Source organism: Hirundo rustica, chromosome 18 (assembly GCF_015227805.2).
Source record: "Hirundo rustica isolate bHirRus1 chromosome 18, bHirRus1.pri.v3, whole genome shotgun sequence".
Lineage (NCBI taxonomy): Eukaryota > Metazoa > Chordata > Aves > Passeriformes > Hirundinidae > Hirundo > Hirundo rustica.
In genome coordinates this window covers 8,546,590-8,689,546 of record NC_053467.1, presented here as the reverse complement: position 1 = coordinate 8,689,546, position 142,957 = coordinate 8,546,590, and the positions used below count along the sequence as shown (strand labels likewise).

General features: G+C 41.6%; 4 protein-coding genes and 1 non-coding gene across 14 annotated transcripts in view; 3 read left to right on the top strand and 2 right to left on the bottom strand.

Moving 5' to 3' along the window:
* PITPNC1 (phosphatidylinositol transfer protein cytoplasmic 1) overlaps positions 1-58,599 on the top strand; it is a 74,410-nt gene extending 15,811 nt beyond the window's left edge. Inside the window, exons 2-10 of the mRNA XM_040081408.2 lie at positions 20,392-20,540; positions 24,151-24,239; positions 24,686-24,693; positions 33,691-33,762; positions 42,727-42,822; positions 51,007-51,162; positions 51,869-51,932; positions 55,159-55,277; positions 58,170-58,599. Coding sequence (XP_039937342.1) covers positions 20,392-20,540; positions 24,151-24,239; positions 24,686-24,693; positions 33,691-33,762; positions 42,727-42,822; positions 51,007-51,162; positions 51,869-51,932; positions 55,159-55,277; positions 58,170-58,175 — 759 coding nt within the window. The 3' untranslated portion in view covers positions 58,176-58,599. The remainder of the gene's footprint in view (positions 1-20,391; positions 20,541-24,150; positions 24,240-24,685; positions 24,694-33,690; positions 33,763-42,726; positions 42,823-51,006; positions 51,163-51,868; positions 51,933-55,158; positions 55,278-58,169) is intronic.
* A 6,294-nt stretch (positions 58,600-64,893) lies between these two features.
* NOL11 (nucleolar protein 11) lies at positions 64,894-76,955 on the top strand. The gene is made up of 18 exons (XM_040081394.1): positions 64,894-65,031; positions 66,377-66,490; positions 67,200-67,256; positions 67,836-67,981; positions 68,244-68,301; positions 68,823-68,961; positions 69,368-69,577; positions 69,877-69,953; positions 70,663-70,786; positions 71,452-71,555; positions 71,806-71,883; positions 72,640-72,824; positions 73,062-73,187; positions 73,338-73,559; positions 74,045-74,123; positions 74,988-75,080; positions 75,379-75,486; positions 75,791-76,955. Exons 1-18 carry the CDS (start codon positions 64,894-64,896, stop codon positions 75,902-75,904), a joined length of 2,172 nt encoding a protein of 723 aa, XP_039937328.1. The 3' UTR covers positions 75,905-76,955.
* Positions 76,956-79,683: 2,728 nt separating this feature from the next.
* On the top strand, positions 79,684-131,705 carry BPTF (bromodomain PHD finger transcription factor). 10 transcript variants are annotated; one of them, XM_058422882.1, is made up of 32 exons: positions 79,684-80,323; positions 91,821-92,643; positions 99,080-99,303; positions 99,460-99,660; positions 100,136-100,324; positions 102,910-103,074; positions 103,254-103,429; positions 104,334-104,689; positions 104,971-105,102; positions 105,635-105,764; positions 106,487-106,622; positions 107,090-107,305; positions 107,598-110,007; positions 110,229-110,353; positions 110,582-110,710; positions 111,007-111,157; positions 111,930-111,972; positions 113,426-113,678; positions 114,126-114,287; positions 115,230-115,378; positions 115,644-115,767; positions 116,331-116,554; positions 117,712-117,934; positions 118,148-118,959; positions 119,694-119,776; positions 121,594-121,819; positions 122,241-122,584; positions 125,776-125,949; positions 126,841-127,033; positions 127,934-128,018; positions 129,145-129,331; positions 130,797-131,705. In XM_058422882.1, exons 1-32 carry the CDS (start codon positions 79,684-79,686, stop codon positions 130,831-130,833), a joined length of 9,522 nt encoding a protein of 3,173 aa, XP_058278865.1. In that variant the 3' UTR covers positions 130,834-131,705. The 10 variants fall into 10 exon arrangements, with proteins under 10 accessions (XP_058278865.1, XP_058278866.1, XP_058278869.1 ...); XM_058422883.1 differs by lacking the exon at positions 130,797-131,705 and adding an exon at positions 130,071-130,786; XM_058422886.1 differs by having other exon boundaries at positions 80,020-80,323; positions 100,211-100,324; positions 111,930-112,053.
* A 2,881-nt stretch (positions 131,706-134,586) lies between these two features.
* C18H17orf58 (chromosome 18 C17orf58 homolog) lies at positions 134,587-140,752 on the bottom strand. Its single transcript, XM_040081404.2, has 5 exons — positions 140,505-140,752; positions 138,073-138,699; positions 137,900-137,980; positions 136,202-136,393; positions 134,587-135,654 (listed from the first exon to the last, which is right to left on the bottom strand). The coding sequence occupies exons 1-5, from the start codon at positions 140,554-140,556 to the stop codon at positions 135,467-135,469; spliced, it is 1,140 nt and encodes a 379-aa protein (XP_039937338.1). The 5' UTR covers positions 140,557-140,752; the 3' UTR covers positions 134,587-135,466.
* Positions 140,753-142,292: 1,540 nt separating this feature from the next.
* On the bottom strand, positions 142,293-142,365 carry TRNAR-CCG (transfer RNA arginine (anticodon CCG)). Its single transcript has one exon. It is a non-coding gene; the product is annotated as a tRNA-Arg (tRNA).
* Positions 142,366-142,957: the final 592 nt, after the last annotated feature.

Here is a 142,957-nt window from a genome sequence, read left to right as displayed (position 1 = left end):
TTTCTTAAAGAGAATCACAGAGGTAGCAATAATGCTAATAGTTAAGATTTCAGGCAGTTTATTAATACTTTTTGCAAGTAATATTTATCAGTGCACCAGTATATGCATATTATAAGAGAAATTGTTTTGCCAAGTGCTGGTTGGCAGGATGTCATGTTCCCTGGTTTCCATTTGGAGCTGCGAACTCTTCTGATTGTTTTATTTCCGAAATGAGCTAACATTTGCTTTATTTTAGATCCTAGCTCTTATAGGATGCAGAGCATGTAAACTAGCAGGGTCCTGTGCTCCAGGAGTGACTCCCCACTTTGTCACTGCCAGGAACAAACACAATTCTGCTGTTGTTTCACCACTACAGCCCTGGTTCATGCCCAGCACACAGAACTGTCCGTCTTGAAAAAACAGATCAATTTCCATGTCCATGTTTCACTTTGATTTGTAGTTACATTTTTGCTCTAACCTCCTCCCATTGACTGTAAATCAGTAAGTGAAAAGCACACCATGTACACGATCTGCAGTCAAGCATTTGATATGCTTGTAATTAATTGACAGCATTCCTATACATGCTGGCCAGCAAGATTAATGCCTTTCTCTAGGGCATTAATCCAGAAGGTCCTCTTCTACACAGTGAAGCCAGTGGGAGTTTCTCTTCTTTTGCATTAAGAATGCAAAAATATGAACCTAAGAGAGAATTCATTGAATGAGGAGCTGTGTGTGACACGAAAGACAATTCTGTCCTGAACTGCAGTCTGTAGAACTCTGCTGGCTTTAGGTAAAGTGCTTTGTCTTACTCTCCCAGGAAGTACCACAAGTCATTTTTGCCTATGACATTCACATTTTTGTGTCCTTTAAACTGTGCTGCCAGAGGACCAAATTATGTTAGAAAGTTTCAACTGTTTCCTAGGGTCTTCTAATAAAATTGTAAACCTGATGATTTGCTAAATGATCTATAATATGGGCAAAATGGCACAAGATGAAGCAAGGTTTTTTCTGGTCAGTAGATACCTAGGAGGAATGAGCCTGGCTTGGTAAGCTAGTACATTTTTCTGTTCTGTCATTTGTTCCTTTGCTGCCTCTTACTTCAGTGAGTGAGTTAACAATCAAAAATCTTCTTCATCTGGCCCCTTGTTCTGGAACTATAAAAATATATTGTCCTCTGTTGATATCTGAAATCCTGACCTCCTCAGGAGAAAACGTGTTTTCCTCATCAGAAAATTAAAACATCCCATGACTACAAGTGCAGGAATCCTGGCAGCTCCAGTTGTGCTGCACATTCAATTAGGAATGACATCAGCAGGCACTGGGACCTTTTCATTCTGCTGCTCGTGCTCTCCTGTAGTGGCTGCAGCCCTGGAATTGATGGCCCGTGGAAGCTTTTGCTGCCGGGAATGGGGGAAATATGCAAATATAATAATCTTATGAATCATCTCGTAGAAGGCATTGCTGTAGTCTGAGGCAGAATTATAAACCATCAAAACATGCAAATCACGTTTGTGTGAGTGACACAGTGAGGGTGTCCCTGTGCTTAAGTAGGGCATTACTCAAAATAGTACTATTCCAGCTTTCCATGGGAAAGTACTTTCTGTTCAGTGAGATGTTTTCTTTCTCTACCTAGTCATCAAAAACACCATCAATCCCATTTCCAGTGAGGCAGGCTTCTGTGGAATGTGACATTCGTTATTTCCCTTACTTGATAAGAGCTGTAGACCTAGATTTGTACAGAATGCAACAGATACTTTGTTTAAAAAAAAAAAAAAAATTCTTTATGCTTGAAAAAAGGCTTGTTCAGAAGAACTTGGCATCGAAAATTTGATTTTCTGGCTAGGTGCAAGAGAGGTAAATTCAGTCTTTCTGTAGTTTTCATGCACCTTAATGCAGAGAAGGAAATAGGAGTGGAGTTGTGTTGGAGAATAGAGTATATGGTTGGAAATAATTCAACGGTAACCTCCTGCTTCTCTTTCTGTGTCTGTTGAAGAAAAGAACATTATTACAGCAGACAACTGTCAGATGAAATTTTAGAGTTTATATATTACAGAAATAGAATATACTGTGCGCATTATAATCATGCTGCCAATTTAGTGAATGTTTTTGGTGGAATTAACAACATAAATGAAAATCTATCCAGACTATAAGCATATTATTCACCCAGCTGCCTTTCTGGACCTCCAGGCTTGATCATCTTTCCTTTGCATGCGTGGAATTTGTGCAGGCATCAAGAGTTTCATCTCAATACATGAGGTGGCTGTCAAACAATATCCAGTGAACAGAGGTGTTGGCACTTTTTCTTCCTCAGTATCCCAAAGTGTAATTGCACACAAATATATCATTGTTTATCTGGATCTAAAGAGAAACTTTAAAACCTCATAGAACACAGGAATGAGTGTGTCATTTTTATGTTACTTTACATGGCTTCAGTTTTTGTCCTGTAAAATAAAATGTTCTGAGCCTTGCCATTTGTTTTTTCAGTTTCTATGAGCTTAACCGTTTAGGATGATCCACCAGTTTGGTTTGAAGCACAAAATGGGGTGTATTCATGCAAGTAGTAGTCCTGGTCTATGTGTCCTGATGAACATCAAATTAATAGTTTGAGTCACAGAGGTTAAAAGGAATTTCAAGTGCTGCTTTAAGGAGGACAGACAGGAACATCTTTTGATACCTTGTACTGAATTTAAGCAGTTGCCTATCTGATATACTTTATAGTGGTGCCCGCTCCGCTTCCATAATTATGGGCCTGTCAGCATTTCCATTACTAACCCCTATATTACAGCTGAAAATATCACTCCAGGATGAAGTTTTGTACAAAGCCTTTCAGCTGTGAACGAAGGAGCTTTCAAAATTAATTTTGCTGCTTCTCCTATTTGAAAAATGAAGTTTTGCTGTTGCTTGCTCTACCCCGTATTAATGTCTTGTTTTCAGAAAAAAACCCCACAGGGTCAAAATACTGATGTTTGTTTCCTGTAGCATGAATATAACACATTGAAAAGATAAGAACTGAAAGCTGAATGTTTTTATTTAACCACAAATAAAAGCACAAGCAGGAAAAAGTACATCTGCAAGCTGCCACTCTGAGCTCAGAGCCCCCTCACTTCATTTTCACCTGTCTGCAAAGATTTCAGTAGTTTCTATCCCTGTGCAGAGGAAATTATAATTTTGGTATCAATGTAGACTGATTTTAAAATTGTTATTTAAGAGTTCAAGGGCACTTAGAATTAGGAAGTGCCAAAATTAATGTTGCCCACATAGTTTTGGTTTGCCTGCTTTTGAATATATTTTCCATAAAACTGGCTCCAGAAAAGGCTCAGTGAGGCTGAACACCATGTGATTTGTGATATAATTTTTTTGTCTTTTATTTCCACTAACTTACCTCTCTGAAGCTGGAACCAGAGTCTACCATGGTTTTGCGTGATGCTTATCACTAAAGTATTTGAATGTTTACTAAATATTAATAAATTCATTTTCATTACACATTTGTAAATGAACAATAATTTTGTTCATTTGAACAAAACTTGAATTCTATAATTTTGAAGATGATGAAAGTCTGTATTGATACAATAGCTGAAAATATTCACCTTTTTTGAGTATTTAACTTTTGGAGCTTGATTTTCCAGGGTGGAACTGGAACAGAGTTCTCATAGACTTCAGCAGCTGGCAATCTGGTAAATAGTTAGCATTTCTCCAAATCAGATCTCTTGTGTCGAGTGGGTTACCCAGATGATGAAGAACCAAGAGAGTAGCAATCGATGGTGAAGAAATTTGGGATTAAGTGATTTGCTTTGTGTTACCTCCATTGCTTAAATGTTGTCATTCCTCATCCTTCTGCATCACGGCCGGGCCCTCGTGCTGGTGATGCCCAGAGGATTCACGCTCGTGTGAAGTCTTCACTTCATGTGACCTTGAGCTGGCACTGTTTGCCCTTCTCAGAATGTTTTTCAGCACTTCAGCAAATGGAGCAGAAGCCCTACGTAAAATCATCCACATTAGTATGCAACTGCCTCAAACAGGGAGAAAAAGCAGTACATGATTATTTAATTGTGCCAGCATTTAGGTACCCAAGTGCATTTAGATCCAATCAGACACCCATCCCTTTCTGTAGCTCCTGACTGCCTGGCTTTACAAGCGGAGTTAAATTTCCTTAAGCATAGTTTTTCCTTGTAATTATCTTGGGGGATTTTGCAAACTTCTGAGAAAAAAAAAAGCTTGACTATCATAGAATCACAGAATAGTTTGAGTAGGAAAGGACCTTTAAAGGTCGTCTGGTCCCACCCCTTGCCATGGGCAGGGCCATCATGTGGTGTGTGATCATCCAGCCTCATGTGAGCTGCTGGCTCTTATCACTAGTGCTGGAACCTTGGGATGCACTATACAGGCTGCTGCACTTGAGATAATGGAAGTAATGGATAAAACGAGCATTTCAAATGTACACAGTGCCATATGATAGAAGAGAATAAGCAATAGAAAGAAATCTGTGATAAGGAACACGAGAAACATACATCCTAAATGTAGTAGAATCTGTGAGAGTGTGCGGTAAGAACAGAGTATTTTGGTAATTCTTCTGGAAAGCCCTAAAAATCTTCTTTGAGAATATGAAGCTGTATTTGCAAAGACTTAAATTTGAAGGTTTATATTTAGCCAAGGGATTTTCATGCATAAGTATTTATGCAAAGACTACATGTCTGTTGAATTTCAAGTCCCTTTCCTAGCTCCCTGTAGGCAAAAGAGTCTTCCAAAGGAAAAAAAAATCTGACATTTATTTCCAATACAATGAATCATTTTTATTTAATAATTGCTATTATTTTTACCAGCAACTAAAACATTCCAGAGCCATTTTCATTGTGGCTTTCTGAGCCTAAAGTAGACACAGTAAAACATCATGCAACTAAAATTCAGTGGAGTTTTTACCAGCAAGAGAAGAATCTCTTGTAATAGCACTTGTTAGTCAGTTAATGTCTTAGCTCATTAGATACAAATCTACTTTAGATTAGATTTAGATACAAATCTACTTTAGATACAAATCTCTTCAATGTAAGTGGTTTGCTGTCATATTACTGTTACTGGTAACATGAATTTTAAATACAATTCTGTTAACAGAAGGATACCACTACGTATTTACACAGCGCACTGCTTATGTCAGTGTTAAAATAAATAGTTGACGGTAACATAAACTTGTGTTTTACTTAACTGGCAATGACCTGCAGCAGTATCAACATCATTGTTAGCAATATAAACAGACAGCTAGTAAATACACAACACACGCACTAAAGAGCCTTCATTGGAATTACTGTCAGAGCAAGACTGGATTAAGTCAAACTACCAGCTGCTTTTGGTATTTCAGGCCAGATTCAGTGAGACAGTGGCCATCATCAAGTCAAATACAGATCAGCAGGAGATGAGAATGGTTATTTGGCTTCACTTATAAGCTCCTTTATCTTTTGTTCCAAAAAAACAGTAAAAAACAGAAGTTCTAGCTAAGAAAAGCTAAGAGGGAGCTAAGAGAACAGGGACAGTCCTGAGGGCAATATTGGGTTGGTTATCTCCAACTGGATTACCTGCGAACGTTGGCCTGAGTGTTGGAAACAATCTCACCGTGGGAGCTCAGAGCAGTTTAGCCAAACAAGTCAGCCCACACTGAGCTCACACTGCAGTCCATGTCTGTGTTATTCTTTATTATTTTCATCTTGTTCCACAGGTTAATTATTTGATAGCTCTTAACTCAATTTCTTTCAGCACCTTTTTCATATGACCTTCTAAACGACATCTAATCTTTCATTTCAAGAAAATTTAAGGCAGTTCCGCTTCTTTGAGCTTCTCAATAACGATTCATACAAATCTTTAGGCTGGTGCTGTTCTGTGAGAGACTGTCTGAGATTAATTTCTTCTATCTTTTACTGTATTTCTGAAAGGACAGAACAGCACATTTTTGTTCATCATTTTGAATTCTTGCAGGGGCAATTGCAATTTTAGGAATTTCAATGAAGTTGTTGTGACGCATAGAAAATTATTTTGCGGATGATACCCGCTGGTAACTGAGAATTCACGTAATGTCACTTTTTTCTTCTGATGTCATTGGAAGAAGAAATGTCACTCAAATGGCCTAAAGGAAACATTTGGTCTACGGATAAGTGGAGAGACAAGTGTGTCTCTGCAAGTTTCCCTTCGGGATTGCATTTCTAAACTTGAGAAAGTGTGTTTTGTGCTATTGTTGCCCTAAATGTGTGTCCTCACAGATGGGACAGTGACACCACTGTGACGTCTGCCTGTTACTCACCTGGCAAAGGTATTAAATGCAGAAAACCTTTCACGTCATACTGACTTCACAAGTACCTCAGCTGCAAAGATAAAAACATCCATTTTGGAAAGGTTGAGACTTTTGTAATATGAATCTCACCAATAGATGGAAAAGAACAGGAGAGGAAAGAAAAGGAGCTAAAAATGGAATGGCAAGGAATAGTGTAGTATTTCAGTCTGCAGGACTGCCTTTAAGTGAAAAACCAATGCTAGTTTGATCTTCCTGTTGTAATGAAATTACTGAATTATCCTTTCTCAGATAAAAAAAAAAAAAGGGGAGACTTGATCGTTCATAGGCATTTATTGATATGAATGACCTTTAGCCATCCTGGCTGTCTTTGTGTCAGGGAAGTCAGTTGTTGAATAGTTGGGGCTGTCAGGGCTTCGTGGCACAGTTGAGGACTGGAATAACTATATAAATAGCGAGCCTCAAATTCAAACCTTCTGGCTGTAGAAGAACGTGTTCTGTCTCTGTAATACACATCAGGGCTGTGAGGAAAAATGGAAAATCGATTTTTAAGAAAAATAACCTTCCCAAGTTAAGGCTAAGAGAGAGTTTGAGTCTCCAGTTTGTAAGTTCTGGCAAGTCATTCAAAAATGAAGTGACTTTCAGGGAGTCACCTGCAGTCAGTGTGTTCTGTACGGGTCCTGTGCTTGGTGCTGCTCAAGCAGTTTCTTAAATTTCGTTAGGAGGCCACCAAGAGCCAGCAGATCCATAATGTTGCATAGTCATCCTTGTTCTGTCTATCCTATTCTGCACATAAAAAAAGAAATAGAGGAATGTAGAAGACTGCCATGAGAGCTGTATCTGCTAGATTTGTACCTTTGGGGGGAGCTTTGGGGTGATGCAGATTTGCTCCATGTAGAATTTTCTGGCTTTCATTAAGGCAGCACCAACAGGTAATATAGGAAATACTGTATGAACCCAAGGCTGAAACTCACACTTCATTTTCTCTCTTCCACACACTGTAATTCAGGTGCTAGAATGCAAATCTTTTATTTGTTCTCAGTAGCTCAGGAAGAACTGGGCAACAGGAATCCTCTGAGTTGTGAAAGAAGAGCCCTGACCCGTCACTAAAACCAACTGAATTAAACACAGTTTGCCCTTTTGGAAGCCCTCTTTGCTTGTTGGATCTAAGCTTTTGTATTCTCTGTTGATGGTCATTATGTGTTTGTGTGTTAGAAATTATTGGAAAATGAGAGAATAAAGCAATGATCAGTCATGCTTGCCAGACTCTCGAGTTTTAATGTCACTAAGTGCTATGGGAAAATGACATGAAAACACTTGTCATCCAGCAGCCCTGAGTACAACCTCGCCTCTTTCCTTGCCCTAAAAGAGCTTTGTTTACAGCATTAACTTCTCTTCTGTGTTTAGGACTCACTTCAAACACTTTTAATATTTTTCAATCGTAATTATTGGTTTTGCAATTTAAATTTAAAGAAACAAGTTGGAATAAAAAATATATTTTGATTTTTTCATTTCCACCCCCTTTTTGGTATTAAATATTTTTTTAAGACCACTGCATTATCTGTTCTATTTTATTGTATACCTGGGGTGCTTTTTCTTTTCTTAAATTTAACTTCACTTCTGTGTGTTATTTGTTTATTTAGTGTGAGTTATATCAGGTGGCTGTTGAGTTAACTCAGAATCATGACGAGAGAATGGGCACACAGCAGGCTTAGTGTGGTCAACTAGAGTATACAGAGTATAAAGAATATTGTGGGTAGCAGAATATATACATAAACCTGTGTGCATTGATGGATCCCACTGGGAATGCCAGAATTCTTCCCACATACTGCCCTACTTGTCAGCATTTGTGCTCACAGCAAGATGACGACTTCGCTCCAACAGAAGTGACACTGTGAGCTTCCCACAGAGCCAAACTGCTCTTGGTGACAGTTGTGACCAGTTGAGGCAGCAAATTGCTCATTACCATCCTTTCAATCAAAGAGTAGAATGAGATGCATTCATTTATTTGGGTTTAACTAATTGTCTGCGGCCTGGATAGAAGAAAATATTAAAGAAGCATTGCTTAGCTTGGTTGTCTGTGGTGGATTTGCTAATCCAGGATTGGGGTGTAGGTGTATCAAATGCTGATATCAAGAATCAAGGAAGGTGCAGCTGAGGAATATCACTGCTCTGCTGTTCCACTGTGTAGCTTTAATTTGTGTGTCTCAGGTGCTGGAGACAGTTCAGCTGTGGCACTGAGGAATTCAGAGTGCCTAGATGTTATCTTCCTCTCAGGAGAATCCTGCAGTCCATACAGAGTACAAGGCAAAACAACCACACACACACACACACACACACACAAAAAAAAAAAAAAAAAAAAAAAAAAAAAAAAAAAAAAAAAAAAAAAAAATCGAGAATTTAGGTTTCCAGGTTAGATAATTAACGGTTAACACTCCTTACATGTATTCGTTCTGTGTATGAATGTGAGAGATGGAGGAATGGAATATTCTAAAGATTAACAAGTGGCTGGAAAGTGACAGTGAAGGAACTGTTTGCCATGAGCTAAACTAAAGCTGTTCCCTGAACTACTTTGCTAAAATCTTCCTAGTCAAGCTCCCAGACACAGCATAAAATACCACATGTTAGAGGTTTCACTGTTTTGGTAACACCAATCAGGCAGTGTGACATCTCTCCCTCCCTTCCCACCCCAAAAGTTTTCAAATAAGGGAGAGAGATTTAAAACAAATCTGAGAAACTGTCCACAAGAGCACCCAATTTATTAGTGAGAAAATTATTCAACAGGCATTTACCCAGCCTTTGAGCTGTTGGAGAAATCCCTGAGTATTCCCATTAAAGCATGGCATTATCCCGTTAACAAAGCTGAGAGTTCATGAAGTTTTTAGAATAAAAATTTTTGTCATGAATGTTTCACAGTCACAAGCCTGGAGAAATAGTAGAAATTATTAGAAACCACTAAAAAACCCAATGTTTTAACTTAAAAGTAATGCAGATATGTCCTGCTATAAAAGTCTGACAGAACCACATGCATTTAAAAGTATGTTAGACTGAAATCAGATTACTGACCAACCTGTGAGACCTGTTTGTGCATGGACATATTTAGTGAGTTTCATTCATTTCTTATATCTTTTTGTGTTTCCCAAGGAATTATTTACAGGCACATGACATATGTCAAAGAATTCTCTAAGTTTGTCTGAATTCTTTATTTTTATGAAAAGTAATAAGGAAGGTCAAGCTGTGTTGCCATGCAACAAGTTTGTGGTCTTGCTGTCTGCTCTTTCTGCATGCTATAAAAAATCCAAAAATGTAGGAGATAAAGAGCTTTCATTGGGTTGCCATTGCTGCAGCAACCACTTCCTCTCTGAGTCTGAGCCAATGACAGGAGCGTTTGGGGAGTAGAAGGCCCTGGGTGGCAGGAAAGGAAGCGACGATCTCTTTGCAACTGTATTTTTAGACTCTGGTGAGGAGAGGTTTTTGTTCAGCTTGCGTGTGTGTGGTTTTTGTTTGGGGTTTTGTCAATTATTGAAGTCTACAGCAGAATGCTCTAGATTAATTCTCTGTCTTTTTCCAAACCCAGCTTTTTACAGGGTGTGCGCACTTGAGGTCTTTGAGCTACATGTTTTCCATTTCAAACATGTGTCTTAGATAGCAGATTCCAGCCCGGAGTACACACGTAAACCGTGCTCGCACAGCTGTCTCAGAGTACTGTGCTGGTCTGAGGGACCGCAGGGAGAAAACCAGGTTCTCTCTGCAGAATTCTTATCTATTTATACACGTAGTTGTTGTGGCTTTCAGCTCTATTCCCTGGTGCTACTGTACACCATGAACTCTTATACCCAAAGGATCGGTTCCAAGTGACGCAGCTGGCTCTAACTAATGAGGAAGTGGTTAACTGGAGTAGGGAGTGCAGGAAAGCTGTTTGTTCACTTACGTACAAAACTCTCTGCAGTCAACAGGAGAGGCTTTCCATTGGACTCAACGGGATCTGTTCCAGCTGAAGTGGCCTTTTGGAAACTTCTTTGTACTTGGAAGTTTCCAAAAGGCCGTAACACAAAACCAAATTCTCACGGCAGAGAGAAAGATACTCCCACTTAGAGGTATTGAGAAACTGATTTATCTATTACTGGTGGTGTACAAGCTACTTCAGAAGGGTGCACAGTCCAGCACAGAACCAGGAGCTGCTCATTCCTCTGCTGTTCCTGGTAATCATTACTTCTGGTTTTGGCATCCAAAGGGGTAAGGCAAGGATATCTGCCCTAGAAGAGTTTCTTAGGTGCATGGTCAAGGCTCCATTAGTCCCGCTGGATTCTCTCAGACGCTGATATCTGCACTGATAATTTGCCAGTTGTGTCTTACAGCCCCTGCATAATCAGACTGTAGGCAGCTCTGTGGTATATACATATTTGTTGTGTAAACTTGAGAAATATATCCCATTTTACCCAAACTTTGTCACCCTCTCTAGTCTTCCTAAGTATGATGAACCCACAGAATTCTTCTGTGCTGGTTAAAATCTGCAGGTTGTAGTTTCCTGCACCTCCCTCTGCACTGTTTCCAGGTTCTGTCCCAGAGGAGATGCTGTGTTTGTGTAATGTTCTAGACTTCCCTTACAGAACACTAAAACCAGATTAGCACTAGTGGAATGCCTAATGCTGTGGCCCCATCTGGCAAAAACATCTGGAGACCATACAGCTTCGCATTCCTGGATTATGATAAAATTGAATTAAGCCTATAGAGTCCCTTGTCAGAAATTCTTTGCCTTCATCCTCCCTTTAGTCTACATGTGGTATTGAAAGAATGTCTGCTCTGGAAGTTTTGCAGTCAGGAATGTGGTCCTTCCTGGAAATTTTGCTTATACTTACGTAAGAGCTTGTGTCCTGTGTAGTGCTGGAAGGCAGCAATTCTGCTCAGGTGTAGATTTTCAAAGAATTTGCACCTTCAAGGTGGAGAAGTTTGAAAGGAAAGGTTGTGTGTTCCAGCTCTTGGCAAACACATGAGTACCCTGACTCCTCCAGCGTGCGCACACCCAGGTGTCACAGCTGATTTTTGTTCTGCAGCAAAAGCCAGGTTACCTGCCAGAGAGTTGATTTGGCTGCAGTTTTGATTTTCCATAGGTCAGTAGCAGGCAAACAGATTTCTTCCCTAAATGGGCTCCCAACGTTTATTACAGATTTCATGCATGTAACAGAGGTACAAAAGTAATAAATTCCTAGAGTAGTGATTCATTTCAGCATGGGGGGATTTTGTCACAGATATATAGAGTAGGTACTTAAATTGCAAATGTTTGTTCCAATTAAACTAAAATGGAAAAAATGCATCTTCTTTCGGTACTAGTTTTGAGACTTCAGTGTATCTCAAAAATCAGAGGAGGAAAGTATGTCTTCATTTCCTTCTTATGTAATTGCTCTCATGTGCTTCCTTTCATCAGATGACTTTAGATAACCTTAATATTTTCATCATGCTGATCCCTGGGTTAAATGCAGAGATGCAGGAGTGACCTCAACTATTTACAGACACTGGATTTTTTATAACATTATTTTTATCTACAGGATGCAGGAATAAAACAAGTACATTTTAAAAATTAAATTGAAGTCAGTTTTATTTTAGAAGATCAGAAAGTAGGATGAAGTATTTGTGATAATCAAATGAAATATTCTGGACTGTGAATATATTTTTATTTCACTGTAAGTAGCAAACAAAATTTCATTTTCTTCTGAATAAAATATCAGAAGGCAGATTGGATTTGTCTTCTTTCAGCTTGTTACTACTAAGTACTAAATTCTGATTCTGTTTTATTCATTGTAGATTGTGCATACTAAGAAAGTTCTCATATTTTCATATTATAAGCGGATTTATATTGCCTAAAATGTGCTGTAAGGAACTCTCTTGCCAAAAAATGTAATTGCAGAATTATTCCCTCCTGTGATTCTGACAAAGTTTATGGAATCCTTTGTAGTCTCTTTGGTGCTTCTAAACTCAAAGTTTACTCAATTTTTTTTCTGAAAGCATTGAATTCTCTGCACTTGAAAGTTGATGGTGTTGGTGTGAGAGGTTTTTTTAAGTCATAAAAATGAGTAATTACTGAAGAAGAGTAATTAGAGAAAAGGAGCCTGAGGGGAAAGAAGATCTACTTAAACATTAAGCAAATACCATTAGCCATGCAAAAAGAGAACGTAATTTCCAAAAGCATGAATAGATGCACACGTGTTTGGTCCATTTATAGTTAAAGATAAACCTAAGTCTCAAGTCTATTTCTGCACTTCATTGAATTTTGAAAGGGTCAAAGGACATATGAAACTCCGACTACTCCCAGCTTAAACTAAACTGAATTAAAATAACTAAATTTATTAAATCCTGCGCTTCGCAGAAATCACCCTTCCCGTTCAAAGCCAGCTTTGCAGCCCGGCCCTTTGACACATTGTGTGGCTGACTGGCCCCAGCACATCCCAGCCCTGGGCAGCTAAAATGAGTTTAATATGAATGGTGGCACAGAGTTACTTCTTCCCCACCAGAAATCCCGTTCATTTCAATGGAAGAACAGGGAACAGCTTTTGCTGTCAGATCTAATAGGGCAAGCTTGTCCATCACCATCGCTGGTCCATGGAGAATGTTACATTTCACTGTGAGTGAAAGAGTCCCGTGCCTCCCCATGTGCAGGGCTCGTGCCTGCTGCTGGAAAGAGACTGGTGACAGGGATCAAGAAAAATGCCCATGCTTTTCCATTCTGACTGTTCTTGGAATATCTGAAATGGAAATAGTGTTTTCCTGGAATATCAGGAAAAGAGTTTATGTCACTGAAAAACCTTTAGTAACCTCTGCAAACATTATGTTGCACTTTTACTTCATTTTGCTGCATTCTAAGTTAAAATTTTAAGATGTTTACTGAAAAGCTCCTTGAGCTTCAGGCTTTAAATTAACAACAACCTCATGAATGAGTTGTGACAAACAAATAAAATGCACTTTTGCCTTAGAAAAAGCTTCAATAACGTTTGATGGTTATCAAACTGATTGTGCACTGTAAGGCAGAGTGAACTGTGCATGAAAAGCAGAAAGCTGGAATCAAGGCAGGGCGTATTTGCAGACAATCAGAGCAGGTACTCATAAGCAGGGCTGAGAAGATGTGGAGAAGGGTCAGTGTGCAGCACTGACAGACTGCTCAAGACACACAGCAAGTCCCTTTTAGGCATCCTTTATGTGCACAGAGGATTTTTGAGACAGCCTCCGGAAATGTATCTGCATTCCTTGCAGTAAATACATGGATAAATCTACATAATAGGATATCATCGGTATTTATGTACAAAGCACATAGTGTACATGGTTGGAAAATGTTACCAGCTGACTCACTGTAAAATATTGTTAATAAAAACTGATTCTTAAAAATTGTATGAGCTTGTACACTCCAGATAAACAGCTGGCTTTTCTCAATAGCACAGCTGGTGTAGAAGCATAAAATGACTACAATTTGAACAGGACATGAGCTATATTTGGCAAACCATTTGCATGAAAGCTGAACATTTGCAACTTAATTTTCATTTATTTTCATTTTCATTGTGCACCTATTAACCAGAGTTCTAGACCTGCTCCTATTGGATTCAGTAGCACTTGTTTAGTTGTAAGCCACTGTGTGCCAGGGTATTGTAAATTTAGAGTGGTCCGTGTTTCTTCAGCTGGAAATACTGGAGGAGGTTACGGACTTTCAACATCCAGTGTGTCATTGCTGAACTGTCATTCACGGGAATTTAGGCAGATAAAGTATCCTAAGGATGTAATTTCTTTCTTGAAGAGGCAAAGCAAACATGAAAGCAGTTAGAATGGCACTTCACAGCATGCAAAAGTCAACTGTTCCCACTGCAACTGTTTGTTTGTGAGGCTACAAAAGCACATTCCCATGAATTTGGGCAACAGTAAAGAATACTGCTGATGCAAGTCAGCAGATGTGTAGTGCTTTGTGATTCACAGATGCATGCAAGAATTAGTTGAAAGAAAAATTTCAAGCTCGACTCTAAACTCTGACTGGTCAGATTCTTTATACATTACCTCAGGGAGTGACATTTACGCCACCAAATAATTTGCATGATTTGCTGGGGCCTCAAATCACAACAGTGAATTATGCTAACATTTAGACTTTAAGACCTAGATGTTTGGTGTTACTCCGTGATTGATCTTTTGTATAGATATAAACAGATTTCCTTTTGAGGATGATAATTTAGAAGTCTACCTTTGCTCTTGGAACTACTTTTTCTTATTGTGCCATTTAAAATACCAGTTCATAAAAACTTCTTTGGACTCAGGATGCTTCTACATGACAAAGAGAATGCAGTGTAAAGGTGCCTGGTTTGCTCTAAACGACTTAGCTTAGAAACAAGAAGCCAAACAATGCATTAGTGCAGACTCCACCCTGCTGTTTGGCCAGGCTGAAGGAGATTTAGGGTCAGGTCAGCAGGCTGGGAATCTCTGCACAGCACTGCACTGGGCTGTAAGAACCACCCCCTTTCTGCCTTCTCTGTTTACTATTCATGCTTTCCTTGCAGAATTTCCCAAGCAGTCAAACCCAGCAGTCCTCTTTTCACAGGACCCTAGCCCACAATGTCATTATTTTACCAGGAAAATCACTATTTTAGAAATATAAACCACTACTTTCCCACTGGTAAATTGTGCTACATAAGGAAGACTTCCAAGTTCAAATTTACATTGAGTTTATTTAGTTCTTGCTTTACTTTCCTGCCTCTCTAGGAAAAAAAAGGAGTGTTTCAGTGGCAAATTTTCATACTCTGCAGTGATGACAAGCCTAACTGATTTCTCTCCATAGCAATGTCCTGCAGGAAAACCTTGAGCTGGTGGTTATCAAGAGATACCCACCTCCATTGCTTGCAAAGTAGTGGCTCTGAAACCAAACCAAACCAAACCAAACCAAACCAAACCAAATTCTTAATTCCAAAAGCAGCCAAGGAGGAGCCAATACATGAAAAATCAAATCCCAACACACTGCACGTTCCTCTATTCTTGTTTAAACCAATCTAGGAATGTTAATAACGAGGCAAACAAATCACTTTGTCAGAAGCTGGAGCTTGTGTCATGGAAAAGGGTTCCTGAAATTATTGTTAATAGCCATGAATCATCACCTGCAGGAGTCTGGGGCTCAGAGGGCACAACCCCAGTGCTCCATCAGCCGGGGCTGTAATTGCCCACATGTGAGGGCTCTGCTCTCACAGCCACACGAGCAGGAGGATGCAGCAGGATTCACCCATTCCAGATGAAATGATGTCTAATAAGACTGACATGAAGGATTTATGGTTAGGGAGGGAGATAAAAGAAACCACTTCTCTTTAAGTAATTATCATTAAGAATGAAAAAGAAATTACAGGTGTGTCTTGTGGTAGCAGCTCTGAGCTGGAATCACTAGGCTGAGGCTAAATTCCCTGTTCTACCACAGACATCTTTTTTAAGGTTGATGTATTAATTTCTGTTTCAATTAATCAAATATGAAACAAGGTTAATGCTGTCTTTGCCTATTCAGCATCTAACTGGAAGCTTTTCATGTCTGCAGAGTGTAGGGCTTAGATCTTGATCAGGACCTGAAAACAATGCCCTCAACATCAAAACAAACACGATAGGAAACCTCAGTGTATCCTCCTAAACAAAGATATTTACTCAAGCAAGTGCATTTCCAAACAATTTATTCCAGAGGTAAAATATCTCTGTAAAACTGCTGGGAAGAGATTGCTGGGATTGCTGTGCGTGTTTGGACAAGTAACTTACCTGGGGATCACCATGTTTGTCTCATGGTGGTCCTTTGAGGAATAATCAGCAGTTGTTTTAAATAATTCAAAACATGAAAAAATGATGAATAGTATTCCTGATAGTCTTTTTAGTAAAAAAAAAAAATAAAATTAAGTCCTGGAACACATTCACAAGGAGCACACAGAGCATCTTGCAAAGACTAAGACTTGAAAATAGATCAGAAATGTATCAATCTATTTTAAAATTATTTTCTGTGAATGAGACAGCATTCAATAAATCAGAATTCTGTAATAAAATGGCTACTCTTTTGCCATAATCAATGCCCTTGGTTTCAGTGTAGCTGGACAGATAAAACTGATGATGAAGCTGATTCATTGTATTTTCTTGCTAGAAATAAATCTTAACTAAATTGAGGTCAATGACAAAACAATTGCCATCAGTGGAGGCAGGGTTGAACCTTCAGAGCTGCCTCTGTGCATAAGGACAGATCTATTTCATTTTAGTCGTTGCTGCTTTTCTTCTTTTGTTCTGTTTTACCTTTGCGGTTTTCTGAGAACAGGACTAGAAGCCGCTGGCGTGTTTTAGCATGAACCTGTGTAAGAAATAGTTTCCACTGTCAAAATGCAGCTCACCAAACAATTGTTACCTTGAGCAGGCAGAAAAGACACTCAGTGTCTTCGGGACTTCAGCTCCTCTCTGCAGGAAGGGATCTCAGTACTTAGAAGAAAAAACTGAACAAATTGAAATGGCAGCACCATCCCTGTTGGTTTAGTCTGGTTACAGAGAAGTAAATGTAGATGAAACTGTTCAACCATCCTTTTGAATATGAGAAGTGTGTAAGACGAAACCAGTGATTAATCTGTTACATTTTCTGTGAGCATTCAGATAAGAACTTCTAGGAGTCCTATGAAAATTTCAGATTCAAGATCATTTTGGCATAATTTCTCCTTTGAGAGAGTTTTATTTTTTTTATTCCACCTGAAGTTTGAAAGTTTGTACTCTGACACTTGCATTAAATCAAAACCTGAGCAGCAGGCAGTCAGGCTGAAAAAAATTCAGACATGTTTGCACAAAGATTTCTTGTGCAGCTCCTGCTGGAGATGGTGGGAGCTCTACAAGTGAAAGATGGGTGGGGTGGAGCCCTTTTAAATTTTTTTTTTTTTTTTTTTTTTCCGTCCTATCTGAGGGATAAAAATGCTTCTGGTCTCACTTATAATTTTAAACAAAATCAGATTGACCATCCTTATGCTGTTGCTAGCATGAACCTTGTTTCTTGTATGACTAAATCCCAACAGCAAACACCATCTGCGTGTTGAAGGAGCAGGCGAGTCACCACTGAGACAAAGTCTCACTCAGTAGGGCTTGGGAAGCATCAGAGCTGCTACACAGCAATGCCCTTAGAAATCTCTAATTCCACATTCTGTGCATTTGTTTATTGAAGTTCTTGCTCTGATATTGAATAATTTTTCCCCTATTAAACTGAAGAATTTACAAAGAGTTTTGCTCCAAATCCAAATTCATATCAGGTGCCACTGTGTGAAATTTTACTGAATTCCTTGAAACAGTCGATGGTCTTGGAAAATTATCCTACAGCTAAGAACACAGAAATTCAGATTGTGATAAAGCAACATAAATAGTAGTGGCGTATCAGTTTACCCTTGCAGGAATAATGTGAATCAATTACTGTTGTTAAATGATTCTTAAGTGCTATTTCTCCACAATATCCTTAGGAGCTAAGAAAAAGCTGTGACTTTTTATTCAGGCATTTAAATTCCAGCAAGTTCTAAAAGACACATCTTTGCCTTGGATTTTATTCGTGTAAATAGAAACATACTCTTGAAAAAAATGCTATTTTATCTGAAATAATAGTTGTGCACTCTCTGATTCAGTAAAGTACTATTATTTTGGAAGTTTTTCCATTCTGCTCTAGAATGATTTTAACATTTTGTAGAGCAGATAGAAACAAACAAACAGCACACAACAGAGCTAAGTTAGCTACTTTGAAGTACGTGGACACATGTTACCTTTGCAGAATGCAGCTGCTTTCCAGCAGGACTGCCCAGCCACTTCAGGAGTAAGGGGAGGTCACAGAATGGGCTGGGTTGGAAGGGACCTCAAAGCTCATCTTGTTCCAGCCCCTGCTGTGGACAGGGATGTCACTCCCTCCACCAGGCTGCTCAGGGCCCTGTCCAAGCTGGCTTTGAAGGTAGATATTTCTACTGGCCTCGTGTCAGATCCATAGCTATGGAAAGTGGTCGCCTGCAGAAGGCGAGGAGCTGCGGGGTTCCTGCAGGAGAGCTGCCCAGCAGTGGTGCCTTCTGTTCCCTTCAGCATCTTCCAAATGGGAAGCACCATGCTGAGCTGCCTGGGATACCTTCTGTGACATCGTGGGTACGATTGGAACACGTGTGATTTTGAGCCTCAGCAGAGGAGAACCTTCCTTTAAGCACTGACTGTGCAGCATCTGGAAAGCAGCTGCTGTTTGACAGCACTGACCCTCATCTGCAGAGTGCAGTGGGCACAAGGCTTAACCCCCTCAAACTTCAGCTCAAATTCATTTACAGCCTTTGGGATTTGATATCTTGCAAGTGTTTTATGGTGGGGTGGGTCTCTGAAAGAACAACAACCTGTGTTAGAAAATGTGGTGTTGTGGGGGTCTCTGGTTCGTGATGCTGGAGCAAATGAAGGCATCAGTACAATCCCACGGTTGGTTGCCAGTGTGAAAGTACATTCACCTTGATATTTCTGTGCCAACGTTTGCAACAGAAACTGAGGTGTTTGTATTTGACCATTAAAACTGAGAGCAAAATTGCAAAGGACTACGTGGACGTAGGAAATTGATATGTGCAATTATGAAACACTTCCGAGAGGTGTCCATGGCAACTCAAATTCATAACTTTATGGGATAACAAAAACCCTAATACAGATCATGAACAAAATATTGACTTTATGTCAAACTGTAATTCCTCTCTCTACTCCTCATCTAACCTTTTCATATTCCACGGGATACAAATTACTGACCTCTTCCTTTCCATTAGAATATAAGGACCTTATCACCTTTCCTCTTTTCTGCCATCCTTATCACTCCACAGGCAGGAAGCCTGTGCTCCCAGGTGGTCTAATTGATACAAATCTAATTAAAGGCAAAGCATTTTTTCTCAACTTGTGTTCAGCTTTGAAGTGTGGTGCTTTGATTTCAGACCTGAAGAACAGCTTTATGTGCCTGAAAGTTACTCTTTTTCCAACAGTACTAATTGAAACTATCAAATGTACTGCAAACTTTGCCTTTGCTGCGCACCATTTCATTTTCGTTATAGCAAAAGAGAGGAAAATCATGGATCTAGTTAAAAGCTATGTGTGAGGTCTGCAGCTCGTCAGAGACTTTGAGATTAGGACAAAATATTCAAATATGATGAGACAGAAAAAGGATTCAGTAGAGACAAAGGTAGAGAAATGGATTAGCAAGTAAAACAATGTTGGGACTTAGTCTCTCAAATCAAGATGCAGCTCTGAATTTCTTACCTTCTTGTGGCCTGGTTGCTGTAGGGAAATAAATTGGGATTATGTCAAATTGAGGAACTAATATAGGAACTAAAATCCATCCTCCTAGTCCTTATTTTGTTTAGTGAGACTGTCTTGTTGCCAGTTGCTAATAAGGTTTGTGATAGTTGGGGTTTTTTCCTGAGCTAATTGCTCTTTTGATTTGGGCTTTTTAAATTACGTGATAGAATTGCTGTTTATAATATGCAATAACCACAAGAATCTCATCGAGTTTTCTGAGGTCAGACTGTCACAATGCTTTTGTTTGCTTATGCTGAGCTAGTACTTGGCAGCTTGTGTGGTAGCTCAGCCATTCTCTAAATTAACAGGTTGTTCTTTGTATTTTAAGGGGGATTGATGTGATTGAAGTGATTAGCATGTATATGCCTAAACAAATTTCTCTGGGGGAGAGAGGGGTCCAATCAAGAAAACTGGATAGGTCCAAAGATGGTTTGTTGGGAGACCCCTGGTGTGTTCAAGAGCGTGCAAAGGACTTGAGAACAGAATTTCAGACCAGAAAATGATTGGGGAAGTACAACTTTACTCTAAAACCTTTCTTAATGGAAGTTCAAGGATGGGGTTTTTTTGTTAGATTTCTTTGGAGGCGAAAGCCCTGATGTAGATACGAGACAGTGAGAAAGAAAATCCAGCCCAACAATTTATTTTTCCGTCCTAGCAAAGTTAGGCCAATCCTCACTTGTTTTGGCTTCCTAAGTTACTTGGGAAAAAGTACCCCAAAAATACTGGTTTTCACCTTCTAACTACCTTTTATTTACACATAGCAGTATATCATTGACTAAGATTGGCTTTTGAGTACGTGTTGCATGCAACTAATACACTTTGTTCTTGGTTTTGCCTTGCAGTACAGAATTGGACAGCTGTACATGATCAGCAAGCACAGCCATGAGCAGAGTGACCGAGGGGAGGGTGTGGAGGTGGTGCAGAATGAACCCTATGAAGATCCCAACCATGGCAATGGTCAGCTAACAGAGAAACGTGTCTATCTCAACAGGCAAGTGCAGTAAAACTGCTTCTCCCAGCAGGTACTGTGAGAAAAAATTGCAAAGAATGCAGGCAGCAGCCTTTCTGTTTCAAAAGAAGATGTTCCCATGAATACACGCTGCTTCCTGGTAGCCACGGGGAGGTGGGATAGATCAGTGTCTTGAAATAGAGGGATTGGCTGTCATTCCTTGTAGAGCATCAGAGCACCTTCTCCATGAGAAGGAATTATAACTTGGAGTTAAGGATATACTGAAAATAAGAACTTCTGTTTTCTTTTACACTTATTTTTTTGTCATTTTGTTTTCCAAAATCTTTGGGGAGGGGGAGCCAAAAGACTAAACAGCAAAACGTGCAAAGTCCCACCCTCCAAGAGAAACAAAACTGAACCATTAAAAAGGTTTACGTTTCTCTCACCTCATAATCATGTCACAAAGCCAGCATCTTTGCTGACTGTGTCTCAGCAAAGTGAATTGACATTATGAATGACTATTGTACAATGTCAACCTTCCAGACAATAAGGCTTAAAGACATGCTGGAAAATTTGGGGGTTTTCTCCCTGAAGTTCCATCATTTCTTAGAGTGAAGTGTTTGTCTTCCTGTGCTGAAATGATACTGCTGAGGATCAATGTCTCCACACTCGCGGGCCAGAGATATTTAGAGATATATATTTGTGCAATATGAGATATATTGCACAATCTGTTCCCATTTTTACTGCTGCTGATTTAATTGAATACCACTGCTTTTTCTGAAGTTCTGCTTTTCCCTTGGGCCTGTTTTGTTTTATTAAATTTATGCTCTGCAGCATTTTGGAGTGGGCATACAAACACTGAAGCTATTGCAAGTTCCTCCTGGCCTGCAAACCTGACATATCTAACCTTAATTCAGGCCAAATTGAATCACCAGTGATGTTACACACACACACATACACACACACACACATAAGAGTTCAATATATGTATCTTTCCAACATTTAATGTTATTGTGATTGTAAGTGTTCTCTCACAGGCTAGACACAGGACATGGGAAAAATCAATAAATATGTTCCCATTGTACAGCTCCCACAAGCCGTGGGTTTTTAAAAAATGTTTCTGGGTATTTCTTTCCTGCATGTTAAAAGTAAGGCTTTAAGCCTGAAGAGAATATTTGGAGTTGCCGCTTCAGAACAATTCAGAATGACCACAAGAACCTAGCAGCCACATACAAACCGTGCTTGGGGAGCACATGATTCCTGGTAGTGCAGGCAATGGAACCCTGGATTTCTTAGCCAAGATGGGTACAAACATTGGCAAAGTAGATCTTTGTGCCTGCAACAACTCAGGACAGTTGCCTAAAGCTGTGGTGGAAGTTTGAAGTCAGGTTCAGCGAGTTTAATGATAATTCTGAATCCTCCATCACCAGATTTGCCATTTGAATCTTGGTGTGGTGTCACAATGCCACCAGATATTGCAGTTGAAGCTTTGTGGAAAGGATCAGGAGGTTTTCAGGCCGCTGTGGATTCTGCTGGGAGGCCAGGATGTCTCTGGAGGATTTCACTCAAGGAGACAAGCTTCCATACAGGATGTGCTGGAAACTTCTCTGCCTGCCCTGCTGAGGAACGCAACTTCCACCAGCACAGTTCTCTCCCTCAGCTTTTCTTCTTCCTGGGTCTACTGCCCTAAGAAACTTTGCTTTGCTCTATTTTGATCTGAACTGATATCTCTTAAAGAAATTTGAGACTGAACTTCATCTGGATGGAGGAGAAATAAGGAAATAAGGAAAAGAAAAAAACGCTAATGTGATCCTCGTACCTGTGCTGCTGAAATAGAGATATTATCTTTTCTTTGAGTGGACCTTGGAAGAATTCATGTGTCTGACTTGGACTTGCTAGTAATTCTGAGTATAATGTGTGTTTTGCTCAAAAAGTTTTTGTTTTTTCAGGATGTGCTGTACTGGTGAAGATAGGTAGACAGGCAAATATGCTGAAAACAACAATAACCAAAAAAAGTGCAAAATGAGCAGATGTATGTTTTCTAGTGTCAGTGCTACCTTAGTTATATTTAGAATTGTTTATTGTCTCTTCTCTCCTGCTGGAGTAATGTTTTCAGAAGCTGAAAGTCTGCATCCTCTGGTATTTATAATTTAGGCATCAGAGTAAAGTTTAGCAGGGGTAAGGGAAGCAGTCATAAAAACACTGACAGAGGCTGACAAAAAACCCAGAAGATCTGATACAGGGAATTCTGTTATGCAGGATGTAAAATGCTGCTTAAAAGTCTGTACACGAGGTTTATGTAAAGAAAAGAATCCCGTTTTGGGCAATATCATCAAAGAGCAAAAGTCAATGCACTTGGCTTTGAATCTGTAGATAATGTACTAACGTCTGCATTTTGCCTCTGGACAAATAAAATATTTACATGTAGCCAGACCATGCTTAAATAAGCCTTAATGATCCCAAATGTATTTTCTTCAGAAGTTTGCTAATATTGAAAGTTAATTTACTTTCTGAACACAGTTATCTAAACAGAACTATTTCAAACATTTAGGCTCGGGAAATGGAGGTTTGGAAGCATCTCCTGCAGTTCAGCACAGATCCAGTCTTGGCCTGGGTGTTCTGCTCAGAGCTTTGCCAGACCAACACCATTGGAACTGAGTCCCCCGAGTACAGGGATGTTTGTGGTGTCCAAGGTCTGCCGTCCTTGGAAGAACTAGTTCTGCATCTTTGTTCCTGGCAGCCTCGGTGTTTATGACTGAAGTCATTAAGAGAGGGTTGAAAGATGAATTATAATGAACTTGCCTTTTTAAATGTTTCTTTTTTCATGAAGTTTTGGTACCGTCTGTGACCAGAGTGCTGGAAATGAGAGACCCAAGAGCCGTGGTAAAAAAATGCTGCCCCCCTTGCACAGTATTATTCAATTACCCTTTAATGATCCATTCAAATGGTGTTATCTATGTCTTTGATTTCTGATTCTGCTGCCTTCTGATTCTGCACCCCTGCTCTGGTGAGTTTTCTTGACAGAATGAGCTCTGAGCTGTAACATCAGTTCCATTAATTCTCTTCACTTTTGTTATTTACTTTTCCCATCAGCAAAACGGGCCTAATGCTGCCTACCAGGCTCACGAGGTGTTTTGAGTGATCTGTTCATTTTAATATAAAAGCTTCCTACTCAGGGGTTGGTGTTGGTAGTGTGGGAACAGCTGCGTGCCAGGTGAGCTGAGCAGGAGGCTTTCAGTGCTGGCACAGAATATGAAGGAAGAAAGAAGAATCTGTCAGAAGAAATAGTGGATTGGGGATGGAATTGAACTGAAAGCCCCCATTTCCTCCTGACCTGTTGTTGCAGAGTGCCTCCCTGTGGCTGAGCACACCGGGCCACCATCACACCTTGGCCTCACCTGTTGAGGCTGGCCAAAGGCTCCAGGCCATGAATTCCCAAAATGAGCAGCCTCACTTCAGCCCACTCGAGGGCTGTTGCTCTGACACCGATCTGCGCCCTCTGTGAGGCAGGAAATGAAAATACTCCTGAGAAATCTGGGTGCTGCATCCCCCAAACACCTCACAAATGATGGGCACTTTTGGAAATATCTTTATTTCTACAATACACATAAGTCATAATTTATCTAATTTTATATTTTCTTTTTACTTTCAGCAAACTGCCTAGCTGGGCTAGAGCAGTTGTTCCCAAAATATTTTACGTTACAGAGAAGGCCTGGAATTATTATCCTTACACAATCACAGGTAAGGAATGTGGCAGAAATGATTGCTGCTCTGTGGTTTGGGGACAGTTTAGTTTATCTTCAGAAGCTCCAAGTTATATATTAAACGGCAAGCACCAAGTCTTTTTAACAACTCCTGTTGAACTGCACATATTTTTTTCACCTTATATTTACTGGTGTCAGGAAATGAAGATTATAGACTAAGGATAGGTAAAAACTGGAGTGTTGTACCTATGCAATTTCTTGCTTGCAAAGAAAACATTGTGTGCTTGGATCCTGTCTGATTGTGTCCTTTACTGTCCCTTAGACTTTAGTCAAATATAGATCTGCAAACTATCTGTCGCAACCATTTTTATTGTTAATGTGTTTTTACTGTAAGGATCTTGCATCGTTGTTTTATTTCACTTTTTTTTTTTTTTCTTTTCCCTCTTTTTTCTTTTTTTCTACAAATGGACATTTGGAAATCAGAATACACAGTAAGTTTTTCTTCCTCTTTTTATTCTAAAAATAGAAAAATTATGTAAAATATAGTGGTGGAATCCAATCTGATTCCTTCTTAATATAACTTATTCATAATGCATTCAATAATGAAACTTTATTTTGATTAAGCAATTTAAAGGGAAAATTGAAGTCATTCTAAGGGGATCCTATAAATTGTTTTTCTTTATCACTTCAAAATAATTTGATATGTTTTTACTGACTGACTGTAAGAAAGAGAGGCTTCTATAAAAAAAGGGTGAGGCTTTTAAGGTTCCAGTTGTTACATGGAGACATGAGAACAGATTTTATTTATTGTTTTATTAACTTATAAAATGCTCATCTCTGGTATAGTATCTGGGAAACTGTACAATCTGTAGACAAAATTAAAGATAATCTGGGCACAGTGCCCAGAAAAATCAGCTATTCCCTCTCGCAGAGCTAAGGCAAAATATAGCACATAAATCATGAGATAAATTGTTTAAATGTGCTGGCTTCAATAATAACAATAAGTTTCCAGCAGCCTTTGGAAGGTGAGGAGGGGGTGGTGAGGAGGTTCCAGGTGAAGGGACCTTTCAGAAACTCCTCCTTTGATTTAGCTTGAATTTCTGACTGCAGGTAAACATAATGCAGATGTCTCCATTCTGCAGTGCTCCAAACGTTTGTGCAGATTTTTTAAAAGCTCATAAAGCGAAAAGAGAAAAAAAAAATCTATTTTTTGTGTGATAAAAAGAAAAAAATAAAGGCATTTAAAGGCTCAGATCTGAAAGCTGGAGACCAAGAGTTGAAACGGTGATGGCCAGGTTTGAAAACCCAAAGCAACAAACTGTGCTTTCCAATATGTGCTACAAGTACTTAGAACATTCATTTGATTGTCAAAGGAAACCCAAATGTCCCAGAATAGACAGTAGTGATGAGGGACAGATTGTCAGCTGGTTTTGCCAGAAGACACTTTCAGCAGGGTTTGTCACAGTTCACATTAATTAAGGTTTACCTTTCATTTAGTTTTAGGCTTGGAAGTTGACATTTGCTGGGTTGCACTGATATCTCTCCATGGTAAATATTGGTTTTTTAACCGAAAGTAAATTTGAATCTTTTAATGCGATTTTTTTTTTTTTTTTTTAACTGAAAGAGACAAGTGGGGATGATGCAAAGGGTGGTGGCAGACAGAAATATGTATCTAAATTTGAAAATCCATGCATTATTGAAACCAAACAGCAGTGCTGTACTCAGAGAATCTGAATCAGGAGGTGATCTCTGTCTAATCTGGTAAAACAACACCTGGTGCAGGCTGCAGGAAGGTACAGCTACAGAAATGTTCAAGAGCACCAGCAGAAGTGATTGAAGCGTTGAAGAGACATGTAAAGAAAAATTAAATCAGTCCAGAAATGTAGAAGGTAGGCAAAGCAATCACTAAGTGACAATGTAACTGCCTTGGGGAGCTGGGGACTAATTACTCACCATGGTGCAAGGAAACAGAGCTACAAATACTGGGAGCAGATCAGGGAAACTGTACTTCAGACAAAAATCTAAAATATGTTTTAATGGAGCTGATAGGCTATGAATTTATCTTCATGGAAAACAGAGACAGTGCCTTTGCCTCAAACTGTTGAATCTAGAACAAAAATGTTAAGCATACCACTGGGAATAATTGCTATCCTTGTCTGGAATATTTCTCTAAATTTGATCTTCTGTATTCATTAGAGAATTCTGAAAGAAAGAATGAGCCCACAGACATTGCCCAAAATATGTAAGATAGCTTGGAAACCCTTTTCTTAAAGATCATAAATTCTCTCTGAAGGGTCTGTGGGACGTGGTGAGAGTCAAATCGAGCCTCATTTCAAGGAAAACTCATTCTAAAGGCAGGCCAATAATTGGATAAATAAAGCATAATCTTATCGAGTCGAGTACATACTGCTCTGTGGTATGTTCACACCTTATTAACCTTGTAAGCTCCATTCTAAATAAAGAGAAGGACCTTAAAGGCTCAGCATGTTATTTCAGTGTGTGTTAGTGATTTGGAAGAGGATGTGAACGGCAGACTGAACCTTGCTGACAGTCTTAAGGTTTTTCAGTTGTAAAATTTGAAGGCTGTTGAGAAATTGCATTCAAGCTTATACTCTGGCATTCAGAAATGTAATATGGAATAATTTCATCAATCTGGTTCTCCTGTGAATATTATGGAATTCATAAATATGACCTTCTTAAAAGCCTGAAATTAGGACACTTAAGAAAAAATGCTCATCGGGCATGGAAAAATAATTTTCAGAATATTCTTCTGTGCCATGGTTGTATAAAAAGCCAAGAGCAATTGGATGCATGAGGACAGGAATGGAAATTAGACTGTCATGATGTTAGTTCTCTGTAATCTGGATCCAGTTATGGTGGCATCTGCTTTAAGCAATGGCATTTGTTACACAGCAACCTCCTCAATTTGACAGCAAACACCATTTCTGCTGCTGGGTATTGACAACCATGTTAACAGCATGTAAAGCAACTGACACACTGGAGGTGATGAGTTTAACAGAACTATTGCACAAGAGATGCTTTTGTGGGGTGTGATTTGTGCTATAGGGTCACGTCCGGAGAGCATTTGCAAACGCACCTCGTTAAAGCTGCTGTACAAAACACTTCCTCTCTGGAAGATGACACATGGGACTGTCCCAAGAAATGTTGTATCAAGAGCTGGAGCTAAGCCTTGAAAGCTTCCTGCTGACATTGAGAGGGAAGAGGAAGTCAAAAAATACTGTCAAAGCTGAAGCCAAAGGAAGTCATCCAGGTTTGGGGGTACTAGGTAGGGAATAAGATATTCCTGGAAAGTTCAACATTTTAGTGGCTGGGGTGTTACTTCAGAACTGTATGTGAGAAAGCATCTTCAAGTTCGACACTGGAGCTGCTTTGGTTTTGATCTTGTCATTAGAAACCTGACAAGATATCATGCTAAAATACATGTTAGGCTTTATCTAAGAATCCATTTCTGTTGTGATTAGGTCGATGTTTAGATAATAAACCTGGGATACCATATTTAGGATGCAGCAGAAAGGGAGCTCTATAGGAATAACTCCAATGGATTCCACCCCATAAACAATTCCAGGACTTGGGTATGGTCAGGTGCCTCCTACACCTGCTCCTGGGGAATGGGTGCTGTTAGCTGCTGCCTTTGGAAAGAATTCCTTTGCCAGTCAGGGGCTGGGGCCTTTTTCTCTCAGAGGATGGAGACAAGATGCCTTGCAGCTCTCAACAACCCCTTGTGTGCCAGCTTATCACAGCCTTTGCAAATATGTATCTTCAGTGGAAAATATTTATGCTGTTCACAGTGGCAAGAACAACTGAACTTTTAGGAGGCTTTGTTATTTTTATTTCTGAGGTTGCCCAGCAAGATTAGAAATAATTAACTAGAAAGCAAACTTGTGTCTATTGCAAACCAACAAAAAAGAATTGCATAGAACTGAGTTTCTTTACCTGCATTGAGATACTGTTAGAAAATAAACAGCACCAAACAAATATCCATTCGACCTGCTCAAGTGACAGTGGAGATACTGGCCAAAAAATGAGAGGAGCCTCAAGCAAACAAATAATCAGTTCATGAATGTTTGGTGACTAAACCATGGTACAAAATCCTTGTGTGATTGAAGTACACTGAAAATGAGCCAGAGTTTAGCTGGAGGAGAAAGTGGTTAGGAAAAATACATAGAGAATTTAAGCAAACTCTTCTGGGTTTGAAGGTGCATTTGAAGTGTTTATCAGGGATCAGTTCAAATAGATTTGCCACCTGACCTGAATGGCTTTGGTATCGTTAGCAATATTTCAGTTCTGGGGCTGAAATTTAAAAACAGCTGGATATTTTTTTTGTGCATAATTTATGGACAATTGTTAGTTTCACGATTATATAGACAAAACAAACATTAAAATGGCATTGTTCGCTTTGTACATGGAGGAGGAGCATCCCTTCAACATGCCAATGTCCCAAATTAACTTATGAATAGAATATAAATCCAGAATATTTATGAAAAACAGTTATGGAACAGAAAGCAGGAGACAACAACCCCTTTGCTGATTTATCACAATGACATTTATTCTTCTACAGCAAATGACTGAGGAAAATAAAATTATGTCATCTGGTATGTGTCAAGGCCCCAGAGTGAGAGCTGCTAAATGGTCCATTGCTGACCTGCTGGTTTCTGATTACTTTTGAGAACAGGCATGTTTTGTGCTTCACTTAGCTGCTGGTTTATCCATGAAGTAAATTATCTGGAAGGAATGTTTTTGTATTGTTATTTTTATAATGAGATGACTTGAGGAGGAAAACAGTTGTTTCAGATAAACATTGCTGTAGTTTTTTTCCTGTGTTCTCTTTATCTGATTACCAGCCCTTGAAATTTGGATCTAACCCCTCACTCTTCAGTGCTGAAACTTTTCTGCAGTTTGAGGATTGGAAGAGTCTGCATCAAAAATGCAGCAGAATCTGTACTGCAGGATTAGATTTAATGCAAAGTTCCTGCCAGCATCCTCCCATCTTACCCCCCAACTCAGAAAACAGGCTCACTGTTGCCATTGTCCTGGGAAAACAGGTTTATTTACCACCGATGTTCTCGCAAAAGGAGGGACCTCTGTAGTATCTAAAAGAAAAAAATATATACAATTTTTAAAGAGCTGCAAACCTGTATTCTCATTTAATAGCTTAATCCCATTGAAACGAGTAACTCAAACTGCTTGGGAGAATTCCCCTTTTTCCAGCACTGGCTTATTCCCGAGCAATCCAGCCCCCTCTCTGATGGATGGGACTGTCATTCCCACTTGTGCACGCTGCTTTTCACTTCCTTTCTTCTTCAATAAGCAGTTTACTGTTCCCATGTATCAAAGAAAGAGATCCTAAGGGAAGGCAAAGCCAGAGATAAGAGTTTTATAGCGGTTGGAGGCAACTTGTTAGTCATCGTTCCATCTCCAGGTTATCGTATACAATACAAACAGTGGTCTTCTTTCTCGGCTTGTTTATGAGACTTTTGCTCCCTTGTTTGTTTTCAAGCCCTGTTTTTGCATTGTTCTTTTCCTTTCCACTCAACAGCACTTTTGTTTGCTGTTTGCCACCTTCCTGTGCATATCTTGCTTTCCAAATTCTCCTCCCTCTCACTGAGTCACATCTTCCAAATGTCCTCGCCCTGCCCAGCCCTTTCCGTCTATTCTCTTCCAGCCTTGTCACCCTGATTGCTGCTGGTTTGTGCCTGGGTGACCCCATCACACAGCAGCTCTGGGGGCTCACATGCAGAGCTGTCTGGAGCAATCTGAGGGGAGTCAATAACTCCCCATTGTCCATTTTCCAAAAAAACATTGAATATTCCATCTTCCATCACCCTACAGTCCCATATCCCCTTTGCCACTTACAGCAAAGTTGGGATTCCATTTCTCTTTCCCAGGTTTTTGATCTTCAATAAAGAAATGCTGTTGTTACCCCTGACTACCAAAATAGTGCCCAAAATTTTTGAATTTGAAGGATGTGATATATGGAAGCTATGCAGTGAAAAAGATTTCATTTGCTTGAGCACTGTCGCCTCATTGTAGCAGTCACTGTGTTCTTTGTAGGCTCCATGGAGATTGCTCTCCAAAGAATCCAGTTCCACCTATGTTGTCAAAATAATGCATATGTGACCATATTAAAAAAATCATCAGTCTGAGAAGTGGTGGAAGATGATAGAGAACATTTACATGAAATGTCTGCCTTGCTGGGCTTTTATGTTAAGATTTAGGGAAATACACTTCTGCTGCTTAAAAAAAAAAGTGGGATTAATTTTTACTGTACAGAAATAACTGCCAAGGATTGTGGATTAATATTCACAAGGAGCAGGAGAGGTGAAGAGCAAGGGTGAGGTCTCTAGCAGGTCTTTGAACATTCTGCAGGCAGAAAGCACATGGAAAATGAAAGCAGCTGCAATAGTGCTGATGGACTGGCATCGCTCACGCAAAGCAGGTTCCAGAGGATGAAGAAACCTCTCTCAGACCAACACTATTTGCTGACAACTCCAGTAATTCCCACAGTCACCTCAGGTGTGATTACTACGCAAAGATTAATTTGACAGCTCTCTCCATTAAATGATTGTCACACCCTGTGTGTGTTTGACTGTCTCTTTAAGACTTTGGCGAGTGTTTTGGCACACTTCGGTCCTACCCTGTTCTTGTAAGTGTTGCTTATTGCTATGGCAACGCTAATCAATCATCATGCTAAAAATAGGCCTTTCGTTTTTCGAGAGGTTATATGTAGGGAATTGCAAACACGACTGCGAGCTGTGCTTTCCATATGCTGCTCTCATTCCCTTCATTCTGAGGTGGAAATGCCCCTGCTCACGGCTGGTAATTACTGATGCACATCCCTGTTATTGCCCTGGGTGCTCTCCTGAGCCTTAAACCTCTCCTGGTTCTTCCAAAATTGAGGTGCCAAATATAGAAAGTTTAGGAAAACAAACAAAAACCCCTGAATATTCCCCTTTCTTGTTTTTGAGTGTCACGAGTCTGCTGGGGTATGACAATTTTTAAAGGAGTTTATAAGACATCTCAAAAATCTGGAGGTGACAGTACCTAAGATGCCTCCTTTGAGAGCTTTACACAAAGACACCTTATCACTGAAGACACTGCGACTGAAGAATTATTCTGTAGAACTTAAGTTTAATTTCAAGTTAAAGATTGAATTTGCCACTATTTCATTCCCAAGAGGAACCTTGCAAGCTGTAGAGGCAGTGAAATGGAGAGCTGGAAGCAGTGCCCCGTGCATTCCTGCGTGTGCTCGGGATCGATCGTCTCCAGGTCAGCGCTGGAAGAACACGGGCCCCAGAGGAGGCAGAGCAGAAAGGGAGTGGTGCTCAGAAGAAAATAAGAATCTCCTAAAAGGTTTATTACCTGCTATTCACTCCCCAGTTTGATTCTGACTGTTGCATAACAATTTTAATCCTCGGTTAATATGCAGCCACTTGAGGGGAAAAAACCCAACTTTTTGCACGATGAATAATAGTCTTTTGAATGATGCATAAACAGTTTTCTGGTTCTGCCAGAGCCCTCTGCCAATTAGTCAGAGTGCAGCTGATGAATCATGAGACACATTCTGTGAAATGTTCAAAAATTTGGACCCCGCTAAGTGTTCCTGTAAGGCAGCGAGACCCCCCACAGCTGCTGGAGCAGTGGTTGCCAGCCAGTTGAGTTTCTGAGAGAGATTTTTGCGGTGGAGGACTTTCTGGTGAATTTGAATTTTCATTTGGGTAAGCCCATGTTACCATTATAATCTCAAATTAGGTTGTTACTGTTCTCCCCTTCATACTAAACACAGAGGGAGGCTGCCTGTGGGTGGCTTTCCAGAAAGTGGCTCTCTAAAGAGGTGGCTTGAGGTAAATGGCACCGTTCTTCTATGCTATTCTGAGGATCCTTGGTCTTTTCTTAATGCTTCTTCTTGCAATGCAAGGTTAGAAGATCTCTTGTTTTAATTAGAGCTTAGATTCTGGGTCGCAGGAATCAATAACTAGACTCCAGCAGTGGCCTCACGTTCAGTACATGGATTGGTGACATTTCGGTGCCATGACCTGACTCATTGCTGGCAACCTCTGGACAGTGATTGAAAATAGCAGGCATTTCTTTAATACCAAGGTGAAAGGGAAATCTGACATTTGGCTTTATTCATAATTCCTTCTGAAGCTGCAGATGTGCTTCAGATCAACAGCATGAAGGGTGTTTGGCTTCCCATGGCACCGGAACCTTATTTTGAGGGATGTCTCGCTTGTTTTTTCGACAAGGATTGACTCTAGATGAGCTTATTGATAGCAGATATCCCGTGATCAAAAGACTGAACAATGACTTTTTGGGTGATACCCACTGAAGGAGGGATGCATTTGCTGCAGTCTGCAAGGAGCTGCCTTCTCATTTCAGTTCTTGCACTACACCTGGCCTCCTCAATGCCCTTTTCCCTTACTCACCAGCCCCTCCCTTAGAGGAGCTCTCTGAATGTTTTCAAGCCTGAACTTGGACCAGCAGCAGTGTGAGCACTGAGGCATCCAAACATCCTCGTTGTGTAACCTGTATGTACAGCCCATGGAAGAGTCATTTGCCATAGGGGAGTAGTGATGCATCACACAAGGAACTGGCAGTTAATGCAAGGAAAGCCTTGGTGACTAATTGGAAAGACGCTGAACCTGTGTCATTCAGAGCTGGTTAGACAGCTGCTCTATCTGCCTGTCTGAAAACTTGCTTTGAAAGGACTGTGAAATGATAAATAAAATATATTGGAAATATTTATTATGATGGGATTATGTTGCCTAGAATTACAAATCGTAGTCTTCGTAAGTCAACTAAGATAAGCAATCCTCAGAAAAATAAATTTATTCCTATGTAAATACAGAATATTAGTCTTTAACAGAAAAACATTGGTGTAATTTATTTTGTGGCATTATTATCTAAAGATTTATTTGGATTTAGTATAAAGGAATTTTCACAGGGGCTCATAATCCATCTTAATTTCATTAATAGGAAATTATGCTAAAATTAATTTCTCATTGAAAATTAAGAAAAACCCCTCACATATGAAAGCATTGCTGTCTGTTTGGTCTGGATCTGCATCTGCTGAATTGTCCTTGGGTTTTTCTATATGAGGCATAGACTGGTTTATGATGAGGGATATCAAGTTGCTCTCAAGATCTTAGTGAATTGAATTTCTAACAAGACATTCAGGACATTCATACTCCTGGGCATAGTGAGCAAGAAAACCATTGCATCTAATTATTCCAGACTGCTTTTAGTGATTTATTTATATCTTCATTATAATTTTCAGCTTTTAGATAGAATCTCTGGATCCCTCCAGAATCATCAAACATTTCAGGTTTACATTCTGTGAACATTTACTCTTTTTCTCGAGGTAATCTGAAAAAAATAAGAAAGGTGGTACCAAAAGGGATGTACTGAACGTGTCAGCTGACGAAGCAAGGCATATTTCTCGTGTTAAACATACTTTTCTTTTGTTGCAGTGTTCGTTTTTGCCTAAATTCTCCATTCATATAGAGACAAAATATGAGGACAACAAAGGAAGCAATGACAGTGTAAGTATGACACCTTGTGCAAATGTTGATTTAATCCTCTTTGTTAAGCACAGTCCGTGTCTGGGGCCTGGAGGTCTCTCCATTTGGGAAAAAGGCTCCACCAAACTTGTGCCTTTGTCCCTCCCTGGGTGTCCTGGTCTTGGGCAGCTGCAGAGGAGTTATCTCTGGAATAGCAGGAAATGAAAGATCTGTGCAAACACCTTCCTTTCTGCCTCTTCTATTCTATTTGTTCCTTCTCTAAACACGACATCATTTACATATGCGTATTTAGTAGTGATGAACATTTATGGAAAGTAAAGAAAAGATGACTGGGGTTTTGTTGGTGTGCTTGTATTCCCCTTTCTGTGTTTCACTATCTCTGTTTTACTATCTCTGAATAAAGGACGTTGAATTCCAAGGAGGTGTCAGGAAGAACAAACAGGAAGCTAGACAATGGTCAGAGATGAGAGCTCTCAGTAAGCAGCTTCAGGGGAACAATGGCTGTGCACTCAGGTGATGCTTTTGGCAGTCACTTACCCGAAGTTAAAAATTTTCAGAGTTAAATCTTAGAGATGAGGGGGACAATTAACTATGGAAAATCCTATTTAGAGGAAGGGTGGGAGTGAGTAGCCAACAGCTGCTTATCAGAGAGGCTCAGGAGCAGAAGGCAGGAGGTCAGTCAGACTTTGTTTTGCAGAGAGCAAAGCAGAGTCTTACACCTTGCAAAATAACCCAGTAACTTTCAATAAAGCCCAGCATGTAAAGATTGGGTTCATACACAAATATATTTCTCCCTGTTTCATTTTGGTATGCATTGGCTGCAGACTTATGGGAAGAAGTTTCTCGCAGGCATGAAATAAAGTTTAAATGTCTGGAAATTAGATCTGTAAAACAGAGAGCCAATGTTTGACCACATTCTTAAGGAGGAAAAAGGCAGTCAAGCATATTTTAAGGGGTCTGAGCACAGCCTTCCCATGGTTTGGGGTATCTCTCCAGCAGCCTTGGTAAGAGGAAAGTGTTCTGTTCTCCAGGTGGGAGGTGCATTTCCCTCAGCCCCCTGGGGCTGCCTGTTCATGAGGCTGACAGCTGTTGCACTGCTTATGGCAGAATAATTACATGTACAAGAACAAGGTGGAATTTGGGATAATGCTTTTGGCATGCTGACACTTTCCCACTGGGAACATGACAGGGATCATCTATTAACCACCAGATACCAACCACTCACAGTCGCTGCTACTCTAAGCCAGATCAGCGAGTGAGTTAAAAAGAAGTGTATTACATTACCAGCTAGATGAACATCCTGTAATTTATGCACTTTTTAATGTTCACTTCTGCTTTTTGGCAGCACTTTAATTCAGAGCAAGCTCACACCTTTGGTTTTGGGAGGTGCAGACTAATTTTCTGGTGCATTATAATGTCAGCAGTGAGCAGACGTGATCTGGGCTGCTGTCTGACAGAGGAAGAACTGAAGCTATTTAAGCAGAGTGAATTCTTTCAGTGTGTCAGCTTGTGGCTAAAATACTGTGAATCAAGCCCTGAACAGTATCTAGCCAGGGAATTCAGATGAAAGCGGCACAGAGGTGGGATACTCCAGTGATGTAAATCAAAGAAACTCTATTCTGCTTGAATCCAGCTCTTCCAATGTCATTTTTTCCAGAGTGCCTGTGGGGTAATATCATATTACCTTTCTATTACAGCACCTGAGTCACAGACTAAGCCAGTGTTTGCCTAGATTAAGAGATTTCACTGACCCCTGCTTGAACTGAGGAGGAGAAAGAGCAGCTGAATTAGGGGGTTGCACACCAGCCCTAATTTCCTTGATTTTGTAATTCTTAGAGCTGTGCTGTTCACTGGTGTGAACACAATAAACCAATGGAAGATCTAAATTTTTGTGCTCCCATGACCTTTATCTGGGACCACAGACATGACTGGTACAGCACTGAAATGCTGGAAGCTTCCTAAATATGGAGAGGCTTCAATTCATCCAAACACCTTGGAACTAGGAGCAGGAGTCAACCTCATTTCCATTACTCAATGGGCAAGTTTAAACTTCCCTTAAGAACTTGTAAAGTGCATTTCTCCTTTGTGTCAGATGAGTTTAGATTAAATGTCATTGTCTGGGTAGAAAACAACAGGAAGCATAGCACCCATTCTTACAGATTATATTTCCCTTCATTGCAGCTATCAGCCTTGTCTGTTGAAGAAATAATTAATCCAAAAAATACTTCTGTAAATTTTGCAGTTGTAATGCAAAATAGACGGAATGAATATTAATGTTACAGTAATGAGGACAATAATACAGATCTGATTTTAACTCAGCTATTTCTCAGTGTATTTTTTAGATCATAAAGGGTTTTTGAAGTCTTTGCACTCTGATCTATTCTTCATTTCCATACTGTTTGATAAAGTAGATACTGATTGTGAAAGGCAATACTTAGACATAAGGATAATAAAACTAATTCCACTGATCCATGGAAAAAAGCAATATAAATGGTCTTGGTTTCCTGTCATTTGGTAGGCTGGGATGTTATTAGAATTATTTTATTTAACATGGTGTATTGTCTGGTATAATTCTTCCTAATTATTGCAATATATCTTGATGCCAAGTTCCTACTGACTTTTCCTCCCATTTGGCACGATAGAAGATAGTAGTGATACTAGTGAAAGATGGTATCTGTTCTGGGACCTGATTTTTCTACGTCTTAGACTTCATTAGCATTTTAAGCTATTTTAAATGTGCTAAAGCATTCTTTTTCCAATCTGTTAAAGTTTGCGGTTGATTTGCACAAATATAGACACTGACAGAAAGAACAATGGACAATAAATGTCTTTATTTAGGTAACCTTGTGTAGTAGTGCAGAACCATAAATCCACTGAGCTGTGATTTCAGAGCTCAGAGCAGCTGATTTTGATCTATCCCATGTAGATGTTCCATGGCAACTCTATTCTTAGAAAAACAGAGCCAGTGCTGGATGAACATGTGAGTACATCAAATATTGTCCCTGCTGCCTTGCAGCTTTACAGCTTCATTAACACTGTCAGAAACTGGACCAGTGAGTCAGGCCAGTCAGTGCTTCCTCCTGCAGATCTTTGAAATTAAAAGTCGACTTCTTAAAGAGAAATTTTATTTTGATTTTACTTTTATTTTAAATTTTAAAATGGAAATTTTAAAAATTATAGCGTTTTGTGACATGGGAGGTGGCGCCTGTAGAGTCCATGAAAATATTGCTTCCCTTTGTGTCCTGAGCTGCTTCCATTGGTCAGGGTGGTACTGGGGAGTGCTGGGCAGGGGGAAGTGCAGGTGCCTACAACCAACAGCCTCAGTGGGCACAGGCCAGTGTAAAAGGCCACAGTAATCACACCTTTCTCCCGAAGGAAAATGAGCACTTTGGGAATTTGAATATAGATAGCTAAAGTCTGTACTCTGAATATTAAAACCAGAAGGGGCATCGAGAGAATTCTTACAGGTATCTACTGAATGAAATGGTAGAAATCCGGGCAGGAGGGTGGGAGTTACTGCTTGTGTGTCAATAAATTGGGTGTGTGCTTTCCATGACAAGACTTCCTGAAGCTCTTTTTTTTATTTGGACAGCTATTTTCTTTCAACAATCCATTGACTGCTCAGCATTTGTGTCACAAAGGACTAATTTAGCCCAACTGTCATCTTACTCTCACTTCTCCTCCATCTCTTTTTCTTGCTATTTCAGTGTGCACTCCAGACACACACTTTGGGGTTGTTTTTTCCTTTTGGTGGGGAATGCACCAAGTGTGCATTACAATCAGCTGTGGTGATTACAGGGACCCACCATATGGCCGAGTGGCTGCTGCAATCAGTGCCCAGCCATGTCACACACTGCGTGTCACGCCCCGCTACCGGGGAAAATGTCTGCAAAGGAGCTGAAGGTCCAGGGAAGGCAGAGTGGGGACAGACACTGCTCAAGCGAATCGCAGAGACATCAAATTTTCCTATTTGTTGCACAAGGATCATTATGTTTGACTGATTTCTGTTGGTTTGTTTTGGTTTAGGTCTTCAGTCACAGAATTAATTGCTGCTGATATTTGGGCAGTGATTTTTTTGCCATCTGATGGTGTCTGGGGAAAGCAAAAAAAAAGTACAGCTTGTCAAAAAATTCAAAGGCTGTCAATAATGAGAATTCACTGTATGTAAAACTGCCAGTGCCTTGTTCTTTGTAAAGAGCATTTTTCTCTGGAAAGCTCAGTGGCTGGATCTTGATTATGAAACTAAAGTAAAATAAATTTTAGGTATGGCATCTAACAAGAAAATCCATTTCTAGTTTGGTTAAGTTTAGGGTGGTTTTTTTCTCTATTTTTGTCTCCTATCTTAGTAATGTGGAACTAGGTTGTAACAAACTTGAATGTAGCACATGGAAATTAAATGTAAATTTACTATTTAAGGCAACTGCCATGAAACAGTGATTTTAGCTGAAAAGGATTCAGCTGTGCCCTGGTTTAGCCTCACTGCACCACAGGATGTCATTCTGGAAACTGTCAAAAGAATTGCTGGGCATCACTCAAAATATGGCAAAGTCAAAGCAAGGGACACTTTCAGGGTGATTGTATTTGTACCTGGACTTTTCCTGTGTGATGGTACTGAGTATCCCATAATTTGCAGTGTAAAAAAATCATGATTTTGTGATGCTTTTCTCCCCTCTAAGAAGTCGGAAAAGATAAAGGCAAACAAGTGGAAAGGTTAGTCTGCAATTCCTCCTGAGGGAAGAGCTCTCTGTTGAACTGCAGATCGTATGTCCCAAGCCCATATGGCTATCGCAGAACATATGACAAGGCCCACACTGACAGAGTGTGAACAAGTGATATGGTTGTGCCTCTACTTCTTGATTTTTCTAAATGAACTACTGAAGTCAGTCAGTAAATCTGGCACTTGAACTAGATGTGACTTAAAAAAACTGATCCCAGCAAACATTATAGATAGTCTATTGTGGTCTTGGAAGCACAGCCACTTTGACACAATTACATAAAAACCCAGTTCACTGTCCAGAAAGTACAAATCTTAATGAGATATTTTATAAGAGATGGAATAATAGGGGAGTCACGACATGGAGATCAAAAGGAGCAGGGAGCAAGGCTGCAGATAAATAGGTAACTGCCTCTCCCACTCTGTGGCACACAGGGATATTCCCAGCCAGTTCAGGGAACCAAATTTTCTCAAAGACAGATTCAGTCTTTTTCAATAGAAAAATTGCTCTCAATTATGCGTGTCCACATAAAGTTTTATTCCATGAACAGGTTTGAAATTGGTCAATTCCTGTAATCTCTGTCCAAATAAATCTCACAGGGAAATGAGGGAATTTGGAAGTAGCTGAGGTTGGAGCATGACTTATTGAAAAGTTACACACTGCATAAACTCCATGGGTTGAGTTCTGAGTCGGAGTTTTCCTACAGAAAAATGAGAGTTCCAGCAGAGCAGGTGACACAGCCTGGGGGGCAGCCAGTGGTCCTGGCCATGGCAATCTGCAGAGATGAGAATTTCAAGGTGGAAAGTATATTTTGTGCATTTTTCTAATGGAAGAAAAGGATTATTCTTGCAGTCCTTGCCACAGTTACGGCCCTGCTATGAATTAGCTGTCACTTTACAGCCTTCTGACCACAAACTCCTCGTGTTTAAGCTGGGAAAAAAAATCATTTTGTACTAATGACAGAGGCAAACACCTTTCCAGCTGGTAATCCCTTGGATAGTTCCTTTGCTCTTCAAGAGGGAAAACAAACATCACAAGAGAGAATCATGTATTATGAAACAAAGCCAAGCCAGAGGCACAGATGTGACCCTCAAGAGTCCTGATGGTGCAGATGAGTGAGGAGTTTGCCAGTGTGGATGGAATCAATGCATTCAGCAGAAATTGCCTTTATGCTGTTTATATCCAATCCACGTTAGCTGTGGAGATTGGCCATAAAGGTTATATTTTAGATTAACTATATCTGAATAAAATTGAAGCCAGCAACTTGGCCTGAAAATAGAAAAAGGGGAAAGAAATAGGGAAAAAAATGCTTGTAGAAAAGAGGATACTAAATTTCCCATCATATCCTAACCTGATTTTCTGTTCTGACTGTGGCTACCAGGAGAAGGGAACTCACAGGCAAAGGATGTGCCAGGACACGTCCTTGTAGGGCAGGAGGGAAACAAAGGAATGAAATATAAGTTCACCAGGACATACATTTCTGCAGTTTCCTGTATGAGCTGTCTTTCTTGGGGTTCTTTCACCTGCCTGGAGGGGCTTTGTGAACTTTTCTTTGGGTTTTTGGTTGGTTGATGGGTTGGTTGGTTGGTTTGGGGTTGGTGTTTTTTTAGTTGTTTTGGGGTTTGGGGGTTTTTAATTTTTACCAGAAGAAACCAATGACAATCATAATGAAGACCCAGTTGAAACCTTTCTCCCACTTTCTGTCATTCTGTGGGTGATGTAGTCTAAATCATGCTGTTTTCATTCCTCTTAGGAAGGGGAAGTACATAAATGTTTCTTGTAAAAAAGCTGTCACGTTACTCCCCCCCAAAATACAACCAAAACCCGTGGCAAAAAGGCCACTTCAGCCTGAATGTTGCTCTTTGTTTTCCATTTGATTATTTTAATCTCAGTTAATTACTTGGCTTCCAAATGTGAAGCCTGTCCAGTTCTTTCCAATATAATATTTAATATTCTGTCTTTCTACATCATCTTCTTAAGGATACAGATTGTTCTCACCATTCAGTTTCTGCACATTTGCAAATACAGTTGCACAGATTGGGAGCCTTATGCTTCTTTTTGTGGCCTTTAATCTTTTCCTTTAAAACTTTTAAGTTTTTTTAGTCTCTTTGATCCCAACCACAATAAACCCATCCTCCCTACAGGGTTTCAGGCAATCTAAGTTTCTGTGACTAGGAGAGGCAATAAGAGAATTAGAGCTAAGAAAGAAATCAGTCTTGTTCTCTAATGACTTCTTATTTTCAACTGCTGATAGAATGAGAAGATTAAATCTCTAGCTGCAAATCTTGTGAGGACAATCTGAGAAAGGGAGAAGCATAAATGATTAGACAACAAGTTCTGCTGGCAAAAGGAAGTGAGAATGTCATTCAGCAAACTTCTGGAATAAAGGAAATGGTCACAGACCGTCTCGGCAGCAAATAAGGCATCGTTGAAATGGTTGAAAAATTCCTCCTGGTTTTGACAGATTGGCAAAGGCATCTGTCATCCCCACTTCCATCACAGCATTTTAAAGAGAGAAAATGAATTTAGAACTATTTTCATATGAGGTGAAATATGTGGATCAAGCCTGGGACAGGGCACATTTCTCTGGATAAGATAGTGGGTAATAATCTCCATTTAGGCCCTTGCAAATGGGCAGAGATTTGCATGTGCTTGAATTTATGGGGCTTGTACCTAAACCATGGACAGATTCAAAGCCTCAGCTGACCTGGTAATGTCCATTTAAGTGCAATTTCCATTATTTCAAAGAGATTATGGTGAAATGCATCTTGTTCCGGAAATAGTTCATCTGATTTCATCAGGGGCTGCTCTGTATTTCTGAATTTGTTTAGGAAAAAAGCAAGCAGTGAAGCTTACAAAAGGCGACCTATATTATATATATAAACACAGAAGTGATTTACATCAATGTACCCAATTCAGAGAAGGAACACTACAGGAGAAGGGCTTCCCAGTTCCAATTTGTTCAAATAATCAACATGATTTTTTGCAAAACAACGACTGGAGAAGGATAAACTGCAAATAAAACGGGGTTGGAGTTTCTCAGTTCTTCTGCAGTTTCAGATGTATGAACATGTTACATCCAGCTCAGTGAGCGTTCAGTGCTGCCTGTTTTATTCACTACCGAGACAAGTTAAAATTGTAGAGTCAGACTTTTCCTGTATTTGAAAGATGATTTCCTGAGCAATCTTCTCCCTACCAGCTGGTTCCTGTGTTCACTGGAGTCCATTGCTCTTTTGAATGCTTTCAATGGGCAGCCCCAATGCTTTCAGAAATAATGAAGCAGCATTTCTGTTACTAAAGAGTTACTGGCATTTGGTATTTTTAACTGTTCCTCTAGAATTTAATTAAATCAAGAGAGCATTCACTGCATTTATTTAAAAAAAAAAAAAAAAATTAAAACAAAAATATTTTTACTTCCTGGAAATGTCAACTATAGAACATTGTGCCCCAAAGGAAAAAGCACATTGTGAGCTTATTACTGATCCTGACAGCGGATGCACAACTTCCCTGAATTTCATGGCATTAATTCATGGTAGCCTTTTAGCTCAGCGCTGTTTCCAAGTCTCAGAATCATGAGGGAAATGTATTGCAGACACAGTGTAAGTCACATGGGTCACTGAGATGCCTAAATAATTAAATTATGGACACAGGCACAGAAGGATACTGCGCTGCAGCTGCAAATGACCTGGATTTTCAAAATATCTCCATCATTCACCTTGCATAGAACAGGAGCCTTGCTGGTCCAAATGAGGTCCTGAAGGATGGAAATGTGTGTGCACGGATGGGTTGGGGAAATTTGCAGCTTCCACTGAGGCAGTTCAACCAAAACTTTGATTCTCAGTGTAACAACAACTCAGACTGACTGTTCCCAGCAAACACCTGCAGACTGCTGCCGTCCTTAGAGGGTGAAAACACCCCGAGTCCAGAGAGCCGGGTTTTTTACACAGTTACAGACTCCAGTACAAAGACTGGAGAGTACAGTAAAACCAATCCAATTCGTTGACTTTGCTGTTTGTAATCAAAGTCTCCATTCCAAAAAAATCCAAGGGACTACAGCAGTGGGAGCAGGAAGTGCTGAACATCATGAGTAGGGTGGAGAATGTGACCACGTTCCTGCAAAAACTCAAGTATTTCACACAAAGCTCTTCAGGCACAAGCCTAAAATACACTGTGTTGCACAAGTCATTGAAACTGCTTGTAACAGTTATTCCAGGTGGATTTTGTGAGGGTGTTGTTCTGTAACAGCCTTGAATTTCTTTAACTCTTGCAGATTTTTGACAAAGAAGCGAAAGATCTGGAGCGAGAAGTCTGCTTTATTGATATTGCCAGCGATGAGATTCCCGAGCGCTATTACAAGGAATCCGAGGTAAGAGGCAACTTGGCTGTGAACTGGTGAGGAAGGGAAGGTAAGAGGCTTTAGAAGAGCCTGGATAGGAATCAAAACTGTTTTATTTTTGTATAAAATCTTGCTGGTCAGTAATATTTCAAGAGCTTTTGGCCGGAGGGGAAGCAGACAGCAGCCTCGCTTGTCTAGATTGCCTGACACTCTCTTTTGCAGATGATTCTTTGAAATGCTTTCCTACCCTTATCAGAATACATCCTGTACCAGACCTTTGATAGTCAGCTGAATTAGTCCAAACTAGAAAAGGCCTTTCCTTTGCATTTTGAAGCTCAGTGAAGAGTTTGCAGATCTGAGCACTTTTAAACACCCCTGCTGTCCTTGCCGGCATCCCAGCCTGAGCAGTGAGTCCTGCAAAGTGCCCAAGCCCAGCAAAGGACAGCTGTGCTGCACTGACAAGGTGCTGGTGCACAATTGCTTGAAGGGAACAATGACACAAGACCAAGAGGGACTGAGGCACACTGCAGACTGCAGCAGATCTGCCAAAAAGCATCAATGGCAGCAGGCAGAGTCGCTGTGCGAACTCCCTCGGAAATTGCTCCCATGTATATTTGATGGAGCACATCTCTGAAGAGCGTGCTTCTTCTAGGTCAATGCGATTCACTGTTTGAAATCAGCAGCCACCATGCAAATGAAGATGAGGTCTCAATGTTTTAATGTCAGGGTTGATAAATGATGGTTCACAACAAGCAGCTAGAGAGGAATGATCAGATCTATGCTCACATTTAATTTTGGAGATATGATTTGCCTAAGGAGCCAAGTCTATATTCATAGCTGGCAGTGAGTATGGCAGCTGTTTAACTATCTAAAACGAGACTACATAATCATTTTTAGGACAGAAAGTGAGGACTTGCCAAGAAATACATTTCTATACTATAGGAGACGTGATTTTCAGACTAAAAAAAATCGAGTACTTGTTATCTTCCATTTATATAGATCCTATTTTGAATGTTATGTACAGGTCATAAACCAAAACTGAGCCTACAGTGGAATGAAAAGTAATTTTATTACTTTCCTTAGATAATGAAACCCATCTGTTTAGTACCAAAATTATATAACACCTCATGAAACAGCTTATTGGTCCCATCATCTTATCTGAGCTCCATTTAGGAATGAGCTGCTAATGGAACGGGTCAGCATTTGACTGTACTTTAAAGAAATCCTGTGAGATTTTTCATCTCGATCTCTGCACTTCAGAAATCATAAACACGAAGGTGACAACCAGTTTTGCAACTTTCCTGCTCGTTTTAATAGCCAACTATTAAGCATAATTTCGCCGTGGTTAATCCCCTGATACAGAAAAACAGGCTCATCTTAAAGGAGGAAAGCATTTCAGAGTCTTTGTGCTGCTATTTCAAAGACAAATCCAAAGACCCGATTCCAAGCAAAATGGAATTTTATATGGGCTTAAACAACAAAAATAGCCCAGCATCTGTTGTTTTTTTCTGTACTGATGGGTGATTTTTCTGTTGACTACCAAATTCTGTTTCAGAATTCATATAGAGCAGTAAGAACACCTTTAGTATTTAACTGTGCACACGCCGCAATTGATAGTGAACTAATAATAGTTGAAAATAGTGGATCTTCCAAAGTTTACAAACTATGGGGTTTTTATGCTACCATATGATGAACATGAAGCCAAATTCCCATTTCTGATGAGGTCTCTTACATAATTTAGAGACTATAAAAAGATTTTTAATGTTTGTAAATGTAATTTCCATTCTGTTTTCAATCAGAACAGTAATTCTATGCAAATGAGAAAGGGTTTGTGTTTCCCAAATAGCGGCTTCAGATAAACCCAGTTAGTGTAAGCTTTTGAAAGGTATTTTATTTGCACTAATAACAACAATTTGGCTGCTTTTAGATCATGTAATCTGAACTGATACTAAGTTTAAAGATTAAAAGTGAAGTGCAATCCTCAGGATTTAACCATTAGATCCCACAGGATAAATGTCCTGACTCCCATCCAGAAAGAGCAATGAGAACAATTTTAACTTCAGGCATGTCAGTAATCTCTTCATTTCAGTTGCTCTTTCACAGGCTTAAAATAAAGCAAGTTCTTTATCAGGGTCAGCGTGTTTGGCAGCTTCTAGAAATGAGCTTTTATTTTCTCTACATCCTGACAAAAATGCATTCCTCTTCAATTAAAAATATTCTTCAGATTTAACAGCAAATGTCATTATTTAGGTGTAATACTGCACACTAGAGAGTGGCTTAAATCATTTAAAGCCTTCACACACTACTTCCTCTGCCTGCCCTGTGCTGGGCATTATGAGCCTGATGGTAAAAGGACAAAGCCACTGTGTCCTCCCACCTATGATTTAAAAAGTAGCTTTTCAGTTGTCCTGACATGAATCTTAAAAATAGATTCCATTTTCATTTCCATAATAGTGATTCACACATAAAAAGACAAACTATATAAATAATCCTTGTATGTATAATATTCCATTTGAGTAGAACAGCTCATTCTCACCGGTGCTGAGAGAGGAAATGTGTTCCACAAAAATGCCCTGGCTGAAGGGAAAATGATTGAATTCAGCTTTGTGCATATTTGCTTTTCTCTTCTTCTTAATATTAACTAAAATTGAAAAGTGAAGAATCCAGTTAGCTGGAGGCTTAAGGAGAGCTGTGGCTTCATTGCAGGACTTTAAGGGAGCCTCTACCAGTAATATGGAGGGATCTCTTGAAAAGAATCGTCCAGGTGATTGGGATTCCCTTAAGGATGAAGGGCTTACCTGGCAGTGTGCACAGGATTGAAATCACCAGGTCAATAGTGAATCAGAAAACAGGTTTTGGTTATTACAAACACTTACAGGGTCCACGTCTGTCGTGGGGCTGAGCTGATTTCTGCCCTTGTGGAGGGCTGGAGGAGGTGAAACTGCAGCAATTCAGGTATCCCAAAGCAGGTGACCTCCCTTTAGCTTCATGACCATCCACAAATTCCATTGTGAAGTAGCCACATCTTAAATACAGGGCTTTTTTACACGTGTGGGTCTAATCCGTTGAGTTTTAAGAAGTTTAAATGTGATGTTCCAAATGGAGAAAGGTTGATTCTAGATCCCAGCTAACAAGTTTGCCTGTTTGTGTGCAAGGAGCCACATGTGTTTCCAAATCTGGATGTACATATTGCTTCGAGTACAGAATTTTGTATTTCTGTGCAGAGAATGTACCAGCCAGGTAAAAGTAATTGTACATTTTGTGAAGTCATTTCCTTGTGACTTTAGCATCAATGAATATGTATCACCAGCTATATAGACAGATATATTTGTCTGGAACCCAGAAAAGAACAAAGCTGAGCTATGCTGAGGAGTGAGGGCCTCCAGTGAATCATTCATGAAATGAAACATTTACCATAGCTGTGAGCTACTGAGCAAAACGTTCAGTGCAAACATTCAAGTTCTCAGAATTAACAATGTTTCATTTCCTGTTTATAACAAAGCAACGGAGAGCTGGACAAATGGAATAAACTTTTCAGGCTGCTTCTAAACAGATTCCATGCAGCTGCTGCAGTTTTCTTCTTCCATTGCTAGCTTTTCTCCTTTAGCACAGCTGCTCTGTGATAGGTCCACCTTATGCCTGTCCAAAGTGCTTTCAGGGTAATAAAACCTCTGTCACATCACTGAATGATGGTAGCTGAAATAATGCAGCTGCCTCAGCCCCCCGGTGAGTGTGGGCACCGTGTCAGCACAGGAGCTCAGTGAAGGATATGCAAAAGTGTGAACGTTTCCTTTTCCTTACTCACTTAGTGTGTGAGTTTACATAAAGGCTGGCTGGATTATCATATTTTAACATCTCAGAACTGTCCCAATATTTACAGTTCTTAAGTATTTAGCTGGATCTTCCAGAAAATACCATTTAATGGAATTTTTTTAAAAAAAGTCTTTAAAAAATGACTCCACATAAATGTCTATGATAGCATCTTTACAACAATAAATCTTTCCTGAGCCCCGGCTGTAAAAGCTGAAATCCAAAACCTAGCAACTACAGCTGATGCTGATATGCCAGATGACAGGTATTAAACCCATGATTGGTTCTGAAATTCAAGATCAAACAAAATGGTCTTCAGCATAACGAGGAAAAAAAATGATTGCACTTCAAAAGCACCATGATATTGCCATAGCAGTCGGAAAAAATTAATCCGGGCATTAAAAAGAGAAGGAAGGATCTGTTTCAGGGACATCTGGGTACTTCCAGGGAGAGAACAGGATGGGTGGCACAAGCAGGGTGCACTTTCACCTCTGGCAGCAGCTTCAGCCTGGGGACCTTTGCCCATGCTGGAATGGGCACGCGGGCAGCGAGAGGAGACAGGAGGGGGACAAGGCTGCCAAGGTGTCCCATGCAGGCTCCCAGCGCACACAGGGAGGTGCTGCCAGCTCCAGGGTGGAGTGGCAGCTTCCAACCAGGCCTGGTACCATGGCAGAGCTGAGGGCAAGCGTGCCAGGCGGATTTGGTGCTTTTCTGTAAACAACAAACGCGTTGCGTTATTTAACCCCCGAGTACAAAGTCAGAGCTCAGAATTAATTGTGAAAAGGCATTGCAAGAACCCAGGGCTGTGTTTGCTTCCTGGAAAGGGCGTTACCGCTCCACGTCTGATGCCCGTGACGTCCGTGAGGAAATTTAGGTAAATAAATGCTAAATGGTAAATAATAGACTCCATCAATAACCACATTGACTCGTGGTCTAAGTAATAAATCCTGGGAGAGTGCTCTGTTTGAATCCATATCCCACATACAGAGGCTTTTATTTCATTGTAATTTTACATTTTATTCTCAACTAAGACCAGCTCACGGGTTATGATGTTTCTGCTCTGTTGGCAGAAGTGCTATTTTTAAATCACTCTGCACCTGGCAATAATGTATTGCAAATACAGAGTAGGTTTTGCTCCTCTAGCAAAAGGATTTGCCAGATGGGCTTTCCTAATAAATTGTGTCTGATAAAAGGACAAGAAGGTTATTTAAACAAAAAGATTTTAGCTATGCCATTACATTTAAAACAGATTGAGGATTTTGCCAGTAGATAAATCAAGGGGGAAATAGTCAACAGTATACAAAGTATTCTTTGCTTTTTCTCTAGGAAGAAAGGCATGGGTGTCTAAGAGCAAAAATAAGGAACAGGCAAAATTAATTATCTCAATAATAATGTAAAAGTGGGGTGAGAGCGAATTTCAGCTTGCCCAGTTTCTAGTCACAGGAAGAAAAGTTTCAAGTACGTGCGCCACGAGCGCTGCTGAGAGAAGCAGTGCTGGGTACCAATATCATTTCTACTTTTAATGCAAAATTATCAGCCTGCTTCATTTTTTGTTATAGAAAGACCTTCAGTGCCTAATTGCAGAAAGAATTCCAGGTTATGAGTCCTAATCTGGCAATTTAAACCCATGAGCTCGGCACATAAAATCATTCTTGTCCAAGTTCTCATAAATTTCAGTAGGCTTTGGATCAGGCATTGAAGAGCAAAAGATGAGCAGTCCTGGTCCCACCAAAGTCTGTCTGGTACAGCCTGCTGCCCATGGCTGTGGTCAATGGCAGAGGCCTAGGAAAGGTGTAAAAATAGAGGTAAATGTAGAGATTCTGTCCCTAAAGGCTTCCATAGCACAAGCAATTGCTGAGACAGAATTTGTGTCTGTCTAAAACAGTCAGGATGATGTTAAACATGTAGTTTTTTAGCAGCTGGGTTAAAGCCCAGGGATGTTAGTTTTCCTTACAACAGCTCACCTCTGTCAAACATTAGTGCCCTTTGAGTTGATGGCCCAGACATTGAATTCTCAAGCTGACTTTGCCCAATGTCACAGTGTGCCTTACATCCCCCCCTGCTTGGCTCCCGTGCAGCCTTTGAGTCTCAGGTTCTGTGCAAGCACTCAGGAAAGTCTTTAACACCTTGATCTTTCATCCAGCAGCCTGGAAATCTGTTCCTCTGAGATCTGGCTTCCATTCATCACTCTGCAGTTTTAGAGTATCAATATGTTAATGTTTCCAGAGAGGCAGGAATTTCCCTGAGAGCTGTTTGATGTGAGTTGTCCCTCCTGGGCTGGCTCTTCCCATGGAGCTCTCCAGCCAATTTGTGACTAATCCTCGTGTCCTTCAAGAAAAAGGAACAGCATGAAGGGATGCTGAGGTGCCATCTCTGGGTGCTGTTAAGGGAATTTGCACCTGGATCAGTTGCATTGTAGGCCACCAAGTTCAGAGTGATCCTCACTCTGTGTCCCCTTGTCTGCTGGGTTAAATTCACCAAACCAGACCCAACCCATAAAATTTGGGGCAGAGCAGTGATGCAGGGCAGTTATTCATTATTTCATTTCTAGTTAGAATTTCTGGATATTTGATACTGACTCTGATTGATTACATTAAATCCTTTGGACTGCACTGAAGTTATTCCATTATAGATCTGGTTAACTCTGTAGGATTGTAAAGTACAACACACAGAATTATTAAAGTGTGTATTTGAAATGCTGAATCAAGGCAGTGGCTCCATCACACCACCACTCTGTGTGTGTGTGTGTAAGAAATAGCAGACCCTGACTTTTAGAAAACTATTTTCCTTTTTAGAGATTCTTATTTCACACTGGAATATTTTGCAGGCATATCTGAAATCATATTTTCTGCAATGATTTCTTTTTTAAAGGAACCTCCAACTAGAATTTTGTATCTTTCTGAATATTGTGTCTTCTTTGCTTTTTTTCTCTTTTTATTGGTATTATTATTATTATTATTATTATATTGATTGCTTCAGGCAATGATCAATTATCAAACAACTCTTTCAACCAGAAAGTGTGTAGATCCATCTATGTCTGAGCTTTGTTGGGTGAGAAGATTGGCAGCAGCCTGTGACCACGAGCTGTGCTGTGCTGTTGCTCTGATAAATGATGATGCTGAACTGTTTTTATGGTGATTTAACATTGAAACCTTATTATACTGTGAGCTCAAAGTCTCCCCTTTCCAAAGCCTGTGTCAGCAATAAAAGCAGTGACTTTCACAGGGAGGAAAGACTATCACCTCATTAGAGCTTTGCAGAGAAGCTTTAATGGCAGAGCTTCAGTTTAGGATAAAACCAGAAGTCAGGAGATAACTAAACAGCAGGAAACATGAATGCTGGGTGACACATAAACTCCCACTGAACAAAGCAAAATGAAGATCAGAGTAGTTATCAGTATTTTGTGGGTTTTTTTCTCCTGACTGTCATCCATTTGATGCATAATTTAATCACTATTTAAGTATAAGTTTAACTGCTTTTATAACAAAGGATCTTGCCAGACCTCAGCACTGGGGAAAGAACACAGCTGAGCAGTGCTGGTTACTCTTCAGGACAGATTGCAGAAGCTCCACTCTGAATTTTCTGAAATGACATAATTTTCAAGTTCTGACAATCAGTGCTTAACCATAAATTATTTCTATTTACAAGATATAATTAGCAGGATTGGACATAAAGGGAAATAGAATTATAGCAATATGGAAAATAACACTTTCATAGATAGAACTGTATCTAGTACAGATGAAAGTAAGCTTTAAAAAGACGAACTAATGCCTTTAATGGTTTTATGAAATTATACTGTAATTTCAATGTTGTAGTTCGTTTGATTTCCCAGTTCCTGAAAGAGAAACAGAGTTGGGATTACTCAGTGTTTGCTCAGAACTCAGTTACAACCAGAGATGGATAAACTGCAGGAGTTTCCTACTTAGCTTAGGATGAACAAGTTCACTTTAAACTGAAAATGGCACTGTCGGTCAGTGTTGAAGTGTCAAAGCTCCAACTGGACAGGATTTCAGGAGACAGGCACGGGTGGAAAGAGAGAGCAGCTCACACCAAGGGGAAGTGCAAAAGCAGGCTCTGAAGAGGACACTTTTTTTTTTTTCCCAAAGGCCATAAATAACCCTTGGAGTGCACTGCACTGTAATGACTTGCAATAACTGATTCTCTTATAGCAGAAAATGTCCTGGATGATACGATTGTCAATGCATCTCCAAGAATATGCTGCCATTGATTCACTGCCAGGCTTGGATCTTAGGATATCCTAGTGCATTTTAAAAGTCAGTTTCCTATTGCTTTTACATAATGTTTATTAGCATGTTTTGTGTTTTATCACAACTTTTACTTTGGCAAACTGACAAACACGACTTCCCCTCCTGCATTTCCCTGTATGTTTTGTTTGTTTTGCAGGATCCCAAATACTTCAAGTCACAGAAAACTGGGAGAGGCCAACTGAAAGAAGGCTGGAGAGAAACCCATCAGCCAATTATGTGCTCCTACAAACTTGTGACTGTGAAATTTGAAGTCTGGGGACTTCAAACCAGAGTGGAGCAATTCGTACACAAGGTCAGTGAAACAGGAGCTGTTTCTTATCCTTCACATAAGCAGAACTCGAGCACTCACAGGAATGTGGCTACAGCTGTGGAGAAGCCTGGGAGCTTGGCCCAGTCTGCTCACACCTCTCACAAGGTCTGGAAGAGCTGGAGCAGAGCCCAGGGCTTCACTCTGGGTACAAATGTGACAAAGTTCGGGGCAGCTCGGGCCTAAGGTTGAGAAAAACTGTCAATAACTATATATTTTCAGTGCTGTGACCAATACATGAGCTGAAATATTTCTGAGTACACAGAGGTCCCGTACACACAGCAATGAGGTGAAGAATTCTTAGGAACAGGTAGTGGGAAAGTTTTCCAACCAGTCTATTAAAAAATCAGTTAATGAATAGCATAACTACAAGGTGATAAAATTTTTCGTAGTATTGACCTTCTACGCGTTTGAAAAACTGGGAAGGGAAAAGGAGAAATCCAGAATGTCTAATTGGCCAAAGATGAGTGGTATTTGTGCAATTCCCAAATGGATTCCCATGCTAGTCAAAGCCATGATTCCATGTTGGCAACAGATCCACTTCCAGTGGGAAGCTGGACTAGGAGCCCTTCAGAGCCAGCATGACTTTGTAGACACAAAACCAGAGGGTTTCTCACTTTCAGTCCTGTTGAGAGACACAGATGAGATGTTTTGTTGCTGCTGAGACCTTGAACCCTTTCCTTGTTTGCAGGTGGTCAGAGACATCCTCCTGATCGGTCACCGGCAGGCGTTTGCCTGGGTGGATGAGTGGTATGGTGAGTGTCCTCCAGAGCCAGCCCCTTGCAAAGGGCTGATGCAAAACCTGAGACAATTAACAGCAGGTTTCCGTTTGATTTCATGGATCATCAGGTCCTAGTGTGAGTCGTTCATGGAGGAGATGGAACCGTGTCAAAGTTCATCTCCTTCCACGGGCAGGGACAGCTTCCACTAGAGCAGGTTGCCCCAAGCCCCATCCAGCCTGGCCTTGGACACTTCCAGGGATGCTGGATTTAGGCAGCATCCAGGGATGCCTTTCCATCCCAGCCTGTCAATGGGCCTGCACCATGCCTCACCTGCACTGCAGGCCGGAGTCACCTGTATGGAGAACCTCGTGCAGGTTTGAATAAAGCTTCTGCTTCAGGCTGCCTTAACTTGCAGCCATTTCCGTACTGCAGACTCCTAAGGCTTCTGATCCAACACATTTCCAGCTTTTTAGGAAGCTTTTAAATTATTGATATGGATTGCAACAAAGAAAAGATGGAGCTATTCTGAAAAAAAGATGTACGTAAGCATAAATCCTGCGGGATTTATGATTCATTCAGGAAAAAGCGTTGGGGATCCATGAGCCAGCTATGGGAATATGGGCACTTCCAGTAGGACAAAGGAATATCAAATATTACTTTAATCTGAATATCAAACCAGCCAATCACATTGTCTAAAATGAGCTCACTGGGTTTGTACCTTCTACATGCACCTTTTATAAAACATAGCCATAATCACAGCTACTCCTTAAACAGGTTCTGAGACCGACCTGTAACGTATCTTGGGAATTTGGCAATATATTTAGAATGTTTATTTAGGCCCTCCTCGAGCTTCAGGAAACACCAGCTTGGGGCATTTCATGGGTGAGGGACACCTCTCTCATCAGAGCTCAGAAGCATTGGGCATTGTTCAGGAACAGTCACTGCTGCAAACACATCTCAGAGGTGTCACAGCCCTGCACTGGAATTTAAGCACAACCTCAGCGGGCTCATGGTTTGGAAATAGAGAAAAAATTGCTTTTGAAATCACAGTGTTCTTGTAAATTTATTTCTGCATGAAAATCTTGTGCTGTAATGGTCATAAAACACTGAAACTGCTAAAAATATCTTTTTCTATTGGGATAGCTGGAAACTAGTAAGAGAATTTTATATCCAGTGCGAGAGTTCTCCAGAGCTAATTTTTTTTAATTTTAGATTTGTTTCTTTCTTTACCTGAAATACAGCAATCCATTCTTTTTCCTGTACCAAGTCAGGGAAACTGGTCACTTTAAATAAAACAGCCTGATTTCATGTAAAAATTGAGCCCTTAAATTTGCTCCCAGTCTACCCAAAATATCTATACAGTGAGAGATGGAGAATGTTACTGAGGAGCGAAGTGTCAGCTGCACTTCAGCAGAGTTGCTGATAATGATGACAAATGAATAGCCATGGAGTTAAACATACCAAATAGGTTTAGCTCAAAAACATTTCATTATAGATTTTCCCCTAAGTCTGAAATCTCCCTGCCAAAAATACTCTTTCCACAAATGAAATATGGCGATACACAATTATCTTGTGGATTTTTCCTGTCAGAGTGAGCCTTTTTACTAACTAATATAGTGTATTTTTAGAGGTTAATTATCAGCCTAAGTACAAAACCAGAAAAAACTCGGCTTAATAAAATAGATATCATAATCTAGCATGAAAAATATAATTTTTAAATGTCTAGTAACACCTTTTAAAATGAAAGTTTGAGAAAGACCTGGAGATGATGGTAGTCAGCTGAACTGAATCAAATAATCGGTGTAATAAACAATGTGTTATGTTAATGACTGGTTGCTGTTACTGACCCCGTAAGTATGTGTTTTATCATTTAATTTACTAAACTGTAATTAGCTTTATTATTAAGAAATTCTATTTTCTCAGTGTTACCTACTAATAAAGAGCATGTTCTCTGCTTGGCAAAGTGCATCCCAGCATGTTACTGACACGGCTTCTGAGCTTGTTTCTCATCCTAACAGTATTCTAGATAACAGTAAAAGACTGAAAGAGCACGAGTTAGGGGTATTCCATGCTTCCTTTTGATCAAAATTTTAGACTGCATTTCTTTTTACCGATGAATTATGACCCTGTGTGCCACTACAACAGCTGAAGTTGTATCTTGCCTTAAAAGCTGCCTGGTAAAATGCAGCTGGAGCCTCACAGCACAGAACAAGGAGCGGTGCGATACAAGAATTCCCAAATGCCAGTGGCACGTCATAAACTTGAGGAAAATGGGAGCCTCAAGAGCAGGTCACAGAGCATGACCAAAGGGGCACCTATTTGCAAGCAGAGTGTGCTAATAAAATGCTCTTTAAGTGTTTTGAGTAAAAAGTTGATGGCTGTTTTTATGAGGCTCTGGAGTTACCAAAGCATCGTAAAAAACAGACCAAACTCTGACACGGCTCCTGTTCTGACTCCTCACTCTCCAGTGGATTTATGGAAAGCATGGGAATACTCAGAAGAGTCACAGGTCAATTATTGGGTTCTTTATGTTTCTGCTGCAGTTGTGGTTGATGACAAAAGCTGTTAAAGGTGTTAACCATTACATGACATGGTGTTAACCGTTACATGACTGTGCTGGGTGGATCCCCCAGCCAGGCTGGGCAGTGCTCAGTGATCCTGCTGCTGGGATCAGCCTCATTTGTGGGATATTTCTAATTTTCGTCATTCATCCAATCACCTGAGGCTACACAACCACTAACACAGTCACTGTTAATTCACTTACCAGTTTAAGTATTAGTTTCTGGAACCTAAACTGGTGCCACCAAGAGTTTTGTTGCTTATGAGATGTACAATGCAAAGTTAACAAAAACTCTTCTTGCAAGTGCTGGAAAGGTAAGTAAATATTTATAATATTTCTGTATCTACCCTTTATTCTAAAGGATCTTCTAAAAGCTCTTTAGAAGATCTCGGCCTTTGCCAAGGCCTGCACTTCAGTATTTCCTGCCTACCTTACATTACACAGATACTCCTAAACAATTTCCACTCCTTCCTGTTCTCTGACTCCCTTTGACTTAACCTCACACCTTCCTTGGCTGACACAACTACCTTTATGAGGCAATTTTCATAAAGCTAGTTGCTCCTTGCTTTTTAAAGAATCCTTTGTTGGCTTCTGCTGATAGACTTTATGTTCCTAGAACCTTCTCCTTAGGGGGAAAAAACAAAAATGAAGTTTGCACTGAATCGATGGAAAATGCCAACAATTTTGAACTTTTTACAGATATGACTATGGATGATGTTCGAGAATACGAGAAAAATATGCATGAAAAAACCAACATTAAAGTTTGCAACCAACATTCATCTACTGTGGATGAAATAGAGAGCCATGCCAAAGCAAGAGTATGTCAATTTTTAAAACATATTGCCCATCCTCAGCCAATTCACCTGCACAGACCAGAGAAGAGGAACCAATTGCTGATCAGTCAGCGGAATTTTGGGGAGGTTTTGCTTCAATAAGAACAGAATCTTTCTCCATGAAGTGCAATCCTGCCTTTGGTTTGCACTGTAACCCTGCCAGTCACGTAAGGGAGGGTGGGGTTGGGCTCATATACAGCTCCCTGGCTTCCAGGAAAACACAATGCTCAAATTTCAGTTGGATGCATAAAGAGGAAATTAAAGAGGATTTTTACTTTCTATTCTTTGGATAGTTAAAAATGCAGGAGTTCACAGTGGTCCAGTCAAAAAGCCAAGAACATGGGGAGTGGAAAACTTCTATGGGATTCACAAAATTCTTTGTTTCACCAGGGAAAAAAAAAAAAAATCTAATGAGTTATTCACTCTTTTCAAGGTAACTTTAATGTCACCGTCATTGGTTAACTACCAACAAGTTGGGAAGTATTTTCAGAAGTATGCAACAGTGGTTTGTGGAAAAGGACAGGTTTCTGTGTAGGTTCTCTGGTTCAAAATCTGGAGATTTCATAAAATACTTCATTACCTAATTTGGGCCCCACAAGTAGAGACCTAAAATTAGAGATTGATATTCTCTGCAAGTAGAGAAGGTGCAGTGGCCTTTGCTCCTGACATGTCATTATTCCTTTATTTCTGCTAATGCTGCTGTGGAACTCAGTGCTGGGTTTAGTTGTGTAATCAGTGTGGGGCAAAGCTTGAAGGGCTCCAAGTCCCTCCTTGGCTCTTGCTCAGCGCCAGCTGTCCCCAGCCTGAGGAGATGTTGTCTGCGTAATCCCAGGGAAGGTAATTCTTGTGCTAGTGACACAGCAGCTTCAGCCACATCAAGGTTACTCCTTAGCGGAGAATTAGTTCAGGTTTTGGCTCTACACTTCAGGATTTGGTTCTGAATGAAGCCTGCCACCTGTAGTTTCCATGTGGAAAAATTGTCATTGAGGTCAGAACAGAAGTTGTTATTAATGAAAAAAAAGAGTGAATCTGGTTCTTCCTAGCTCAGTGTAAGGACTGTTTTACTTGAGTGTATATCACGGCAGAAGGAAATTAAAACAAATATAAGCTAAAAAGTAAATGTCAATCGCAATGTTTCATGTCTGAATCGAAAATGAAGAGTCTTGGAGGCCCCACTCAGCAGGACTTCACTTCAAAGGACAGTGCACTGAGAAACCTTCCTGTCCCCTTCATTTGGCCAAGACAGTTTTGGTTCACGTCCTGTCCCCTTCATTTGGCCAAGACAGTTTTGGTTCACGTCATACAGAATTCCTCAATCAAAATCCCTGTGGTTTCAGGGGGATTTGGGCCACTTTGGGTGCAGAAACCCCCACCCACTGTTAGAGGGTGCGAAACGAAACGTAAACCAGCAGAAGAGGTTCGAACCTCTCTCCAACACCAGTAGGTACAGTTCCCCTGGGACCATCTGTTTATTGCCAGCACCTCTGTCAGATGTGAGACAGGCGTCGTTCTCACTCCTAATAAGTGTCAGTGTGGGCTGGAAAGGTCCCTGGAACGCGGCGCAGGGGGAGTGAAGGCAGCCGGCACCGTGCACGCTTTCGTTTATTAAATGTGATGGTGGGACACAGCAGAAAGCTGCTTCGACAGCCAAGGTTGCACGTGTCTGCAGCTGGGCAGGGGGAAAAGCATCAGTGCCCTGGAAGGACAGGATTTTGTCACATATCTGCTAATCCCCACTGCCAGTCCTGTGCTTCAGATGCTCGAATATGTGAGACTTCTTCATTGATTAAAAGACTACTCGTTTTATTTCTAGGGTTTTGAGCTTCCGTGGCTCAAAGGATCTATAAATGGTCTAATGAAATATTTCAAATTTATGAATTTAACGTGACATTCAGCAAAAATCTTAACATTGCCTTCAGTTGGCTCGGTGGGCGTCTTGCAGGCACTGCAGACATGGAGCAGCAGGTTCCAGAAGAGCCTTGCTGATTTTCTGCTCAACTTCCCAGCTTGTAGCAGATGTCGTTCCCCTGGGATTTGACGGGAGGTTTCGCTCGGCTCGGCTCCGGCGGATCCACGCTGGGATCGCGCTGCCCTCTTGTGGGGCTCGGCAGCACCGGGACCCCTCCGGCACCTCCGGACACCTGCGCACCCCGATTTCCATCCCCTGGCTTTAATCTCATCTCATTTCCCTTAGCGGGGTTTTGCAGGGAATTGAGAGGTGGATTTGTCGCTTGCCCACCGCGGTTTAAGCGCAGTTTCCGGATGGAAAGTTGGGAAGCACGGCTTTGAATGTTGTGGCTTTGTCAAGCGAGAGGGAATTCTTTAGGATTTATTAGCGGGAAAGCAAAACAGGCTCGGTCCTGTGCATGAAGCTGCAGCTACAAGCCAAGGGAAGGAAAGATTTTTTTCATCCCTTGATAATTACAGCAGATGAAAAAAACATGACAACCCTTTGCCCACTTGGGCTCATAATCGAAATGAAAAATTTAAAACGCCTTTCAGTTGTATTTTGTTTGAAGTTCTGAAAAATGCTACCTACTGACTGTATCCAAATGTACTCCTTAGCTGCCTGTGGAATAGCTGGATTTCCGCAGCAATCAGAGGCAGCAATCTTTATTCAGCTCAGACCCGGGCAGAGGAACCATTAGTACGTGATTAATGTACTTAAAACTTTGTTTCCTTTACATTGTGCTCATTGTGCTCCAGTCAGCGCCTTACAATGGGAAGGCATTCATGTGGAGAATCACTTAATGAGATGCGTGATAAGCAATCATTCCCTGATTTAGGATTTGGATGGAAGTAGTTTAACTGAATTAATGAAATGATTATTTGAAATTATTCTAACATGCCTTTGTCTTTCATTCCTTCTCGTTGAAGACATGACAATGGATGAAGTCCGAGAGTTTGAACGAGCCACTCAGGAAGCTACCAACAAGAAGATTGGGATTTTCCCACCGGCAATATCTATCTCTAACATTTCCATGCCTTCCTCAACCCGCAGTGCTCCGTCTAGTGCTCCATCAACTCCTCTCTCCACAGATGCTCCTGATTTCCTAACAGTTCCCAAAGATCGGCCCCGGAAAAAGTCTGCTCCAGAAACTCTCACTCTTCCAGATCCATCGAAAAAAAACCTTTTAAATTAACCCTGCATGTTTCCTCCTGATAAGCCATGTCTGCCACAGCGAGAGTGACAAAACTCAGTTGTTACAAAGGTCGTGGTGGTTTGTTGGTTGGTTTTCTCTGTTTGTTTCAAATAATCTTTCCGGTGTGGAAAGATGACTCCTTTCCTCAGACTTGATACTTACAAACCTTCTGAAAAGTGCATGCAAGAGAAAGTAGTTTATATATTCCTAAAGTAGTGTTTCAAGCCATATGGTGCATCTTACTGACATCAATGGAACAGTCTGAGGGGATGCTATAAACGATAACCAATCTTTCTGTAGCAGTATTCTGCCTGCAAACCCTCATCTAGGTCACAGCATTTATAATTAGGAGTAGGTATTAAGTAAATCTGCCAAGGACTTCTGAGGCAAATTAGTGCCAACTAGAATGCAGGGTTAACAGAAAAAAACCCTCCCATTTCCTTCTTTTATAACCAATTTTAAAATCTTTCCCACTCTCAGACTTCTCCTGTGTGTTCATAAACCTTTAATCAGTAACTCATTCTACTTGAACACCAACAGATCCACATTTCGCTTAATATGACTCAGGATTTGGGGCCTAAAACACAGTATACAGATCTTTTCAAACCTAAAATATCACTGTATCAAAGCCCCAGTTGTAATTAATTATACTGACTTTGAGGCCATTGAACTATTTCTACCTTGCACAGAATTTGTAAAGGAACCACCTATTTCTTGTAGATAATGTATTTTACTAGCTCTCCCCTGCCCTTTTGTGAGCTCAGAGTGTTGGTGTTCATCAGTGGTGTTCTGTGACATTGAAAAAAGCTGCTGAATTGTGCCAGTTGAGAAACAAAAGCAATGAATTCTGTCTTTTCCTCGCTGGAAGAAGAATGCTAGTCAGGCTGGGAGACCTTGAATGTAAAGGGAAGAAAACAGGAGACTCCTTTTTTTTTCCCTGCCTCAACTCTCTGCTAAACAGAACAATCTGACAGAGAGCTGGGTCCAGGCACTGCCTCGTTTGAGGAAGGGAGATAAAATCAGTCACTTCAAAAAGCAAACGAATCGTGGGTGATGTTGAGCAACCAGAAGTGCTCTTCCTGGTATGTGTGTGAAATCACTCTTCAATCTCAGGAATTCCATTGCAGACAAGGATGTTACCCAGAGGGAAGTGTAGATGGTGGAAGAGAAAGAGAAAGATAAATTGCAGGAGTGGTCTCTTCCTTCCTTCCTCTTCAAAGCATGAACTGGGTGAGACCTTTCCCCGCTGCCCCGGCTTTGGGGCACTTTGCTCTCTTCCACACAAGCTGCTGTTCCATGGCTGCTGCCGTTCCTGTCTCTTGGTGACATCAATGAGCCACTGCTCAGTTCCCAGGGAACCACAGCTCCTACCTGAGTCGTGATCCCAGTGGGTGATACTTTGTGCCACCACTGCCACTTCATGGATTGAGAAAAAAAGAGACTCCCCCAGAACTGACCTGCTGCTGAGTATTGAACACTCAGCTTGGGGGTGCCCAGACCCGGGGCACAGTGCCTGAAATGCACTGAGCTCCTCGCTGGCTGCAGCTGCAGCACGAGTTTTGTGGAAGGTGTGGTATTTAGGGGGAAGTTTTGGGAGCAGAAGTAATTCCACTGCCAACCTGCACTGAAACAACTGTTCATTTGTCTGATAATGAAAATCCTGCAGCCAGCAAAATCCAGGAGCCCTCTGCAGGTTTGCTGTGGTCTGACTTCCTGCATTCTCCCATGTCCTGTCCATGCTTTTCTTGTTCTTTGCTTTTGTAATTCCGAGTTATTGCTGACCTGATGGGTGATGCTGTTTTGTTTAAAAAGAAGCTGCTGTCATACTGAAAACAAAACTTTCCTACATTGGTTTATGATTTTAGCTTAACAAAGGTGCACATTATGGAATCATCGGATCACGTGTAATCTTTTTATTGTTATTACTGATTTAGTATCAAGATTGGCACATTGGCAGCAAAGGGAAGCTTTTGAAAACATAAAACATTGGTTGTTCTCTCACTGCCTGACTCTGGCCCATACAGAAAGAGTTCTGCTCCACCCGTTTCAGTGGCTTTTTAATTTGTCCAAGATAAATTTGCTCAGCTCTACTCAGTGTCTCGGTGCTCACACGTGACTCTTTCTATTCACATTGTGGAATCTGGGTTTGACACAGGTTATTAGACCACAGCAGTCTCACCTTTACTCGTGTTTAATTGATTGATTTCCAATACATCGATCACGACATTAAGTAGGTTTGGGGATGAGTCATTTGTGAAAATCATCAGCTTACCTGGACAGGACAGGTTTGAGTGTCTGCCTGGTGGAGATGTAAGAGGGAGACACTGCTCCTGCCGTGTCAGGGTGACAGGACACTCCCTGCTGTGCCCAGCTGTAGTGTCCCCACACTGGACTCACCACGGCAGCGTCAGGAACAGCCACTCTGTGTCTCGTGCTGCTGCCCAATCAAGGCCAATTAAAAGATCTGTAATGAGTCCCTGCTTCGGATAAACGATACCCCAGCTTTTCACTCATTGTGGAAGTACCCAGTGCGGAGTTCTGCCTTGCTTTCCCCAGCAGTCATCACCCACCTGGTCAATATGAACTTTAAAGGCCTTTTTCTGTTTGGTTGGCTGCTATTTAGGGTAAGGTAGCTTTTTCTAGAATATTCCCAGTAGGCACACATGAAATGAAATGAAAAGGAAGGTCTAAATATTTCAGTGTAGCACCTTGAGGAGAAGGGGTTGTTTTCAGTACTGATTTTTCCCTTTCTATTGTATTTTCAGACATGTTTATTAGGATTAAAATAGGGAGTTTTGCAGGTGTTCCTCACCTGGTTTGCAAAAATATTTGCTGTGATTATTTACTGAGTACAGCCTCAGAGCATGGTGAACACAGCCGTGTTCCTCTTCTCTGCCACAGTGACAAGAATTCCGTGACGCAGCTCTGCTAGGACTCAGCAAGGAATTTTATCAAGGAGAATACAGTTCAGAGCAAAAACTGTGAGGAGTTTGTTCAGTTTCTGTGAAAACCTCCAGGCTTTGCTTGCACTTTTGTGTATTTTGGATAGAACAATCATTATAAAACAACTGGCAATTCAGTGCAGCTTCAGAAGGGTCAATTTCCTGAAAAAATCAAAAAGGGAAGGACCCACAAAAGTTGTGAGGAGCAGCACATTCCTGAAACACTTACTTAATGGGATTTCTTATGAATGTAATGGTTAATTTTGTAAAGGACTGGATAAATCCTATGGAAAGAAGCTATTTGACCTTGTTCTTTGGCTTTTTTGATTATTCTGGAAGGTGATTTTGTGACATCTAGTAGCCAATTTGCATTAATTGCTGCTGTAGAGACTTTGAAACTGAAATATTTGTTCCTTGGATTTCAGTTTGTAACAAGACCGCTGTACTTTGTTAAAACTGCTTTGAAGCTTGCTGCACTATAACTTCAAAACAATGTGTTATCCTTTGAAATAAGCCAAATGTATATGCTTTTTATGAATTAGTGAGTGCAGTAAGAGAGAATTCAAGATCTTGTCAATAGGAGATTTTCTGTTGCCATTGTTTGGACTTGGTTTTCTATGTGTAAGTCAAAATTGCTAAATAAGTCTAACAATGTTTTGCTTTAAATGAACAGCATGGTCATTGAATTATGATCTCCTGTAGTTTTGTGGTGTCACTAAAACAGGTTTTATTGGTTTATTTCATTTCTGTGATAATTTCACATGATGCTTCTATGTCCAGTAATTAATTTCTTTTATTTAGAGCGCTGATGGCAACATCAGGCAATGCATCACCACCATCAAAGAAGGACCAAGTCTTGATTTGCTCTGCACATTCAATAGTGCAAGGCTCAGCAGGAGAATTTGACTGCCATTTTTCTCAGATCACTTAGTTTCTGGTTTTTCCAAGTTATTTATTATTTTTAATATTGTAATTTTCGTTGCATTTTGTTGTAAATAAACTACCAACAACTATTCTTTACAACGGTGGCTGTTTTCTCTCACTGGGGCTCCCGCAGGCAGGAACCTCCTCATTAACATGTACCACTGACATTTCTACCCCAGCTCTTCAAGTCACTTCCTCAAAATTAAATACATGGAGAATTAGCTTTGTGAGGAAAATTTAAAGCACTTGCAGCTTCTCCTGGCTTCTGTTGTGCCCCAGCTCTATAAAGGTTTTACCGGGGCAGGTGCCCCATCAGTCTGGCATTTACCCATTCACTTGTAAATGACCATTTGGTTGACAAGGAAGTTTTTCAGTGGGGAATCTAATTCCTTATGCAGAGTTTGGCAGCTCAGTGTTGTACCAAATAACTGGAAAATACTGGAAAAGAGACCACTCGAATCCTCTCAGGCTTGTTTCCAAGTCAGTTAATTTTAGTCAACAGAAATTTCCCTTGCACAACGATTCTTTATAAGCTTTCACAGAGACGTTCTCCATAGAAACGAAGCTTTCCCTGCTCCAGAGGAACGGCAGCGCTCATTCAGGGGGGAAAAGCTTCAGAGCAGCGTGGGACAGGGCAGGGGGAACAAAGAGGGGACTGGAAATGTTTTAAACTGGAAATCGCACGGCACGAAGGGGACAGAGCCCGGGCAGCCCCGGGGACATCTCGGCAGCCGCTGGGTCACTGCGCCCGGCCCTGCCACCGGAGCCAGGAGTGGCAGTGCCCAGGCCCAAAGTGACCCCCAGTGACCCGCCCTCACCTTTTCCAGCTTGGGCTCCTACTCTTGGCTAGGGCTGCACTGAAATCGGCACACACTCAAAATCCCACACAGGAAAATACAAAGCGGTGAAAACCCGAATGGGACCCTGCGGCTGTCGGGGGAGCCGGGGCTGTGCTGCCGAGGGGACAATCCCACTGTGCCCATGCCGAGGGGACAATCCCACTGTGCCCGTGCTGAGGGGACAATCCCACTGTGCCCGTGCCCGAGGGGACAATCCCACTGTGCCCGTGCCAAGAGGACAATTCCACTGTGCCTCTGCCGAGGGGACAATCCCACTGTGCCCGTGCTGAGGGGACAATCCCACTGTGCTCGTGCCGAGGGGACAATCCCACTGTGCTCGTGCTGAGGGGACAATCCCACTGTGCCCATGCCGAGGGGACAATCCCACTGTGCCCGTGCTGAGGGGACAATCCCACTGTGCCTGTGCCGAGGGGACAATCCCCACTGTGCCTGTGCCAAGAGGACAATTCCACTGTGCCTCTGCCGAGGGGACAATCCCCATTGTGCTCGTGCTGAGGGGACAATCCCACTGTGCTCGTGCTGAGGGGACAATCCCACTGTGCCCGTGCTGAGGGGACAATTCCATTGTGCCCCTGCCGAGGGGACAATCCCACTGTGCCCGTGCCGAGGGGACAATCCCACTGTGCTCGTGCTGAGGGGACAATCCCACTGTGCTCGTGCTGAGGGGACAATCCCACTGTGCCCGTGCCGAGGGGACAATCCCACTGTGCCCCTGCCGAGGGGACAATCCCACTGTGCCCGTGTCGAGGGGACAATCTCCACTGTGCCCGTGCCGAGGGGACAATCCCACTGTGCCCGTGCCGAGGGGACAATCCCACTGTGCCCCTGCCGAGGGGACAATCCCACCGTGCTCGTGCTGAGGGGACAATCCCACTGTGCCCGTGCTGAGGGGACAATCCCCAATGTGCTCGTGCTGAGGGGACAATCCCACTGTGCCCCTGCCGAGGGGACAATCCCACTGTGCCCGTGCCGAGGGGACAATCCCCAGGGGCACAATCCCACTGTGCTCGTGCTGAGGGGACAATCCCCAGTGTGCTCGTGCTGAGGGGACAATCCCCACTGTGCTCGTGCCGAGGGGACAATCCCACTGTGCCCCTGCCGAGGGGACAATCCCACTGTGCCCGTGTCGAGGGGACAATCCCACTGTGTCCCTGCCGAGGTGACAATCCTCCAGTGCCACACAGGGCACTGGCACGGACGGGGCCGCACCCGGGACAGCCCAAACCCCGCGGGCTCCGTGCGCCCCTCAAACCCCAGCGCAGCCTTCACGGCCAAAACAGCGCACAGGTGACGGCCTCATTAACACACGTGACCTTCATTATCAGAGACGTGACCCCCTCACATTGGCGTGCACGTGACCCATCATTAGCACAAATCGGACCCCTCATTAGCATACACCCGGCACTGCCGGACGAGCCGTGGGAATCGCGGCGGGAGCGATGGGCACGGTGCGCGAAATGCCCCGGGGGTACCTGAATAAGGGCAATCCCCACGGACCGCGACTGTCCCGCTTTGTGGCGCGGTTCTGAGGACAGTATTACAACGCTTGGAGTATCTGACACGTTCGGAAGGCAGCGGGCTCGCCCGCCCTCAGCCGCTGCGGAGCCGCCCCGCGCGCCCGGGAGAGGCCAGGCCCGGCCGGGCGCCGCGCGCTCCGCGCCCCAACCCCGCCCCGGGTCACGCGGGGGCGCGCGCGCCGCGCCGACTCTCGCGAGAGCCGGGCCTGGCCAAGATGGCGGCGCTGTGCGAGAGCTTCACGCTGCGCGGGCCGGGCCCCGGCGGCGGCGGCCCCGGGCTGTGCCTGGAGCCGGGCCCGGGCCGCGACCTCGTGCTGCTCACCGAGCGCGGCCGGGCCGCCACGCTCTTCAAGGTACCGCCCGCGCGTACTCGGGGGGCGGCAGCGCCGGCCCGGACAGCCCCGGCATGGGGGGGGGTGTCTCGAGCAGGGCCGGGGCCGCGCTGCTTCCCGCATTCCTTCTCTCCCGGCCGTCCGCGCCAGGCCTCGCTGTCTCCGGCCGCCGTCCCCGGCGGGAGGCGGGGTAGGGAACGGCTCCGGCCATGCTCTGCCACCTGCGCTCCCCGCTGCTCCCGCTCCCTCTGCTCGGGAACACGGACGGGGCGGCTCGAGCGCTTGTTTCTCCTTTTGCTGATATTCTCTGTCCATTCCCCGCCCCAAAAAAGCACTTTCCCGAAGCCACAGCTACGTGTTCCTTGCAGTGTCAGGTTCTGGGCTGTCAGCTCAGTGTCAGCTGCCGTACTGCAGCACGTGAGCGTTCCGGTCTCTGTTATTCAGTAGATCATAATAAGAAACTTTAAGACCAGTATGTGAGTTTAGTTGACTGTCACATCCGTGCGGTTGGGGATTGCAGTGACAGGACAAGCAGGAATGGGTTTAATCTGACAGAGAGTAGGTTTAGATTAGATATTGGGAAGGAATTGTTCCCTGTGAGGGTGGGGAGGTCCTGGCACAGCGTGCCCAGAGCAGCTGTAGCTGCCTTTGGATCCCTGGAAGTGTCCAAGGCCAGGTTGGATGGGGTTTGGAGCACCCTGGGGCAGTGGAAGGTGTCCCGTGGCAGGGGGTGGGACTTGGTGATCTGAAGTCCCTTCCAGCCCAGACCATTCCGTGGTCTAAGTGGGTTGATGATACAGCCTCCTTTGGGTTGTTTATTCCCGCTGCCAAGAGCACGTGTGACAACACCGCTGTATTGTAAATACACCCAGTGTACTCCAGAGTGAGGAGAGGGGAATCAGTGCTTGGAGCAGTCGAGCGTGAATGGCACAGAACAGGAGTTCAGGCTGGAAAATCCACTGCTCTTGGTCTCAATAACTCGCTTTGAAATAGAAAAAGCACAAGTCTGTGTGTGATTGTATTAGTCAGTAAAAGCAAATAACACTAGTGATAAAATTAATATCTGCCCTTTGAAACAGCCATGCCTTGTACCTGTGCTTTTTGGCATAAGTCCTTCAGACTGTTACAGGTCAGTTATTTCTTACGTGAGAAGAAATCTAATTAACGCGGAGTTCTTTCCTGTTATTCTGAAATTGTTGGTCTTAGAGGTGGAAACAAGAACGATCAAGAGGAATTTCTGAGTATAGCAGTTTCTGTATTTTAATATTCTCATTCGGGTCAGATGTGGCTGCCTCGCCTTTCCTTTCTGTCATGGTGGTCTTTAATCTGTTACATTTTAATTGCAGTGTCTTTGTTCTGACTGTAGATTTCAGATCAGAAGCCCCTGGGCTGTTGGTCGGTCAAACACGGGCAGATTCTCACCTGTCCTGTTGTGTGCAACTTTGAGACCCATGAGTACATTGCAGTTCATGACGACAAGGTGAGAGCCTTCATCCTTCTTTGGGGGGAAAAGGGATTTGGTGTGTCCTCCTGAAGGAATGTAGGTAGGAAAAAACCAGCAGTGTGCCATTTGTGGTTGAAAGCGTGGGGAACCCTCAGCACACTCGTGACATGAGCAGCTTCTGTGCTGAGCATGGCAGCCCTTTAAACACAGGAGATTCTCAGTCCTCGTGCATTCACTCCCTAAGGATGAGTTATTTCCCCTCTTGCAACCTGGGTGACATTTACAGCTGCCTGATCGTGGTATTGGAATAGTTACAATAATTCACACCCCCATCCTTGTTTTTCTGTTTGTTTCACAGTTCAGAGTTTCTCTGTATGTGTAGTATTTGCTTAGATCATGCTGAGCTTTTGGCTTTTCATTGTTGTTGCTGAAATATCACTCCTGGCCTTGCATTGCTTGTGAAAATCAGGCCATCTGTATCTCACCTGTCTGCACCACTCTGATCTACTTCCAGTCAGAGTTCTGCTGTGTCTTTTTCTTTATTCTGTCCTGTCCTTTCTTTCCAGTTCAGGATTTCTGAGCTTGGTTTCTCTTCCTGCCGTTTCTGCTCCCCGCTAGGGCAGTTCCCACTCTGGTCACTGTGAACACTCTGTGTGTGTTTTCTTCCTGTTGCACTTGCTGGTATTTTCATTGCTGAGAAGTCTGTGTGTTACTGTTTCACCTAAAAATGATGTTTCTCTTAAAGGTTTTAAGAATATGGAAGAATGAAGACATTAACTTGGACAAAGCCTTTAAAGCAACAGTAAGTCTCCTTCATATGTTCTCTTCTGTTTGTTTTGGATCCTGGTGGAGGGGAAAAGTGCTCTAATTTTCATATTTTTGGCCATTATACATTTTAGCTTAACTTGTGCTTCATGATGTTGTGGAGTATTGCAAGGAATCCACTTGCACTGACTTCATCATCAGAGTATTTCTCTTAAAGCGATTGTTATGCCAAGGCCAGCATTTCTGAGGACTTCCTAAAGATGATGAATTGTGTTCAATTACAGATCTTCATGTTCTGCTGGTTGATGTATTAAACATCTCTTTGTGTGTTGCTGTAGAGCAGCTGTGTGACCTCCTGACCCTGTCATGTTTTCTCTGATGTGATTCAGGAATGTGATGCTCATTAGGACATTTTCCTGGCTTTTTGTTGGGTAGTGATTTGCCTTATTTGTGGCATTTCAGCAAATCAGCAACTACTAGATCTACGTTATTAAGAATCTTAAAGGTTCATCATTCTTCTGTTAAAAGTTCATTGGAAAAAAAGTTAGAATAACGGATGAAGCACTCAGTTTTCAGGGTAGTGCAGCAGAGAACAGATTTGGTTTTGTTCTTGCAGCTCTCAGCAGATGTGTACAGGATCCATTCCCTGCCCCACGGGGGGCCGGTGGTGCTGTTCAGGGGAGGGGGCGTTCGGACGCTGGATGAGCTCCTGGAAGCTCCTCAGCAGGAGATTGAAAACGTCATCTCAGGTGAAGTCATCAGGTAAGTGATGCCACTTTGTCATGATTCTTGCTCAGAGGAATTGATTGTGATGATGAAAATTGTTCCCTCTTTTAAGGAGAGGGGGGGAAATCAAAGACCAAGATCATGGGGTTGGATGTTTTCTTCCAACATGTTGTTTTTAAAATCTTAGGGTCATTTATAGAGATTTTCTAAAAATTAGAAGGTGACTAAGGAATAATGATATGACTTTTATCTATAAACTTAGAATTTGGAGGATGTTCATCCAGCTTTCTGATTTTAGGTGGAGTGGAGCTTTTATGGAAGGCCAACAACCTGTCTTAATTTTCACTACTGAGAAAGTGAGTTAAATACTTTTTATTTTAAAAACTCTCATATCAGAAAACTTGAGTACTTTTTTCAAAACCCATCACTGGTTTAATTTGATTTTAAGAGCTCTTAGTGGAATCGTTATCCTGATTTAATCAATACAGCAGTTAAATTGAAGTTGTGTTGCATTCAGGGCTGAGAAGCGGGGCTCTCAGAACTGCAGGGAACATTTAATAAGGTGAAGTACAGTAGATATTGTGTGACTCTATCACTCATTGTGAACAGCTACTGAACAGGATGTATGTTTCTTAAAAAGGAAATACACATGAATCTGTTTTTATGCAAATGCTTCTTCCTGTAAATCCATTTGTTGCATCAAATAAGAGTTTTCTTTACTTGTTAGAGTCTACAAACTGTTCCAAATTATTTTGTATGTCCTATAGAAAATACAAGTTCCTAATTTTGCACAACATCCACATTCAGTACTGAAATCTGAATTTCTGTTGCATCTTCTTTGTGTAAATTAAGGGAAATTTTTCTTTTTTTATTTTAGGATGGGGAATTTTTTGTCTATGTACAGAATCCTAAGCTGAGTAGTCTACACAGGTACAAGCTTGAACAACAGGAATCAGCCAAGCCACTTTGTTTCACAGCACGTATAACAAACCAAACCGTCACACTTCTGTGTTTGTGTAAGTTATATTTGTTAAAGGGTTGTGATAATGAAGCAAAGAATTGTATGAAAGGACATTAAATGTTCATATTTCTGAATTGCTGTTTAATTTTTTTTAGTCTTTTTAACTTCCTAAAACAGCTACAAGTAGTAATGAAAGATTCCTGATACATTAATGGTTGCAAGGGCCAACTGTTCCTACCTGTGATCACTTGTACACCGCAGATCTCACTGCACTTTTATTGCTGTACCTTTATTTTGTTGCTTTGGATCATAATAAGTCCTTTAAACATCCTGTATTAATTCTTTGTTTAGCATTCACTGATTATTGTTCTTTTTGGATGGCCTTTTGCCATATGATATCAAACATGGTTTTTCTACAAAAAACAATTGTAAAAGAGTGATTATTATTTTTCTTTTGACAGATTCCAATGACTCTGTGTACCAGGTGCTGATACCTCTGCAGCAAGATACTGAAGAAGAAGGAGAGGAAGAAGAAGAAATTTTGTCCAAGTCACTACTACTAAACCTTTCAGTATCTGGAGCTGTTCTGAAAGGAACATCTTTAGTTGTTGTGGACAAAGACCACGTTGCAGTGTTGGGCAGTCTTGCTGCACCTGGGAAAGAACCCAGAGGTAACTTGAAAAATCATATTGAGATGTTGTAAGGTCTAAAATTTCCTTGGGCAAAGCACTAGGTGGGAAAATTATACTGTCCCTCTTGTCTCATTTCCTGATTTAAAGCTCTTCACTGGAAAACCAACTTCTTTAAGTTGAGATTTAACCTGAGTGATGTAATTCTTAATGCTGAAAACTGCCTGAGCTGTTTTGAAACAGTTATTTCTGTTTCCTCCAGCATTTGTAACTGAAAGTAGCAAAGGCAAATGTAGCACTTACGTTGCTTTGTGGTCTCATCCATCTCTTACTTCCCTCAGAGTGCCTGACCATATGGAATACAAAATTTCAGACGTTGCAAAGCTCAAAGGAGCTGCCCCTGGGGACCAGCGGCCAGGTAAAGCTCAGCCATGGATTTGGGGTCCTTCAGCTCTGTGCATTTGACAGCAGGGAGGGGAGCGTTGGGCTACAGAGCTCTGCAGGAGCAGTAATTGCAACTTCTGCAGCAAAATTAATGCTGACCAGCTGATGAGCAGGTTCGGTCAGAATATTCATTGGGAAAATGGTGACCTGCAGGCATTTCTGTGATAATTTAGCGCTTTGTCACTTCTTATGGTCATGATTATTTGGTGTGAATAAAATCACTGAACACAAAACCCAGCAGTGTCTGTTCTGTTCAGGCAATTTGCATTTGAAGGCCTAAATGATTTTATGAACACCTGAACAGAACTTCAACCTATTCAAGAGTCAAATAGGTAAAATGACACCTAAGGAATAAATGCAGTAGTGAACCAGAACAGCTGACTGCTTTTGTCTTAAAATTGCACAAGATGAAGCTTAAAAAGGGAAATTTTCAGTGGGCTTAATGCCTTGGAGCAGCCACTGTATCTTCAGGCATCCCTGGAAAAATACTCTACACTTTCAGTTTCTGTATTTAAAATCAGCAATTAATGAAGTTTTGCTAACAAATGTTAAACCTACCAAAAATCATTTAAAATAATCTGATCACTGACTTCCAGTTGAAGTTTACAGTAAGGAGTTACACATCAGTGCAGGAACTCGCTTTTCTGCTCATCTCACTAATGATGCATTTTAATATTTTGCAGTTGTGGTGTTATGAGGAAAAATTTTTCCTAATTCATGGGAAAGTGCTGACTGTAATTTTGTACAAGTGTGAAACATCATCCTTGGCAGCTGCTGTGGGAAAGCTCAAGGACAGTCAAACCCCTGGTAAGATTTTTTTTTAATAATAACAGTGTAAAGATCTTGTAAAAAGAAGATGTCTGAAATAGTATAAAAATTGTTTTAACACAGTCCTATGAAATCAATTTAATCTAAACATCTTGAAGCAATTTCACACTGTACTGTGTTCCTGGCTGTTAAATTTACTGGTGCTGGGAACACCAAACACACAAATGTCTGAATTTATTGTGGCTTTACTTTGCCTGAGTTGTCATTCAGATACTGGAATTACTGAGATCACTGGAATGTTGGTGATCAATACTGAAAACCAAGTGAAGTGCTGTTTCCTAAAAAGTATTTTCAAAGAGTTTGTAATTGGATAGGGCAATGTCAAACCTTAGTCTGTGAACTTCAGTTTAAAATTGTACTGTCATAGTGGTTTTAATTAAACACTGCATTGGTAGAACATTGCAAGTAATGCTCAGGATAAATTGTGTAATAACTTCTCTTGCTCCCAGAGGCAAAATGGAAAAACAGTATAAAAAAGGTCATAAAATTACCTGCTGCTGAAATAAAACTGGCAACTTTTTTGGCATAAAACCACTTGCATTATAGTTTAGAAAGTATTAGCATAAGAAGGTGATGCAATATTCATACTTCAATAAATGTGCTGTAAGTGCTATCTTCATGCAGTTTCATTTGTGTGTTCCCAGATGTGTCCTTGTTTCTGAACTGGAATACCCTGGAAGATGAAGAGCTGGTGGTTTCCTTTCAGTCCCAGGAGTCTGTAGCTCTGAAAGCAGAGTCCAGAATGAATGTAAGTTAGCAGTAGGGTCATTTGAGGTTGTTGTTTGTCTTGTCCTTCTCCATGCTGCTACTTTTAGGTGTTGCAGCAGAAAGAAATTTCACTTTATCTGTTACTGATTGTTTCTAACACTGTTTCTGGAATTGAAGTTAGTAATCATAGTCTGGACAGCAAGCTGACACATGAAGTGTCCCATTATCTTGCTTGAAATCCTTAAATATTTTGGAGCTGAATAATAACTCTGTGTTCTTCTTTACCACAGTTAAGATCAAGAAGGAGCACTGTTGCTGAAGAACAGCCAGAGACCTTATCAGTTGGGCAGCTCTTACTAAATCTCAAAGTAAGTAACCCAAATATCCTGAAGTAGTGTTTAGACACTCTCAGAATATTCTAGGTGTCTCTTAAGCTGTTACCTCTTTCCATGTCCTCTTGCACATAGCAGGTTGACCAAGCTGCCTTGAACAGGTGAGGTGAATAATATTGTTATTATTGTGCAAGAACAGCATCTGGGCAAGATGAAATTAAGTTTTGTCATAGGAGTGTGTTTTGAGAACTGTACAATACAGGGCTTATAACAGCTGAGTTCTGGAAACTTGCACAAATTTGTTCATTTTTAATGACAGTCTCTTACAGTAAGTAAGAATATTTCACCTGAACTTTGCTTGTTTAGGTTCTTTATGGCTTTAATTTTGTAAGGCGCTTTGGCTCTAGGAAGTCGGAGGAATTGTCAGGAGTTCCACTGCAAATACAACAATAAGCACTTTAGTTCCTTTCTAGAACTTGCTGCAAGTGCTGTGATAGGTCACTCAGGAAGGGAAACTGATCTACAGTTCACCTGTGGCTGGACACCTTGGTATTGTCCCTGATGTAACAGGTGAAAAATCCATGAGCAGTTACTGCTTACCTGAGTTCAGAGTGAGGAATTTCCTCATTTGGCTTTTTCATGCTTGAGAGAAACTATGCTATCTAAACACAGAGTGGTGAAAGAATTTTGTAAATTTTTGTGACTTGAATTCTAAAATAGGTCTGCTTCTACAGGGCAGTTCTCAAACATGTGCCTTGTACCTCTGAGTTGTACAGTATTTGTCTTTTCCAGGGTGCTTCTACTTATGTGTTGGAGACCGAATTGAAAAAACTGATGGCAAAAGCACCGACCCCAGATCTGCAAGCCACCATTGGCTGTGTGGTCACAGCCCTTACAGACAGATGTAAAAGAAATCCAAAGTACTACCCTCAAAATTTCCTGCAGCAGATCGTTGAAACCCATGACTTGTCCTACAGGTAGTGATTCTGCATTTCTTAAAGTGTAAGGAGTAGTCTTTAAAATCAGTAGGAATAAAGTTCTTTATAAGCTGCTCTTTAATTATCAGAATTTAATACCAAAAGTCCTTATTTTTCTGATGAAGTTGATGTTTTACATAAAAAACCATCTGGGGAGGAAGATGAGTACTATTACCTTAGTTGTCAGTGTAGTTCTCAGTGTGGACTGTGCAACCTATTAATTTCATATTCTTATAGTTTATGTCCAGATTTAATGGCTGTTGCTTTGGAGAAAAATGATATGCCTCTCTTACAAATGTGCCTGGAACGGTTTCCAGACATTCCTGAAGAAGTTACTTATACCTGCCTGAAAGCATTTTTAAGGTAACTTGAAATCAGATTTTCCTTCACCAAATTTTAGCCTGTTTTTGTTTTCATAATAAGCTTCAAAGAGTTCGTTATGTGTGTTGATGGCATTGCTGATTTTAGAGCTAATGATTAAAAGTGTTAAATGTCTGAAATTTTCTTCCACAGCATGAGTGAAGCCCATCTTCAAACTATAGATGTAAATGTAGATTCCGTGATCTGTTACATTGATGTTGAATTGGACGATAAAGAAGTTAAGTCTGAAATTGTAGAAAATGGTTTCAGTGCAGAGATGGACCAGGACATGTGTGATACCAAAATCCCAAGGGAAAGCCATTTCAGGAGCGATGGTGAATCCTGCCCTGTTGGGCTCCAGAAGGCAGCGTTGCTGTATCCTCTGCGTGGGGAAGGGAGGCCAGAGCATTGCTTGTGCCGTGGGTGTTTATATTTGGGATTGCCAAAAGGCGCATCCTCTGCTATTGCTGAAAGTTTCTGAGTTCTCATAAGAGCAGTCCCTACTTGGTAGAAAAACTGCTTAAAATATAAACATTTAGCTTTTAGAATGTATCTACACTGATTTAAACTTAGTTCTATTACACTTTTGCAATAATTTTTCTCTACTTAAGAGAAGAGGTGTCAGTGCTTTGGATATTTGCCTGTTAAAACACATCAGGCAGTTGCACCCTTGTAGTGGACAGAACTGTTCGAGTTAAATCCGTTGTGATGGTTCAGTTGCTGTAGATATTTCATGATAGAAATAAGATTCAAATAGAACTTGTCTCAAAAACCTGGAAAAATATTTTTCTAGAATTCACTCTGGTTTGTAGAAACTGGTATTTTTCCTGCCATGTTATTCCCTTAATAGCACTGCACAGAAATGCTGTTCTCCATTCAGCTTACACTGAAACATTTCTTTTGCCTCACCTGAAAAACCTTCCAGCTCAACAAGCTATTGTAAGTATTTTAACATTAAAAAGTGTAAAAACACTTATTATTTCGTGGTGAAAGAAAAGGAAGAGAGTTCTTCTATTGTATATGAGAATATACAATGAGAAATTTATCATTCTTTCAGGAGTCTGAATAACAAACTAATGCACAAAAATGAAATTAGGATGCCTAATAAGATTTTATATTAAGGAATATCACATTTTTCTACATACTTAAATAATTTTCTTGATATTTGTAGTCTTTACTTATTTTAGAAGATATAAGTAAGAAACTCTCTTTATGACCCAGCATACCTGGAAAATGTTCATATTCTGTTAGCAAGTTACCTTTGCTTGATTTAGATGTTTTTTAAGAAAGGAAAAAGCCACGGTAGTTTAGTCAGTTCTGTCAGAAATAGAAGTTTAGACAATATGAGAAACTAACTCTCTATATTCCCAAATGTAAAACAAATCTAGATCCCCTCAGTTCAGGAAAAAACTCCACCAAACTCCCCTGTTTCTCAAAATCTGAAATACAACTTCAAGAATTGTGTGTACCTGAGCATATGTGTAATTTTCCAGTGATTTCACTAAAAACTCCCACATCAAAACAAAGCTGATCTTAGCTCTGACGCACCTCCTGGAACAGTGATTTCCCCTGAAGGTAATTTAGACTGAATATTGCTGAGAATTTTCAAACATCCAGCTATGGCTGGTGTAAGAGAACCATAAAAATTGTTTTTATTGTGTAGTATACAGGCATCTATGTTGCATTCAAAAAAAAAAAAAAAAAAAGTATAAAAATCCTTATGAATATTACCATGTGCAGAACAAAACCCCTTGGTTTATTAGTGTTTGTCCTTTACAAATGTTCTGACTTTCCTACTTTCAGCTATTTCTCAGGTATTTATATTACCTGTATGTGAAATGCAGTGAAAAAGTTAACACCACTCTTCCTGGAATACGCTCTCCCACAATAAATCAGGTGAGCAGCTCATTGTAAGAGCTGTACTTCCTTCCCTTTCTGGGGTGTGTAACTGTGAGTAGTTGGGGATATCTAAAATCAATTCATTCTGCAAAATACTGTCTATCAATGTCACCTGTATGAAGTCAGGTGTAACACTTTAACAATCAAAACCCAAATATACCTTAATATATGCCTGAAAACATGAACTCATGCATTTTGCATTAGAAGTTAATATCTCAGAGCTGAGCTTTTAAAGCCAAGTGTGTATTCTTTCCAGACTGGGAAGTGTAAGTGTATTTTTCTTGTTTGTCTTCAGATCATGGATTGGATGTGCCTGTTGCTTGATGCTCAATTCACTGTCATGGTGATGCTGCCAGAAGCAAAGGGGTTGCTTTCAAACCTGCATAAGTTTGTGAGAGCCCAAGTGAGTTGCATCTTCTGGGATAATTATTTGATTTTCAGTTGGATTCAGAATATGGATGTTGAGAAAGGAGGGAGATGGACAACAACAAATTATTATAGTGAATCAAATAATGTGTGTCCTCTGTATGTGCCTTTCTGAGCGTGAATTGCAGTTGCCTCCGTCTCATTTGGATTTCAAAAGCTGCTTTGTTTGGTTGGTTTAAATATCTTAAACTGTGCAGAACCACAGATAGTTCCACACTATGATGATGTATGAAAAGAATTCAAATGTATTTTACTGTAAATGTCTGTTTTCTTTTTTTCAGGTACGGTTCTACTCAGAACTCAACAAGATTGAAGGAAGTTTGCAGGAATTACAAAGACTGAACCACCTGAGAGAATCTCAGACCTATTCCATTGAAGTTCTGGAAATCATTTGAATTTGAAATTCATTAACACATTTATTTTGTATTGATTCCTTTTATGACAAGGATGTATTAGCACTCCATATTGGGGCTGTCAGATGTTTTCTACATAGAGGAGCCTGGTTACTCTGTAGCTACAAGGGAGTTGTAAGTGTGAACCTTCTGTATTAAAATCTCTTTTTGACTGGATGAGAAGCTGAATGTTTGCTTATATATTTTCATGCAGAATTTTGATCCGTGATCATGAGAACTTCCTAAAATACCACACAATTCTTGGCTAAATACAAGATGGTTGTGGCAGAAATGCTGGGGGCATAACTTGCTGTCTTGGAAAGAGCTGAGCACACACAGTTGAAAGGCTTGAGTCACTTTGGAAGGTGACATGTTTCAGTTGTATTTATACACTGTCAGTAACAAATGTATGTAGAAGTCTAAAAAATAACAACCCTGCAGTGGGAGCTGAAGATTTACACAGTGGAGGGCTTCTTGGTCTTGGCATTGGTAGTAGTTGCTCTGAATATTTTGGACAAGAAAACCTATCTTGAATTTAAAATAAGAGCATTCTTAACTACATCAGTTTGTTTTCTGTAAGTACTTTTTCAGCTACTGAACACCTCAGCTTAGTTGATGGCACCTATACTGCTTGAATTCTAGCATTTTGAAGTGTATCTTAGATTGGTTTTGACTCTTTGAAATACAAGGTGATGAACTAAAGTTTTATGTAAACAACACTTGTTGAAGATTTTACAGGTATCTGTAGGTATCTGTTGAATTATTCTACTGGTGAGGCATTGACTTAAAGCTGACTTGTTACAGGATACTTGTGGGACTATTAATGTGGAACAGGGAAAAATGGGACAGAACCATACTGCTGGATTTCCTGGAGTTAAGTACAAGATGGATAGTTCGGGACAAGATAATCAGTACATTTTCAGAACAGCAAATACGATGTTACTTTTACCTATTTTTACTAATGATGTGATTGAATATTAGTAGAATTCAGCATATCAGTATATTGATACACTTTGATTTTCATCATCTAAATAAAATGGCAATTGGAACTATATTGAATTACCTCAGCAAAAGTCATGTGAGCCCTTCCTTCCTTCCTACACCTGACCTCCAGTCTACTGCTGAGCTCCAGTGTAACATTACTCAGCTAGGCTGTGGTGTCTTAGAAAAGTGTTCATGGAACTGATTTGAGAGCTGAACACCTGAATGCAATTCCTGACACAAGTTATGAAATAGTTTGGAGTGAAGGACCAGACAAAAGCATCTCAATAATTTAAGCGAGAGCATATGCTCACTTGTGCTGAATGCCATCCTGCTGTAGGTTAAGTTCTTTCCCTTATCCTTGCAGAAAGGAACCCACCCAGACAACAGCTTGGGACAACTGGGCTATTCATCTCCAAAGTGCCTTGTGAAAGGAGGCTTTTTCTCCATCTGTCCTAGGGATGGAAGCAGGTGGAGGCTCTACCTCTTCCTGCTGTATTCAATTCACTTACAAAGTTCTCATTTAACACTACCAGCAGACTCCACATAGGAACTCCAAGTTCTAAATCAATATGTTCTACTCTGAGTGGAATGGGCAGGTGTTGGGGTTGGGGTTGATTTTTCTGTGTATTGGAAAGGACTAATTTTATACCCTGTAACATGAAAGTAATACACGTCTCTGTGCACACATTTCTCCACCTATAAAATTAAAATTATTAAGTCCTATTCAGTAGGCACTTCCACATCACCAGCTGCTAAGGGATGGGATTAAGAGACTCTGGTTCACAGTTCAAAAGCACATGATTCTCATCACCTTTGACCTACCACAAATATACAAAACCCGCTGTGTTTTGGAGGTGTTGATGCTGTCACAATGCTGCAGGCTCTGTGCTTGGTGCAGTAGGTGCATTAGGTACCTTTGCTTGAGTCTCAGTGGATAGATGGCAGAATATGCATAGGTGTTTTTCCCATGGTACCAGAAGGAGATAATGGAAAATGTGTGTCTGTGTATTAATGTATTTAAAGAGTTACCACAATCCTCTGCAGCCTTGTAAGAGGTAGCAAAAATCAGCCAGACATAAGCAATCTAAAGGTAACTTGGAAGGGTCCAGAATACAAATTGAGTAGAAGAAAGGTGTAAATGGGGCTGGGCAATGTTGGCTGCTGCTGTGTGTGTGTCATCCTGTGTTTAGACCAGGGCTTTGAGCCTGTGCAGCTGCAACACTGAATATGAAAGAGCTGCAGATAAAAAGCTGGATATAGAGCGCACATTGGGCTAAACCCTGCTGCCATTGTTGTGTGCTTGATGCTGTGGCAGGTTTCTGGGTTTAATGAGGTGCTCGGTCTGAGCAACAAGTTAATGAACAAAAGGACTTCCAAAATTACCATAGAAGAATGCAAATTAAATTACACATTGGACATTTTGCTGCCATGTTTGTGCAATGACCAATGTTGGGTTTTACCTTGCTCAGAGGTATAAGCAAGGGACTGAAAAAATGAGCATGTAAATAGGCTGATTTTCTAATGATAAGACTTCTGGCTCTGAAATCCCAAAGCTGTCCCCATCTAACAATGAAAAGGAAGGGTGGTTGTAAGAAATACAAGATATTTGTGTGCCTTGGGCTGGCTCTCAGTTTGCACTGCTTTTGCTTATGAAACTGATACCCTGAAATCAAGTGGTGGCATTGGAAACCCAACTATGCAACTGGTTTTTGTTGATTTTTAGCTCTTTGTGGGCTCTGGTAAATGAGAAAAACGGGGAATACAAAGCAGAGGGAGCCCATCTCTTTCCTAGCGCTCCAGAGAACAGTGGAAACAGAGAATAGAGAAAAGTGGATGGACAGAAACAGTGATGGTGGGTCCCTACGTGATCTCAGTGTTTGCTTCACACGGGCGCTGGCTGTGTAGGGGTGAACTGTAAAAGGGGTTTAATGGGCGAGGAGTCAAAGCAAGGCCAGAGATGAGTGTCAGTGGTCAGGGGAGCTGCTTGGTGCCGATGGCCGAGGGAAGCCTCTCCTCAGGGGACACCCGGTGCTCTGATTTGGGCGGGGAATGAAGACCCCCGTGGGGAGCCCCTGCCCGGGGCCCGGCGCGTACCTCGCTCAGAGCAGTTCCCGACGGGTCCGGGGCTCCCTCTGGACGCGGGTCGAGCTCTAGGAGAGGCCACAGGCCCAGCGACACTGGTGTGGGGAGAGGGTGAGTCCGGGGGAAGGCCGGCTGAGGGAGCGGCGGTGTACGGGACCGTGAGCTGGGGCGGGGGGCGCGCCCGGTGCCGATGGAGGGGAAAGGGGCAAGCGGAGCATAAAGGGGCGAGGAGCTGTGCCAGTGCCTGCGGTCGGTGCCGGGGTCGGCGCCATTGTCGATGCCTGGGGTCGATGTCTGTACCGGGGTCGGTGGTCGGTGCCAGGTTCGGGTTCGGTCCGGGTTTGGTGTCGGGGTCGGTGCCGGCTCCGGGGGTCGCGCCGTCGCGGCGTCTCCCTCACGGCCGCGGCGGGCGCGCCCCCTGGCGGTGGCGGCGAGCGCGGCAGTCACGTGAGGCGCTCGGGGCCTGGTGCCGCTTCCCCCAGTCAGCGCGGAGCGGCCGAGGCGCAGGCGGGGAACAAGATGGCGGCCGGCGGCGATCCGGAGCGGGGCGCCGGCGATTCGCGTTGAGCCGCGGCCCGCTCGGCCCGGCCCCCCCCCCCCGCTCCGGCCCCGCGCCCTCCGCGGGGCGCGGAGCTTGCCCGTAGCCGCCTGTCCGGACTCCGAGCGCCCTCCCGAGCCGCCCTTCCCCTCCCTTCCCCCTCGGCCAGCGCCCAGCGATGCGGGGCCGGCGCGGCAGGCCGCCCAAGCAGCAGCAGCCGGCGGCGGCCGCCGCTCCGGCGAGCGCCCCGGCCCCGGCGGGCCCCATCGGCGGGCTGCGCTCCCGGCAGCGCGGCAGCAGCCGCGGCAGGTGGGCGGCCGCGGCCCAGGCGGAGACGGCGGGGCCCAAGCAGAAGGGAGCCGGCGCTGCCCAGGCCTCGTCGCCCGCCGCCGCCTCGCCCAGGGGGGGCGGCAAGAGGAAGGCGGGCGGCGGCGGCGGCAGCAGCACCCCCGGTGGGGGAGGCAGCGGCGGTAAGGGCAGGGGCAGGGCCGGGGCGGCAGGAGCAGGGGGAGGAGGAGGCGCAGGAGGCAGCTGCAACAGCCAAGGCAGGGCTGCCTCGTCCAGGAGGAGCATCAGCAAAGTGGTGTACGACGATCATGAGAGCGAGGAGGAGGAGGAGAGCATGGTGTCCGAGGAGGAGGAGGAGGAGGGAGACCCCGAGGATAACCAGGACTCCGAGGAGGAAGAGGAGGAGGAGATAATGGAGGAGGAGGACGACGACGACTCTGACTACCCCGAAGAGATGGAGGATGAAGACGATGCCAGTTATTGCACTGAGAGCAGCTTCAGGAGCCACAGCACCTACAGCAGCACCCCAGGTAGAGAGTCCGTGGGCGAACTCAAACAAGTCGAGGGCACCCCACATGCTCCCTCTAGGTTGGCAAATACGATCCGCACTCCCATGCGAGGATGTGAGGGATGCCCGCAAGCACTCCCAGGGAGAGGGGTATGCAAATAACCGCTGGCAGCCCCGGGGGCGCGGGGAGCATTGGAAGATGCTCACAAACGCATACGCGGGGAGGGCGGGCGGCACTTGCTGGAACAAGGGGATGCTTTGCAAATATTCACGGGGAACCTGGTGGCCGCAGAAATGCGCGATCCACCAGGACGTGTTGCAAACAATGTCAGAAGTGTTGTGGAGCGTTCGCTTTAAATTTAAAAACAAGGGAAACGAGAGGCATGGCTTGCAAAGAGATCATTTCAATTAAATACAGGAAAGGCTGGCTTGTGCTTGCAAATACAACTTGATGTTGAAAGGAAAGGAAGCACATGTAAGTTGAAGTGGCTTAAAAAACCAAAAAACTGTAAACACCGAGAATTTTCAGGCTCTTGAGATCAGAGCTATAACTGGATCCAACATCTACTGGCTTTAAGACAAAAGTAGCTTTCCAAGGAGGGAAATTAGGTGCATTGTTCAAAATGGAGATTGCATTGTTATAGTTTGGGGAAAAGTGCACAGGGCCTCATTGCAAGGATGTAAACCTAGTTTGAGTTCAACACAAAGATTCAAAGGTGGAGCTTGAGTCAGAAGTCTTGCATTTAAATACTGCGTTTATCTTAAGATATGGTAACCTTTAAAACTCATGTTGGGGTTAAAATTCATTAAACATGATTGTGATTTTTTTAATTCTAGTGGGAAAATTGGGAAAATTTTAAGGCCTGCATTTATGTTTGTTCTTAATTGGTTCATTCGCCAAGCTTCAAAAATTTTTTTTATTTAAACTTAAGCACTTTGGATTTATTTGAACTCGTTCCAGAATGGAGTTCAAGCTTAGAATATTGTATTTTATTTTTAATTTTTTTTTTTATTTATTTTTTTTAACTCTGAACCAGGAGAGTAGTTCAGCTTCTAGGTAACCTGGTCTGATCTGGGCTATAGGATTGCAGGCACTGCTGCTGGTCCAGTACCTGGCCAGTTTGGAAGGGGGGAGGAACAGGTTGTTGGTGTGAATGCATTGCATCTTAATTAAAAAAAGGAATGTAGTTCCGAGCTGTTAGCTGATGACTTTTTAAAAGGAGGAAGTATTGGCTGCTAAATGTGTCATTTGTTTTTATTTTGGTGACTTAATGATATCAGCTCATTCTGTGACTTCATAATACTACTTTTAAAAGCTCTGTATGTTTGTCTATATATTTTTTTAAAACTTATATCCGTATACTCCAGAACCTAAATGAATCACAATAATACATTACTAAATTTATTTAGAGATTATTTTTAAAATATGTTAGTTTACCTGCTGCAGGAATGTCCTGCAATCAAATTGATTTTTTTTTTTTAATCAAGATTGATATCTGGCTTCAGAGAAGTAAAAATCCCTAAAATACTCTCTTGACTTTTAACTCTCCATTTTCTGCTTAGTTGTGATAACTTTCTTTTTTATTACTTTTTTGGGAGTGCTTATGTCAGAGAAATAATATTTTTACAATTTTAACTGGCTAGGTCAGGATAATATTTTTTACATGAGCATCCAGGTTTAAAATGAGTTCTGCAGAGAATGGGTGTATGCCATTTTCCAAATGTGCTAAGTGTTTTGGCAAATCAGAAGATAGCTCTCTGCATTGTTGTACAAGCCTAGACAGGTTTTATGTGGTATTTAGGTGTATCAGAAACCATTTTGATAATTTATCTTTTTATTTCTCACTTAGTCAGGATGATTTCAGTTAGCTTTCTTAAGAGAAAAGTGTAATGATTTTTATCCTTCGGTGCTGTTGCTCTGTACCGAGTTTTTGAGAGTGAAAACGTTTGTGTTGTTATTTTGGCAATTTACTGGTGGTTCTCATTAGTTCTGTGTTTGCCTAAAAGTCTCCCTCTCTCCCAGACATGCTCTTGCCCTTCTACAAAGAAAGTACAAACTTTTCATTCAAGCAGCTCAGTGCATGCCTCATCCTGGACAAACACCTGCTTTGGGAGCAGGGGTGGCACTGCTGGAAATCTCAGTCTTGTCATAATCCAGCGAGAGGTGCCAGGCATCAGGGCGGCACTGATGGGCAGGGAAGGGTTTGTCTCTCATCGGGGTCTGTGTCTGACGGGGGCCACAGCAGGGCAGGGGTGCAGAGTTGTGTCTCCGTGTTCCTCCGGGGCTCCAGAGCTCTTGGACTTGGGTGCCCCCTGAGCCAGAGTTGGTCCTTAGCTGTGTTTAGATACAGGGGGGGGATTATTTCATATCTTTGTCTTGGAGCCAGGCAAAGTGTTACACAGTGACAAAGTTCCTGTGCTGAGCTGGAGGGCTCAGAGGAGCTTCTCCTCCCTTGGCTTGAAGTGGCTCCTGACAGAATTGTGCAGGTTTTTTACCAGAAGAGATGATGAACAATCCTCCTCCCCTTACCTCCCCTCAGTCAGTGCAACCTGAGTTACAACCACTTCCAGGATGTACTCTTAGTGGCTGAAGAGTGGTTTGAAAGCAGGGTATTGAATAATTGCCATCCCATCAAACTCTCCTGCCAACCAAGCTTTTACACGTAAATCAAATCCCACTTAAATGGGGGACAGACTTGCTACAGTTTTTTCTAACTTACATTGAACAATGAATTAAAAGATCACAGAGCAATGTCTCTGGCCAAGAAAGCCTCAGGTTTTGTGCTCTGATGGGGAGCTGATGATTTATCTTGAAATTAGATGTAGGAGTATTTTCTACTATAATATGATAGTAAAATTAATATTATTATAATATAAAATAATATTATTAAACTATTTAAAGAAGCAGAATCTTAGAAAAGATAAAACGTCTTTAATATACCACTTAGTCATGGTACACTAAAAATGTACTGTGTGAATAACAATTATTTTTTTTTAGTTCTGCTGGATGTACTTTTGCTAGAGGAATTTTGTGTGTGTATAATGTCCCTTTCCTCTCACCCCTTTGCATCCCCAGAGGGTGGATGAGCAATTGGGATAGGTATCCTGTATATCACTACACATTTTTGCCATTCCCTGTCCTCTTGAGGCTTGTCACTGTTGCATTATAGTTACTAAGCGTTTTTCATATGTTGCAGAATTTTAAGAGAAGGGTTTAATCAGGATGCCTAGAAATCCTTCCTTTTTTGTTTATCCATTTTTCTTCATCAGAAAACTAGTTTTAGGAAGAACTGTACATCTAGATTTCAGCTGAGATCATCAGTCTGTCAGATGAATAAATACACAACACTGGAGTTGAGAGACAAAATATTTATCTTAAAATACATTAAATAATACTTTTAGTTGGATTTTACTTGTCTGAACCTTTGCAAGGGATTGACCACTGCTTCTGTTAACATTACTACACAGTGTGCTTTTATCTTCAGAGTGAAAGAATTTCTCTAGGAACCAGGTGCTGCATTTGGTGCGTCTGTAGTAATTTTTTATTTGAACGCGTTTTCTTGCTCTTGAAGAATTGTCTTAAGTGGAGACACTGAGATACGACATTAAGGTACGCAGCCTCTTTTGTCTGCCATGGGAGAAGATTTACCAGCCTCCCAAACATCTTACCTGGGGTACTCTCTTCTGTAAATTAAACCTGGCATGCCCTTATTTTACCATTTAAAATAAGATCTGCACTGTGATTTGTGCTCTAGAGGGAAGGATCGCTAGTTCTCATGCCAGTCCTGAAAAATGTAGGAGATGATTCTTAACAAAGAAATTGTGTAGAAGGCCAAAGGAGTAAGTCTGGGGGTGATCCTGTTGCATTCACTTGTAAATTGGCAGCTTATCTGAAGAGAGCTTTGTCAGTGACCTCAGAAGCTCTGAGCAGCAAATACCTCGCCCTTATCAAAGTATGTGTGTAGTAAAACCTAGTGTGCTGCCGATGACTTTATTGAGCAAACTTTTTTGTAGATCTGCGGTAAAATTCCGTAAGTGCTCATTGTGTTGCATGGAACAGGTGTAGGGTGAATAAATGTGGATCTTAGTGGGTTGGGGATGGCTCTCAGGGCTCACTAACGTCTTAAATTAGTTACAGTTTATCCTGAGTGTGTCCCAAGAAATTATCTAACTGTGCCTGACAATCATTTTGTTTGTGCTACCTGTGTTTTTTGTTGTTGTTTTTGGGGTTTTTTTCTTTGCCAGGGTTCTAGGCACAAAAGGGTTGTGCCTCTGAGACCTTCTCAGAGTGATCTCACCTGCTGCACGTCTTGCATTTGCATTAGTTATCCAAATGTTAAAATGATTCCACAGAACATTGGAGGGTTTGTATTCCTGGCTCCTGAGGAAGTTCTGATGGCCATAATGTTGGGAAATTAAACTCGTAGTGTAAAATCAGTTAAAAACCCTAGTTTGATTTAAAAGTGTACTGCTGATAGGTGTGCAAACAGAGAAAAGAAGCAGCCAAAAGTTTTACACTTTAAAAAAACCATAAAGGCCTGCTTTTGTACAAGACAAGGGAAAAGTCAAACTTTACTTAGGAACAAGTGTGAGAATTTGTGTGATGTGAGTGCACTCAGGATCTGCTCTAATAACTAGTGATTTTTTCATTTGTGTTTCAACTTCCAAAGCTCTTTTGGTGCTTGGAGTGCCTCAATTTTAATGTTAGTTAAGTTTTTAAGTTTTATTTATGGCTGATTTTTTCTTTTCTCCAGACTAAATAAATAAATTTGGGTTAGGTGTGATTGCTGCAGAGTAATATTCAAATTGGAGCTGCACCTGCAAGTAGTTACAAATGCATCTTATTCTTCTAGAAAATTTTTCTGGAAGAGAATGTTTGACGTGTGAATATTAGAAACATGATTATCATGTTGGCATTTTTAAAAGGGAAGAAAGTGTTTTGTAAAAGTCAAAGCCTTTAATTTCAGCCCATCCAAAGAAAAAGAATTAGATTTTTCTATTTTAGCACTGCTTTTCATAATATATTCCTATTTTATGTTAAATTCATTAATTTTACTGCTGGTTTTTCTTTGGTGGAAGCTGAGCAAATGTTCTTCCAAGAGGTTTACTTTTAATTAAAGAACCAGTTTGGATATTGCTGTGGCAAACACGCAGCTCTATCCAGTTTCTGAATTCTGCTGTGAAAGGAAAGAAAGAACACCAAAAAAGAGGTTCTTCTACACATTTTCAACTGTTTCCAGTTTGCTCAGTGATATCTAACAAAAACTCATCTGTTGCTTTACAGTCCCATTTGAAACGTGCCTGGTGCAAAGCAATAATATGGGATAACAAGTGTGTGTTTATTAAAACCAAACCAAAACAGGAGGGTCTCAGGGAGTTGAGGGCAGTCAAAAGGCAAAGTTTCCAGGAGGAAGGAAAATGTAGGAGAGGGCATCTTCTCTAAGGAGTGCTCTTGCTCCCAGGACATCATATATAACTGCCAGCTGGTCTTTATGTTGAGAAGTTTTCGCAGTGACTCATGATCTGGAAAACAAAACCAGGCCAGTTCTACTTTACTAAAGATGGACTTTCATGTAAGAGTAGTGTGGTTTGACTTGGTTTGTAGAACTTGAAGCCAAAATTTAAATTTTGTTTTTGGGGGGGGAATTGAAAATATTTACTGAGGTCAATTAGTGGAGAATGACTGGAGGGGTGGGGGTTTGTTCTATATTTTCCCCAATTCTGTGACAGGTTGCTGGAATACCTGAAACTCCTTGGTCTCTTTTCTCTCCCCAACGCTCCTGCAAAGCTTTATCCTCTCCATGGCAACTGTGAGCAGGAGCTCTGAGCTGGAGAGCCGAAGTGCTGAGAAGTGATGAGGAAGGGAAAGTTCTGAGAGAAGTGAAATGAGACCAGCTGTGAACTTTCAGATCAAGAGGGACTGGAACCAGTGTTTATTTTCTAGGTCAGACCAGTGCAGCCACCACTCTGTCCCTGTTTAAACAAGACAGTGGTTCTGGCAGGATATTTATTCTGTAGGACTTTCATCCACCAGTCCAGTACCTGAAATATATTGGGGGGTGCTGAGAGGCTGTGTTTGCTGGAGGGGAGGGATCATCAACATCAGTGAGACAAGGCAAAACTGGATTTTTGTGATTTTTGTTAGCCTACATGTGTATGGTGATTGAATACAACTAAAGCTGAAGAGCATGACAGTCATATTTAGTTGTGATTCAGTCTTCCTGTATTCTGGACACTGATGTCTATAGTTAATTCAGATACTCTGTTTACATAAACCAGCAGATTTGTTACAGATGGTTAAAGTAGTTTTAAATTCTGTATTCTCCTGTGGCAAAGGATAGATGTGACTTTCCTTTTTCTTCTTTCAGTCTGTGAATGAAAATGGAGACAAGGTTTTTGGTCTTCTTAAACTCTTTATATTTCTAAATTCTGAAAGGGTCAGTATTTGAACTAAGTAGGTTGAGTAGATGCAAATTAAAAAAAAAAAAAATAAACCAATGGTTTGCGTTTTTAAAGGAAATTCTGGTTTGGGGTGTTCAGACTGTTACTTGAGTAACTTTGTTTTATTTCAAATATCATTAGTGTGTTTGCTTAAATTTGTAATATAAATTATTTTAGTAGATTATCCTAAGCGTAGACTGTAATTATCAGTATCTATAATTAAATGTGCCATGGGAATAGAATTGTTTACTCTTTAATCTTAATTACAGGCAGCTCTTCAACTAGAGAATTCAAAATAGGGGCAGGTAACCAGTGCAGACTGCTTTAGCACTTGGGGACAGGCAACCAGTGAGGGACTTGCCATTTAAAAGAATCTTATGCTAGATAGAAATGTAGTGCTCAGACACTCCAGGGGATCAGGATCCTGTCAATATTCCAGCTGTGGCAGCAGGAGGCTGTTGGCAAATCAATTTTTTTTCCACCAAATAAAGCTATGGAATCTGAGTGATGTAGAAGTGGACATTTTCTGCCTTTGTACTGCCTCAAACTCGAAGGTGAAATTTGATTCAGTGACTTAGTTAACTTGCAGAAACAATCTCAGAAGTATCTAATTTGCATGTAATAAAACTTGACTATGTTTTGAGAAACTTCAGCGTGGGTAAATTGAGAGTAGATTTCTTGAATTTAGAGTAGTTACATGAAAATTCAGGTTTAAGTCTAGTCAGTCAGGTGCTGGTGCTTAAAGGAGAACTAACTCGCCAGTGCACCTGCTCTGCAATCCTCTTGATGGTTTTGGGGTTAAACAAAATAGTACATACTGCAATTTCTGTTTGAAACAAAAATTTCCTGTGGGGGCCCAACTCCTTGACAAATGACAAGAAGTTTAAAAAAAAAACCAAAAAAACCAACAACAGGTTGTCAAATACCTAGTATCTCTAAAATAATATAAGCCAAAGTGTTTGAAGTGGCCAGAGTTCTTTGTTGGGCTCTGGGTTTTTGTGTCTGCCAGTGAATGTCGAATTTAAATATTGGCCCACTTTCCTCATGAAAAAGAAGATTGTCCTTGAAAGTGAAGAGCTTGAAAAATTGTATATGCTTGTTGTAGGGACACATTTTTCAACATTTGAGGGATATATGTATATATATATATGTATATATATATATATATAATTTTTTTTTCCCATGTGTTTATGAGGCACAGTTGTGTAAACATGGACTGTGATCTTCAAAAACCCTCACACAGGGGGTGGAACTGCTCCAAAGCAGGGTGAGCTGTGTGGGTTGTCAGCGCACTGAAAAATCAGCAGTGAAGAAAGGTTATGCACCCAACCAGTAAAATACTAACATTTCAGCTCAAAAGAAAGAGACTTGTAGCACTTTGGCATCATTATATCGTGTTGTGTTGACCTGCACTTTTAATTTCAGTTCAGCAGCCATTTGCAATCCTTCAAGATTTATGAGCACCTTGGCAGAGAATGTCCATCCTTTTCACTGGAGATTTTTGAGTTTGTTGGTGTGGGTTTTTGATTTTTTTTTTTCTTTTTTTTTAAGGTGTCTGAGTGTTTCTTGAGATCACAGTTGATGTATTGGCCAGTAATGCATTTAAGCACAAATTCCTTGGAATTTCTGAATTTCCAAGTCACACTTTGTGGCTCTCTTCTCAGCTTCAAATCCTCTTCAGCCCCAGTACAGAGAATATTAATAGCAAATTGAAAGTGAAATTGGAAAGAAAAAAAAGTCAGCATAAAAAGATTTTAAATACTGTGCCATCAAGTCATTCAAGAAAAATACAGTTTCTTTCTAAAATATTCTGCATCTTTGAATGCTTGCCTTTTTTAGCTCTGGAAACCAGTTTATATTTAGTTGAGAATTGTTCAGAGCAGTTTAGTGTCCGTAAAGAGAAATGATTTGAGCTGTTGAGCTGTGGTGTGTGGTTTCCAGTGTGGATGGGGGGTGTTGAGGTGCACAATATTGTAATGTGCTGCAACTGTGAGGCCTAACACAAATGAAGCACACATTTTACAATGCACTCTGCTTTTCCTATTGTCTATTTTATTATTGCTTTTGAAATTTCTGTACTTTATACCAAAGCAAACATGAAAATGCATAAATTGATTTAAGCAGGAGATGGAATGGTGTGACTAATGCTTGCATCAAAGTACAATTTTTTATTATGCTATTATGACACATTTATATCCTGATAACACATTTCTTCTAGATCTCTAATTGTACCAATGTGCTTCCTTTGTAAGAGGAAGTGTTAGAGATTAGCTTTTTCAGAACATACTAAGAATGCCTTGTTTTAAAGTTCTTCTTTTTTTTTTTTTTTTTTTATTCCACTATTAATTTCATGTGACAAATATACAAGTGGCTTAAAGTTGCACCAGTAAATGTTTAGATTATATATTAGGAAACTTTGTTTTGCTGAAGGGTTGTAAAGCACTGGAACAGGCTGCTCAGGAAACTGGTGTAGGTCACCAGCCCTGGGGGTGCTCTGAAATGTGTGGATGTGGTGGTGGGGCTGAGATGATTGGACTTGATCTTGTAGGTGTTTCCAACCTTAATGATTCTGTGATTCCATACCATAGTTACCTTGTGTGAAGGAGACCTCAACAAAATTGGTATTTGGAGTCTGTTTCCAGCAGTGGTCCTTCACTCTGGTTTATTTTTGTCTAAAATTACTGGGGGGATTTGTCACTTCTCATTAATTCAGGTAAAGCAGGGGTAACATCCTTGCTGCTCTCTTTCTTAAAGGGCTGTTTTATGGCTTTACTGTGTGACAGACACATTCTTCTGCTACAGAAATAACCCCAGTTGATAGCTCAGCTGGCCTTTGGGATATTTGGACTCTGGGAGGGCCATCAGTGATTCCAGAATATCTGTTGTGTGGTGGTAGTGATGTTGTCTGGCATAGCCAGCTAGGACTGCAATGTTGAAGGAAGCTTCAGGATCCCAAAGTAGTTTGTTGTGTGACAGTGTCTTCTTTTGCTTTGGGGTCTTTTAATTAAACCACCTGTGTCTCATGCATATATGATTTTGGATCATGGTGTTAGAAAAGTTAAGTTTAATCTAGAGAGCACTTGCTTTGTGCCTGGCTGTGGAACTTTGTGTGTTTGCCATGATTAAACATTTTCCACTGATTAGTGCAGAGGCATGTTGGAAGACAGTCATAGAAGCATTCCTTCATTTTCCACAGTCAGAACTCAAACATCACTAAACTTGGAAAGTTATTTTTATCCACAGATGAGGTTGACCTGTTACTTCTGTAATGGAAACATCTTGCAGTTCATCTTCTGTATTGTTTGGGTGTGTAATTGGTTGTTTAAGGTTTCATTCTTTAACATTGGAAAGGGACAGATGTGTCTGGTGCCTTCTTGCCATACCAGTCTAAGGGTTGATTTATTCTTCTGTAGTCATTTGTTGTGTATCAAGATGTTTCTTAGAGGTAGCTTTTCTTTCTGGTAAGTTTTCTTCCCCCCTTTTTTCAGTGCATTAATGCTTTAATGATGGTGTTCCAGGTTCAGCAGGATCTGCCTTAGCAGGTTTTCTCCCACATTAGACTTATTTTCTGTATTTCTGGGAGTATTGAAAGGAGTAGGGTGGGTTGAACAAATGCCACAAAGAACCATTTCCATTTAATGGTAACATGCAAGCTGACTGGAACTCACTTTATCTCTTAATCTCCTTGAAACAGTTTTGGGGGAGGTCTGTTGTGTGCAGGATTTGGTTAAGAAATTATGCATATGAATCTTAAAATTCCAGATTGGTTGTGTCACTCTGCGGTGTCAGAACACACAAAGTTTAATACAGCTCCCATTTTAATGAAGTGTGTGGCTGCTATGGATAGCTGCAGTTTTTCTTTGGATTTTCTCTGTGCATGAAAATGCATCCTGCTGACACTTGTCTATGGACAACGGATAATTTTGAAATTTAGTTGTTGACCAGAATCTTAGTATGCTTAGTAAGAGGACCTAAAACCAGTTTTCCTCTTAGTTCTTGGATTAAACCTAGATGATGGTTTATGAGATTTTCTCCACTTCATTTTTTCTATAAAGGGAAATAAGTTTAATAAGTGCATCTAAAACTTTTAACTGATAGCTGAGAAATAGTTGCATGTAGCTGGTTATTTTGATAGAAGATTAAAATATTTCATCTGTCAGGTAGTGTCATTTACAAAAACTTTCCACTTTTGTTTTTCCTTCCGCTTGGCATCAAGGATCGTAGAATCCAAGGGAAAGAAGTGTAGCATCTTAATCTGAATTGACATCTGAGACTGAATAAATTACGCTCACTGACTTTTATTTTAGATAGTAAAACAACTCTTTAGTTTAGCCTTTATTGGTAAACTTCATCCTTCTGTGATTTTGCCTCCTCGTTCTGTGGATGTGGCTCCAGTTTTATTGAGGCATGAGAGTGGGTTGGGGTGGGATTTTGTTTGTTTGCTTTGAGAAACGGAGAGTTTTTGAAATATTTTCATAAAACATTACATTTACCTTCTGGCTTCGGTTTGTAGGTAGTCAGGAGAAATATTCTAGTTAGAAAGCAGTGCGCAATGCACTTTAGATTCTCTTTTGTATTTTAATTTGGTTGAAATTGATGTCCTAAGACATCTGCTTGAAATGAGCTTTCCTGGATGCCCTTGCTGGATAGGAGAATAACTTGCAATCAGTTGATACAAAATAGCTGTTTGGAGCTTGATGTTTCAGGTTTTAACTTGTCATTCTGAATAAAAATGAGAGAAAAAATTATTTTGGCTGCGGGAAATGTCTGTCTTTTTAAGCAGTTTAACAATTACATTTCTAGGTTTTGTTTTAAAGCTTCAGTAGATGTATATTGTATGGGAAATGCAATTTCTGTGTATGTCTAAAGCAAAACTTCAGATATCTTATGTCTGATTTCCATGCTGTTAGTTAAAGTATGAGATGGTTAGCTGAGTTAACACATTTATGTAAGTGTGAAGCTTGTGAAGCCTTAATTTGCATTAGTTCAGAATGTTAACACAGTGATTGATGATAGGTGTTTAAACACCTGTGTTGACCTGTGAACAGCAAAATTCTTACTGTTGTTTTTTATTCCAGGTAGGAGAAGACAAAGAGCACATCGTCCTCGTTCTCCAATATTGGAAGAAAAAGATATTCCACCCTTGGAGTTTCCTAAATCCTCAGAGGACTTAATGGTGCCTAGTGAGCATATAATGAATGTTATTGCCATCTATGAGGTACTAAGGAACTTTGGCACTGTTTTGCGCCTCTCTCCTTTTCGTTTTGAGGACTTCTGTGCAGCTCTGGTAAGTCAAGAGCAGTGCACACTTATGGCAGAGATGCATATAGTGCTGTTAAAAGCAGTTTTACGTGAAGAAGACACTTCAAATACTACCTTTGGACCTGCTGACCTCAAAGATAGCGTTAATTCCACTTTGTATTTCATAGATGGAATGACGTGGCCAGAGGTTCTGCGGGTATATTGTGAGAGTGACAAGGAATACCATCATGTTCTTCCTTACCAAGAGACAGAGGACTATCCTTATGGACCAGTAGAGAATAAAATCAAAGTTCTGCAGTTCTTAGTGGATCAGTTTCTTACCACAAACATTGCACGTGAGGAGTTAATGTCAGAAGGTGTTATTCAGTACGATGATCATTGTAGGGTTTGTCACAAACTTGGGGATTTGCTTTGCTGTGAGACTTGCTCGGCCGTGTACCACTTGGAGTGCGTGAAGCCCCCTCTGGAGGAGGTGCCCGAAGACGAGTGGCAGTGCGAGGTCTGCGTGGCACATAAGGTGCCTGGAGTGACTGACTGTGTGGCTGAAATCCAAAAAAACAAACCGTACATCCGACACGAACCCATCGGATACGACAGGCATAGGCGGAAATACTGGTTCCTGAACAGGAGAATCATCATGTAAGTGAGCTAATCATTGCGTCACTTCTGAACAATCATGCTCTGGTTTTAATGCATCATGTAAATTGCTGTTGCCATCTTCAAATTGTTCTTTCCTTAGATAAGGCTGGGTTTTGCTGTTTTGTAAGGAGATTACTAAAGGCCGTGTAAATAATCCATATTAATCCAAAAGTAATAGTCTCGTAATCTATACGTAAAAAGGACATAAAAACAGGGCCTCGGGCTTAATATTAATGTGCCTAAAACACATGAATGTGAGGAAAAGAAAGGGAATATTAATGAGAACTCCTCAGTTTCTCATAGAAGTTACTGAAGAGAAGTTTGATCCTTTTTATGATCGCACGGTGTGTAGGGCACTACTTGTGGTCTGTCACCTGCTTAAGCAGTGTTTGGCTGCCAAGTTGTGGTACTAGTTTGATGCTCTGCCTTTGAAGCTGAAACTTTCAGAGGCGCTCTGCTATTAGAAATGCAGAAAATGTTGCATTGAACAGTGTTCTGTAGTGCAAGGAAAGTCACCATAGCAAGTCATGCCTGTCTTTGAGGGAGGTGCTGTGTGTGTTTCAATCAGTTACCTGTTACTGGTTGGTCTCAAGATACAAATGTATCTCACAATATTAATAGGAATCAAATCCTTGCTAGCGAAGGCATTGTGCCCTGGATTTTACCTGATAAATTGAATCTGAAATCCATTTTTCCCAGGAAAATGGCTAAAGATTGGTTTTCTCATAAAAGACTGCTCTTATCTAATTGTTCTCATAATGGAGGAGAAAAAAATATTTAAGTGAAATCAGTGCTATTGTTAAATTAGGAGAAATAGAGATTTTAGCAGAGCTCTGAAAACACAGAAACACCGTTTGCCATTCAGTGTTACAGAGAAAATAAACCACAGCTGGGTACCTTAACAGAATTTCATACAAAGCAGGTTACAGTGAATGTGTAAGATAGTAGCCAGCGTGTTTAAAAGGGACTGTGAGGTGTGGTGATGGTGTAATACCTTGCAAAGAAGACACTTCTAAGGGCTCATAGTATTCCTTTAAAATGTGGGGTTGCTTCTCTGGAGTATTGTCAGCTGATGCTTTAAGTATTAATTATCTCTGCTCTGTTTCCTATATTCTTTCATATTCATAAAAAAAAGAGTCCATGTTTGATCTTTTTTAGTTTCTCTGGGTTATAAATATCACAGTAGGGCCAAGTAACCTTTCAAAGGATTCAGGGAATCTTTTATACTCTTTTCATTTTTTTCCCCCGTATAAATGCTCCATGTTTATACGCAGTCACATGCTCCACACAGTAAGGGTTGGATTGTTCAGGTGGTTCACCAGGATGTGATGGGCACCTGAAGATGTTGATATCCCAAATATTCCAATGATTCATACAGAATTTCCTACCTTTTGTTTTCAGAAAATGTGTTGAAATCTTGATTTTTCACAAAAAGCCTGCCTGTGAAGGGCACATAACTGGGATTATTTTTGCTCTCGCTACTTGTGCTTTAGTAACTTACAGTTTCCTCTACCTTGTTTTTGTATCTTTCCCCTCAAAACTCTTGAGGAAAAGGCTGTCCTAAAGATGGGTTTATCTTCAGTGCTCTCCTGTACTGGCAGAGATCTGGAATTTAACACTAAAAAATCCAGATCACTCAGGAGTAGATTTTGAGATACGGAGGCAGACTTTATTTCCTCCCTGTGTGTAGGCAGAAAGGTAATTATTTTTAACCAAACTTGATCTGTGAAATGTTGTTTTTTCCCAGTGAAGTGGAGTATTTGATGTTCACAAGGTTTTGATACAGGCAATACTTCAACATATTGCAAACTAAAATGAATCATGCAGGTGCTTTGTGAGCCTTTGAAATCTGCACATGTGAGACTTGTTTCTTTCTAGCACATTGGTAGTAATTTTAACTGCACTTAGAAAAGACATCTTCAAAAAAGATAAATGTTTTGAGTTTTTTAAAAACAGTATTTTGCATTCCTTTTTAGTGTTCTGTGGGCAAATTATTTCATAAGGGGGTAAAAGTACTGCACAACTTAATTCAGGAAAGTGCAGCTTTAATAACTCTCACAGACATTAAACTCTGTACTTTCAATTTTTAAATTCAGTGAGCCTGCTGTATTGCAAACTCAACTTATTGCACTTATTTGTTTATTTTTGTATTTATACACACCGAACAGGATCAAACCACACCTGATAGCTTGGATAACTGAAGGGTAATTTAAGGGATAAGTGCCAAATGCTAAAATCTGAGATCTGTGAAATTATATTATTATATCAACTTTATTAAAATGAATAGAGTGTATTCCCCAGTGCCATGTGATCAAATGCATCAGAGGAAACTAATAGATCTAAAAATAATCTGCACAAATACTGATTTGAAATCCTGCCCAGGAGGATTAGAGAACTGAAATCCTAAATTCTTGGTGGTTTTGTTTCTCAAAAGGGTTTTTAGGGCTTTGTACTCTTTCTCCCCTCTCCCCCTTCAAATGTCATCAGTCCAACCTACTGCTTTTTTTCCTCCCTTTTAAAGGGTTTTGTAGATTCGTTCCCTGATACTTTTATTTCCATCACTTGCCTTTTCTAAGCCCATCACTGTGGGTGTGTTTCTCTTTTCCACCTATTCTGTTTTACGAAGATGGAAAAGTGGGTGCTGAAGGAGTCTCCTCATGAACAAATATCAACAAGATTAGAACAAAAAACAGGCCAAGAGCAAATTAATTCCTCACGTTTTTGTTTCAAGCTGTTTACAAATTAAGGATGATGCCTCTGAGTCTGTTACGTTTGTTTTACTTGTAAAGATTATTTCTGCAAGTTATTAACTCAGGAAATTTGGGGCTTAGACTTGCATTGTCCTTATAAACTGCTGCAGTGCTTTAACAAGTTTATCTCTATAGAAATATTGAAATGCTTTGGATTTATGAATTATCTGTGAAAGAAGATAATGAAACACTGTTTGGCTTTCATTTTGATAGCAGAAATAGGACACACAGTGTTATTCCTGAGTTGTATAGATCTTCCTCGACAGTCAAAAGCAGATTCAGCTTTTTTTTCTGCAAGATTTGTCATGCTGTTTATGTTCTTAGGGAGTCCTCCTCTATTTTCTCCAGTTAATTAACAAGGGTTTGGGTCTTCATTTGAATAGATTGCTTTAAACAGTTTCCTGATTTCTTCAGTTTCCAACTGTATCATCATGGAATTCAGGAAGTATCTGCTACTACTAGTACTAAATAGTTTGTTACCACCTTACTTGAAAGTTTCGAGTGTCTTCCATGTTACTTTTATCAGTCTTTAAGCTTGTCTCTGCAGCCTGCCAGTGAATAGCTCCTGTCAGCCAAGGAGGCTGAAAGAGGTAGGGAATAGTCATGAGATTCTTTTCTCCCTCCTTGGCCTCACATATTGTGTGTGACTCAGCTGAGTCCCCTGGGGTCTCTGCAGACCTGTCCAGCGCCGAGCTGGCAAATCTGTCTGGACTGTCCGAGAAAAACGTTGGGAGCTGGTCCTTGTACAGCCTTGCATCTTTCCATCTTTTTATGACAGCCCCTCTGGTTGCTTCAGAGGGTAAAAGTCGTGTCCCTTTAGTAAACACAAGAAAATGTTAAGGGAAAGTTAGTTGGAATTATATAATTGTTAATTTAAGTCTTATCTAAGTTGGCCAAAATGGATTGCTTGGAATGATTTCTGCTGTGCGCTCCAAGTCTTCCCCTGGCACACATCTGAATCTTGGAAGGAAGCTGGTCAGGGATGAGTTTGGTGTAAGCACACAGACCCAGCCAGTTTGTGCCGTTTCACGTTCTGTCTGTGCTTTTTCAAGAGAAAACTCTTTAATTCCTGAAATTGTCTTGCTAAGATTGTGATAGTCTTCAGTTCAAAACAAACTTTATGCTCAGACCCTGATATAAATGAATTAGAAGGGTATTGGAATACTCTTGGATAACCTCATTGTCTGTTTCTAGAATGTTGTCTGAGCAGTTCTTTAATGGGCAGGACTCAAATCACACATGGAAGGATTAGCTCCAAGTGCTTTCTGCAGAATACTCTTGGTGGTCTGATGTCTCAGCTCTGCACACTGAGCCTCGGGGTTTACTGGCCTGCAATACAGCAAACCTTACTGGTGCTGAAGGCTTTTTCTTGATTTATCCAGGGAAACTGAAAACAGCAGTTAATTGCTTTTCAGTCCAATGGAACCTTGCAAACCTAGAATAGAAAGGGCTGATAGGGAGGGAAAAGCCAGATTCTGCTTGGGGTGTTCAGGTGACACACATACTCACCCTGGCTGCATTAGTGCAGCTGGAGCAGTCTCAGATTTACCAAATGGGGGGAGAAACGTGAAAATGAGAAAACACTTGGATGATCACCATCAAAATAGAAGCAATGTGTACAGTCTTTCCTCATGGAGAGGTGAGAATATGTTGTCAGACCTGATCTCAAAGGTCTTTTCCAGCCAAAGCGACTCTCTGATTCTATATGCGGCGTATATTCTATATTGTTGCGTATCTAGGTCATATAAGAGGATGTATAAATGGCATTATCTCTCTAGCAAATAATCCTCTAACAGCCACAACAGAGGGGTTCAAAATGAAAGGTTCAAGTTCCCTTCTGGGTCAGTTAAGAAATAGAGTAATGGCAGCATCATTTTCTACAATCACGTTTGTCAGGAGTACAGCAGCCTTACAACTGCTGCTCTGCCCGGGTCTTGCACTGGCCATTTCCCTTGGACATTTGCCAGGGAAAGCTCAGAAGGAACCCATTCTCTGTCTTTTTTAGTTAGGCATTTTATTTCATCTTTTTATTTCTTCTCATTGTGTAAAGCTCTATTCTTGCATTCTCATTCCTCCCCTTCCATCTTGGTTTTTGGGTGCTTGCCTTTATCTTCCTCTTCTGTGGCCTTTGTTCACCACCAGTAATGAAAGTGCTCTCATTCCTATTGTTGTTAGTAAATAACTCTTGGTTTAAAGGAAACATGGTTTAAACAGTAATTTAATTTGACATGGGAGTTTACAGGCCTAGAATATTCCATAGAGTCAAATGATTGTCAGTGTTCAGCTGTTACATTTTGGTGTATTGTATGTGACAGTCTTCCTGAAATTAGCTGTTTTCTGAGAAAACTTGTCAAACTTAACAGGTTGGCGTGGTTAAAACTAATGGAATGTTGGCAGTTTAGAGGAATAAATGGGTAAAGCAGAATTAGTTGCTTTTCATGAGCAAAGGCCTTTATGAGGGAGATGCAAGTTTCTTTGCAATACACCAGGTTTTATTGTCAAACCCAAAAGTCTGTTTTGTAATAATGGTTGTGACAAGTTAGTAGCTGAATTTTGTGTAATACTGCCGTTATTAACTTCACAACCACCTTATTTCAATTGTGTTCTCTCTGAGTTGCAAATATTAATTGTTTCACAAATACAGAGTGGGAGGCAATAGAGCAACAACGATCAAGTTCCCTTAAGGTTGTTTGTCTTTCTGAACCCCTGAGGCCGATTTGTGCCATTTTTAAAATATAAGCCACAGGAAGGGAACCAGTAGAGAGGAACCCGCAACAAACCCCACAAGGGCAGATCTTTGAGATTTCCAGTCAGCTTCCCATTGCTGCCAGCACTCTGGGTTAGGGTTCTCAGTGAGGCACACAGGGGTGCAAGTGCAGCAGTAGTTTTATTTCTTTGCCCAGGTGAAGGCCAGGCTGGGCAATCAGTGGCACTCACAGGGAAATGAGGGTGGAAATGAGTGGCCGGGCTCGTGCCAGCCTGGATCTGGCTGCTGCTGCTCCACAGGATGGATCAAGCCAAGCTGAAATCCAGCAGCTGGAGCATCCTTCCTGTGCTCTGCAGCCTGATTCCTGGGGTGTTGATGGAGCTCCCATGGGTCCGTGGCCCTGCTGAGGTGCTGTTGGCACCAGTAGTTCTGGGCTCATGGAGTACTGCAGATTAAAAATGTGGAAATCCCTTGGTCTTTTCAAAAGGGTTGTATTATGACTCATCCCTTACTGGCGCTCTCATAGTTGGATACTGTATGTTGCCAATATAAAATACTTGATGAATGTGACATTCTATACTTTGAATTTTCTAACTGTGTTTTTTCCCCGAATACGCTGTCAAAAACTACCATTATGGATTGTGGACTTAAAAATTGTTTCAGACTAAGTAGTAAATTACTGGTTACAGAAACAGTAAATATAATGAGAATAAACCTTGTTGTCAGATTGGACAAACCAGTTTTAAGGAGTCTTCAAAGCTTTCCTGAGGAAGTTGTCATGAGAACTGAGGGGATGAAGAAAGGGAAGGAAACGAGAAAGGAATATTGATGTTAAACAGGATGCATATGAGCAATGTGATTTGTTTATTCACACTCAGGTATTGACATTCCATAGTGCCGTGCAGAGAGCAGGCTGATAGCAATTTTTGTCATTTATCCAGATATTTTAAAATCAATATTTTTTTAAATGCTGCTGCAGAGAGGAAGATTCAGAAAGTGAGAAGGATAAGAAAATCTGGTACTACAGCACGAAGATCCAGCTGGCAGAGTTAATTGAATGCCTGGACAAGGATTACTGGGAAGCTGACCTATGCAAAACCCTGGACGAGATGCGTGAAGAAGTTCATCGGCACATGGATGTGACAGAAGACCTTACAAACAAAGCAAGGGGCAACAACAAGTCTTTCCTTTCTGCAGCAAATGGTAGGAATGCTTTGTGTAATGGGGATGGATGCTGCACTTTGAATCAAATCTAGTTTATCTTACATCAGAAGCAGGATTTATGTCCTGTTATTTGTGCTCCGTGACTCTGTAGGTGGTTTGGGTTTTTTCGTGCTGACAACATGCTTTATATTGTAGATGAAATTTTGGACATTATCAGAGCAAGAAAAGGAGAAATAGTGGAAGATAAAAACACAGGAGATGAGGAAGCGGAAAAGGCCAAAAGTGATGTTGATAATGACCAGACAGATGCTGAGAGAGACAAGGAAGAATCTGGAGACCAGGATAAAATTGAGGAAACACACAGTGAACAAGATGTGGAAAAAGAGAAAGCAGAAGGTAAAGAGACTGACTGTGTTTTAACAGCTCCTTTTTAGTAAAGTGTACCCACATTTCTTTAAGTGTTAATGCAATACTTTCTTTGTACGATTCCCCAAGATATTTCTGTAATAGATGATATTGTATCTTGGAGTTGTTCTTGTTAAGTAATTTCACCAGTTGCCCTACTTCTATACAGCTGACTCCTAGATACCCTGCATTGAGCTACAGGTGGCTCTTACAGGTTGTGATCAACATGTTTGTAGGAAGCCACATTACATCATTTTTAACTTTTTCCTGCTCATAATTGGTTTGTTCCCTGATTTGGAGACAACACCTCTCATAGCAAAAAGAAAAGAAAGGAAAAAACTCGCTATTTTTTCAGCATTCTCAAACAAACAAAGCTGCAGAAGTTGCTTTCTATGGATGATGCCAGATGACATCCTAAGGCATAATAAAGAACATCCCTAAAGTTTTGTTGTGCGTTTTACTGTAGAGGCAACAGTCGTTGGGGATAAAAGTAACTCTGTGACCTCAAGCACTGATGACAACACCACAAATCCTTCTGCAGGAGAGAATAGTTGCTCTGAAGGGAAGGACGCAGTGGGGTGTCAGTCAGAAACCCTTGCTAGCAACAACGTGGCAGAGAAGAAGGTGGCATCAGAGCTCCCTCTGGAACTCTCAGGTACAGAAGGCACTGTTATCAATGCCTCTGTAATTTGGGGAATCTGTTTTTCTCTCTGATTTGTCCACTAAAACCATTCCCAGCATATATCACTCATGCTGTTTGCTTGCAGTGCCATCCTTTACTGCTACGTTGTCATTATTAACATTTCAAAGTTAATTTTCTTGCAACTAGTTCTTGAAATTTGTGGTCCTCCATGACATTAGCATTTCTTTCCATGCCTTCCAAAGACAACTATGGCTAAACTTTTTATTTTCTATTTTCTGTATATTTTATTTTTCCATAGTGGTCCATAATGATCGTTAGCATCCTCTCAAAGTTTATTTCAAATCTAATTTGCTGCTGGCTTGTTTATTATTTTAACCTCTCATTTACTGTGTAAATTACTAACAAAGCATTTTCATTCATGTGAATAAACCATTGCACTGAAATGTCAAGATTAAAATTGTCATGCTAGAAATCTTAAACAGATTTCAGAATTATAAGCACAAGGGTAATTGTATTTTAACATGTTTTGTTCTGCTGTGTCAGTGACTCAAAGGTAATAATATACACTATTTAAAACCAGACAAACTTACTTTTGCTTTAGGAGTAAGTGGGAGTTGATTAGGTGTAACATAAACTATCAGTGTACTGTTCTAGAATTATGTTTAGAATTCTATTCTGTTACAGGATTTACTACATAACCAAATGTTGTTCTAAACAGCCGATCACCGTTAAAATGATCAGGATTTTATTCTCAGTTCTTAAAAATCTAAACATCTGTGATGTGAACATATTCAGTGTGTTATGTTTTAAAAAGGGGCAGTAAATGTTTTCTTTCCTCCAGAAGCAGTTCTCCATGCAGTCACAGTCTGCAGCTTTTCAGCTTAGGAAAGTCAATGCAACCAAAACTTGTGATAAACTTTCTGAGCAGGAGGACAAAATGAAAGCTAAGAATCATCTGTAATCTGCAAGCCTCATAGTACACTTTTAAAGTACAGAAAATGTCCTCATGTATGAGACACAGACCATATATTTTAGATACGTGACAAAATATCTTGGCCTGTTCCTCTATTTTTTTGTTCCCTTTTAAAGTTAAAATAACTGTGTAGAGGTTTAATGGAAAAGATCCATATCCTATAATTTTGTTTCAGACAACTTTGTGGGTTTGTATTTTATTTTAAAGATTCACTTACATATTTATCATTATTTATTATACTTTCACAAGTTCTTTTCTCCTTCCAAAGCTTCTACGTGAGTTGCAAATTAGTGGGCTCTTTTCTTGTAGGAAAGTGTGTGTGGAGAGGGTTTTTCCTCGTGTCTGATTCACTATATTCACAGCAATGTTTGTGCTCTTACTATGAAATTTCAGTTTGAGGCTCTCAGAAGGAGATACTGAACCAGGATCAGTGAGGCAGTTACCCCCAGAAGAGGGGGGGAATATGAGTAAAATGCAGAGGTAGATGAGAATGTCTGTTAAATGCAATTTGGATATTAATCTTCATTAAGAGTCTGGTTTGGGTGCTTCCACTCTCCTCCAAACAGCAGCCATGGCAACAGGTCCATTTTTCCTCATAATAAAAAGGGAAATGGATCAAACAGTGGTGGTCACCCATTTGGCAGTCAGAAATCAAGATACATTCAAATTAGGGATCTTCTAAGAATTCCAAAATACTTACCTGATCCATCCTTCTTCTAGGAGTGAATATTTCATAAAAAACCAGGTTTTACTCTGTCACTTTTCTTAACAACATCAGAATCCCTGATGCTTTGGAAGAATTCTAGAAACAGGCAGATCTTCTGGATTTAAAACAGCTGAACTGTCTCCCTTTGGCACTAAGCCCAGAAGACATTTCTTGGTTTGCTGTTTTGAGGACTGGGGCTTGTTCCTACTGGGAGGCTGGAGGGATTTATTTCGAGGTAGCTGCAATTCGGTGACATTTAGTCAAAAATTCCTACTGGGGCAGCACAACAGGGGAGGTGACAGCAAAGTCCAGAGCTGTCAAGGCACAGTAACAAGGACAGCTGAGGACCAGGAACCCATTTGAAGCCACCTCAAGACCCATCAGATCAGGAAGGGGCCGATGTTTTAAGCGGGCTGATATTTAGAGCGGTGCCAATGGAACAGAAATCTGTGGGATTCCTGAGAATTAAGGTGCTGAGGGAGAGACAGCCAAAGACTCCATGGAAAACGAGGGAAACTGCAAGGTGTGTGCTCTGAGGAGCAGCTAAAGCACAAGAAAACTAAAAGAGAGAAAATCAGATGCTTCAAGAAGACCAAATTTTACAAATTCTAAATGCAAAACCGTCTCAGGGTTATCTGCGTGTGCATCTATAGAAAAAGATTGTCTTGGATGGAATACTAGTTTATTTTAAATACAGGTATGAATTTCAGTTTTTCAGAGAGGCAGAAGTTGAAACTGCTTGGAACAGAACAAAAAATACTTGGAGGGATACAGTGTTCTGAAGGGAATTGATATTTTATATGTTTCCTTCCAGTCCAGCAAAACATGTTCATCTGCCTTTTTTTGATGAAAACTTAAAAAAGTTGCATTGATCCAATTCAAAAGAAAAAACCTAAAACTGAAGTTGTTCTTTTGTAGAAGAAACTGGTCAGATGATCCCCAGCAGCGGTTCTGCTGCACCTCCACAGGCAGATGTTGAGAACAGCAGTGGCAGCGAGCTGGGCTCTGGCCAGAACGACTCCATTAGGACTCCTGATGATGCTGAAAATGCAGAGAGGGGATCCCAGGCTTCAGAGGACATAGGTAATAATAATAATAATTATGATGATAATAATAATAAGGATGATAAGGATAAAGACCTCTCCAACTTCCATTTTATTCATCTTTTCACTAAACTTCCTGTTCTGTTAGTAACTCCCATACATCAATAAGAAACTTCCAATTCTTAAGTTTGTTTTAAAAGCCTTTTTATTCCTGTGCAGGGGAGAAATCCAATGGTGACAGAAGTGATTCTCCAGGTGCAGGGAAAGGCACGCCGGGCTCGACACGGATGCTCACCAGATTGAGAAATCCAGATAGCAAACTGAGCCAGATGAAAAGCCAGCAGGTTGCTGCTGCAGCAAATGAAGCAAATAAGTTATATAAAGAAACCAGAGAGGTTTGTGCACATCTTGGAAAACTTAAAGAACTACAAAAAGCGTTCTGGAAAAATGATAATTTCTTTACACCATACTAAATTTAATTTAAAAGTTTAAAAAAGTTATTTTTTTCAGGCAATGGAGGTATTTTTTAAAAAGGCAGTAATAATAAATTAGCAAATGCTGAAATTGTAGTATCGCGGGAAGCTTTTTTCCCCCCTTCTCCTTTGCTTTTGCTTTCTTGGGTGCTCTCTAGAAAGTGACATGACAGTGACCCAGTGCCCTGGTTTAATTGTTTTGTCTGACTGGGTTGTTTGTTGTTTTGGTTCTGGTTTTTTAAGTAGCCTGGTTTATTCAGGAAGGAAGTGTTTTGCTATTGCGACTTTTTTGCAGGTAATTGTCTCCATATTATTTGGTATATTAATTTTATTTTTGTTAACTGATTTTTCTTGTAAGTTAACTTTTAGTGCATTTATTGACAAACAAATTAGTCTGGTAATGTTATCCATGCCATGTTTTCAAAGTCCAGGATATTTATTTGCTAAGCTGCACGTCTGAATTCTGTGATGTACCAAGGAGGGGGTTCACAGAGAGCTTACCTGGGTTTAGTGAAGCTGCTTTCCCAAAGCTCTTCCCTCCATAAGCACAATCAGAGCAGCAAAATAGGTTCGTGTTTGGTATGAGGAACCTAGATAGTGATTTTTTAATGTTAAACTTGATCTGGGAATATCCTAACTCTGTAGACAGGCAGTGATGAAATACATGTACTGGTGTATTGGATTACCAATTATTTGCTTCTACAAACTGGTACAGGGTATTTTTATTCTTTTATAGATAGACATTTGAAGCCTAAATCATAAATAAGTAAATAAAAGGAATTATTTTACAGATTCACTGAAAAGTTTCCAATATTTCTTTCGTAAGGTTCTGGTGGTCAACTCTCAAGGTGAAATCTCCCGAGTGAACACCAAGAAGGACGTTGTGATTAAAGGAAATATCAACAACTATTTCAAACTGGGGCAGGAGGGGAAGTACCGTGTTTATCACAATCAATATGCCACCAATTCCTTCGCTTTGAACAAGCACCAGCACAGGGAGGACCACGACAAGAGGCGACACCTCTCACACAAATTCTGCCTGACTCCAGCTGGAGAGTTCAAGTGGAATGGGTCTGTGCATGGCTCCAAAGTTCTCACCATATCCACCCTGAGGCTGACCATTATTCAGCTAGAAAACAATATCCCAGCATCCTTCCTTCACCCTAATTGGGCTTCCCACAGGTAAATGAATAAATGGAAATGCACATTCTCGTGTTTTACTTGTGGTTTTGTTAGCAGTGTTAATGAGCAGTAGTATTTGTTTTTTCAAATCTGTGATTGCCAAGCACTGTGCTTCACTATAATAAAGCATCATGTGTGTTTGTGATGGAGGCTAAAAGGGTTGTACATTTGAGTAAAGTATTACTGCAGGAGTTTTTATCCTACCATTAAATCTTCTTAAAATGGCAAGCCATATTAGTGCATGTATATGTTTCAGATCATTTCCTTTTTTTGTACTTTAGGTCTAACTGGATTAAGGCTGTTCAGATGTGCAGCAAACCCAGAGAATTTGCACTAGCACTGGCTATATTGGAGTGTGCAATCAAACCAGTTGTCATGCTGCCCATCTGGAGGGAATCCTTGGGGCATACAAGGTAAAATTAATAAATATTAAATATTGTCAAATATGCGGATTTTAATTGGGTTTGCAATTACTAGTTCCTCTAAGCTTGTAAGAATTATGTTTAAATTGAGACAGTCATTCAGCACTTGAGGTGTATTTTCTCAAACAGAAACACTGAAAAACCTTGACAATATTTTTATAGTGTCATTGCCCCTGTGTTTATCTGAGCCACAGTCTCAAAACTGCTAAAATCTGGGAGAGTAGAAGAGCAAATTTCAACACTCTCGGTTCAGTGGAGCCTGGATTTTGTCTCTCATTTTGTCATAGGAGTAGAGAATAGATGTGTCTGGTGTTAGACACAATTGCATCCAGCTGTGTTTGCCTCACTGAAATAGCAAAAAAAGTGATGTTCCTGTTACAAGTAATACCGAAAACCTGATAGTGAGCATTCCGCTTAACTTCAGATATTTAAACTTATTCAAAAAAGTTTTTATGTGCTGTTGACTTCTTATATTTGCTTGCAAGATCCTACACTTTAATGCGCTTAAATCTTTATGGATTAGATTACGCAGGATGACAGCAATAGAAAGAGAAGAGAAGGAGAAAGTGAAAAAAAAAGAGAGAAAACAAGAAGAAGAAGAAACGATGCAGCAAGCTACGTGGGTGAAATACACATTTCCTGTCAAACACCAGGTGAGGGTTTCTTTTGTGGGAAGAACAAAGAAAATACAGGAACTGTTGATTTCTGACTCTTTGCTGTTTTCATTTAAGTTTACAGTGTTCATATCCTTGTGTTACTCCTACATGGAAGTAGGAACCATGGCCATGTATTCAAGCACATTGTCTTGGTCTGAACTGAATTTGATCTGTGTCGTGCTCTTATTGACACTGCCTGAGTGACAGATACTGCAAATCCAGCCTTTCCTCATGGAAGGTTCTGGGGGATTGTTGGCATCTTGTCTGTGTGTCTGTCCCTGTCCCACTCCCTCTCCCCAAAATCATCTAGCCTTAGGAGGCTTGTATAATATGATGGGAACTACAGTAAAAACCTCTTTATATCCTCCTACAGTGGATATTAACTACTTTTGTTGGAGTAGTTCTTTGCTCTACGCTTGTTATGACAAGCATTCAGGTCGATTCAAAAACTCCTGTAATCTTTCAGCTGAATAGATTCTCACAATTACATTAAGTAAATGAGGCTTTTAGATGCTATTCTGATAGATCAATTTCATTATCAGCAGATATATCTTCAATTTTAGTACATTATTTCACAAATAATTCTTCAGCTTGCTTGGAAAAGTGTGTAAAAATGTGGAGGGTTTTTTTTAACTTTTTTATCTTTGTTTTTTTAAATGTAAACATTAATGATGCAGCAAATAACATAATTAATATTATTTTTGAAAAATTATTTACAGGTTTGGAAGCAAAAAGGAGAAGAATATAGAGTAACAGGATATGGTGGCTGGAGCTGGATTAGTAAAACCCATGTCCACAGGTTTATGCCCAAACTGCCAGGAAATACTAATGCAAATTACAGAAAATTGCTATCAAGTAAGTGCATTGCTTACAATTTTTTTAATTGCAGTTAATTTGTGCGTGATATTTCTTAAGGAGATTTTAGGAGTAATGTTCCAGCAAAGTTTTTGTGGATACCTGGTAATCTTGTTCAGTGTAACCTGTTCAGTTGTCACAGAAATTTTGTAGCTCCATTAAATTGCTTCAATTTAGTTGTGTGTAATACTTGTGCATCTTTGTATAGCCTTATTTAAATTAAAGGTAGATAAAAGTTATGAAGAGCATCAAAACCAAAAAACATCATCTTAAATATTGAGGGGGTGTGTATATATCTATTCAGTAGTGCACTGTTTAATCTATAGTGTTACCACTGGATGCTTAATTCTCTTTCTGAATTTCACTAATGGTGTGCAAATGATTTGAGAGGTAAACTAACATACATTCAACTGTGGCAGAGTACAAAAAATACTCTGGATAATTGAAATCATTTAATTTGTTAATAGCAAAGAGCGAAGACGAAAAATGCAACTTGGATAAACGGAAAGGTGCAACTAAGGTAAAAACAGAGAAAGACAGAGCAAAGGATTCTCGAGATCTGCAAGCAAAAGACAAAGCAGATGTTTCAGAAACCTTGGAGAAAGTAAAAGAAGAAAAGTTGCGTGAAGACAAATTAGAAGTTGACACAATTTCTGAAAACTTAGATTGTGCAAGAGACACAGGTGATAATCTTTTGTTATTGTGAAACTCGTGTTATTGCACGAGTAAAAGCATAGAACCTCAGAAATAACTAGTGAAAAACCGTGTAACAGATTTTGTCAAGACATCTAAAATGTCTCAGTTAAATGATTGCCTGTTATCCATTGTAGTAGTGTCTGAAGCTTTTGTTCCTTTTTTAATTGAAATCTATTGATATGCTAAAAGGTCCATTTATTTCTTAGTGCTTAAGGTAAAAATATCATTTGTATTCATTGTTGGGGAGCTCACTGACTCAGAGTTACTTCTTCTTCGCAGTGGAAAAAGACATCGATGGTGAAAATGATAAAGTCATCAAGGAAGAACCTATGGATGTGGATGATATGAAAATTGAATCCTCCATAAAAGATGAGGAAAGTCACTGTAAGCGGGATATAATCAATGTCAGTGAGGGATTTCATTTAAGGACTTGCTACAAAAGGAAAGTAAAATCATCAAAATTAGATGGACTCCTGGAGCGACGAATAAAACAGTTTACACTGGAAGAAAAACAACGTCTAGAAAAGATTAAGCTGGAGGCTGGTGCTAAAACTGGGGGCATTCGATCTGTGAGCCCCCAGAAAAACACAGATGAGCTACAGATGAGGAAAGGGAAAGAAGGAAGCCAGTTTGACTCTTCTTCGCAAGATCAAAGCTACATTTCAGACAAGACCCAAGCCGAAGATGCAGAACAGGACTGTTTGCCCATCAGCAGCGTCTCCTGTACCAAAACTGGGGATGAAGATGAACCTTCTTTGCCTTTGTCAAACAGGCTCTCAAAACAGAGGCAGCTGCTGGATGGAGACTCCCCTCAGTCCTCTGAAGGAGACAACTCTGTTCAGAGTGATGGCAGAGAAAACAACGCTGAACCTTTGACTGCTGATAAGTGTCAGGGACAAGAGTCTCTTGGAGAGTCTGAGAGCTCTCTAGTGGATGGCTTGAAACAAACCAGTGCAGAAGGCAAAATCAAATGGGATGTTTCAGAAACAAATGAAAAACCCTTCAAACAAAAGCTCTCTGCTACCAGAGTGTCTCAGCGAGAGCTTGAAAACTTAGGGCCAGTGGTACCTGAAAGCAGCTGTAGGAGAGATGCTGTGGCCACTCTTGAAAAAGCAGAAGGGAATTCTGATCAGCAGAGTAAAGATGCAGAAAACAATTGTATGATAAAAAGCCGTATGGAAACCATGTCCTCTCAAGAAAGTGAAATGGAGGAAGAAATTGCTTCTGTAAAGACTGAAACTAAACCTGAAAAGATTATATTTCACCAAAAAGCAGTTAATAAAGATCTAGAATCATTTAAGACAGGGCTGATTTCTGAAAGAAACCTTGAAAGTCAAACTCTAGAACACATGGATGGTGAAGATGATAACGAGGATTTACTGAGCTCTAAACTCACAGAGGCTAATGGTCAAAAGAAAGGTCAGGAACTGAGAGTGGAGACAGGTACCGTGAACAAATACCTTGATCAGACAAATGTAAATACTGTTACCGACAAAAAGAATAATAAAGATGAAGAAACTGAGGCAGAAAAAGAAAAATCATCATTTCAAATGAATGGAAAAGACAATGACATTAAAGCATTATCAAATGATGACTGCTTAGTGAAAAATACCTGTGAAGCTAAGGCAGGGGCTGATATCGAACCAAAAGTTAATAATATTAATAAATCCATTCCAGAACATGAAATAAAACCATTGACTTTTAAGGACTCTTCAGTAAAACCATTCATGAATGGTGACGTCATGGGACAGGACACAAAGGATAAAAATAACATGGACTCAAAGTCACGTCTGCAGAGTTCACCTGAGTCTGAGTCTGGAGAGAGTCTTCAGCCACCAGATGAAATTCCCAAGAGTGTGCAGAAAACTGAAGAAAACCAGCTTTCTCTTGAGAGATCTGCCAGTGTTGGCTCTGCTTCCCTGCCAACACAGCCTGTCTGCAAAGAAAATAACCTGACCAGTGAAACAGAATCGATGGAAACTGAAGCTGTTGAGGAGAAGAGAGTTGCTCCGTCTCCTGTAACCTCCTTTGAGGAATCCAGCTTGAGCAGTCACTTTGCTGACCAGAATGGGCTACAGGCACATAAAATGGAAAATATCAATGGAGAAAGTAAAATAAAAACTGTCATTACTGAGGTGACTACCACAACCTCAACTGTGTCCACAGAGTCCAAAACAGTGCTTAAGGTCGCAGAGACTGGAGCTGCCAGCAATGAGAGAACCACAGTTGTTTCCTCTACAGAAAACTGTGCCATCTCCACTGTCACCACCACCACCACTGTGACCAAGCTCACCACTCCGGCCACAGACAGTAACTCCGATGTCATCTCTGTCCAGGAGCACAGTAAAACAGTGGTCACAACAACAGTCACCGATTCTCTGACCACCCCAGAAGGCACATTGGTGACTTCCATGACTGTCAGCAAGGAATATTCCACAAAAGACAAAGTGAAGTTAATGAAATTTACAAGGCCCAAAAAAACTCGTTCTGGAACTGCCTTACCGTCTTACAGGAAATTTGTTACCAAAAGCAGTAAAAAAAGCATATTTGTTTTACCCAATGATGACTTAAAAAAGCTGGCCAGGAGAGGAGGGATCAGAGAGGTTCCTTATTTCAATTACAATGCAAAGCCTGCCTTGGATATCTGGCCATATCCATCACCAAGACCAACTTTTGGGATCACTTGGAGGTACATAGTTTACATTTTTGAGAAAAAGTCTAGTATGTGATGAAATTAATTGGTTTTTAAAGTACTAGTGATACATGTTTGTGCCCAAACATGCAAATTTTGCTATTTATGATTCAGTTTTCTATATTGTTCAGTAAAAGTACAATGGAAAACCTTCATCCTTTTGGTTTGGTTGGGTATTTTAAATTGATTCTAAAATATAATTCATATTGTGTCATCAGGTACCGACTCCAAACAGTCAAATCATTGGCTGGAGTGAGCCTGATGTTGAGGTTGTTGTGGGCGTGTCTCAAGTGGGATGATATGGCAGCAAAAGCTCCACCTGGAGCAGGAACCACAAGGACAGGTATTATTATTTTGAATTTATGGTTTTCTTTGCAAATTGCTGCATTTCTTTTCTTCTGCTGTAAATTCTGAGTATTATACTCCCTCAAAACCTTTCTATAAAGGCTCGCTGTCAACTGCGGCATTTGAATTTAGTTTGCTGTTTTCTTTACCTTGAGTACATTGGGTTGACTGGAGATTTAGCTTTGTTTCTTTCTGTTATTAATGTACTGGGACTAATTCGTTGCAGAAACAACTGAAACTGAAATTACAACAACAGAAATAATCAAGCGGAGAGATGTTGGCCCGTACGGGATTCGGTCAGAGTACTGTGTAAGAAAAATCATTTGTCCCATTGGTGTACCAGAGGCTCCAAAAGGTTGGTTGGTTTGTTTGTTTGTTTAAACATTTCCCCCCCTCCCTGTAATCTAGAGAAATTAAGGTAACTGGATCTTTATGCTAATTCAGCCCATCAAGGGAGCAAATGCAGCTCTGCCAATATTAATTTACCTACAGGAAACAAACGCTGCATTTAACAAATGGAAGTGATTTAGCTGAAGCTGAAAAGCCTCCCTGTTTATAAAATGGGACTGAAACCACCACTAAATCTTGGTTTACACTTCAATTTCGTTTTACGGTATGGCTTAATGTGTGTGTTTTGACTGTTCTCTAAAGAAACTCCAACACCCCAGAGGAAGGGACTGCGATCAAGTGCCCTCAGGCCAAAAAGGCCAGAGACCCCCAAGCAAACAGGCCCTGTTATAATGGAAACTTGGGTAGCAGAGGAGGAGTTGGAACTGTGGGAGATCAGGGCATTTGCTGAAAGGTAAAGTGAGCTTTGAAATCATTTGTGTGATTGTTAAATAAAAGTTCTTGCAGAGAACACAACCCTTGTCACTATGATCACTAGAAACACATCTGTGTTGTATTTTTACTGGGCTCTTTGATACTGATAGTCAGGCTTAAAGTTACAAAGCTAAACTATTTGCCGGTTCCAAAACTAAGGTATGCAGATATTTCAGATTTGTTAGAACTAATATTAGATACATTTTTCCATGCTTATGAACTAACCACTGTTAAATGCTAAAAGGTTATTACTGTGATGCATGGAAAAGCTGTAGGCTGTTTTTGACATGACTTTGTACAGTATTTGTTAAATACTTCTATAATCCAAAGAAAATGGCTGTGTACAAGTAAATTGAGCCTGAGAATACTCAAGTCATAAGATGCATATTTTCAGTATCATGTGTTTACTGTTGGAGCAACATTTTTGAGTCTCTTGGAAAGAATAATTTTAAATGTATGTTATTACATGGGTTCCTTGCAGTCTCAGATGTAATTATAAATTCCAGTTTTGATTAATAGTAATAGTTTCCTGTAAGATGTTGCAGTAGTTTAGCGTCAGGATATTTCAGGGATGTTGCATGTAACTTCAGTAGTTTATTTTGAAATATTTTTAAAGCCACAGCCAGTTTTTCAGTGATATTCTGTCTCAATGGTTGCTCTTACGAGAGCAGTTGAACTGGATAAAACAAAATGCAGTTTGATGGCTGGATTTATGTGGTGGGCTAACTTACTTTTGGTTATGTCTTTGGCAGGGTGGAGAAGGAAAAGGCACAGGCAGTTGAACAACAGGCTAAGGTTAGTGAACAGAAGAAGGCAGAGGAGTTCAAGGCCCAATTGGAGGCTCAGCTAAAACACCAACGTTTGGCTGCCCAGCAGGTGGGGAGCTGTTGGTCGTCCCAGCAGTCAGCAACTGCACTGCTCACCACATGCATCACAGCCTGGGAAATGAAGTTATCCCTTGCTAACACCATTTCTCAAATAGTTCCAACCGCAGGTTAAGCCATCAAACAATGCTGCTGCCACTGTATACATTCGTTATTTTGAAACAGGGTTAAAGCAAAGGTTTGTTCTGGATTGCTTGTTTTCCCCCCACGTCATTTATGACACTTTAGAAAGGTTTAGTTTGTTTCCATTTTCAAGAAGGCTGGGAAGCACCCGTCTCCAGGTAAGGTTCTCAGTGTTCTGTGTTTGATGGAAAGCTGCCTTGGAATACAGCTGGCTTGGGAATACAACTGCATTTCATGCTTCACTCAAATTGAATCTTTTGATTTCATTCTATCTTATCTGAGTTAAGCCCATTGATAATTTTATTTAGATATATGTTGATATGCATATGTATTTATATTTAAATGTGTGCAATTAAAATTAGGAAACCCAATGCCATGTTGGTATTTCGCATACATTATTAAGAACTGTGCTTTTTCTCAATTTATTCCTTTTTCATTTCATCTTCCCTGACAAAAACACATTAGTAGAGAACGAGTGCTTCTAATTTGTGGGCATTACTGCAATATAGTGCTGGAATTTAAATTAGATAAATACAGAGGTAATTCCAGTAACATGGGAAAAAATGTTAGATTAGTTGACATTTTAGAAGAGCCTGCTGATACGTCCCTTCACTAAGGGGCTCTGTAGATTAAATGTGCTTTTTCAACAGTTACAGCACAGAAAATCGCTGGGTAAGGTAAGGGATTTTGAACTTAATTTTTTTAAGCAGGCTGCAAACTGTGTTTACATTTAAAAGAATTCTTTTAAAAATTGAATTCTCGGTGGTGAAACAGAACGATGCAGTCTGGTTTTTTCTGTAACTGGCAGGATCTCAGTGCAGGAAGCTCTAAGTTTAGGAATGCTAATAGTAAACTCTGTGTTGACGATGATGTACCAATTACTGACATAGATGCATGCACATGGTCAAAGCCAAATATAGATGGATATTTTTTGACTTTTTTAATCTTTCTGATTAATCTGAGACAAATTAATATGTTGGGCGGGTTTTTTAAAAGTAAAATGTGCAGTGAAATTAACATAAGCCAAAGATTTTAAAGTAGCTATAAAGAAAAATCTCTGACTGTATATTCTAAGCAAATTTCTAGTTCTGGAGGTCAAGGAGCCTATTCTTCAATCCTCTACAATTTGAACTAAAATCCTACCACAGGCCTTTATCTCGCAATATTGGGTAGAGACAATCTTTATGCTGTCAATTCTGAAAATACTAATTATCTCTTTGTTCCATTTCTTTCCTAAATAGAAACGGCTGGAGCAGCAGAAGCAGATCCCTGCAGGAGGTGTGATCCCTGCAGCCACCACGGCCAGCAGCACTGCAGCCACAGTTTCCACACCACAGAAAGTCGTGGTGGGCTCTCTGACAGGCCCTGTCCCCACAGGAACCAAAGTAGTGCTCACCACTAAAGTGGGGTCTCCAGCTACAGTAACATTCCAACAGAACAAGAATTTCCATCAGACTTTTGCTACCTGGGTTAAACAAGGCCAGTCTTCAACGGGTAAGGAATCATTTGTCATGGAAGGAATATTGCTGGATTTCATCCTGTGTATGCATCACATCCTGTGTACACATCACATCTCCTCCAGATATGCAGCATTATTACATTTCTGCTTATCTTTGCTCTTAAATCTTGCTATGCTAGAAGGACATTGCTGAGATTATAATCTGTCTAGTTTTTCCTTATTCTGACTTGCTAGGAAGTCTCATTTCTGACCTGTCTCATTAATTACTGACAGTTTTTGTACTAGTAATCATTCATGAAAGCATTCTATGGTGTAACATACTGTCTCCAAAAACAAACCTTTACCAAAGAAAGCATGCCACATTAAAAAAAAAAAAAAAAAAAAAAAAAAAGCAATCCTGTAGTTTGCTGTTTCATACTTGAAAAACAGTCATTTCACTAATGATTCTGCTCTAAACCTGCCTGTTCTGTGTGCCTCAATAGCCACTAGCACAGCTGCCACCTCAGCCACAAGCATTGCCAGCACAGGGCAGACCTTCCAGCTCTCAGGCAGCCCAGTAACGATGGCAGGGAAAGTGATAACTAAGCTGCCTCTCCCTGCAAACAGCAAGATTGTTGCCGTCAATGTGCCATCAACTCAAGGAGGTAGGGCAAAGGGAACTGAATAAAAACTGTATTCCAGCTTGCTGCTTAATTCTCCTTTGACACTGTTTTCCCAGTGATGTGAAGGGGGAAAAATATTTCATATATATATATAAATATATAAATACGAGTTTCTACAGCTTCTTCCCCCGGTGTTGCATATTTGTGTCTGTAAGGGGAAAAATGCAGGTTTTTTTCCTATAAATTATTCTGCATTTCCTAGCACAAAATTAGGAGCTTTATTTTGAACAATGTGGAATGAAGCATGCTTATTTTTTGGTTGTCTAAATCAACAAAGCAACTTTCTTCACAAAAATATTAATGCCTACAGCTGCTCTTCACTAATGAGCAGGAGTTTGGCTCCAAACTAAGATAAGCATTTTTGATTGTTGCCTCAAGAAGAGGACTTAATATTTTGAGATTTGTGAATGAATATTGAACAGAAAAGCTCATCTGAGCATGGGAGCAAATCATGAAGGCTGCAGATTTCGTATTGAAATTTCTTAGGTTACAGAAGAAGGCATTGCCCATTTTCTTCAGCACCACAGTGTTGTAGGTGAAAGGTGTTTAAACTGCCCTCCTACATTTCAGCTGTAATCAGATTACAGCTTTAAATGGTTGTACAACACTAATCTGTGGCACCCTGTCAGTGCAATGCGAGGACTTCTTTGCAGTTACCATCAAACTGATCTTTGTGAAGATTCACACTTTCCTTAATCTTTTCTAAAATATCTGTTTCTTAACTTAAAATGTAGTTGGACTATTGACAAAATATAATGCTGCTTCTTTTTACAATATGACAAAGGCTTTCCCGGGAAAAGTTGAAAGGCTGAAAGGTGTTCTAGAAACCCGGAGATTTGAGTTCTAAATGCCACCCTGGAGTTGCATTTACTTCTTTTGCTGTCCATTATGTCATTAATGAATTCTCAATTTTTCTTTAATTAGGTGTGGTTCAAGTTCAGCAAAAGGTATTGGGTATCATTCCATCAACTACAGGTGCAAGTCAAACCTTTACTTCATTCCAGCCAAGGACAGCAACTGTAACCATTAGGCCAAACACCACAGGGACATTAGGAACAACAAGCACTTCACAAGTAAGATGTTTTCCTGGTTATTTAACTCAAAAAAATATGGGTGCATAGACGTTAAGTTATTAGCAGATACTAAAAGTTCTGGCTGATCACTTTTCAATGTTTTTGGCTCGTCTCAACAATGGTGTGTACGGATCCTTTATTCCAAAGAGGTATAACAGTTCCCTCCAGTTGGGAAAATTAAAACACATGTGGAAAAACCATTCAGAGCATATCCCAGGGGCTTTTTCCTCAAGTTTACAGGTGGTCTCCTCTTTGGTGTGCACAGGTAGTGCAGGGGACACCGCTGCGCCCCGGGATGACGGTGATCCGGACACCACTGCAGCAGTCCGCCCTTGGCAAGACCATCATCCGAACACCTGTAGTGGTGCAACAAGGTATTCTGCCAGCCAGTAGGTTCACTTTAATATTTCAATTCCCAGTGTGAAATCCATGATTTGTTTCTTCATGAATTCCTTGTGTGTCATTGCGTCCCGTCCCCAAAATCCCTCGTTTTGATGCTTGACTGATGCCTTTTTCAGCTTTTGGATGTGTTGGTTGGAGGCTTTGTCAGTGTTACTCATCATTGACTGGGAAATGTAGTACTTAATTTTGAGTCCATTCATTTGAGAAAAAAAACCAAAACCCAAACCTGAAAAAAACCTAAAAACATACAGAGTAATTGTGCATTGAGAAAGCCTTTTTATTTTTCTATGTTTTTCTTAAAGAGAAGCTCACTGTTTGAAGTACTCCATATGTATGCAACCTTAGTTAAAATGGGAAACATTTCGAAGTCATTTTTCAACCACACAAATGTTTGTAAAGAAAATTTATGTGCAAATGGCAGTGTTTGCTTCACCTGTCAGATCACCCTCACACCCATTGCAATTTGTGACTTGGAGGTTTGCTGTGCCTATGGTTAAAAAGCTGAAAACGCATTTGAATTTGTTTCTTAGCTCAAATTCTTCTCTTACAGGTCAGACACAGCAAGTGGTGACTCAGATAATCAGGGGTCAGCCTGTCTCAACAGCAGTTTCTAGTACCAGCACAGCTTCTTCCAGCAGCGGGCAGAAAACCATCACGAGTTCTGGAACAGCCCCTCAACAAGTTCAGCCACAGACCCCAGCGCCGCCCCCTCGCCCTCAGCAGGGCCAGGTGAAGCTGACAATGGCCCAGCTCACCCAGCTCACACAAGGACAGGTAAAGCACTGCACCAGCCCTGGGTGTGGAAATGTGCTAACACCCATCCAGCCTTTGCATTTCAGCAGTGTAGTGCCTGTGCCCTTAAATTTAGGTGTCTGGTTTCATTTAGGATGAGCATTGGCATAATTACAGACTGAAAGCAGCTTAAATAGTAACTAAATATAATAAATGGTAAATACAAAGTAAGTAGTTTTGATAGTAAAGTTTTAACTCTTGCTTCCCTGTTGTATTTCCCAGTAAGGGAACTGGCATCGGGAATGTTCAGCAGCGTAGAAAAAAATATTTAATAGCTGTAAGGGACATAATTATTCTGACAAGATTATTTTGTGTGGTCCATTTTGTAGACATTCAGATCATAATTTTGATTACTTGTTTTTGATTTGATATGAAGATTTAGTTTTCATTCATGCTATCCAGAATCTCAGGGGAAAAGTTGCAGTATCTGTAAGCAGCAGAAGAAAAAGTTCTTACAACTTCTGCTCAGATCATGAAGGTCTGTTGGCAAAAAATGAGTTGAGAGTCAATTTTTGGGTAAAAATACATATCTGTGATTTACCACAAGGGCCATTTTTCAAACTATAAATAATTATAGAAATGATTGTGATGTACAGACTGCTGCTTGTCAGATAAGGTTTTTTGTAGATGGAACAAGACTTGGAGTTTAAGCTGAAGGGGAAGGTAAGTTTAGATTAAATACTGGGAGGAAATTCTTCCCTGTGAAGGTGGGGAGACCCTGGCACAGGGTGCCCAGAGAATCTGTGGCTTCTCCACCCCTGGAAGTGTCTGAGACCAGTTTGGATGGGGCTGGGAGCGGCCTGTGGATAGTGGGAGGTGTGGGTGGAACTGGGTGAGCTTTAAGGTCCCTCCCAACCCAAACCATTCTGTGATTCTTTGAGTTTCTACAGCAAAGACTCAGAGTTTTTGTATTCTGTTCTGTGGGTTCACAAAATGTGTAATTCCAACCCAGTCATCTGTTGACAGTAGAATTGTTGAAAGAGTCCTTGAGTACTTCATGATCTCAGATGCTAGTTTTGGATTTTAGGAGTATGGTATGTGATAAAATATTGAATTCTGAAATCCAAACCCCTAATTTTCAGCCAGGTCTGTCTAAGAATTATGTCACTAATACGTCAATATTAACTTTTTTTTTTTAGGGTGGCAATCAAGGCTTAACTGTGGTAATTCAGGGACAAGGTCAGACTACTGGTCAGTTACAATTAATCCCTCAGGGTGTGACTGTAATACCTGGTCCAGGACAGCAGCTTATGCAAGCAGCTATGCCAAATGGTACAATTCAAAGGTTTCTGTTCACTCCACTACCAGCAGCTGCTACTACAGCTAGCACAACTACAACCACCGTTTCTACTTCCACCTCGGGTAAGCATTGTTCTGTTCAGGAATAAAGAAGCTTCGGTTTCAATTGCATGGGAATATTTGTGCAGCTGGAGGTTGTCTGTTACCGCGGTAAATTTGTTGGAAGCGTATCGCAGAGTGTGTTGAGTTCCTGCATAGGTTTGCAGCGGGTTTGGGTTCTCGGGGCTCACAGCCGTGCCGTTTGCAATAATGGACTCCTCGTTGTGTCATTGACAGCTGCAGGGGAAGCGAAGCCGGCTCTGCAGGCGCCAGCCCCGGCCGTGCCCGCGGGGCAGGGCCAGGGCCAGGGCCAGGCCGGCTCACAGCCCGCGGCTCAGCCCCAGGGCGCGCAGCCCGACGGCCCGAGCCAGCCCGAGGCTCCCGCTGACTCCGCGGTGCCGCCCGAAGCTCAGCCCTCCAAATCTCCGGCTCAGTCTCCGGCCCAGGCTCCGGGGCTCTCTCCAGCGCCAGGCCCGATGCAGCCGCCGCCCGCGGGCCCGTCCCCAGGCCAGGCCCAGGCTCAGCATCCAGCTCAGGTGCAAACTCCAACCCGCCAGCCCGGTCCCACGCGGGCCCGCGCTCCCGTACAGATCCCAGCTCGGCCGCGGCGACCGCGGCCTCGGGTTCAGGCCTCGGGCTCGACCCTCGCGAGCGCGCAGAGTTTAAATCGCGTTCCCGTGCGGCGCCCGGCTCATCCTCAGCTGCAGCTCCGGCAGCCTCCAACAGGTGTTACTGCAGAGCCTCGGCTCCCGCAGCGGGCGGAGGGCCCGTGTGAGCCGCAGCCCCTCGCTGCGGCTCAGATGCGAGCCCGGCAGGGCAGCGGGCCCCAGATGGAGCTTCAGGTACCTCCTGAGGTGCGGCGCGGTAGGCCAGCGCAGGCTCAGCAGAGTGGCACTGCGGTGACAGTGCCAGCAGCTAGTGTGCAGGAGCAGCTGCGCACAGTTCAGCAGCTCAGGGAGCGGCAGCAGAAGAAAAAGCAGCGACAGATAGAAATTAAACATGAGCACGCCCTTCAGGCTTCTAATCAAAGTGACATTATCCAGAAACAGGTAAAGTTAACCGAAGGAAATGAACGCTTAATGAATTAAAGAAATCCAATTTGAAACGCCTGTTCTTGTGAACGGTGTTAATACGTTTGATAGACGGTTAATTCGATTCTTTCAAAGATAGTGCACGATTGCTATTGGCAATTTAATGACACGTTCCAAGTTAATTCAGCACGTCAAGTCGCTTGTTCCATGTTTGCATTCTTCTGTCACCTTGATTCAGCTTACCAGTAGCTGCTGGGACAAATCCATCTCTATTCTCAATTCAGGAAAGATAGGTCAGAGCTAGGAGGGCTGATGGACAGAACACACGTGCAGTACTTTCATTACCTGAAAACTGAGGTTCCAAAGAGGTATCTGAATTGTGATGCTGTTGGATGGCTGTGGGGCTTAAAAAAAAAAAATATATATATATATAATGGACTCTTACTGGTTCTAAAATGAAACAACCAGTCACTGAGGGAATACAGTCAATTTACATTTAATTCCTGGGTTCATACTTGACATAAGCAAAATATCCTACCCCTGGGGAGGGTGGTGTTCTTTTTCAATTTCTCTATCAATTTTCAAATAATTGTTTTAAACAAGCACTTCTCCCCTGATAAAATCAGCTTTATTTTATCACTCAGTGAAATAAATGACACTTTAACTTGGGAAATGTCCTGGTTCTCCCCATAATGCTGTGAAATGCTGGCTAAGTTTTCATCTTTTATTTTGGATTCTGTATCATCCTACAGGTGGTTATGAAGCAGAATGCTGTCATAGAACATTTGAAACAGAAGAAGACACTGACTCCAGCTGAGAGGGAAGAAAATCAGAGGTGAATGTGCAGCACAGTGCATCCATAGATATCCAATTTTTCATTTATTACACCTTTTAATGGTGTCATAATGAAATGCTGGTTTATAAAAACCTGCTTAAACAAGTGTTGCTATTTAAAACTGGTTAGAGTAACACATAAAAGTAACTTTCATAATGATCTTTATTTAATCTTGTATAATATCTCGATTCTATTTTGATAATATGTTTTTAAGTGATGCTACATATTGTGTTTGAAGCTGGCCACAGTTTTTAAACTCAAGTAAAGGAGCTCAGAATGGAGCATTAATGCTTCTGCTGCAAAAAACCCCCAAAAACTGGGTTTTGTTTGTCCTTTATCATGGCCACGTGTTTCCATTCTTGTCCCTGCACATCCCACTCTACAGAAGGAGCTGAAGAGTTGGAAGACAGATTGACAAACTGAAAGATTTTATGCTTGAAGCTGCTAAACAGAAATTTGGAGTGTTTGTCATTTGTCTTGGAATTATTTTGACTCCTTTTCACACATGCAGTTGCTCCAATTAGATAATCACAAGTGTGTGTCAGATACTGAGAAAAAGAAGAGTACGTTCTATAAAATTTTGATCATCAGATCACAATCTCAGTTGATTACAACACTGTCCCTGGGTGCCACTCCTTCACTGTTCCCAGTTGCATAAAAAAAAGGATGTATTGGATTCTGCTCTTCATTTCGTGGTGTCAGACAGCCAAATAGGTGTTTCGACTGCCAAAAGTCCGATTTAAGAGAAAGATGAAAAAAATAGCTCTAACTAGCTTAGTTTGTGGTGCAGCTGCCTTTCCATCTCACTGATTTATTCTTCTTCAAAAATACAATGTGGGGACCTTTAGTCTGTGAAAAAAAACCAAACTAAACCAAGTGACACAGTGCAGGTATAAAAAGCAAACTGAACAAATTTGTATGGCCCTACAAATATTTATCTACATATTCCATTTGTCATCAAAATCCAGCTGTCTGTCAAAAGATAAAATGTCTGAGACCACAGAGTTGCCAGCAGCTGCTTGTCCTGGCCATTGCTATTCTGCTGTTTCCTCTCAACTCGATGGGAGTTGTTTTTCATGGTCACTCCGGCAACAAGAAGCATTTGGTTTTCTAATGGTTTTGGAAAAGAATGGGGAAGGGAAAAGTAAATTCAGAAGACCCAAAATACATTCATTTTCTAACTGAAATATAAAGCAAAAGAATGAAAGGTGCAAAATAAGTGAGCAGGAAAATAGATTTATAGTTGAAGGTACAACAAGCAGACGAAAAACAATCTTGAACTGTCATTAGTGGAGAAATTGGGAAGTGCTTATAGTGAATTCTGTACAGTGAAAAGTGTTTGCCGGTCCTTATGCCAAAACACAAAATCTTGGTAGTATTTCGTGGTCAGTGGAGCGTAGAAACGTCTGGTTTTGAAGAAGTTACAGGCTTCCAACTCAGTTCCAACTTACATCAGAATAAAAATCCAGCTCTTTCAAACAAATTGTGGAAACTGAATTGAGTGAAAATCTCTCTCATCCTACTAAAGCCAAAGCTTTGTTGGGAGTCGGATGGGGGAGGGGAGGAACAATTAGTACTCAGATCATTTAAGTGAAATTGGGACTGGCCCTCTTGAGCCTGACAAGAGACTTGATCTCTCCCTGCAGTGCTCTAGTAAATAAACAGGAGTGGAAGCACTGGATGTTGCTAAATTTACCTTGTACATCTTAGGAAATACAATAATGAGCTTGCAGCGACTGGAGAATTGATTCTGCGTTCTCAACTGGGAATAAACAGGCAGCTCAGCACAATGTCCTTTTCCTTTATTCCTTCCCCAGAATGATTGTGTGCAACCAAGTGATGAAATATATTCTGGATAAGATAGACAAAGAGGAAAAACAGGCGGCTAAGAAACGGAAGCGAGAAGAGAGCGTGGAGCAGAAGCGGAGCAAACAGAACGCGACCAAGCTCTCAGCTCTGCTTTTCAAGCATAAAGAGCAGCTGAAAGCTGAAATACTGAAAAAAAGAGCACTTCTGGACAAAGATCTACAGATTGAAGTGCAGGTAAGGACAGAGTCTCAAAGGCTAATTTGATGTTAAGCTGGGGAGAACATTTCTGTGTTAATTTTTGTCTGTTTGCTCAGTGAGATTTTAAGGGAATTTGCAGGAAGAAGCTGTGGTTGTGGATCTCTGCAAAGCTACTTACGTGTCCTTTGAGGGCCTCTTGGTTTTCTTCTGGACTGAGATTATCTTCTTTAATAAAACAGCTTCTCATAAGTTACAGCCAGTGGGCCATTGTAGCCCAAGAGTGTCATCCATTAATATTATGTGAATTGTAGGTTCAGAACATGAAAAAATTGGATCTTTAAATGGATTTAATTCTTTTCTTTTGGTTAAGCTTGGGGATTTTTGCCTAGATTTTAACCCTGTCTTGCAATAATCATATGAAGTGCCTCCTTCTATTTATTCATTTAATACACTTCAGGAGGAGCTAAAGAAAGACTTGACTAAAATTAAGAAAGAAAAAGAAAGAGCCCAGGCAGCAGCTGCTGCAGCAGCAGCCGCAGCCGCTGCAGCCGCCGCCGCTGCCCCGCCACCGCCGCCACCAGTGCCACCAGCACCGCCGCAGCTGCCAGCAGCCAGTGTCACCTCCTCCTCCTCCACCACTGTCCCTGTGCCAGTCTCCTCCCAGAAGAGGAAACGAGAGGAGGAGAAAGATTCCTCGGCTTCCAAGTCCAAGAAAAAGAAAATGATTTCTACTACCTCAAAGGAAACGAAGAAGGACACAAAGCTTTACTGCATCTGTAAAACGCCTTACGACGAGTCCAAGTGAGTAGCGATGCCCCAGCCCCTCCTGCATGTCCTTAACGTTAGGTTTAGCGTCAGCCCTTAGCACCAGGTAGTGCTAGAAGTGGAGCTAGTGGCAGATTATTGCAGGCATCACTGAGATACAGAGAATAAAGTCTCTATTTTCCACTAGCAGTTACAGATATTAACATTCTCGATTGACAGTGTTACTGTGCGTGGTTTATATTTTACTCGTTTGCATGTCTCCATTGTGTGACCTTCCTGTCTCACATGCACATACTCTTTTCTTTTGTTCCCTCCGCTCTGTTACTCTTTCTTTTGCCTCTGCCTCAGAAGCAAGTGACAGTTTGGTTTGAGCATTGTCTTGTGAAGAAGTAGCCGATGTTCCTCAGAAATAGCTTCGGTACCGTCTTCCAATAAATGGCTTTTTTTTTGCAAGGCAGTACCCAGTAAAGGGGGCTCCGAGTCACTGCACTGCAATTCACTTTGGACAATGTTTCAGGGAGAAATGGTTTCCATGCGTTATTATTTGCGTGCCAGGGTTGATAAAAATGAATATTTAAGCATTTGACGAAGTGAAAACTGCAGTTCTCTGTCGTTTGATTCTGACTGTGAATGAGGAAAATTATTTACGCTACGTACAGCGCTTGTGAAGAAATGGTGTAAGTGCTGGAGTGCAGAATCCAGTGGATTCCAGGGGATAGTGCTACATGTTCCTGTTGAGCTAGAGGTGACTAACAGCAGTAGTTAGCAGTGGTTAACATCTGAGGGCTGTGTGGAGGTGTGTGTATGATAAATCTGACTTCAGACCAGCTCCAAGTGCCAATACCCAGAAGTATGAAGTGGTACAGTCTGATGGTGCTTTCAGGGCTGGTAACAGGGAAACCATAGATCTGGAGTGGTGCATTCACTCCATGGGTCATGGTTCTTCATTCCAAGTTTAGGGCCAGGACTAGGGGACCTCTTGAGGCTCCTTCTAGCCTTTTTTGGGGTTTAATTATGTCATTTAATAAAGTTGAGATATTTGAGGTTTTTTTCACCTTGGTTTTGAGTAGCTCTGACCATTGCACTATGACTTTGGTGTGGGAGGTGGGGCTGCTCCCTGGACTGCCAGTGCTGCAGGAAGAGCAGGATGATGCTCTGACTGTTATGTCACTGTCACCTCTGAGGGTGTCCCCAGCCTCACTTAACTTTGTGTTTGTGTCAGGTTTTCTGTCACCCAGTGTCCTTAGGAGGGACCCTGTTCTCTGGTTGTGATACCAGAGGTCTGTGTGTTACTGTATCTGGACTTTGTCAGAGTTTGTGTTTACTCCAGTGGCCATAGAGTGAATTTTGCTAGCTTGAATTGAGAACTGTGCTTCAGTGCACTGAATAAAACTTCAAGAAAATGAAATGTTAATAACTTTGTAGTATCCTCAACAGTAGGGTTTAGCTCTGCTGCTTAGCTTTTTGTGAATTTTAAATTCGGTGTTCCTATAAACGATGTCTGTACTGCTGAAATACTTAATCCATTTGCTGATTGGAAAGTAATTAGTCAAGTTTTAAAACAGTTCTCTGAGAGTTTTTTTAATTTTTTCATATATATATATATATGTAGGCATTGGATCGTCCTCTTTGTGCTGGTGTCTCTTTTCTGCTTCAGAAAAGATAGGTGTACTACTTGAAAAGCCAAGTCGTGGTATTTTATGAATACCCTGTGCATTTTGGATTTTTTTTTTTTGATTTAGTAAAACCTTTTAAGTTGTTTGGTGCTGTGAAATTTATTGCAAGTCTCTTATGTTTAGTTCTCTTTCATGATACTCCAGGCTTATAGGGATTTGCTGATGCTGTTTTCAAGGATGGGCAGTAAGGATATCTTTCTGAGATTCCTACTTAGATTCCAACTTATTTGTTAAATCATCATGTGGCACCTGCTCCACATTCCAGTGGTGAGGTGTAGCATCTATGCCTGGATGCAAACGTGCTCCCACATCACCAGGAGCAGACACAGCCCCTCTTGGGAAGGGGGCGCAGGCTGAGCTGCTGATAGTTGTCAGAATCCATGTCTGGCCATTCTTTATGGAAATTGGGTGGTGTGATATGTATTTTAGGATTTGCCTGACTGAAAAACAAGAGAAAAGGCAGGATGTGAGTGTCCAGGATGTGTGCAGAGGCCCAGGAAATCAGAGATGCTTCCTGTGGAAGGTGGGGTAACTACAGCCCTGTTGGTGCTGTGGTGTCCCCGGGGTGTTGCCTGCAGGCTGACAGGGTGGCAGGAGTTGCTACAGCAGCGCCTGGCAGGGGGTTGAGCTCTCCAAAATCCAGGAGGATGGAGGTTCTGAGTCCGCTTGCTTTTGCTTAGGCAGAGAGAATGGATGTGAGCGTCGCCCATCTGGTTGTCACTGGTCATAGGTGTGTTCTGAGAGATCCATACACGAGTTACAAACATCCTGGCATAATATTTTACACTTTTGTCACATCATTCTGTGCAAGGTCCCATCCCCATGATTCTGTCCCTGGCTCCCTTCACTTTGTGTCATACCATACCTGGTTCTGTCACACAGCTGTGTCTGAGAGGAGACATTATTCACTCAAAATTCCACTTCGTCACATTTTTAAGTACTTTCTTATCAGTTTTTCAGTGTACATCCCCCTGAAAAAAAACCCCACCAAGATTTAAAATTGACAATCGTGCCCTGGCCCCATTTTCCTTCGTATTTTACACCAAGACGTACCTACACACTGCTGGTTGCATGTTCTTGTAGTGTACTCGTAACTCCTAGTTGGTGTTTGCGCTTTGCTTTTGTTTTTTAAATTAACTGAGACCTACATTTTCAAACCTTAAGGAAACGTTTCAGTGGCTTTTGAGCTGCAATTTTGAAAATGTAAAACCTTTTCCTTTGGCCTTGTCTTTTTGTGCCTTTGACAGTTTTTCACACACACATTGCAGACGGTAGATTTTTAGCCCATAGCTTTGTCAAAATCTGGGTACGTTTGGATATGTACATATTAATACATGTGCATTTTGATGAATTGTCAAATTAAAATTGACCCAAGTGACCTTACTCGCCAGTCTAGCTGCAGTATGAGATGTTAGTTTGTAAGGATAGGGAGCAGGGAAGCTGAGACAGAAAGTAGCCCAGCATCAAGTGCATCAGAGAGAAATGCAGGGAAAAGTGCCATGCCATTTGAAATGACAATTACATTGTCATTTTCATTGTGAACACTTTTAGGTTCTATATTGGCTGTGATCTTTGTACTAACTGGTATCATGGAGAATGTGTTGGCATCACAGAAAAGGAGGCTAAGAAAATGGATGTGTACATCTGTAATGAGTGTAAACGGGCACAAGAGGGCAGCAGTGAGGAGTTGTACTGTATCTGCAGAACACCTTATGATGAGTCGCAGTGAGTTCGGATAAGAACCTCTTATTCCATGTCTAGGTAGCAAAACTGCTCTGACTGTGCTTTCCTGTTCCTTGCAAAGAGTAAAAAACGAGTTATTCTGCATATATTGTATTCGTTCGTAATACAAATTGCTTTCCGGTAATTGTCTCCCCCTCCTGAATGTTTCTGTTCGGTAAATGTTTAGGAAAAGTGAAGTTCCGCAGGGTGGTGTAAAATGTTTTGTGGTTTTTATTTTTAACAACAAACTACTAAAACGCCATGTACTTGAAATTGGGATTTATTTTCTTTTTTTTTTTTTTTTCCTTTATTTTCTTTAACAGGGGATGGTTGGAAAGGTTAAAAGACAAATGCTATATTTAGTGGATTTTTTTGTGCTTTAATCTGATCTGGCTGGAGAACATAATTTTAGTATGGGGGTATATGGTTGGTATATAATTATATATATGTGAATTGTATACATCTTTTATTGTAAGGCTCTGTGTCATAGAGTACTCCCTCTGTATTCAGTTACAAGACCGAAACTTCCATATGAAAAGTGCTTGTATGGAGTGAAACAAGCCCTAGTTGTAGTCCAGTTTGTGCAAAATGCATCTTGAATTGGTTTGGATACCGGCCGGGTGAGACTTCTGGCTTTACACTGTTCCCTTCATCTCTAAAGCAGAGGAATTATTTTTGAAATCTTGATTGCTTGAAAGTATAAAATTTAGGAACGTGTTTTGAAATACAGAAAGCAGTCGGAGTAGAATTTGTCGCTCTGAAACCTGACGTTACCTGTTGTATTTAATCACGCCAAGTATCTGCTTGTGTGCAGGGGATGGCAGGTTTATGTGTTTAAATGCAACCTGCGCTTGAAACAGATGAAGGCACTGACATTTGGGTCGGCTCTTGCAGATTTTACATTGGCTGTGACCGATGTCAGAACTGGTACCACGGGCGCTGCGTGGGCATCCTGCAGAGCGAGGCGGATCTCATTGACGAGTACGTGTGTCCCCAGTGCCAGTCCACGGAGGATGCCATGACTGTGCTCAGCCCGCTCACAGACAAGGACTATGAAGGGTTGAGGAGGGTCCTGCGCTCCTTGCAGGTGAGCACCAGGGGCTGTGACACACCCGGCGGGTCTGGGAGGAAAGGCTGATTGCTCCTCATCGCCTCTGGGATTTGAGGGAATAGCAAAGCTGTGCCACCGTGTCAGCTGCAAACTCGCTTGGCATTATTGTGCTGAGGAATATTTACGGTAATTGGGAAATCACTGCTCCAGAGTGGGTGAAACTAAACAGTCCCTTCAGTGAAAGGCTTTTAAAGGAAGCAGATTTAGAATCCCAAAAGGCTGAGTGGGAGCCTGACTGCACAGGGTGTGGAAGGTGCAGGGTTGTGTTCTCAGATCAGTTTTCTGCGGGGTGTGATCCACACTTCCTTACTTTGAGTGTTACCAGATTTCAGGAGTGTTCTCAGAGGGGATCATTGTCAGCATGTAAATGATGGCATCCTGATAACAACAATTGTGTGCACTGCCTGATATTTCTGGTTTGTCTGTCACTCCCAAAGAGGCTTTTTCTGCTACAGCTATAAAGAATTTTTAAGAATTCTGGTGAAATTCTTAAAACTATGCTAACAGAAATGCTGTAAGTAATATTTTGCGTTGTCCTGTATTTTGCATACATTTGTAAAAGCATATTCATTTCAGGGTACTTGAAAGCACTCTCAGTAAATTCATTCCATACTTTTCCATGCAGCCTGTTCAGCACAGTATCCTGTTATGTCTGAATTTCAGTTTCCTGTTTTGAAGCCCAACTACTGGGTCACTGACATTTAAAACTTTACCCAGTCATCAGATGAGAACTGGTTCCTTTTTCATATAATGCTGCACTTCTTCCTGAAATTCAACTCCAGACCCCAACAGATAAAAGGATGAAAATATTTACCTATTAGTAGGGCCTAATTTAACTTAATTTTATGTTTTCATCCTCTCCTCTTTCCCTGCCAGGCTCACAAGATGGCATGGCCGTTCCTAGAACCGGTAGATCCCAACGATGCACCAGATTATTATGGTGTCATCAAAGAACCAATGGGTGAGTGTTGGTGAGAACAGCCTGAGGGAGTGGGTTTGGGCTTTGGAACAGCAAGTTCATTCCCTGCTGACCAGTTCCAGCCATATTTTGCAAAATACACAGATTAGGCAGGTGAAACGCTGTGATTTCTCGCTGATATCAAAATAGGAAAGTTCAGTTTAGTATCTTGGCAAAATGTTGTGGTACGTTGACTGAAAATAATATTTTGTTTAGGAACTGTGTCCTTTCCTGTTCCAGTGTTTTAGATTGTGCTGTTATAACAATGCTGAACAACTCTTATTCCATGATGGACGGGTGAAAGTTTATAAGGAAAGCTCAAATAACAGTATTATTGATGGTAAACAAAAGTGCATTTAGCCCTTTCTGACTAAAGTAGGAGGAGAAGACCTTTGTATTACAAGTAAATCTGAGTAAAATACACCAAGTAATCCAGACCCATCTGCAGTTGTTTGCACACATTCTGGCATCACTGGCATTTCAAAATAAGCACCTTAAGGCATTTTCCAAGGGCAGACAGTTGTTTTTCTGGCTAAAAGTGCCACTAGCATTTTACACAGCTGTATTTCTATCAGACAGGTTTTGTTCCTCTCCCTGTTTTTAATTGATATTTGCATCAAACTAGGACAATTAACAACTGATATCACCATTCCTGTCTCCTCAATGTGTCTGGTCAGTAAGGATGAGAGCTCTGGCATTTTGCATGACACTGCACTTGGAATCTTTCAGCTGTGCCATCTCTAATGTGCACATGCCCACAAGAATCGATAGCTCATTCAAAGCAAGGCAGGAATTAAAAAAACAATCAGGAGGTGATGGCTGTTACATGTACAAGGTACCTGGATCCTGATTGTCTGACCTCCTTTCCCCTTCATTTCTTCAGAAAAAGCAGGGAGCAGGGTTTTCCCTGGTCACGGTGATTCTTGCATTTTATTGAATTTACCTGCACACAACATATTCGTGCCTGAGTGTCCCTTCTGAGGGAGACCTGCTGCTGTCACCAGGCACAAGCAGCATTCCTGGAAAAGCCTCTAACCTGGAAAATGCTTTGTTTCCCCCAGTCTTGACGACGTAGATTTCTGTTTAGGATGAAAGTCTCTCATTTAAATAATCTTTGGTTTCTTTAAAGACCTTGCTACCATGGAAGAAAGAATCCTGAAGCGCTATTACAAAAAGGTCACGGAGTTTGTGGCAGACATGACCAAAATTTTTGATAACTGCCGTTACTACAATCCAAGTGACTCCCCTTTTTACCAGTGTGCAGAAGTTCTCGAGTCTTTCTTTGTACAGAAGCTGAAAGGATTTAAGGCAAGCAGGTAAGCTGGAGTGTTCCTAACCACAGGGGTTGTGTTGGCCCCCGAAATCTCCTTTCTAAGTTTATCTTGCATTCACGCAGGGATTTGCTCAGTGCGCTTTCCTGGAAAATTGTGTCAAAATTAAGGCTTAAATACGATTTTGTGAAGGTTACTTTGGAATGTTTATTCAAAAGGAGTTGTTAAAAATCGGGGTGGCATCATAAATTCGCAAAATTTGAGTGATACTTCAACTCATTGCTGCAGAAAACTTAATTTCTGATCAGGACAAACATTGTGTCTGAGTTGTGCTGCTGTTCTACTCTGCAGTAAATACTTCTCATGCTAATAAGAGACAATCCTGCTGTGAAGTTTATAATCCAATGAAAGAAATTCAAATACTTCAGTGTTACTCCTTCTCTCATCTTTTTATAATTTATCACCTTTGAAACAGGGAAGTAAGTAAGGTTTAAAGTAGGGTATGGAAAATGAAACAAAATTCAAAATTCACCTTTCAAAATGAAACTTTTTTTTTTTTTTTCTGAAGAAGGACTTCCACTTATGTAGACATTCTTGAAAAAAAAAATGCATTTTTCTTTCTAATTCAATAATAGTGATTTTTGTCAGGTAGTTTTCAACCCATGGTTGTGTCACTACCATTAGCTGGGTCCCCAGCACTCCCTGTGCTTGCACACTGATTTCATTGCTGCATCTTATTTGTTATTTTTCATTTATACCATCCGTCTTCTTTCTTTTCTTGCAGATTGTGATATCTTTAGTCTGAACTTTTTAACTGGAATCAGAACTGGATGTTGGGGGTCACTTTCTTTTACTGTACAATCCAATGACATTAAACTGCCCTAAAAATCCAGATCATTTGTCTAAAAAGTAAATGTTTGTGTTGCCAGCAGTCGCACTGGTGAACATAACTGTATTAACAAAAGCTTGTTCCGTTCCTCAAATACTGTATTGAGAAAAATGAAAAATTCATCGTGGAAACTTTGTATTTTATTGTTTTCGTTTAAGTCACTAATAAAACTGTGAATGTCAAAAGAGGCGTTTTGCTGAACTCTGCTTAGCAAAAACGTGATTTTAACATGCCTGTTCAGTTCTGTTTTTCTATTAAGTTAATCCAAAGACTTACCGAATAAATTTAAGCAAAGTAGATCTTACTATAAATATTCACAACTAAAAATGTCTTTTTGCTTTCCTTTCGATGGACTACTGTTATGTAAATACGTGAGTAAAACTCATTTCAGGCATTTTGGAATATCCCAGTGACACACTGCATTTTACAAATAGTGAAATATTTATATTCTAGAGGAGAAAATGGGCTTAAAATTCAAAGCAAGAATTATTATTTTTTTCTGTAGGGGTAAAAAAAAGCGAAAGCAACATGGTGGTAATTTATTTTTGACAACACCTTGCAGCAACTGTTTTCTCCAAACTGAAGGGTGCTTAATTCTTCACTTTCTTCTGTATTCTGCAGGTCCCATAACAACAAACTGCAGTCTACAGCTTCCTAGAGTTCAGCGTGTTAACCAAACACACGAGCAAGGATCTGGTTGTCTGACAATTTTTAATTAAGGAGCCAGATGTTTTTAGTCAGGTTATCCTGACAAGACTCGATGTAAACTGCGTTTTTATTGGTCACAACAGTCAAATTATATTCTTGGCTTATTTTGTCCAAAGGACAAAGAAATAAAAATCAGCAGCACCACTTTCTTGTCAAGATCAAATTGTTGTACTATTGTGGCAGAAGCAGGAAAACTTTGTTTTGTTGAAGGAGAGAGAGAAAGAGAGCAAGAAAAAAGATACAGTAAATGGGGTCACGTTTAACTCCATGGAAATGCCACGTCTGTTCTTCAGTGAAGAAGCTGGTTTAAAGTCCACACAGAAAACTTTGACTGTATTTATTTATTGTTGCAAAAAAGACGCTTTTTTATTGCTGCCCTCATTTGTCAGCTAATTATTTTTTCTTATAAAATCCAGCCCCGGTTCCATGTAATCCATTCTGTATCTTAACATGATTCCTGTAGGTAAAAGTACAAGAAGACCTCTAGATGTCTTTTCTTTCTATGAAAGGAGCTGCTATGTACACATGTGCACACACACAGGACTGGGAATCAACAAGGAGTTTATCATCCATGGTAGATAAAAACAAGCTTGCATAAAAGTTGGGCTGAGTGGTCACGGACTACAGACTCTGTTGCCTTGAATATAACAAACAGTACAATTTGTCATTTACTCTGCACCAGACTGAACTGAGTAAAATCTATTTGAAGGTATCTTGTTTGTAAACATTTGTCAGATTCTAATTTTTTTTTTCTTTTGTATTAAAATTCAAAATATGGATGTATATGAAACGAAATAAATGGAGATCATTGTTCTCCCCACAGCCGTAGGTGTGTTTGAGTGTGCGCTGCCACGTGGGTGAGACGCTCTGGGGATCTGAGCAGGGGTGGGAACGGCCAGGGAGCGCTCTCATCCCACAGTGGTGCCAAAAGGACTCTCGCAGCTGTGACAGGGCAGGAGGTGGCTGTGAGGTGTCCCCCTGGTCAGTGATCTGTGCCCAGTGCTCTGGGAATGTGGAGTTCCGCTGTAACTGTGTCCCCGGGAGCAGCGCTGCCCTGAGGGGTGAACTGGAGCCCGAGAAGATGCGAGTTGCAGATGAGGAGGTTTTTCTTTCTCTGGGTGTGACTGGCTTGCTCTGGTAGCTGTCTGTAGTTCCCAGCCCTGGTTTCTCTGCAGCTCCTCACCCACCTGACCAGCTTTTGCACTAACTCACAGTCTTCTGTTCTACAGTGGTCTGGGATTTACCTGATTTATGGATAAGCTCCTTTTGGGTTTAACCTCACACCTTGCTATGCAAGAACCTCCTCTGTTATTTTTCTTAAAAAAGATGTTGCTACTGACCACCCTTTCTTACACTTCCAGCTCAGGTGTTCAGGTTCTTCTGGGGGGATTTTATCTACTAAAAACCCATGTGTTTTTGTACATGCAAATGTTGTCATTTAACCTATCTGTGAAAATTACTGATTGTTCAGTGTGGAAACAATAATCCATTTATGCTTCTGAAAGTCAAAGAAGAGTAGTTGCATTTAGATTATGTTGTCCTTTGACGTTTAAAAAAAAAAAATGCTGCATATCTTAAGCATTGTGTTTTAATGGGACAAGGAAAAATCTCACCTTTAACAGCACTGGGACATAGCCTGCATCTCATCCCAACTTCTCAGCATTTCTGTACTGTTTATTCATACCTAAATCCATATTGACATGATTTGAACCTTTCCTACCTGTAGGCAATAGATTGCTGTTTTTAACAAATTGTGGCAAACTGAAGAGTACTTTTTTGTACCTTATAGGACACATCATCCTAGACAAATAAAGTAATGTGTTTGACATGGATTTGGTGGTGTTTCTAATGAAACATTGATAATGTTATAGGATATAGGTCTTGGCTTTGCCAGATCATATGTTACTGTGAATCAGGTTGATTAGGGAAATAATCCGTATATGAAATTTAATGCTACTGATGAATCACCCAACCCAAACCATTCTGTGATTCCATGAGATTCTGTTTCAGTTGCCGTTGGGCAGGTCAAGGTACTTCTCTGGATTTAGTAGTGGTAATGTTTTATAGTTAAATGGTGTTACAGAAAATAAATCACTTGTAATTAATCCCCACCTGCCATCAAGCATAAAGTTCATAAGGTTTGTGATCTCTGCTCAGTCCTTGTCCTCCTTGTATTTTGTAAATTATTGCAACAGTTGTTTTTATATGGTTAATATGTTGTAAGGTATTGATAATGTGAGCTGTGCTAGCTTGATTTTCTTTTCTGTCTCCTCAAATTTGAAGCGATTATCCTCAATCTCAATTTAGTTCATGCAGAAGTTAATGGAGAGTTAAAGTACAGTAAGAAGGTGACCTTATCCAAAAGCCTGGAGTAAACCCCTGGGCAGATGGGGTGAGAAGAGTTATTCCTTTACACCCAGATTCCTGTGTGATGGCAGCAGAACTTTCTGTACTTATCCTGCTGGAAAGGAAATGACTGACTGTGAGGTACCCAAATGCCCGTGGCAGCTGTTGAACGTGAGTGCCATCCAGTTCCCGGGGTGGTTATTGCTGGGAGGGTTTTGGAAGAGCAAGTGCAAGACTGGAAATCCTCTCAGTCTAGGAATTGTCGTTGTTCAGGTGTGTTTAGTGTGTGATGAGCCTGGTGACAACAGACCTGCTCCTGCTCCCTGTCTCACTGGGGCTGTGACAGACGGGGATTTGTTGCTCAGTTGCTGTTGGGAACATTTTAAGGAGGGGCCTTCCAATCAAGAAGGGAAAGGTAAGAGGACTTGGGATAAGTGACAGGAACAGAACCTGCGATAAATGACTTTTCAGGCTCCCAGAGCAAGATCTGTATCCCAGTGTTTTGTGTCAGTTATGGGCACTGAGCTCAGGTTTGGAATGTCCTTAGCACTGGTGTCCTTGTGCTTGTCTCTTCCCAGAGCCAGGGAGGTTCGTGCTGGGTTTGTCCCCACCCTTCCCTGGCTTGGAGCAGGGTGATGGGAATGGGGCTGGGCTGCTGCTCTGAGCAGGGGGATGTCTGGAGGAGTTGCTGCTTAGTCCCTGGACTTCCCCTGAAAATAGAAACAGAGAAACTCGAGATGCACATGTAACCCTCCCTCCTTCTGTCCCTCCCAGTCACTCCAGAGCTTTGATTCATGGCCAGAACAGTCCTCCTGCCAAATCAAAACCCCCTCAGAATTTCTCAGGAAAATTCCATCAAGCCATGCTGTGCTCCATGCAAAGCCTTTCACATACCAAATGTGAGACATGATAATTCTTAGGTAGACTCATGCTATGAATAAATTTCTATCCTCCAGTAAGAGCCTTTTGGATCCCAAATACGGGAAGTTTGCACTTGGTATTTGGCTCCATGTCAAGAAATACTTGATGCAGCATAGCCCATCCCATCCCCTGCTCTGTGGCTTTCCAGTGACACTAAATGAAGCTGCAGAGATGTGGGACAAGTACAGCGTGTCAGAACTACCTCGTTTCAAAACAGAAAATGCTTCTACAGAAGCCACTGCTTCCTGTGGCAGGTCACATACCTCTGTGTATGTGGGGTTTTAATCTGTACTGCCTTTTTTACGTTTCTTTATATAAATATGTATCAAATCCTCAGCCAACTTGTCACACAAGGAGATGCCTTCATGTGGTATCATTACATAAGCTTTTTGGGTCTTCCAAAACCCAGGAGCCAGTGAAAGCAGAACCTCATGGGCATTTTATTAGTTTATTTTACAGAGGTATTATCTGTGAATACTGACTGGGAACAAACATCTCAATTTCACCACGTTAAAGGTACTAAAATATTGTCTTTTTGATTTAAAAAGTAACTTTACTCTTGTGCAAGTACAAGCTTGGCAATATTTCTCCTGGGGAATGGCATTCAGCACAGCTCTGGGACAAAGTGCCCGGGCACACCCGGTGTGTGCAGCCTGTGCTCATTTTGCATTCCCTGCACCGTCACTTGTAAATGCAACCGGGCATTTGTGTTTTGCAGTTCTTGGTTCTTCTTTCAGTCAGCGTGTTCATATACTCAAATTATTATACTCTATTCTGCATGCTTTGTGTGAACACCCAGCTCTGCTGGAAGAATGGTGCAATTTTCAGAAATACCATGGACATGGTTGAGGAGACAAAAATAATACAAATGGTACTTAATGGTGTTGGTTTCTCTGAAATCAAATGCATTTGATACTTTAGGCAGAACTGCGAAAGCACAGTGAACATCCTGTGTAGATAAAGCTGTGGTATCATCTTATCTGTTCAAGGTGAAGCGTTCAAAGTGCAGTTGTCGTGTACCGAGGATGAAGCTGCCAGAATTTTGCATCACAGTCACTACAGATAATTCAGGGCACACTGCAGCAGGGGAAGCAACAATATCCCGTGGCTCTGAAAGCAGCTGGAGCAAATTCCCGGCCAGTTAACATTCCCTGGGCTGACTCCTGTGCTGAGCCTCACCAAGGGTGCCTGCTGGAGGCTCCCCGTGTTTGCTAAAGCACAAAAGCGGGTGTTGGATTGCGGTTCCAGACGGGAGCGCTGCTCACGGCCGGGGTGGATCCCGCCGCTCCCACATCCCGGACGGAGCCCTCAGAGCCTTATGGACACTTGGAGCGCGCTGCCCTCACCCTGAGATCCCTTTTCCTGTTGAATCTCCTCACGTAGCCGCTGCTGCTCCCGACCCAGCCATCCCCCGGCCGCAGCCGCCCGCGCAGGGCCGGCAGCAGCTCGGCGGGCACCTGCCAGCGCTTGTGGTAGACGTGCCCCATCACCATGTACCTGCTGCCTGCAACGACAGAAACAGAAACAAAAATAAAACCAAACCGAACAGGGCTGCCGAGCCACACGGAATGAATGGGCACCAGGGTTGGGAACAGACGTGAAGTTGTGCCTGTGGAAACATCCTGAACGTGGCGCTTCCACAGCAGCACCCTGAGCTCCACTGGGACCTGGGGGTGGTGCTGGCATGGAAATGATGATTTACTGTTGGGGAAAATGCTAGTATTTGATCAACTTGCACTTAAAAGGAAAACTGAGCGACTTACAAACACACCAGCTTAAGCTCTTGCTTGTATTGTTTAGGAATCCTGAAAAGTTGCCATCATTTTGGAACTGGACAGAATTAAGAAAGGGCTACACTGGTACCTGACTTCTTCATGCAGTCTGTTGTGAAAGTTTTGAGAAACTTGGATGGAAACAAGGCCTCAACTTTGAGTAAATACTTTTCTTCCAAATTTTCCCGACAATCCAGGCTAAGCCTATTAGAGTAGGGCAGGCTAAGATTGCAGTGCATGCAGAGGAATAGCAGAATGGATTTGGCTGGAATGATTTACCAAGTTTGAAGTCTGGACACGGTTTACTGCAGTTTAAAGTATCCACAACCAGGATGTGAACTCGGAAGAAGGCGGCGTCAGGAGTGACATAGAGGCGACTCATCTTGTACAGTCCATCGCTGTCTACCAAGAGGGTAATGCACTGGACTCCGTTCCCCAGGCTTTCCAGGTTATAAACAATTCCATTCACTGCTGTTTTAAGGGAGAGGGGAAAAAATTGGATCAGATTTTATATTGTGGCAATTTTCAGGGTATGTGTGAAGGCATTTAAAATGCTGTAAAGGAAGTGTCAGCAGGAATCCTTTGGCTCAGGCGTGGGCAGTAGGAATTGCTTCAAATAATCACATTTGGTGAGGTCATTGCCTGAAGTTCTGCTGCTTTGCAAACCTTGTGCTTTACAGGTTTGAGGTGTTTCTTGGTGAAGAAAGCAATGGGTTTGATGCCTTCTTCTACCCTGATATAAAAAAATGGGCATATTTACCTAACAAAGTAAAAACGTCACATTTAAAACTTCCCAATGAAGTACAAAGCCAAGCTGGTTATGAAACAATTTGGCCTTTGAAATAAAAGGCCCTTGTCATACCAAGAGACAAGAGCACCAAGCAGGTTGTGTTGGGAGCTCAACCACTTCATGCTGTTCTCCCAGGCTCTGGCAAGTGCTGAGCTGATGCAGGGATAGGAAAAAACAGCACCGTGTTAGTGGGGCTACTGCACCTGGTGTTACACCTGCCTCAGGGGGAGAACTCTGACTCGGTCATTTATTCTTTTATCTGCACTGTAAATGTAAAGAAAGGAGAAGCTCTCTCTGATCACTGCCATGGAACCTTGGCTCATCTGTTGCTCAGACTTTTTCCTACTTGTCCTTTCAATTTAAAAGCAGAGCTGTTGGTTCAGGGCTAAAACACAGAGGTTGGGTTGCTGTGAAGCCCACGTTGGACAGGAATGTGTGAGAGTGGTAAAAACCAAAGCAGGAGAGCATTTGTAGAAAGCACTTCCTGACTTCTCCATTTAGAGAAAACAGATGTCTCCTAACGTGTTTATGTTCTACAAATGGAAACATCTGTTACCACTGGGCTTGTATTTTTCTTATCTCTTAAAATACTGTGAGAAAAAGTTGATATTTGCTTCACAACTCTGTAAGCACAAGGCAGGGTTTCAGTCAGAAAATGCTTGTCCTTAAACAGTCTGTACAAAAATACCAGGCTGTTTCCTGCCACCTTTAGTTACATCAGTGTGAACACAAGGACTAAAGACACTGAATCCTAAGGAACTTAAAGAAGAATCCTCTCTAAAGAGAGGATCACAGTCTTATTTCTCTTTGCTTCACCACTTTATTTTAATTTCAAACTTCAGTCCCCAAAATCAAACTTGGTCTAAATAGTAAGACATAAATAACCCAGCTACACTGTTTAATCTGAGCGTATCTAAAACAATTGGTCTTTTCAGTTCCACTGACCAGTCCCAAGGACACCGTTCCTCCAGAGGAAACAGGAAAAAGGGCAGTAATAGCCCAAGGTAGGGAAAGGATAACGTAAGTATGTTTATGAAGAGCTGTGATGGCTCCTTTTTGAATACTTGATAATTATTTAACATACTTACCGTATCTTAATCCCATTATTTTCAAAGTAGAAGTGCAGTGTTAGTGACAAGTGGACAGAAGGCGCTCTGTCCCTGTGGGTTGAGGGGGACATCACCTACCAAACTCGCTGGCACAGAAAGCCTCCACTTCATCCCGCTCCTTCCTGCATTGGGTCAGACACACCTTGTCCTCGTCACCATCTACAACAGGAACACAGGGAGGGGCAGCCCGGGCCCTTCGGGGATCTCTCACCCCGCTGTGCCCCCAGCCTTTGGGGCAGCCTGTCCCTCACCTTTCCCCAGCACACCCAGGTACACGGAGCCGGGCGACCAGCGGTTGGTGAGCCAGGAGGGTTTGGGGATCCTCGCCAAGGGCTCGGGGTGTTTGTAGGGGATCGCCTTCCCCGGTCGGTTGAGGCCGTGCAGCGCGTTGGGATCGTTTGACTCCGCCGTTCCGGAGTCTGGGACAGGACGAGCTTCCAGCAGGGACGTGGCCTTCGGGCGGGAAGGCGCGGGGTGCAGGCCGCGGGCCCACACGCTGTTGGCGGCCTCGGCCCGCCGCCGGTCCGTGTGCTTCCTGTTGGCCTGGCCCGAGTCCAGCGCGCTGGGAGAAGCCCCCCGGGCCGGGCTGCCCTGGGCCAGGACCCCCCCGGGCTGCCGGAGCTTCCTCAGCCCCGTGCTGTTCTCCAGGGAAGGCTCCGCGCGTTTCTTCTTGTGGGAGGTGAGCGAGGGGATTGCGGGGGGCCTCGGCTGCGGCGGGTGCCCGGGAGGCAGTGCCAGGAGCCGGCCTTCCCTGGCACTGCCGCTGGCGCTGCCCCTGCCCCGAGCTGGCACCTTCGCCTCAACAGCGGCAGCGCCTGCTGAACTGGGAACAGCTTTGCTGAGAGCCTGGCCGGGTTTCTCGGCATAGGGCAGGGATCCTACAGGCAAAAAAAGAGAGGGAAAATCAGTGTGTGAGGTCTTTTATTCTATATGTCCTTCAGAAAGATTTGAGGCTCTAATCTCTAAGTGAGGTCTTCAACAATAAGACAAAAACCCTAATAAATAGCTCAATAGATGGAGCACAGGAGAGCTCCTACTTCCTCTACTCAGATACTGAAGGTCCAGTACAGGGAATGCAGCTGCGTGAGCAAAACAGGAGATTTGCATTTTTACTTTGTTATTGTTGCAAATTGAAAACAAACCCTTTTCTCAAACCCCTGAATCTCCAGGGAGCATCTGAGGAAACAAGGTTCACGTTGCCATTTGGGATGCTTGTTTAAAAGATCGTGACAGCAGAACTATTTGGTTTTCCCATCCCTGGGATGCCTGTTGACAATGTCATCCAGACTCTTCAGCGGCTTTGGATGCTACTGGAAAGGTCTTTATCCACAGTTTTGGATCTCTGACTTGAGCACATACTAGCAATAATTAAGCTAGTGCTACTGACTAACAATTATTTCAAGGCTTTGCTTAATGTGAGAGGACAAGGGTTTAAAAAGACAGGAAGTGTCTGGGAATCCAGGGAAAGAAAAAAACATAATGTCACTGTTCACACAAGCTGGGCAGTCGCCTACACTTTCATTTATACCTTCACCTTGATCTCTTGAAAGCAAAATGTGATCTCTCACAAAGCAAAATGACCAAAATATTTAGCCTGGCAGGAGAGAAATTCCCCCTGGCAGTCTGTTTTCCTTTTCCTTTAGCCCTTCCCTGCATGCCTGGAGTGAGCCAGCAGAGTTTTCACACAGCTCACCCACACACAGCCTCTGTCTGGTGTTCACGGCGTGGTTATTGTGTAGGAGGCTGATCCCAACTCCTTGTGCGAAAAGAGATTTGACATACACAGATGAACAACATCCTGGTTTATCTCCTATAACTGACTCAACTGCTGACCTTGCCACTTCTCCCCCTGTGCTCTCACCAGCTGCTGTCATGGGAAAGATTCCCTGATATTTGGGCTGGCCACACATAAAGTCAAAAGAATTTCCATGGAGAGAAGGGTGGAAGAAGTCCAAGCTGCTGAAAGCAGCAGGCAAGGGGGGTTTGGAGATGGTTCAGTGTGGAGCTGTGCCCTCTGAACAGGTGTCTCAGACTTGGGTGTGTAAATAAAACTTCTACCACTTTATCACGCCTTCTCAGTCACGGATTGTATCAAGAAATAGTTCATTTTTTCTCTGCTCAATCTGGTCAGGACCTTGAGGTTCCTCCTCCTGTACCAGCATATTCCTGTCTAGTTGTTGGAACCTAAGAAATTGACTGCAACATAACCAAATCCCGGTGGAACAGATGGAAATGCTATTTCTGTTCTGTCAATGAGGCACTAAAACCCAAATAAATCCACCCAGGACAGCTTGCTGCAGGCACACAGGGCACACTGAACATGTTAAAGTCAGTCACACACCTGGAGTTACACATGAAGGGAACCAAAAGAGAAAGATCATGTATAAATTATAAAAATCCCAGGTGCAGAAGCAAATCCAACTTCACCTGCCACTGGTGGCTGGCAGGACAGAGCACCAGCTCCCCTGCCTGCTTCTGCCAGGTGCTCTTAATTCTTCCCAATGCTGACAAATTAAATATTGCAATTCCCATCCCACAAACACGTTGAAATGTTCCTTTCTTGAGCCCTCACTTGCTGAAAAGGCTGGGGGGCTGCTCGGGCAAGGTTTGTAGGAATGTCCTCAGCCTCCCCTGATTCCCAAGGCAGCCTGCCCCAGCCCCGCTCCGAAGGTAACAGACTTACCAGAAGATGATCTAATGACAAAGCAGAGGAGCCAGAACACTTGGGTTGTCATTTTGAAGTGAAGTTTTTCCAGACTCAAAATGAACTGGAGTCCTTTATGCCCTTCCCCCGATTCATGCTAATGAGAGGCAGCCTGAGGGGAAACGGGAATCACTCGCTGGACAACCCACTGGAGCAAGACCAAGCTGCTGCCTCCACCAGCCCTGCCTGGGAGCAATGTGCTGCTTCCCATCGGGAGCAACCCCCTGGCTGCATCACCTGTGTCCTGGGAATAACACACCCACACGTGGTTTTGGCAGATCTTTATTTTGGGGAGAGTCTTGCCCTCCTACAGCATTCTGTAGGGAAAATTCATAGAGAAGGAGCCTGGTTTTCCTGGCTGTGGAGAACTGTGTTCTGGAGGGGAATTGGGAGATGCTGGAACACGCCAGATCCCTGGGATGCAGAGTCTGTAAAGGATGTGCATGACAATGGAGCAGATCTGGGGATTTCTGGCTATCCCCAGTCATACAGCTGCTAATCCCCTCTTTTCGTTTCAGGAACCAGTTTCAGTGATTCTTTTCAGAGTGAAAAATGCAGTAGTGACTGTCCAGTCCAAGGGAAAGCTCTGCTGATCCCACACAGCTTTATTTTTAAATCTCCCTTAGCCATCATTAAGAACTCTGCAAATTTTCACACACCAAGCCAACGCCGGGTTGGATTACTGAATTAAGAAGGCTTACTTCTAAGTGACCTTATTGCTACACAAGATTTCCATTGTGACAGTTTAACTCACCAGCTGCTGCCGGGTGCTGGGGAAGCTGCTCATGACTCTAAGGGACAAACAACTTTTAAAACTCCACAAAGGCACTGAAAGGCTCCTGAAACCCACCCTTGACAAATAATCTAACCCTCAGCAATGCCTGTGGCATGGGATTCAGTGCTGCTTAGTTTAAGCAGCTTGTTTTGTCCTGCCTTAATTAAGCATTTCGATAGGATTCCCAAAAGCTCAGGGCTTTGTCTCCAGAAGCGATGGGTGAAGATACAGACAATTCACCAGAATAGTGTGGAAAATAAATGACATTTCACCACATCTATTACTCAAGGAGTTACATTTCTACTGTAGCAGCACTTACTAACCCTTGTTTTCCTCTGTTATTTGAAACGTTTTATTCCAGAACTATCCCAAGGTAGCTGTTACAGGAATAGGAATGTAACCTGAGGATGAGGAAGAGGAGAGCTCCTACACTGCTTTGGTGATCAGCAGGTGCCCGCAGCAAGCAGGAGCTGGAGTGTGAGTGCACTGGGGAGGGAGGATGGATGGATGGATGGATGGATGGATGGATGGATGGATGGATGGATGGATGGATACACACACATGAGTATCCCACAGACCTGTATTCCAAGGATTTTTCTGTTGAATTAGCTGGTGGGTGCAATCCAACCCTCGTTCATGTTCGGCTGTGTCTGCACTGTTTCCTCAGACTCTACCTGGACAGGATCTCCATTAAGAGCGCAGTAGAGGTGTTTGGCGTATTCCCAGCATTCCAGCAGCCCCGGGATGCTCGAGCAGCAGAGATGGAAAATCTTTCCCAGCGGGCCTGGGCAAAACAGGGACCGCGGGCGCCGTGGCCACGTCGGGGCACGGGTATTTCCCGGCTTCGGCTGCCCCGGAGATCCCGAGAGGGGAGCGGGACGCACTCGCAGGATCCCCGCGGGACGCGGTAGCGAGGGGGCTCGGGGCGGGGCCCGGGGCGGCCGCGGGTAAAAGATTCGGGCTGACGGTCACCCCGCAAAACAAGCGAGGCACGACCCAGATGGGACTCGAACCCACAATCCCCAGCTCCGGAGGCTGATGCCTTATCCATTAGGCCACTGGGTCACCCAGCGGAGCTTGCGCACGCCGCCCAGTAAGAGCTCCGCCCGGCTGGGCCCGGCCCCGCCCCCCCAGGGCCGTCACGCTCTCCTCGCTGGCGGCGAACAGGCCCCGCCCCTCCCTCCTGGCACGCCATTGGTCACCGTGGCCGCAGGCCCCGCCCCGCAGCGCGTGCCCGCGGCCCCGCCCGCGCCTCACATCGGGTTCCCGCCGTCCGCACGAGCGCGTCGGTGTCCGACCCGCGCGGGGCCGCCCCACGGTGTCAGGGACCCCCCGGGCACCGCCGCCCTCCTCTGCCCCATAACCTCACCCGCAGCTTGGCCGCTGTTCTGCCCCAACTGCCCAGTCTCCTCCACCTCTCTGTCCCTTCACTGTGCTGGTAAGAACCTTCGGAGCTGTCACCTCCCTCACAGCCCACACTGCCGGCAGCACCTCGCACACACCCCCTCAAGCACTGCCAGCCCTCTCCCTGCCCTCAACACCCATCCCTGCGCCCAGATTTCGCTTCTCCAGACCATGCATTGCCAGCGATGGAATTTCTTCGTGCTAACCCTCCGATTCTTCAGGAGAGCAGGTGTTTTACCTCAATTTCTGCTTT

Coding starts and splice junctions, on each gene's coding strand:
- NOL11 (XM_040081394.1), top strand. CDS start 64,894: ATGGCGGCGCTGTGCGAGAGCTTCACGCTGCGCGGGCCGGGCCCCGGC. Junction 73,188..73,337: donor TGCCTGAAAGCATTTTTAAG/GTAACTTGAAAT, acceptor TTTCTTCCACAG/CATGAGTGAAGCCCATCTTC. Junction 74,124..74,987: donor TTCCAGCTCAACAAGCTATT/GTAAGTATTTTA, acceptor TCCTACTTTCAG/CTATTTCTCAGGTATTTATA.
- BPTF (XM_058422882.1), top strand. CDS start 79,684: ATGCGGGGCCGGCGCGGCAGGCCGCCCAAGCAGCAGCAGCCGGCGGCG. Junction 104,690..104,970: donor CCTAATTGGGCTTCCCACAG/GTAAATGAATAA, acceptor TTTGTACTTTAG/GTCTAACTGGATTAAGGCTG. Junction 105,765..106,486: donor CATTTCCTGTCAAACACCAG/GTGAGGGTTTCT, acceptor AATTATTTACAG/GTTTGGAAGCAAAAAGGAGA.
- C18H17orf58 (XM_040081404.2), bottom strand. CDS start 140,556: ATGACAACCCAAGTGTTCTGGCTCCTCTGCTTTGTCATTAGATCATCT. Junction 137,981..138,072: donor CCTGGGTGTGCTGGGGAAAG/GTGAGGGACAGG, acceptor TTCCTGTTGTAG/ATGGTGACGAGGACAAGGTG. Junction 135,655..136,201: donor GTGTCCAGACTTCAAACTTG/GTAAATCATTCC, acceptor CTGTCGTTGCAG/GCAGCAGGTACATGGTGATG.